Source organism: Aulonocara sp. 'chitande type north' Nkhata Bay, linkage group LG11 (assembly GCF_057382095.1).
Source record: "Aulonocara sp. 'chitande type north' Nkhata Bay isolate Kocher_YH1m ecotype deep benthic linkage group LG11, A_spYH_male_GT1.1, whole genome shotgun sequence".
NCBI classification, from domain to species: Eukaryota; Metazoa; Chordata; class Actinopteri; order Cichliformes; family Cichlidae; genus Aulonocara; species Aulonocara sp. 'chitande type north' Nkhata Bay.
This window is the reverse complement of record NC_141354.1, coordinates 36,363,702-36,487,339: the sequence shown is the minus strand read 5'-3', so window position 1 is coordinate 36,487,339 and position 123,638 is coordinate 36,363,702. Positions and strand designations below refer to the sequence as shown.

Genomic DNA, 123,638 nt, shown 5'->3' with positions numbered 1-123,638 from the left:
GGACGCGCACATTCAGGTAGAAAACGCGCTCTTGTCGCTCGTGATCAGTGGAGCTCGCTCAGACTGTCATTTGGTCCATATGCCCCAAATGGTTGGTGCAATGAAGTGTGCAAGACGAGCCTCTCCTTGCACGTGTTCGGGCTCGTGCCTGTAATTGGCTGTGTTAAAAAAGTGTGGGTGATGACAAGGATGCGTCAATAGGAAACCTTTTGGTTTTAATATTGTGAGGATGTGATACATTTTTACAAGGAATCTCAAAGGAATTCAGAATCCCAGTTTTGGAAACTGCAGACCGTTCAATGCAGGAATATACTGCACATTTGTAGCTGTAAAAAAATCAGGTTATTACTGGAGATAGTATATTTTTATATTAGTGTTTTTATGTTATTTATTGGCAGCCGGGTCCTTACTGTGTGGAGTTTAAATATTCTCAGTGTGCCTGGCTGTGGGTTCTCTCCGGACACTCCAGCAGTCCAAAGCCATGTTACTGTAGGTTAACTGGTGATTCTAAATCGGCCACAGTTGTGAATGGTTGTCTCTCTTGTCGTGTGTGTGGTCTTCTGCTGCTGTAGTTCTTCTGCTTCAAGGTGCTAGATGCTCTTCTGCATACCCTGATTTGGCCGTTCTTCTCTGACATCTGGCATTTACACCCAGAGGACTGACACGCTGTAAACTAGAGATGTATGTGTGGGAAAATCCACGCACACCAGACCAATAAACATGCTACCTTAAAAGTCACTGAAATCACTTTTCTTTCTCATTCTGATGCTCAGCTTGAACTTTAATGTGTCATCTTAACCATTCTACGTGAATGCATCTATTGCATTACAACCATGTGATTGGCTGATCATATATTTGCATTAATGAGCCGTTGAACAGGTGTAACTAATGAAGCACACCTAATGAATTATGGTCCGTTTGATATGGTGTTTATTTTTGATAGAATTTCCCATGACCCCCCTCCCGACTGGTTCTTGGAATGTTCTTGTACCACCCCATTTTTAAAAAATCCTGGAAACACCCCAGCTTAGGATACTATCACCTTGACTCTGATTGGTCTAAAATCATGCCTGCTCTCTCTGTGCGTAACACCCCCACTGTGCCTTCAGTGCTTCTGACTTCCTGTCAGATTTTCACTGACGCTGCAGCTGTGGTCTGATTGTCATCAGGAGCATTCAGATCAGATGTGGCCTTTCATTTGGCTTCAGGCTTTCAGCTGCTGTTGTCTGTTTGGGTCATCTATTGATCAGATTGGAATAAAGAGCTGCTATCTGCCAGCACCAGTCCCTCCTCCTCCTGCTAATGCTGATAGTAGAGGGTGATGAAACTGTGCGAAGCCTTACAATATTAGAAAAAGAATCCCATCTTATTATCACTTATGAACAGCACTTTGTACAAGGAGAGCTCCCTCAAAAAAAAAAACCTCTGGCAGAATTAGGCTCAGGGAGGAGCAGCCATCTGCCACGACAGGCTGGGTAATGAGGAAGAAGAGAGAGAGGAAAAGAGGAGCAGAGAGACCATCAACAGCAAACAGGACAAACTAGCAACTGCAGGAGAGAGAAGGCAAAAGTTAATGACACACGGTACTGGCCTCTGAACACATGCAGTGTGAACGAATGGGAGTGGACGAGAAGTGCTAAGTGCATCATGGGAAGTCCCCTAGCTGTCTGAGAGCCTGTAGCAGCTCACCTGACTTTATTCTTCAGTGCTTCCTTTTATACCTTCTTTAGCAGAGGATACACTGGGATCGTCCTTTATGAGGAGCAAATGCCATCCCATAATTCATAGTGACAGCCCATCCAACCATTTGTGAAAACAGTGAACGCTGACAAAGTGGCGCTCATCACCTAAATGTTAATTATAATTGAATTTTTTTTTGCTCAATAAAAAAATAATAATAATAAAATAAATAATTGAATTTTTAATTTCATCCCTAAAGCTGCTAAAATATTTGTAAATTTCAAGAACAAACTCTGAATGTGGCTGAATGAACAATGTAGATTTATATCAGCTCTCTAAATCTAGTGAACTATTAACTGATATCAAAGTGAATTCAAGGTTTTGTATAATTTGGTTTGAATTATTAAGGTCCCTTGTTGTACGGCAACTTTTAAGGTTACCTGGGATAAGAGATGGATGGTGGGTTAGATGGCATTTTGGACAGAAATCCCAAACAATGAGAAGGAAAAGTTGCACTGGCTTACTATCCAGCAGATATGGGACAGATTTACCAAGCAGTGTAAATTATTGTGATGCTGCAGTCGCAGGGTGATCTAGTAACAGTGCACTACTACTTGATATACAAAGACCCCGCAAGTCCACTTCAGTAATAACCAGCATTCTGCTAAAAGCAGAACAAATTAGAGGCTCAAACACCATCAGACCTGATGAGGAAGAGACTGATGTAGGCCTACTAAACAAAATAATCCAGTGTAAGCTCAGGTTTTAGGAATGTTTTTCTCTCTAAAAACAGCAAAGCAGCCCAGATCAATGAGAGGAAGGATTAGAGAGAAAGCAAAAGTACAACAGAGGAACAGAACTCAGTGGTGCTTGGCTGTAAACCCTCAGCATGAGAACTGAGAGAGGAAGAGTTTTAGGACAGTGCCAAAGTTTTAACACTGCACTCAAATCCATGAATCACCCATCCAAAAGTGACAATTACACACTCATTACTCATAAGATGTTCTCACCTTGGCAAATGATAAACAACCCTAGAAGTCATTATCACAACAACGTCAGGCTTCAGATGTGTTTCTTGTGGTGCAAACAAAAATTTGCACCACAAGAAGATTCGTTTAAATATTCTCCTCTTTCATAGGACATAAGACCGGCCACAGAAATACGTCTGTGCTCAACTTTCAGTGACACTGTGCGCTTTTACAAAATACAGCAGCTTTTTAGGTTAAAAGATGTATTTTCATATCTTAAGAGGACATTGCAGTGAGTAAAATGGGCATTTTGTAGCCCATTTTCTGCACAGTGTAGTTTCAAAACAGTACACATCTGGCATCATGGTGTTAGGGAGCGTAGCATAATGTTGTCCGGTTTCTCAGTGCACCGTTTTATGTCTTTCCTAAATCCTTATGAATTCTCCTACCTGCCTTCCCTTGAGGTCAGTGAGATTTTAAGGAGCTAGGAGGTACTTAATCTCCTGGTCTTAGAGAGGGTTTCTCTCTCTCTCCTGAATCCAGACTGGAAGCTGGTTTCTCAGCAACCTGGTGGCTGAAGGCTCTGCCTACCATTCAGCTTTGGGAAACTCTAGAAGTCACAGTTAAGCCTGCAGACTGCACTTCTGAATATAATACGAAGGCAATGAAGAGAAGTGCATCTATGAGAAAATGGAGCTCTCAGGGAGCCTTTAGGAAATTTACCAGGTTCTCCTAATAATTGTGTTGGACAGAAATGATTACGGACTGACAAAATAAAAGACGAGCTTTATTAACAAAGTCGATCATCACAGTCCAAACAAAGTAACAAAAAAAGCCAAGAAGGTGGCGCAGGCGATGAAATGTGGGACACAGACAACAGATGGAAGGAGGACACACAGAGGGAAAGACAGGACTACATATACACAGAGGGGCAGACAATCGGAAGGAGAGAAAAGGTAGAAAAAAGAAACAGAATTGGACATATATTAGAAAAACTAGCACGCAGTCAGAGACAGGGAACACAAACATCAGGGAACATGACCATACTGTCACAATGGTGGATACTCAAACATGAAGGCCAGCCTTTGAACCAAAGCTCAAATTGCTCTTTTGTCTTCTCCCCCATTTTTTGCAATGAATCCATCACTTATACAGAACAAACCAGTCAAGGCAGATGGCTGCAGCTCTAGAGCATGTGCATGTCCGTGTCTGTCTGCAGCTGATGAATCTAACTGTGTTCAGTTCCATCTTCTTTGCCTGCTGTAACAAAATGCCAGTTCATGTGCGATTTAATTACTGAACAGGATCAAATTTCCTGCACACAGTAACTCAGTCAGGGCCAGTTTAATGTTGTGCTTCTGGCAGCACTTATCTGCAATTCATTACACTAAAAGCTGTATGAATCACTCCAGGAGGAAACACAGACTTTATGCAAGCTTGCACTGGGACTTATGATGAGCGGCCTGGGTAAGACTGCAGCCCTCATCTGTGTGAATATATTGGACCTTGTGTCTATTTTTGAAACCCTTCATTAACCACAGAATGACTCAAACTGTCACAAAGAATTTAAGGGTTTTCTTTCTTTCAGTAGAACTAGAGAACAAGTGTGGTGCTCTAGTTAAAAGTAAGCAGGACAATTGTTATTGGATTATTTTATATTGTTGCCTGAAAACTGATACATTTAAAACTATGAGCAAAATTATTTGGTGGCTCTGAGAAGGAAATGTTAATCACCAGACTCTTAATTTTCTGAGCCTGCACCAACTTGCAACTCTGCATCAGTTTCTGAGGGAGATGTTTTTATTTGTGTAAAGACAAAATAAATTCAGGCACCTGTTTTCTTAAATAATTCCTTTTTATTTCAGAATCTGCAACCAGCAAACGTTTCAAGTGAAACCACAGTTCAGTCGTGATTTTATTTTAATGCATGTGTTGTAATATTGAAAAGGAATTATATAGGTTTTTATAGACCTCCGCTTCATGTTCTGTCTTTGTCGCATCCTGGAGAGGTTCTCCCCCCAAGCCTGCCTCAAATATGAAATATGAAACAACCAGTAACTAAAGTATGACTCATATAGGTTAAGAATAAATATTTGTCGCCATCTGGTGGCCAAATCCTGCAAAACATTACAGTTAAAATGTAGTTTTGTTTAAGTGAAAGAACTGCTGGAGTATTTCTGGAAAAGGGAGATGGTATTCATTGTTAAGAAATCTGAAAAAATGCAAAAACCTGCTGAAAATGTCTAAAAGAACCCAAACAATGAATACCTACATGAACTAAACCGGCAGTGTCATTGCACCACTAAATAAAATGCTAAATTCAAAGAAAAACCTATTTTTAATTAAAAAACTACAGATGTGATCTTTTGTTTAAGATAAATGGATAAAATATCTGAGTTAACAGATAAAAATTATTTGAAGCTTTCAAATACACTGTTCCTGTGAATGTGCACACTTTTAATGTACTGCACAACAAGCTCAATACGGACAAAAATTTATAAACATTTTTATAATGCATAATAAACATAATAAACGCAGCACTTGCAGGCACGTGGGGCTGTTTGCAGATTTGATCTGAGAATGTGTTTTGTTCAGATTTAGCAGCAAGTGCCAGATTACCCGTTTGTTTTATAGCCCGAGGTATTTTGAGGCCATTTCAGTGTCCTGCTCCACTTTGAGCTCATTGGTGAGATCGGGTCAGGCGCGCGTGTGTGTGCCTCTGATTGATGCAAATGAAGCACCTCTTTCTGCGGAGGAGGAGGAAAAGCGAGAGCAGAAAGCAGCGCGCACAGCAGCTTGGAATGAAAGCTGCGCGTTGTTTACGTCCTTTCAGACGCCCGCGGATGGCCATGATGATGATAATGGTGATGAGGACGAACGCGCCTCGTTTTCATTCGTCTGTGTAAAATCGCGTGGAGGGAGAAGGGGGTGGCGCAAGACTGTTTCTATCTCAATTTAAAGAGACTCCGCTTTTAAGGAAAAACATGAAGCTGGGCAGAAAGCAGGTCGATGAAATTTGGATTTTACCATGAGAGGAACCGGCATGGATCTGCTCTGGAGGATCCTTGCAGCCTTCAGCTTCGACTGCTTCAAAGATTCAGCGTCGTCAAGGTGAGCGGTGATTGATCAGCCTGAATTTCATCAGGTTTACAGGACACAGCCTCAAATCCACAGAATGCCGCACTCGCTGTTCGTGTTTCGGGGTTTTATGACGTGCTTTTGCAACACAGCCCGATGTTTGAGTCGAATCTGTCCGCTTATTCAATCTGAATTTCAGCACTCTGTCTAATCCTTAATCGTGTACTACTCCCCACACAGGGTCACTGGTGCACAATGTTTTCTCGTAGAGGGCGTTTTAAAATCAGGCTGTGATGATAAATCACATCAGAGTGGGGTTTTTATATACCGTCCTTCACAGTTGTTATGACAACAGGTTTCCAGAATCGCTCCAGCTTTGCCTCCTGAAAGCCAGTTCATGTTACACAACTCGGAAATCCTGCCAGCGACATTTCAAATGAAACCCTGTTTTTCTGCTTGCATTTCCACACTCTGCAGTGAGAAGAAGTCCTAATCTGAGAACCTGAGGTTAACAGGTAGCTGTCCACTCAGGCTGGGAATGAGGCTCAGACGCATTTGTATCAGCACACACTGAAGTTCTTGCACAATCCTCTTAACTCCACCCTAACTGTGACCAAGTCTTGTTTTACCAGTTATTGGTTTTTTCCAAGGAACAAATGTGTGCACAGCAACACCATCTGTGTTCAGCGTGCACCAGAAAAACCTGATCCCATCACACCTGCCGTGTCCTGTTTTCATGGCTTTGACTAGTAATAGTTGTCACCCCCAGACTGTCTTGGTTTAAATAAACCAGCAGCCAAAATATCTACTTATTTGTCCTGTTTTTGTTTTGCCAAGTCCCAAAGAAATTAGGTTTGTCATCAAAGCACCATTTACTTATATCTACAGCTCTTATCTTTCATAAAAACTTGATTGGTTGTCGTGTTTGTTATTTTAACATGAATCCTTCTATTAAGATGGTCAACGAGATGATGTTGTGTGTGAGGCCACAGCTGGGACGCTTGGAATCAAAGGAAAACAACCTGGCTTTACATTATATATATTTCATTAAAATGTTTTTTTGTCGTAGTTTTTCAGTATTTCTGGTATGTGTAGTCTAATATATATGCTTGTTTTATTTGGTTTGTTCTGTATAAGAGATGGATTCATTGCAAATTTGGAAAAAAAATTCTGAGTTGGAGATTTTTACTAGTAAAGAGCCATTGAAGAACCATGAAAATGACACATTGCTTTGTGAATTTACATGCATTTATTGTATTAGGGTTGCATTGTATTTAATGATTTATTATTTCTATAAAATGAATTAACATGACTCAGAAACCAGCGCAATCCTGAGTCACTTCTTCAAATGTTTCATTCTACCCTGCAAACAAAGCTAATATTAGAAATGGGAATCATAAAACGGGAACATTTTTTGCATTTATGATGGAAATGTCTTTATCTCAAGAAAAACACATAATTAGACAGGCTCCATTTGAGAAGCTGGAACCAGCAAATATTAGTTCTTTGGCTTGAAAAAGTACAGAATTTAAGCCACTTTGTTGTTGAGTATAATAGTATCAAATATAATAGATGGGATGTCCTCCCCCAGGAGAATCAAAGCTTACTTTTCTTAATTTAAAACAAATTTTGTAACTTTATTTTTTTACCAGTACATGGGGGAATTGTTGTGCAAAGAAAAGCACCAAATCAAGCACCAGTTAGGAAACCTCCATATTTGGGGAATTTCTAAGTAAGGTCTTTGCAGCCTTTGTGTTTTTTATTCTGAGGGGACAAACGTGGGGTCTAAATCTCATCCCTCTGAAATCTACACCTGCGATTTAAACAATCATATTTTATTTTGAACAGCTTGATGCAATGTGTAGTTTTCAGGCTGTCTTCACGTCCTGTTCCCTCTCCCTCTCAGGTCTCCCACTAAGTTGAGCTCCAGCCAAGCCGGCAGCCTGGAGAGCAGCTCCCTGACCAGCTCCCTGTCGCTGGGCCCCGACCTGCCGCACTGCCAGTGTTGCATCTCCTACGAGGCCCGCCTCAAGCGCCTCTCCTGCGGGCATCTTTACTGCGATCCCTGCTGCGATCAGATCGTCAACCTGGCCTTCGAGGACATCGAGGGTCTGTCGGACTACCCCTGCCCCATGTGCAAGTCCATCCGGCAGCTGGGAGGCCTGGGTCCATCTTCCTCCGGGTACTTCAATGGACCCTACAGCATCCTGCAGGAGCAATACACAGGGAAGGAGCACGGCAGCCAGTGGGGGTAAACGTGAAGCCGCTTCACGGGGGTGATGCCGACTCTCTGGACTTCTTAAGCTGTGACCTGATTGATTTTTAAATTCACTGCCATGAAAGCCACCTGTTGACTTTGGAGTCGTGGTCATCCTACTTTATTTCATCTTGCTCTGTTGTTTGTGCTAATCAGGTGAAACGTCTGAGAATGCATGACATTAACATGCATAGATTTAAGTGCCCAAATGCATCTCCATAGACTTCACGACATCATGGAGAGGTTTCCTATCCTATCAGGTTTTCTACTGAGCTCTGAAAAACAGAAATAACCCAAACCCGAGATGAACACAAGCGAACCGGAGTAGATATTTTGTATATTTAACATTTCCTGTCAGAAGACGCTGTTACTCTGAACATTTCCTGTGAAAGTACTGATCATTTTGCACATGATTCTCAAGCCGTTTCACACTGACTGTATGTTTGATGCAGCTGGGTTTGAAATCTCGACTTCACTGTACAGTGCCGTGCTACTTTTAGGTGTTCCAGATCATATTGTAAATATTTATTTTGTTAAAAAATAAAAAGGTTGTGTGAACAGTGTACGAGCACGCCGTGTCATTACAATCAGAGCTGGTAACACTTCTCTTTTTATTTATCAGGGATCAAAACATGCGAGTACAAAAAAAGAAAAATATGTACATCTGGCAAATGTAAGTACCAAAAACATGAAATGATACAAAGACACAGCAGCAGGTGTGAGCTGAAGATCAAATTAGATCTTCCATGCAACGGGACAACGATGACTTTTTTTCCCCTTTTTCCGCAGAAGACCAGCAAATCCATTGGCATCACACCTGGAAAGCTCTGAAACTGTAGCTGAAGTCAATGCCTTAATATTGACATAATGAATATTTACAGCAATTGAATAATTCATAGTGCTATCAAGTGAGGTACCTTTTGACATGAGAGAAGGCCGGTATCAGACGGACATCTGACAACTGTTATCCTGCGTTTAAAAAGAAAGAATAATGATAATGGATACTTTAAACATCCCTTTTAGCAATGGTGCAAATTCATTCATCCGTGGGAATGACGCCAGTGCATCTACTTGACACCCACATCATGCAAACTGTTTGGATTTAAAGGTGCAGGACCAAATACTTCCCTCTGTGCTTTTCAGACAAATCCTTGACCTAAATGCTGACTGCATACTAATACGGCAGCAGGCAGGACGTGAGGAGATCAAATAGAAGGTAAACACAGGAGGAACGGAGCCTCCCTTTACTTCAAACACTGCTACCTTCTCAAGGTACAGAAGTCCAAAAGAGCACAATTATGTTTGTTTTTTTTCACCACCATAAAAATGATGGAAACATTTTCAAATAATACCAACTTTGGTTGAAAATAATCACACGTATCCACATGTCCATTAGCGATCAATACAAACACATAATACTAAAGCCCTGAAATGATCTTCATCATGCAGGAACTGCAGAAACATCCAGAAAACTCCAGGCTGACATAACACCATAAACTGAATATAGGCCTCTCGCTGCTCCCGAGCAGCGTGCATGCGAGCGGAGAGATATGAGAGCACAGCGGTACCAAAATAGCGCTCATGCCCTAAATTCAACTGGTCGCAGCGCCTGGAGTTAGAAAATGACGGTTTTTGGAAATTATTATTTTCCAAACAATAATTTAATCTTCTATTTGACGTTGACAAACAGCAACAAAGAAAAAATCATTAAGAGTTACCAACTTAAAAAAAAAAAAAGTCTTCTGGAGGCATGGAGCCTTAAGGGCACACAGGTCAGAGGTTAAATCCATTGAAACGCTCAAGTGTGTCCATTCTAGATCACGTCCTGAAAAGTGCCTGTAGGACCCATCGCTTAACACATTTATCTCCACTCCGCCCTGTCAGTGCAACCCCCCCGTGGATAAGAAGGTAAAAATAGAAACGACAAGCTTTCTGTCTCTTTCTTAAAGGGTGACATCAGGAAGTTTACAAAGAAATAGTCTCGGCGACGGTTTCTGCATACTGTGAGGTGTACTTCCAGCATTCAGCACCTTCAGGCATGACTTTTTTTCTTTGCAATTTAATTAAAGGAATATTTATTCAAATATACAAAAGACTTGTCACATTATTTGATACAGTACACGTGATAAGTAGCAGAGGAAAGAGCTCTTGCACTGATCATTTCATACAGCTTCAGTTCAATGTGGTCCGTCACAATGTCTCTGTTTCTAATCGCCTTATGGACACGTTATTACACGTCTGCTCCTCTCAGTTCGTGGCACCACTGAGGGACATGTCTGTGTCATTTGGTTAGAGTACCCGGTCACGGGGTGGAAAACGGTCAGATCTCAGGAAGCTAGCGAGGGTCCGTTACTCTTAGGCAGCTTGGCGTTACTGGACGCCGAGTAGTATCGCTGGTCAGGATGTGCATCAATCACAGACGAGTGCCCAAACAGGAATGTGTGCTTGCTGCTGCCACCCGTGTCTTTGTGAGCAGGCCTGGATTGTGGAGCAGAGGTGGCGGGAGCGCCCCTGGAGGTGTGTTGGTTGGCCGAGGTAGGGAGGGGTGCTGCTCTGAGAGCGCCTGCGCTCTGAGGCCTCGACGCCGGGAAGAGGAAGGTGCCGTTGTTGGTGTTCTGGTTCAGGTTGGTGTCGGCTCTCCGGGGCTCGGCTGTCACGGCGGGCAGGGTAGGATCCGTGCTGGTGGAGACTTGTTCTAGCTTGTCTTTGAGCTGCTGCACCTCCTGCGCTAGCCTCTCCACAGGGTGGAGGTGGTTGGCAGAGAGGGGGTGAGAGAACGCCTGAGAATAGAAAGCAGAAGAAAGTTTTACTTACGGGACTGCTCAGCAACTTTAATCCAACCTCATCTCAATCTGAAGGTTTCTCATCCTGCATTTTTCTGGGACCAAAACTACAAACTAAAAAGCATGAAAGCAATGATAAGGTATTAAAAACTGCTTTTTAAAAGTGACCTTCATTGTTGCTTTCCATTAATGACACTAACTTGTCCAGAGGAAACTCTTACTGAAAAGATGAGTGGAGAAAATATTTATGTATCAGTATTTCAAGCTGCAGTTGTAAGACATCAGAACATTGTGACCACATCATAGTGCTGTGAAAAAGTAGTCGTCCCCTTTCTAACATCTTATTTTTTGCATATTTGTCATACAGTTTCAGATCAAAACCCCATTTAAAATCATGACATAACCGATTAATCACATTTCTTTGGAAAGCTGAGTTCAGTTTTACAACCTAAAGAAACAACATCAGTGCAGAAAAAAAGTCCCTGATATCTGTCAGTCTGGAAAGGGTCAAAAAGCCATTTCTAAGGCTTTGGGACTCCATTGAATCCCGTTGTCATACACAAATAGAAAACTTGGAACAGTGGTGAACCTTCCCAGGAGTAACCAGCCTACCATAAGTACACCAAGAGCGCATTCAAACTCATCCACGAGGACACAGAAGAACCCAGAATGAAATCTAAAAAACTGTAGGCCTCACTTGCCTCAGTTAAAGTCAGAGGTTATGATTCAACAATAAGAGAGAGACTGGGTGAAAATGGCCTCCAGGGGAGGGTTCAAGGAGAAAACCACCGCTGTCCAAAAAACCTCAAAAAAAGGCTAAAAAACATGTTGATGAAGGACATTGTCCAGGTATCAGTTCATGCTCTGAAGCACAAAAGTACTCGGGTTGTGCAGCAGGACAATGATCCAAAACACACCAGCAAGTCTAATCTGAATGGAAAAAAATAAATAAAATGAAGGTTTTGAAGTGGCCTTGTTAAAGTCAGGACATAAATGTGACTGAGATAGTTCGTAAACAGGATGTTCGTGCTGAAAAACCCTCCAATGTGGCTGAAACAATTCTGCAAAGAAGACTGAGCCACCGTTGATCCACAGCGAAAAGACTCGCTGTCAGTTTTTAGAAACACTTGATTGTAGTTGTTGCTGTTAAGGTTTGTTCAACCAGTTAAGTTTAGGGGGCAACTACTTTTTTCCACACAGGCCCAGTAGGTTTGAAAAACCTCATTTTTTACAATCATCATTTAAAAAGTGCATTTTGTATTTACTCCGTTTATCTTTGTGTGACTTTGCGTATCTTTGTTCAATGAACTGAAACATATAAATGTGACAAATATGCAAAAACAAGAAATTGGGACGGTATGTATGAACACACTACTAGTAGGAGTGAAAACATACCAGCATTAGCAGCTGGTTCCAAATAAAATCCAGAATAAACTTGTTCAACATCTGCATCCTACTGTAGGAAAAACCTGCCACAGAGCTGCTACCTGCTGTTGTACAATAACTACGGTATGCTGCTAAACTGGGAGGAGCGGAGTGTTGCCTGTTCTTCCTGTCCAGCGAGGTCAGGGTCCAGGCCTCAGGACAAAGGTGTGTCCAGCGCAAAGGCCTCTAAAGATGCCGCAAAGTTTCGAGTGACGGATGCGTTGTTGGTTTTGTATGTTTTTGTCACAAAAACACGTAAAGTATATCAGCAGTACTTTGCATTGAATATGCAGTCTATGGTGAGGGAACGCTTCAAGGTAAGACCTCATGAGCCCTAAAGCCTAGGAACGAATGCTTCCCCCTACCTATAGATACTGACCCAGTTAGAGTGGTTTTCTAGTCAGTCTGAATTTTGTAGTAAGTGTTTTTTTAATTATCCTGAAGTGTGTGTTCTTCAGATAAAAACAGTCCTTGGGTGCTTTGAAAGGCGCTATTTTTTTAAATAAAATGCATTATCATTATTATTATTATTAAAAAAACACAGAGACTAACAGGTGTTTGTTTAATACGTGAACTATGCAGACCACAAACACTGAGTAATGCCTGAATGAATCCATGCTTCTAACAAAAGAAAGAAGAGGAACTCGTGTTCCTGAAGGGAACATTCAGCAGTGTGTGAAACAAAACTGTCTCTGAAACCTGAAATGGTTTTTCAGCAGCCTGACAGAATTTCTCCACAGTGCTTTTAAAATAGCTGCAGGCACCCACCCACCCACACGGTGCTCAACTATTCTTAACATCACCATGGGGACGCTGATAGACGCGCTGATGTACAGACATCACAAAGGCTGAACCATGTCCATATTTGGAGCTGCTCATAACTGCTCTGACTAATCTTCGCATCAAAGAGGACGTCATCTACTGAAGGAGCGGAATGGAAGTGAGAGGATGTAACACGGGACACAGGAGTGCAGCGCTCGCGACGGGGGCTTCAGGAAGGTTCACGGGTACCCACGTCCGGGTTTACACACTTAACTTTGATACAGTATAATAATTATACAGAGGACTGAAACTACTGGCATCAAAAAGTTATGCATATATGCCCTAAAATATGCCAAGATTTCAATAATAATAATAGTACAGTAATAGAAAATAAATCATATAATTATATAAATATTTAAATAATAAAATTAGGAGTTATAAAAAAGATGGTAAGATCATTTTATTTTATTTTTTTAATTTCCTTTTACCATTATTAACTTTCATTTAATATTTATGTGTGTATTTATATTTGTATTTGGTTTACATTATTTATTTTTGTTTGACAAATTTACTCCTATTCTTTCTGTTTTTTTCCAAAATTTCTGCTTCATTATGCAAATGAGCGAGGCTGTCATGGAGTAAGCTTTTCACCTACTGGTTGACTGAGCTGGTAATTTATTTCATTTAGTTATTTCATTTTATAAATCAGTTATTTTTGTGTATACGTAGATTACAACTTTTTAAATGTCACCAGCGCTTGAAAAGAAAAACAACAGCCACACCTGACTGGCTGCATTTATTCAGCTGATCACCTTCAGATGTGTTCCAGTTGTTTTGAGTTTGGCATCAATGAACAAACAAGTGCAAAGTTTACCTCATGAGATCATTTGAATGAACGCTCATCAACTGCATGAAGCATAAATAAATAAATATACAAGCAAGATGCAAACAATGTAAAAAATAATAAAATAATTTATTAAAGTAAAAATGACTAAAAGGTAAAAATAACAGAAACAATATATTATTTAAAAAATAAATAGACTGTAAATAAAGAAAATGGATAAGTCAATGCATAAACATATAGAAACAGAATTAATTATTTATTTATTAATTCCAATAATCATTTTATATTTATATTTTGTAAGATATTAACATGTAATTGAGTCACTCTGAGATGCATTTAAAATTTGGCAGTTTCAGTCCTCCATATTTGAACTAGAATAGTGCAGCTCAAACTGAGTGTTTTATACATTTTCTTTCCTAAACTGACCTTTTAGTTTATATTTACATTATTAATAATATTCTGTTTAATATAGCTGGAAACTTTAAGTGTTAAGCAGAAGACATCATCACATTCAGGACTCTTTGTGGTCTTCATTCGAATGCACAGAGAAACTGCATATGAAGCTTCACTAACAATACCCGCTCATTCTTAATGAATAATTTCTATATGCCTGCATCAGACTGTTGACATACCTGCGCATGGAGCGCCCCGCGCAGGTAGCACTCCCTCCACAGGCCCATGCAGGGGCCCATAAGAAGGGGCAGTAAGGGCTCATAGGGGTCAAGTGGTCCTTGAGGTCCAGACGTAGATGTGAGGGCCTGGGGAAACTCAACTAGAGCCCAAGCTTTCAGCAGTCTCTCCAGGCCAGGCACATTCTCAGAGGACAGCGCCCTCCGGTGGCTCTTTTTGTAAACACCTGAACTGCTGCTGCTGCTGTTGCGCCACGGAAGCAGGTTAGTTGGACAGGAGAAGGTGCCCCGCGAGAGCAGAAACACTGAGCCCGGGACGGCGTCGGTCAGCTGGTGGGCAGATGTCAGAGGTCAGAATCAGGCAAACTGTAACACACCTACAACAGTAATCGTACATTTGAACTGAAAACATTTGGCGGTTTAACTTCCAGTCGCAAGACATTTTCTCTGGGAGCCTGCAGGTTCTACTTTTCCTGGTTAATTCCACTGATTTGCATTTATCTAGATAAAAGTAAAATAATACATCTGTAAACTGAGAAGATTGGCCATTATGGACAATCAAGACAAGTGAGTTTGAAGTGGCTGCATCTTTAACGAGTACCATAAGCAGGAGCAGTGGTATGACGCAAACATCCAAGTTCTTAAGATATCAGTCTACTAAAAATATGCATGCGAAAACCTCTGCAACAGCTCTTCTTGCACCCTCACACTGGTGGTCTGCTCTTCTTCTCTTCTGCCCTGAAGTTAAACTTGTGTGTTTACAAATTGCTGCTTAGGTAGAATCCAATCTGAAGTCTTAAGTGTCGCTGTCCAACCAAAAGCAAAAATATCCCACACCCATTTCTGCTGATATACTTTAACACAGACTAGACTCTAAACACGGCCACTAGGGGGACGTGTTGCACCATGCAGTAGACGAGCCAGCCTCACCCTGTGTTTGTCGGGGTTGGTGTTGAGGTTGCCGTTGAGCAGCGGTTGGAGCGGAGGAGTCGGGGGCACGGGCTGCGTGAAACGGCTTTGTCTCGGCTTGCTGTACTGCAGGGACCAGTCCCACACCGGGGGCAGTGGAGGGTCAGACGGATCTGTGGAAGAATCTGGATGCAGCACATCTCTCCAGCCGTTGACGGGCGTGTAGCACTGCCCGAGATTCTGAGTATAGCGGAGGTAGGAGGTGTCATTTATTATGAAAATGTCTGTTTTCTGCAGTCTACATCTTCCTACTCATCATCATCATCATTACAATCATCTGGAGAATCAGAGTCAGCATTTGCTGTTCTAACTAATGAGGAGCAACTGCATGTTAATCAATTACTTCACCACTATTTGAACTAATCATTATATAGGGGGGCGTTCAGTACCTGGGAGCGTTTGCATCTCTCTCGCTGGCAGTTTGACAGGAAGGTGGAGAAGAGTGGCAGGTGGACGCTGTCATGCAGTGCCAACAGGAAGTCTTCTGTCAGCTGGAAGCGAGAGGGATACTGGGACCACAGCTGCCAAACGCAGTCCAGGAAGAGCAGGAAGACTGGAGCCTTGAAGGAAAGATCAAGTGAGAGAGCATAGTAAATAAAGTTAGAGCACAAACAGGAAGAGATGAATGAATGATGGAAGTGAGAGACAGAAGGTGAAGGAGGAGGAAACAGAAGCAAAATAAGGGTGAGGGTGGGACTAGGGTTAGAAACCAAGAGCTTTGGAAACTTGTGGCTGTGTTTGTTAGGAGGAAAAATAAATGGGTTCAAAAATGGCCGCTCACCTCCTCCTTGTCGTTGTCACGGTGGTAGTTAATGCGGCTGTAGAAGCGGTGCGCGCCCATCACCCACTCCTTCTGCACCAGACCCTGGAAACCATACATTGTCCGACAGTGGGGGTCACACATCACCTGCACCAGGCTGGAGACCACGCAACTCATGTCCCGGTCCTCCACCTCTGTGACGTCAGAACAGGAAGAGCACATGCTGAATGCCGCGCCTTCTATTCGAGTAGCTCACTCAGTCACTGAGCAACAGCAAAAACCAAACAATCCAGCAAGTGATTCATCAATTCTGCTCTTAATGCTCAACTCAGAGTGCAGGAAAACGTTAGCAGACCCAAACTGAGCATGGCTCTGTCGTCCTTTCAGCCTAGCTGGTAGAGAAAGTGAAAGATCAGCAGCAAGCAGTAAACATCCTCAGCTGAAAACGGCCATTGTCTGAGCAATGTAGTGTTACACTGAGCGTGCAACAGGAAGCCAGACCAGATGGTCAGAAATCCGCCAAATGTCTGTAAAATGAGTCAAAATGAAATCTAAAGGAATATTACAAATGATCATCTTCTGACATGCCCCTTTGTTTGATTTGTTTACTTCACATTCATGCACAGCGTGGCCACAGGCCAACAAAAGTTTAACGTCAGTGGGAGACTAAACAATGAGAACGTCAGGAGTCAGAACAACAACAACACAATCATCCAGTGATTTTCCATCCCACTCAAAGTGGGCCTTTTAGGCAGTTAATGTGCAAGTAAACATGACTGGTCTGGATAAAGTATGCGAGACTGGTCTGTGTTACCTTATTTGACAGAAATAGTTTAGATTTCATGTTTTTCTAAGCATCTGATAAACAAAAACATCTGTTACATTTAAGTAAATAATAACCCTACAACTGCTTTGCTGGGCACTGAAAATTCCTCTGTGGAAGAAAACCATGTCATCTGTTGGCCAGAGCCTGTCTCTGTGAAGCAGAGTCCCAGTCAGGCACGCTGAGGTCACCCTCGCAGCATGCTTGGGTTTACCCGGCCTGCCTAGTAGCGTTTCCTCGTCACCTGAAACGCCTCGCTGCTGAGCGGTGATCAGTTGACAGCTCGGGTCCAAACAAACAAAAGTCAGCACGTTCCTCTTTGCAACACAGAGACGCAACACAGAGACGCACCCCCTCTGCACCTCCTGCCACATAAAGCAACATTAGCCCAGCATCCATCCAGGAGCTTGGTGTGCAGAGGTCTTCTTTCCCACCACAGCAGGGCCCGATTGCACATGCCTGTAAGATTGATCGATCCACGCACACTAAAGACAATGAGTCTTTCAGCTTATTTAACAGAATGTCCTTCAGCTGCAAGCCAAACCATGATTGCGTAACAGTGGAAGGGGGAACGGCATTATCCTTGGTGGGGTGACCAAAACCTCAAACGTTTCTTTACGCAGGGAAAACCTTGCAGAGTCATCTGGCACCTGAATAGAACAAAGTGTCAATAACACCGCATCACACCTATAAATAGCCTTAATGGATCCATGTGCCAACAACAGAAGTTTAAACCAAAAAAGAGATTCAAAAGTCCACCAAAATACGACGTCAGACACAGAATATTTTCCTTGAACTCATTAATTAAACGCTATAATTAACTTAGAAGGCCAATTGCTTTTCTGCTGTCTGACCTCATGTGAAACAACAGTTGCAAGCAGGTGTAACTGTGTCCTTAAAAGCATGTTGCATGGGGGCTTATTGACAGTGTGCATGTAGGCTCAGCGGAGTGTGATTGTCCGTGGTATATGTCTACTCCAAGGTAAGCCCTAATGTGGCATTAATGAGAGGGAAGTGCTGTGAATAATGAATGAACTGAATAATATGAGACGGGCTCTGGAGTCACGTGACTCACCTTGAAGTGCCACAGTCAGGTGACCACCACGAAGCAAGCAGGCTACCTCTGAAGCCTTCCTCAAACAGGACCTGGAGGCAGAGGCAGGTTCGTGACATGCACCAGAATCGGCACATAAGAAATACAGTTACAATACCTAACAAACACAATTTGCATATTGTATATTAGTGTTAGCTATAAAGTTATAAACATAAAATTCAATTTTTAAATGCTGTTAAATGAGGCTTGCAAACTTTCATGGCTTCGATTTGTCTGCAAAATGTTCGTTTTTACAGGACCCTGAACGCAGTTTTTGAATTCTTTAGCCAGCAAACTGTCAAAAAGGCTTCGTTTTGTTAGACTTGTGTCTTCTGTTAGGGATGATATGCACTGCCAGTCTGGCCAATCAGAGCCGTTACCTTGTGTAGTCTAGCCAGTGGGTGCTTTCCAGGGTAGATAACCATTTGTCATCAGGCACCGACATAGATGTGGAGATATCTACAAGTCAAAACAGAAAAAGAGCACCAGATCATATTCAGGCAGCATCATAAATACAAATGCATGAAAGAAGAAATCAATTTCTGCAGTTTGGAGACTGAAGCTTTAAATACCTTTAAAATATTATGTATTCTCATCAATGTCTCACGAATGGTAAATGGCCTGTATTTATATAGCGCTTTACTAGTCCCTAAGGACCCCAAAGCGCTTTACATATCCAGTCATCCACCCATTCACACACTGATGATGGCAGCTACATTGTAGCCACAGCCACCCTGGGGCGCACTGACAGAGGCGAGGCTGCCGGACACTGGCGCCACCGGGCCCTCTGACCACCACCAGTAGGCAACGGGTGAAGTGTCTTGCCCAAGGACACAACGACCGAGACTGTCCAAGCCGGGGCTTGAACCAGCAACCTTCCGATTACAAGGCAAACTCCCAACTCTTGAGCCACGATCGAATGTCTCATTTGTTGAAAATCAGTAAATGTGGCACCTACTGGGTGTTTTAATACTGCTGTGTGGTTATTACTGCCAAAGCCACGATCAACGTATTAGACAGAATAACAATTTTCTCCCTAAAAGTGTAAAACGCACATAAATGCAAATGAACGGCCGGCTAAGACGATCCTCAGTTCAGACTAATTTTCTAATCTAGTTGTGGTGAAGATGTACCAGAGTTTTCATTTCTACAGAATAATCCTCTGGACTGTGAAACACTCGCACACAACGAGACAAAACACTGAGGTGACAAACATGTGTAGTACTGTGACCTTTACACACTGTTCCTGTGTGTGTGTGTGTGTGTGTGTGTGTGTGTGTGTGTGTGTGTGTGTGTGTGTGTGTGTGTGTATGTTTGTGAGTGTGTGTGAGTCAGACAGAGAGACAGTTAGAAAGATGGCTCAGCATTTCCAGTAGTTTGAGACCACTGTGGCCTCTGGCCTCTCTGCTCTTAAGTGGAATGTGCTGCCTGTGCTCATATGACAAAAGCACCAGTAAGAGCCGTCTCACAAAGAGTGTTGTGATCTGAGCAGGAATGCCCCGAACAACTATTTAAAACAGGAGAGAATGATCTGGAAACACGACTTTAACTAAACTAAAGCAGATCACGTCAGGGTGTGATTTAAATCAAAAGACTGTTCAGGAAGTAGGAGAAATGCAGAAGCGTAACACGGAAATTCCATAGACTGCTTAGAAAAGATAGATGAAGCATTTTCTGCTCTGAATCAGAAGTGACAAACAAGAACTCACCGAGACATGACTTGTTAAATTCAAGGTGAATAAAGCTTCATCTCCAATCTGCTTCAAAATGGGGCCATAATTTATGAAATGATAATCACGTATCAAATAAGTCTTTAACCTCCTAGGACCTGGCGTCCACATATGTGGACATCACATTTTGGGTTATTTGGACCAGCGGTCCCCAACCCCCGGGCCTCGGACCGGTAACGGTCCGTGAGTAATTTGGTACCGGGCTGTGAGAGTTGAGGCTCAGGTGTGAAATGTATGGTTTTCAGGGTTTTTATCGGTTTTCAGCGTTATTTTGTTATAGTTTTTATCATTAACTCGGTTTTCCTGGGTCTTTTCACGTGTGTTATGAATAAATCTTCTTTTTTTCGGTACCGGTACTAGTTTTATTTTGTTGTATTTATCCGCGACACCTTAAAGGCCGGTCCATGAAAATATTGTCGGGCATAAACCGGTCCGTGGCACAAAAAAGGTTGGGGACCGCTGATTTAGACCAAAAGTCTTAGGAGGTTAAAGCAGCAACTGAGAACTCTTTAGAAAATTAGTTACTGAAGTCACAAAAGAAGTGACTCCCAGACTTCTATACAATCCATCCTCTTCTGCTTATCCTTTTCAGGGTTGCTGGCGGGTACATCCTGGACAGGTCATCAGTGTGTGGCAGGGCTAACACATATGCACAAACAACCATTCTCACTTACATTCCTATCCTCACTAACTGCATGTCTTTAGACTGTGGGAGGAAGCCAGAGTACCCAGAAAGAACCCACACAAACAAGGGGGGAACAAGCACGCCAGATGGAGGAATTGAACTCAGGACCTTCTTGCTGTGAGGCAACAGTGCTAACCACTGTTCCACTGTGCTAAATATTGTCCCTTTTTTGACCCTTCAGACCACACACCTGTCCTGACAGAGGTTTATATGAGCAGCGGATTATCAATAACGGCAGTTGTGATGCCTCCTTTCTCCTCTCTGTGCTGTGTGTAAACACACATTCAGGTGTGGACGTGTGCGTTTCTGTCCTTACCTCCCAGACAAAGGGCGCGCAGGCGGCTGTGTGCCAGCTGGATGTCGGCAGGCGAGGGCAGCTCCTCGCCCAGCTCCACCACCACACACAAAGAGGACTGGCAACCAAACAGGATCATCTCCAGGTTTCTACACAAGAGCACATCCAGCTGTTAACGAATGGCAACGAGCCTGCCGTACTTTGTGAAACATTTGTCACTGGCAGTGTAACATTTGTAAGCAAGCTGATATCGCTTTACATCATTGATGAGATTCACTTTTTCCCCAAAAAAAACCTGAATGAATCATTTCTGAGCAATAAAATAACCAAAAATATAGCAAAACGATACTAATTAAAACTCTTTTATGCAAATCTATATGCAGATATTTTTTCAGAAAGTGTGAAAAATCTTGCAGTTACTTCATGGTTTCAGCTATCCCCTCTTTCAGCAGCAGGCCGCTGGGACAAAAGGCTTCTACATACTGGAACATACAGAGCTCACAGGTCAGAGACTGAGGACTCAAGGGGCTTTAAAAATAGTTATTAAAATCTTAAAATCTCATAAGTTCTCTTAGGCCTACGGGAGAGCAGTTAGCTCAGATATTTGTCTGACACAGTGATGGGGGTGTCCACACTGGTACGTTGTACTAAAGCTGTTGAGCATTTAATAAGGTGTCCATGGCGCTTCATTCATGCATAAAAACAAATGTCTATCAGCTGAATAATCAAGGAGGCAGAAAACTGAAATAATACACGCAAAATAATGAAACTGACCAGTGATGCATGCCAATTCATTCCCCGAATCCTACATGACACCGTGTAATTTTCTGTGCCGTGGAATTCAAACCCACAACATAACATATGGATATAAATCTATGAAATGGCCCTTTGGGAAGCAAAGGTGCAAAGCAGACTATTATTTCCCCAGAAAGAAGGAACTGGTTCAAATGTCGTTTCAGCTTGGAGGGAAAAGTTGTACTGATTTTGCCAAAAGCTTCGCAGTTAATACTGAAAAATGACAGTTGGTGTAAAATGATTCTGCAACATATTCTGACCTCACACGTTAAACTGCAGCCTCGTGCTTCTTTCACGATTTGCAATATTCACCTCAAAGTGTTCTGTTTCTCTCATTCGTTCTTTGTGTTCATCGATAGATTTTCTCGGGTGATAGAAATAAATGCACACAGGTGAGTTAAAGCAGAAGAAGGTTTTAAAATTATGAATCTGAGCATCTTCAAATGTAAATGTATCTAACAAGCCATGTGCAGACACTTTCATAAGTCTGTGAACCAAGTCTTCTTAGTCTGCATCTTCATTCTGGACTAAAGCTTAGGATCTGGAGTCCAGCAGACGACCTGTTATTACTTTACTGTAACCTGTACTTTGCTGTGTGAAAGTTGCACCCTACAGCTCAGACTCAAGTGCGGGTGGTCAAATGTTGATGCACTAGAATCCATTTGCAAAGCATTGAACACACACACCTGATGTCATCTTTCTCATGGTAGATGTTATTCTGGAAGCTGGCCATTCGCAGTAGATCACTGCCTCTGGGATGTCGCCAACACCAGCGCTGTGACACAAAACAGTTTCACCCTCTTTAATAACACGCTCTTACTGCAGCATTCATCTTATAATTAGTCTCGCTGGAATGATAATAAGCAGCGAATACAGACACATGATTGCAGCTCAGAGATCATTCTGACATAATATATTAAAGACACTTGGGAAACAGGCACCAAGTCTGAGGAACTTCTGTTTTTTTCATTTGAGTTGCAAGAAAAGTTTTAAATGTTTCTCAAGGCAGGAAGATATCTGTGAAAATAGTGCTTCTGGGTGCTTTCTTGAGTTCTTGGACACAAATGTGGAATATTGTAACAGCATCCCCACAGCCCAGCTCTGCATGTGTTTGCAAAAAATCCAGCTGAATATTTTCTGAAGCATATACTTCCAAACACTTCCTAGAAATTGGTGAATCACAAATGGCAAAGTGTTAATTTAAAACAAAACATGACTCCAGAACACTCACAGGGATGCGTCCTTCATTGAAGTGGGCGAAGCTTTTCTTCAGCTCGGTGTCTAAAACCTTCTGTGGGACCACGATGAAGCGAGGCAGGCTGACAGGAAGCAGAAAAAAAGTGCTCAGTTTTATTGACGAGATATAAATAGCAAATTTACAACAGCAGTGGAAGATGTATGAGTCACTGCATATAAAAAAAAATGTAAAAAACTTAGAGCACCATCTTTTAAGGCGTTAGTGCCGTGGAATCTTTCTCTTATCGAGGACGAGCAACATTCCTGAAATGTGCTGCTTTGCATACTAAAGAGGGGATTGGTGTTAAATCTGATATAACACTGACAGACATTCTATGTGTTTTATTACATTGCATACCTGGTTAGTGTTATGTGTGGTTACACTTGTGAATTTACCTGGTTGACATTTCAAAGCGGTCATTGACTGAGCTGACCCTCCAGCTAGTGGCTCCACAGCGTTCCAGCTCCTGCTCCCAGTCCGAGGCAGATTCAAACCAGTTCATGTGGGCGTCTCGGCGACGGTTGCTTAGAAACTGCTTCATTTCTGTAGGCGGGAAGTGATTGAAACACTCGTTTTGATGCTCGCGGCACTTTAAAGGTGCAAGATCAGGTGCAGTGTGATAATACTGTGACTGCTTTGAATCGTATTTTATACAAACACAACACTATTCATTTTAAAGGCAGGATTTAAACCTAATCTTAATGGGAGTCCAGCAGTGAAGCTAATTATAATTTTACTGTTTAGCTTCTCTGGTATAAGTTTTTGCCTTTTTTATCGTGATATAAAGACCGGGCAGAAACAGAATTTTAAAAAGCACTGGCTGCTCAGCAAGCAGGCACGGCTTCTTAAGAAATCTATTCTGAGCTTTTGCATCCTTTTCCAACAAAACTCTTTTTGGAGGACAGGAGAAACTATTTCTCTGGGTCAGCCGTGGGAAAAAACTTGGGATGCCTGGGACACATTTCTCTGTACGAAGCTGAATAATATCATAAAGCTTGGTGGAGACACGGCGCATGGGCAAAGAGAGCGACCGTTTCATGTTGGTGTCAAACAGAGCGTGGACGCTGGCAGAGGTGAAGCTCTTCTTGTATTATTCAAAACACAAAGAACTGACCACACACTGGACACACTTGACCCATAGGGCGGAGGTGAACTGTAGGTCATCTAATGACTTGTTTCAGAGGGGGGCTTGCATTATTTATCCAAGAACTGGCATTCATCCTCAGCCTGGCCAGCCTAGCGTAGCTTGAATGTAGCACACTAAGCATACTATACTGCAGAGACAGGCTCAAATGTCCCTATATGGAGGGCGGGTGTTTAGAGCAGGCCTTTATTAATGACATGTGAATTGTGGCTCGTTTGCATTTGAAGCTGAGAAGCTTAATTAAGAAAAAAAAAAGGGGAAAGAACATAAAACAAGGTTTAATCTTTCCCACAGCCACACTTTAAATCATTGTTAACATAAACTTCTGCTGAATCCGATGAAAGATTGCCTCACATATGTTTTCAGAGAGAGTATTTTTACTGTGGCATCACAGAGGGGAGTGTTTTTAATCTCGCCAGCCACAGAGGATGTGAGTGTTATGTGTCATTATGGTCTGAACAGAAACCATTAAGGTTCTGGGTTCATTTTCGTCCCACTTTTAGGATCTGCAACATCACATTCGGATGATGGAAATCGACAGGAGCAAAAAATTTAAAAAAAAATGATAATGAGCTGAAGTCACAGGAGGGAAATGATAAAGTGTGATCACAGCTTAAGTACATTCTGTTTCGGGAGCTGGAATGGGTGAGAACCACACTTAGTCATGTGCTGTGCTTTAAATCTGTACAAGTGTGTCCTAACACATTCCTGCAGGGTTTCTGATTCACGACAGCATGTGATTCTCACTTTAACTGAGCTGTTGTTCCTATGAATATTCATTAGAGCTAAAATATGCACAGAATGATAGACAGATTGTAATAAATACTTTAGATCATTGACTCGCAGTCATTTTAATATCATTACCATCCCAGCAGGCACACATGAGGCAGCAGTGCCCCAAGAAGCATTTCTGTGGCTGCATCCATACGGACGAGAACAAAACAAAGTAAGCTCAAAAGCACGAGTGTTATTAAACGGCTCCTGGGAGAGCCAACGGTTAACAGAATGACAGACAGGCTGCAATGGTGGAGATAAGATACCGTCTCTGTGCCAGGAAAGGAGTGGCCAGCTGTATACTTTAATCTACTCACCTACACTGCCGAGGGCGGCGTTCTGGAAAGATAACACAGACCCTGGTTTGGGAGGCTGGTAGGTCTTAGCGATGCTGTAGGTCATCTGAGGAGGGAAACCACAGTGAGTGCATCAACATGACAAAGGTCGTCAGCTTTCACCACAGTGTCTGATCACTGGGCTGTGGCATAGATCAGCTTCTCTAGGGATACATGCTTAGGCTAAGGAGACACCTCTTGGACTTGTGACTCAGGAGTGAGGCGGTCAAAAAGGAAGCAGACGACTCGCATGTCCCTGCAGTAAAGCACCAGCTCCTCCGGAGTGAACTTCAGCGAGGAGTTTGGTGTCACCAGCTTGGTCCTGTTTGGGCCCACTGAAACACAAGAGCAAAGTTACATTTTAGATTCATAGACGACTCCAGAGCCCAGCGGAGTCCTGGAGTACAGAGTTTTAAATCAGCCTGCAAACTGAAATAAAACTTTAAATATTATTTGAGAAGCAAGGTATGTGAAAAGATGTCTCACTTTATTAAAACAGTGGTAGTGATGGTAGTCCATCAGACTGCACCAGTATGAGAGCACCAGAATCGCCAGGCAACTCAACTTTCAAAATAAGAGTGGATTATCCACTGATGATAAATCAAAAATATAAAACGTGTCCAATACTCTACATATAATCCCTGTGAGCCCTTATACAGTTATGTCAGGTACATAGCTGTGTGGCTGTGAGCACAACAGTCCTCCCCACCTTCTATTCCAGGCTAGGCTTTGTGAGGGGCAGCCAATCAGCTGACTTAAACAGAGGGGGCTCTGTTTGAAGGGAGAGGAACAAATGCTGCTTGTTTGAGACAGAGCATGAACTGAGGGGCTGCAGCAAGGCTCAGTGAATGATAAATAAGGATTATTGTGAGTTGCGATACACGCAAAGACTTTGTGTACCAGGATGAAAGCATGAACCTGGAAATGAGCATCATCAGTCCCCTTTTGAATCAAAGACAATTTTTTTGTGAACTTCCTGACAGCGATACTGATACAAAGAAATATCTCAGTTAACAATCTGCACATTATCAGACTGTTCTTTGAACTTATTTTTAGTAACCTTTGCGTCATCGTGTTCACAGTAAGTGACATGATAGACAATTTATCTATCCGGTGACTGGAAGTCGTACAAAGGCAATAATTTACCAAGTAAACATCAATCAATAGCATGAATGGAAATGCTTTTGGAAGCCATGAGTAAAAAGGAAGTTTTACTCACCAACAACAACTTTCTCTATAGATGCCAAAGCCACATCGTGGTCTCCTAGTAGCACTGGGTCTGCATTGTCCTGCGTCATAAATATCATTCAAAGAAATAAAGTTCCCATGATGTCAGATGCACTTTATACATTTTCAAGGGTCATTCTTTTAAAACAGAAGATAGAAACACACTGTTAACACAAACATCTGTATGTTTTAGTGTTTATTCAGTGCAGCGTAGGGACTCACGTCAGGTTTGGGACTGTCCTGGGGCACAAAGGCCACTCTGAAGTGAGTACAGAAGAGGGTCCCAGACAGCCAGCCTCTTCCTTCCCTGGCAGTCAACTTCTTCCTCACCATAACAGCTCTCTGAAGTACACACTCGCCTAAAGAGGACATGTGGCACAAGTGTTATAAGAATTCATCGACGATACACATCAGGCAGAAGTTTCAATATTGCACATGTCTAACCATGACTGTGTCCTCTCCTGCACATAACAGGAAGTATACAAAAGATAAACAAGAAGTATGAAAGAGAGTGGGCTGCAGGGAGTGGGTGTAACAACATCCTTAAACCACAAGTTACGTCCTTGAATTGTTGCAAGTCCTTGACTGGATGGACAGAGAAGAGCAACGAATGCAGTGACGCTGTACTGAACCCTGCAAAGCCTGAACCATGAAATAGCCACTTTTTTTTTTAAACCAAAGTGTTTATTGAACATTCTGACAAATCAAAAAAAGAAAAGAAATGAAATATGAATTTGCATATATGAGTTTTAAGTTGTATCGCTTTTGGTACATCTGAGATTTTGGTTCAATTTATTGGTTAAAAAAAAAAAGTGGGAAAAAATGAGGCAGATTTTTTTTTCCAAGCACATAAACAATCATTTTAACCACAGGTATGGCCCGGCATTACCAAAGCAATTTTCTTTAAAAATCTATTTCTGCTCAAATAACACAAAACAATTGTCCAGAGGTCATCTGCAAATAACCTTTGCAGATGACCTGCAAGAGAAAGCGCTTGGGAGCACAGGAAGTGATGGTGTTTGAATATCATCGACAGGTCAAGCAAATCCAAGTAAACAGTACTATTATTACCACAATATACAACTGCAAGTGTGTGCTGTGGATACCTTTATTCCCTTTAAAGAAGACAAATTACACACACTCACAATTTAACATTTTAATTGTGTGTGATAACGTAGATACCTGTGTGTGTCTGTGTGTACTCAGCTCAAACTGTTTTCCAACATGGCCGCGGTACAGTAAGTTACTGTCAAGTTGCTGTTTTGAACATGTTGCCTCCAACATTTGTTACTGTGTGCAGTACGATGAGCTGCTATATTTATCTGATGCTGTGAAATGCAATTATAGAGGCTGTTAATGTGATTTTGGGGCATTTAGGTTTTGTATGAAAATCTGAAAGAAACACGACCTGCTTCAAAGGGTAGTGCATCCAAACAGAAGCAGCAAGATTTTTTGCTAGACTGCAAATGTCTAAGATAATGTGATGACCACAAGTTTTAGAAAAGAAAAGAAAAGACCTGCAAAGCCTACAAAACTGCCTTCACCTGACAGTACGATCAAAAGAAGACACCACAGGGGCTTTTTTTTATTTTTATTTAAACAGATATGAATATAGGTGCATCCTGAAATAGCAGTGTGTCAAAAATGTTTAAAACTCAGATCTACAATTTGAGGGAATCTTTAGTGGCAGCTTAAATCTCTGTATGTGTAGACTAACTGTTGGCTTCCATGCACACACACACACACACACACACGGAAAGTCTGGAACTTTCACTCGATTATCTGAAAATAACAGTAGAGTCAGAGCTCTGAGTCACTACAATATTTCACAAACACTTGAATTCTTTCACAACAACAATGAGATTCATTTCAAAATGGTTTTCCATCCATTCTCTTCTTTGCTTTGTGAAACTTTCAAGAACAAGATGATGAACAATAGAGCTGAAACAAGTGTGTGCAGCGATTTTCTCAGCCCAAAAGAAAAAGCGAATACAAAGATGGGGCGGTGCATGTTTTGGCTGTTGGCTATGGTCACATGATTGAACTTCACTGGTTGCTTGAACTAAGCCAAAGTACTTAAACATGTTTGACTTGACTTCAGAACTCTGATCGTTGTAGCCATTTTGTCCTTTACACGATCAGGACGAGAAGCTTGAACTACATCAGAAAACCTTCTGCATTTTTACTGCATCACTGGACAAGTCGTTCAGTGCAACACAGACAAAAAGTCTGCAGGAATCATCCCAGGAAAGAACGTTTTTCCAGCTTTGATAACACATAACATCCTAAACAGCGTACTTATGTGTGCTAGTAATCCTGTTAAGAATGTCTCTGGGTAAATGGAAAGAAAGAAAAGAAGCGTCTGAAATTCCAGGACAAAGTTCCAAAAACAAAACTTTTCACCCACAAAAGTCTTTCACACACAAACACAGATGTGCAGAAACACTAAGAGAACACAAAAGAAGAACAAAGGAAAACCATTACACACACACACACACACACACACACACACACACACACACACACACACACAGAGCAGTGAGGTAACAGTCTACCACAGGAACACAAAGCCTCTGCCAGTTAGACTGTGGGTTTCCATAGCAACAGGGTCTGGGCTTGGGTAGACGTGGAGAAAATGGCCTTTTTGTCCATGACAAAGCAAATGTTTTCATTTCATTCAAAAGACAATTTAAAAAAAAAAAAAAGATGGGGGAAGACCAAACTGAAAAAAGAAAAACGTGCTGAGGAAACACTGAATTCCTTCTCAGGATAATGAAAGAACTGCAATAACACGGCCCTGATATGAAAAATGACAGCGGAGATGTTGGCTGTGTTTAATGAATGTTTTGGAGCATACCAAAGCACAAACAGGAAACGGACATTTCTTTTCCCTTGCACATAAAACCCTCATTTATGCCGCGAGAGAAAGAAAAAGAAGACAAGCCATAATTTGCTGATTGCGCAAGAGGAGCTTAAATCTTTGAGTATGCCCTGTGATTATGCTTATGCCCTTTAGCCTTTAAAAGCATCCATTAAAAACCCTCTAGGCTGGGCTTATCAATTAAACCCAACCACACATGACCCAGCTACAGAGATTTAGGATTCTTTGGGCAGTGAACACGAGTCTTTAAAAGAGACAATCTGGGGTTTTGCATGCCTCTTTTTAATATCACTCCGGGGAGCAGCAGAGCCGAAAACATTCGTGTAGCTGGCAGATTTGAGACGCCTGCAGAGAAAGGAGAAGAATTTGCATTCTCTATTGAGATTTAAAAAGTTTGTGTAAGCAGGTGATTCATCCCAGCATGAGTCAGCTAGACAAGGGAAGGTGTTTATGAGACAGTTTAATCCAGTAGTCTTTTATGCTCTTCCTGAATAGCTCCAGGTACAGTTTTACAACTGCTGTAACAACTTGTAGCAACTTTTACGTTTTTTAGAAGTACAAAATTCATCAATTTACATTAAAAATTACAAATCATTATTATCGGTATTGGATACTTAGGGGATTTTGTGTGGTTTGCTGAAAACTTTCATTCAGTCTGTAACAGTTTATACAAGCCAAGGAAAGAGTCGATGTAAGTAACAAATGTCGTAAAAGAACAGTTAAACCTGGGTTCAGACCTTCGACTTAACCAGCTTGAAGTCTAATCACATAAAACTGAAGACATAAAAACATAATTCAACAAGCTGGCAGCGACAATTAATGAGTATCCTGTTAGTGCAATGGACAGTTGTCAAGTTGTCTGTGAGTGAGTGATGCATAACTACTGAAAGGAAAGGCAAAAAATACTTGCAAAACTAGTGCGGTGTCATGGTGGTCATGCATCCATGCATCCATCAATCCTCCCAGAACTGAAAATTATGCTACAGTAGTGCCGTAAAGTAAGTACCACAGACTCAACTGTTAAAATGTCCAACTTTAGCATTAAAAGTCAGGTTTACAGCAGGTTAAAAAAGAAAAACTGTTTTCACTTCTATGGATAGTTTCTCCCTAACACACAGAAAGCTGTAGCTCATTACTGTCTGTTAGGTCTCATCTCCACTAATTAGAGTCCCCCAACTCGACCTCTGCATTTTCCATGATAGTAGTGCCTATGAAAGCAGGATATTTTTTTAAATGGAAAAGTTTGGTTAGTGTAGGTATTGACGAAATTATAGTATTGTATTAGTCTCTTAGCACTAATCTGTTGTATTCACTCAGTTTACTGAGTGAGGCCTGAGCTGGATCCTTTCAGTGCTAAGACTTAAAAATCCATCCTGGGCTCCTCGTGATGTCTCCAAGACTGAGAGCAAAAACTAGAAAACTAGGAGGGGAAACTAATTTCATATGCTTCTACCTGCAACCCGATTCCTTCGATAGCAATATCTCATTATTGTTGCTGACGGTGGAACAAAAGCTTCGCATTCTGGCTCAAGTCGATCTTCAAAATGAAGGTTCAGCACAAACATGCCAGTCCAGCTCACTTTTCACCTTGGCATCCCAAATGAATGAATGAGATCCTCGGATACATAAAACTCCTCCGCCTGAGGCAGCATCTTTTGCCACTCCGCTCCACCCTTTTTTCTTTTTTTTTTTTTCCTCCATCAACTGGTTTCGTAAAATTGAAATTCCCAGAAAGAAAGTCAGACAGAGATGGAAACAGACTATAAAGAGTTGAGACTCTGTCAGGTGTCAGGCCAGCTGTGCGTCATGTAACAGACAAATATCATTAAAACTGTTTGATGGCAACAGCAGCTTTACACATTCCAGGTGAATTAGTCTTTGAAAACATTACAGGAGGAAGAGCTCACCAAAACAAAATGTTGGGTTGGAGTTTGGACGCTCAAGGCCAGTACATATTCAATAACTCAGACTATTCTCAGAGCAGAAAAACATTCAGTCCAAACAGGAAACAGTTTTTGACTGTCAGGATTTCTCACATTGTTGACTGAGTACAGGATGTGTTACTTTAGCAGCATACGGGGCTTTCCTTCACGCTAACTTCAGTTTAGATGAGAGAGAACGACGTGGAGGATGAGAAAATACAGCTGAGATGCATGTGAACCATGTGTGTTTTATTTGTTTCCATGCACATTTGTTTCTCATTTTCAGCTAGACGCATGCAGAGTGAAAGGTTTGTGTCCTCTTGAACCAACAGGGAGGATAAGCTCAGGTTTGGAAACAGTGGTATCCGTACTGACAAAGAAAATACTGGACACAGAAACAATCCTCAGCCTCCCAGTGTCAGAAAACTTCCTGTTCCATGTGATAATGTGATAGTGATCGTGTCTATCAAGGTGAAAAATCCTTTTATTTTTTTAACTGTTTTACTGAGACATCCATCTAAAGCAACGAACACAAAGAAAATTTAATACCTTTCTCAACATCGAGATCGAAACCCAAGTATGCAAATATCGATGCTGAGGTCTCTTGTCCATCAATCAACAAGCTGTAAAGCTGGTTGACAGCCTTTAAATCCCACAGTAACATTAGACTCTGGAAAGAGGGGATTGTGAAGATGCTCTGAAGGGGGTCCTGGCCTCTTGGCTTTGTGTGTGAATGGACAGTATCTCCCCCCTTCCCCAGTCACAGCATTGAAGCGGTACATGATCTACCTATGGCTGCTGAGCTGTCCTGACCCGTTTAGGCCTCCTGCAGGCCGGCTCGGTTTCTGAGGTCCTGTGTCCTGGTGTCACATGAGAACACCATCGATGTCTCATGCTGCCCTTTAACTACTGACAGAACAAGACAATGTCTGCAAATATATTTTGGATTCCACAAACTGCTTTTTCAGCTCATCAATGCGTCTGGCTTGAGAGGACACATATTTAAGACCCTTTTTAATCACAGCTTGAGACGGGCTACAAAGTAACAAAAACATCACTGTGCTGGTGGCATGAGACCCAATGAGACGGTTTTAACATGAGGAGGGTTGACAAATGAGCCATTCTTCTGAAGAGTGTCTGCATGTATGCATTCAAGCAGGGAGAGAGAAAGAGCGAGTCGACGGGTGCAACGTGAGCCCCTTCACTCAGATCGGTAACACTAACTCGTGATTTCTTTGTGTCTGAAAGTCAACTTGTTCTCACAAATTGCCTCAACACTTTCTCTACAGAGGATAAATTCCCCTGCCTGAAATCCAAGTCTGTAGTTTTAGGACAGAAAATTTAGATCTCAACAGAAAAAGAAAAAAAATCATGACAAGGCTCCAAATACACATCTGACTTCTGTCTATTAATATAAGGCAGGTTCTTGTGGACAGCTGTGTTCCTAATCTGGCTGGAATGAAGGTGGAGAAGGAGAAGAAAGACTTCAGAGAACAGTAAGATGCTGTTGGAGAAGGAGATGAAGTTTAAAGCCAGCAGGGGAAAAAATGTGCAGGAGAGACTTTCGACATTTCACAGTGAAATGCTAACGGCTAAGAATAGACTTTGCACTTGTGTGCGCGTGCGTGCGTGCACATGTGTGCCGTCAACCATTTGCAGTGTCCGGTGAGTGTTTGCTGAAAACACACTCACTGCTGGAAAACAAATTATGCTGGCTAGATAAATTAAGGAAGTGTGTGTCTTTAAAAAAAAAGATAAAACAATGCGTTGTGTTTGTGTGTAAGGTCAGTCAGTGGAAGCGCACAAAGTCACCGGACACCATCAGGAACACCTGGCTAGTGCAGGGTTGGACCCCCTTTTACCTTCACAGCTACTTTAGTTCTCGTGGCACTGATTCAACAACGTTCTGGAAATATTTATCAGAGGTTTTGCTCCATGTTGGCGTGACAGCATCACACAGTTGCTGCAGATTTGCTGGCTGCACATCCGTGATGTGAATCTCATGTTCCATCCCAAAGGTGCTCTGTTGGACTGAGATCCAGTGACTGGGGAGGCCATTTGAGCACAGTGAACTTACTGGCATGTTCAATGAACCATTTTGAGATGGTCCGAGCTTCGTGACATGGCACTTTACCTCCTAGATGCAGCTATTAGGCTGTCTTATTTAAATTATGCTTAAATGGTAATAACGGGCCCAAAGTGTGCCATGAAAATATCCCAGACACCACCAGCAGCAGCCTGAACCACTGATACCCGGATGGATCCATGCTTTCATCATCTGAATGTCGCAGCACAAATTGAGACTCATCAGATCAGTCCACGTTTTACCATCTTAGTGGTAGCCTCAGTTTCCTGTTCTTAGCTGGCAGGACTGGTCTTCTGCTACTGTAGCCTGTCCGCCGTATTCAGAGATGCTCTTCTCCATACTTTTATAAGAAGTGATTGTTTGAGTTACTGTTACCTTCCTATCAGCTGAAAGCAGTCTTGATATCCACTTTTGACCTCTGGCATCAATAAGTGATTAGAGAACTGCCGCTCACCGAGTATTTTCTCTTCTTCTGACTATCCTCTGTAAACAAGATGGTTGTCTGGGAAAATCCCAGTAGTTCAGCAGTTTCTGAAATACTCAGACCTGCCCCTCTGGCACCAGCAACCACACCACGTTTAAAGTCTCTTAAATCACCTATATTCCTCATTCTGACGTTCAGTTTGAACCTCAGCAGGTCCTCATTTTCCACAGTGATGCATGCACACACACAAGACTAAAAGAAGACTTATATAAAACCTTTCACTGCTATCAGACCAGCACAAATGAGTTGTCAAACCACACCTATATTCAACTGCAACCTTTACACTGACCTCATTTACACACCAGTTTCATGGTCACTTCCACCTCATCAGCTGTTCCCAAGGCCCCACTTGGTCACAGTGACACACATATACAGGAAACAATAAAAGAGAAAATAGGGTTGGTGCAGTATTTAATATGTGTTTATACTCAGGATAAATATACTTTTATACTAGCAGTTACACATAGGTTAAAAAGTACTTGATAGGGGTTTAAGTTTATTAGACCTGTGGTTCAGGTCAATGCGCTCTGTAGGGCAATTGCTGCTGTTAGCTTTAGCAGCTTTGTTATCGCGCCTTTGAAAAATAAAAGGAGCAAAATGACAAAAACCGAGAAGAATTGGACAAAACATTCCACACACACTGAACCTGAAAAGGGTCAAATAGGATTCCTGACCTCATAAACTCCCAAACAGCTCACACATGCAAACACATTTATACTCAGTCTGCTCTGGGATGCTGAGCTGGGAGAAGCTGCTGATACGCAGCGTTAAAGATTAGCCTGCGTCAGATCAAGGAACTGTGGTCTGCTGCCATTCTTGTGGAAACCTCCAGTGCTGACACAAGAATATGAGCAGGCCTTGGCTCAGCGAATAACCCACACTGTATACCGGCAGTCCTGCACTGGTCAGCAGATTATCCCTCGGGAAGAGGCTTGACCCCTGGTAAACCTAGAAGGCTAAATTCTCTCCACAGCAGGAGTTTTACCAGCCGAGGAAGGCACAAGAAAGTGATTTCAGGCTGACACATGTAAGGTTATATCTCCAAAAAACATCTGATATATATATAAAAAAAAGAAGAAGAAGTGTAATATGCAACACTTGTTTTGTGAAAGGATTAAATTCCTGTGTAAGTGCACCATAGATCAGTCCCCGCTGCTGAAACCCATATGACACAAAACTCTCTACACTGCTCAGCATGAGCTGAAACTCACAGGCACCATCACTGCTCCCAAATCACTGACATCACAGCAGCTTTAAGGACGAGGGGCTTTATCTTCATCAGGAACTGATTTACATGTGCGAAACTAACGCACTTCCTGCTTCCGTCTGACCACATTTCATTCGACAATAAAGCCACCTGACTTTCTGATTTTATCTAATGTATTGTATTATTCTTCATAGAGGTTTACAGATTTCTCTCATGTGTGTTTCAAGCTTTTCCACTGCAGATGTTTTCCTACATCAAAGGCAAAGCACCTGCTGTGGCATTCCTCCATCCGGCGGGGCTACAAGTGTAATATGGAAATTTTAACCCGAAGAGAACAATGAAAGCAGCAGCAGCAGCTTTATGTGGAGATATTTTTACTGACCTTGAAGCTACGGGGAAAATCATTGTGGAGTTTGTGCTGACTAAATTGACAGAGATTTTAATCAGTCCAAAGCAAGACAAGAGCAAATGACGTTGTAATACGAGTATTCAGCAGATTTGAGGTGAAAAACATAAATGAATAAACAGAGGAGAACACGGGGAGGGAAACATGTGGTTCGGATTTAGGCTTAATGTTGCAGCTGTTTCTTTTTTTTTTTTTTTCCAAATCATAGAAACAAAACAAGTCCAGGAAAGAGCCTGTATGTAAAAGATGGAAGGCATCACAGTGATGTTTGCATTATGTAGCATCAAACTGACACATCCAATTTTGTGACTCTAAAAATTAGCAAAACTTCAAAAGTGAACTTTATATTTTATCCAAAATAATCTGAAACTAGTGACTGGATCCAAAATTTAAACACAGGGGTCCCCCCGTGTTTTATCCAACTTCCAAACACATTTGCAAAGGAAAACAGAGCATCTGCTTTATAAAACAAAACCAAACAGGGAAAATTAATGCAATGTTTGTTTTTGTAAAAAAGCAAAAATCCTAATTGGAAGTCAAATCAGATTACTTTGCCATCCACAGTAGTGACTATTTCAATGATGTCTTTAGACATAACTACAAAATCAGTTTGTAAAAGCATAATCTTACCTGGTAGGCATCGGAGCCCAAACAGATCTCGACTCCTCGCGTTTACCCCGGTCTGACTCAGCATCCTCTCCTGAAGGCAAAGACAGCAGACATAAACATCATTTAATAGCCAAACAAGCTCTGTACAAACGTAAAAATATACCTGCACGTACGAGGCTCATTTTATATTTAACCCCTTCATTAGTTGAAATGAACCTTTGTCCCATATTTGCTCAGATAACCAACCAGCTCCTCAGCCCACAGAGTTCATCAAATCAGATAAGCAAATAACCCTCCTCACCAACACTTTACAGAGACCCTAAACACCACACTGGCAATGAAAGTTTTCTACTTTTGAAATGAATAATCTATTTCTGACCTCGACCACAAACTGTTTACACGAGAAATCCAAATGCAGACAAAACAACAGCGAGTCGACTCCTGGTGGGAGCATCGCGTCACCTCCAGCCTTGATTACATTTAAACCATGGCTCTGGCCGACGCCCTCATTAAAGTCTGACTCTCAGTCTCAGTGGACTTGTTTTCAAAGACAAAGAAACAAAGCCAACCGCACAAAGTCCCATGATTCTTAATTTCCATGTTGCTTTTCTGTTTGTTCCTGCTTTCTCTGGTCTCACGTACTTGAGCAGGACTGGGAGCAGAATCCAAGCCCACAGAGCCACTGAGGTTTCTATAATCAGGCCGTGAGCTTACTAGCACACATGCTTCCACTTAACTTTGCTACTAACCCCCCTTTGTGAAGGCCATTTACATTTATCGCCTTAAGAGCCCATAATAAGCCGAGGTCTGCAATGTGAGAGGATGGTATGATTATACAGGTGGCAAAGAAAGCTTTAAAATAGTACAGAACAGAGGAAAGGCCCAAATTTACATTGCAGAGCCTCAGATTTCTCTCCAAACACTTCTGGCTGCGTTTGGCGCACAGTGAAACTATTAATCACCGTTTAATGCACCGGCTTTATCGTGAAAAGACTCCGAGTCAGCAAGGAGGCGCGAACAATAACAATGAATCCACTCAGTCGCCTGTGTTATGCTAACAATTTTGCAGCGTGGTGAATTCTGTTTTAGCGGCCTGCTCGTGAAAACCTGACGCTGTAAGCTTTGTGGGCCTTGATGAAAAGAAGAAACTGGGAGCGCTTGACAAAGAGGACCTTTGCTCCCTGTGAAGGTTGTAAAATCACACATCATGGCTCTGACTTTTCTGTCTTTCTGTGAGAGCGTCTGGCTGTCTCTGTAGTAAAAAACCCACAAATTGTGCTGCTTGGTACCGATGCTTTTAAATCCATGCGTATGTAACATGTGTGCACGGCTCCATGTTAGCCTTTGGGGGTGTGGCTACGAACGCTTACGCGACATATTGTGTTTTTAATCGAGGCAGTAAATCTGTGAACTTACACAGATTTACTGCGTTAACAGAAACATATTGTGGAAAAACTGGTTAGAAGTATTTTTATTACAATGCTGGTGATTTGACTTTGTGGGGATAAACTTTGCTTACTTCACAGAAATCTTTGCCTTTCCCTGTTATTTTTGGCCATTTCACCAACAACAGTTTATTATAAGGCTTCAATTAAATTAAAACCCAGTCCTGGGGCAGACCAGAGCCTCTTTTGGTGAACACTAAGATGTATTGTGTATATACCAGAGTCATCACTGCCTGATTCAAAATCGGCCTTTGGGAGGCCCATTTATCCGTTTTACCCTTTTCCTGTTATTTCTGGTCATTTAATAAAAAATATTAAATTTATACCTCAGCTAATGAAGCCTCACATGGTTTTTCGTTTTCGTGTTATCAGTTCACTACTTTTTAAGGTGAGTAAATGAAACCTGTTGCTTGTCTTATTGCCAGGCTTTTCCTGGCTCAAACTGAGTGCTCGGGGAGTTGCTGTGCGTGTAAGCGCAACTGTTTTCCATATAATCAAGTCAAAGAGTATTTATTATCGGTATTATTTTGATTAACATGCATGTTCCTATTATTTACAAAAAGGTAAATATTTTGATCACAGCTGTGGTGTTTTTCCTCAGGAAACCCGAAACCTTTTGACATTTCTTCAGCAGGAAAAACTCCTGCGTGTGCACGTGTACTGTAGCTGTTAACTCAAAGTTTTGGTGACGTTTTGAAAACAGAACAATAAAATACTACGAGCACTTAATAATGTCAAGTTGGAAAATTTCTTGCTTTGAAATCAAAATCCAGACTCTTAAATCTCTAATAAAACAACAGGAATCAGCTAATTGCAGTTCTCCCTGCAAATATTTTCCAAAAGATCATAAATATGATTATTTTCAGCCATTTTACGAGCTAAACTAAAATGAATAAAACTGTCTGCTACGAGACCTCGCTAGAGAAAAACAAAAGTTAGGACACTAAAGTTTTTTTTACAAGCCTTCGTTTGTGCCAGAGCATTGTTCATTTTTTTTTCCCATCTGGCTTTAAAATGTCTGCACATTCTTTCTGTCTCTCCATCAACACCCACAGAAAACCCACAGCTGGATTCCTTATTCCCCTTTAAATACATCAAAGATATTCATTTATTTCTCAAGTCTACATGTCCTCACCGCGAAAGGCGAGTAAACTCACTTTAATAACACAGCAAAACACAAGGTGAAGCGCCGGCTGTGATACGAGAGGAGAGGAATGAATGATTCCCACTTTTAGAACATGTGAAATGCAGAGAATTTAACCTTCACAAGCAAGTTTTGCACAACCAAGGCAAATCAGGAAGAGATAAGGAAAACTGAGATAATGTCTACTTTAACTTAAACATACTTTGACCACAGTAAGGCCGCCCTTAAATCTCGGACTCACGTGTCACTTAAAAACCACATTTCCAGGGCCGTGTTTCTGCTGACATGTCACTTTTGCTTTCATTGTGTGGCTTTTGAATACCCTACTATATCACTTTCATTGCCCACCCCCACCCGTCTCCCTCTCTGCCCCACTTTTGCCCTCCTCAAACTCCCTCCCTCTTATCCTCGGGGACTGTGGCCAGGGCTTATTGCAGTTTCCATTGCTCATGGCTTCCCTTTGCTACTGCAGCCAGACTTCTGCAGTAAGCGTGCCTTGTTCCTGGGTCGGGAACAAACTTCTTTCCCCAAACACGTGGCCAAAATCACGAGGGAACAAACTTATTTTTTGGTAGACATACATCTCATCATGTTCCATTTTCATTCCCTATATTTAAACTGCTTACCGCATCTTAAAAATTATTTTAATTTGCATCACTCTGAGGAGTCTCTGCTTCACCAAAAGTCTTGAATGGCGATCTAACCAGTCCAAAAACAATGATGTTGAAGTTAAATATCCTCAGTTGGTGGAGAAGGAATTTTATTTGCAGTCTTTTACCAAAACATACAGTTAAAATTTGGACTCTATTGTTAATATGAACAATCCTGGGTCTATTTTGAAAGCTACCCCCACTGTGTAATGCCTGGCTTATAGCACACGCACATTAGCTTTTAGCCACCATTCTCCCACAGCCTGTTTATTTATATTGTGCTTTTCATTTCCTTACATGAATGAGGGAAGTCACATGGTGACTCGGAAGGAACGTGATGCAGTTTTGCTAAACAGGGACCACTTTGAAGTGTTTTTCTCGGCAGACATAAAACAGAACGTTGGATTTGCTTTAGAGCTAGACCTGTGATATTTTACTGTAGATGATACCACAGAAGCAAAAGATCTGATAGAATCGCACTCAAAAGGAAAAACCTGAAGGGCAACCAACCTCTGTGGAAATGCACCAAGCCTTTACTAAATGCTGACAAACAGCAGAATTTCAGCCAAAGCTCCATTTGATCTTAATAAAAGGAAACACAGAAATTAGAGAAACTGTTTATTAAATATATTAAATTATACATCAATATTTATCAATCTTTAATGAGCTGGGCATTCTAGTGGTTAATATTTAATATTTAATGTGGAAATTGATGCGTCGGCCTATAGTGAACATCCAGTTTAACCCATTTCTGTAGAAAACCTTGAAGCAATCATTCTAAATCTTTTATCATGACTGTCTGCTAACAAGACTTTGTTATATATATAAAAACACTGTCAGTGTAGACATAAAAACACTGATAATAACGATGTGTTTATGGTGTCCCTGCACCAGGAATGCATTTCCTACATCAAACAGCGGCCCCCACAAAGCAAGTACCATAACAAACCATATGCATACAATTGGACGCACTGTCAAAGTCCTCCCACAAGCAAATCTCACAATTCAGTCGTTGTTTTGCTTCACCAAGTCCGAGGCCCACTTACTGAGCTGAGCCAACCAATTTTAATTTTTATTCAAATTGTGACTTTTGTTCGAAATCATTATTAAATCAGGATAAATTTGTTCCTTTTCTGCACTCATGAATATGAAGCTCTTGTCTTTTGAATCAAACCAACTCCTTCCTTCACAGCAACGCCTCCATCTTTCCATAACAGCTCAGACTCACTCACAGTTTAGTAGAGCTCGGGCTGGAAAGACGATCTTTCCACAGAACAAGTAAATTCCAAGAAACGTTTCATTGATTAACCTGTGATCAGGATCATTAAGGCAGCAGCTGCCTCTGACTGTCTCCAATATCAGCTACATTTAAACTGAGATTATGGTTTTTGATGCAACTGAGCAGCCCAAGAAAGACCAACAACTTCAATTTCAACGGTCACAGGACTTTTTTCTTTTACCATTAATGGGACGGTGACTAAAAAATGTTTGACGCTGGACTTGTGGCTGATGTCCAGCCCTGATGTCCGGTGCATTTCAAAATGTAACGCTAATTTACACAACGGATACAGTTAGCCAAGAAAACGATGATTACACATCTTTACTAAGATCATGTGCAGATATGCCCTGACACTGCGGTGAACTCTGGAGCTTCGATCAAAGGTTAATGTTAAATGTTTCCAGCTATCGGTTGTACTTTGGAAAGAACTGCGGGTTGGTAATTGGTTTAAACAAACCATTGTGTCTCCACTACGATTTGTAATGTGTCTTGAACTTTGACCCTCAGCTTGAATAAAAAAGAAAAAGAACACAGATGGTCTTTCATTATATCTGCCTCTACATTATTCCCGTCTGGCTGTGGTAGACTGTCAGACAATGACACACTGTCAGATCGGTACGGTGAGGCTCAAAGGTCACACGAAATGAAAACAGTGCTTTGGTTATGATGGGAGAGCAGAGCAGTCAACAGATTTGTGAGATTAAATGCCAACTTTAGACAAACACTGATAGTCCTTGACATTTTACCAGATCAATAAGATTCACCTCTTAAGTCACCATCACCCGTATGCCACTAACTTGGCAATGATCAGATACCAGGTAACTTCTGACGACTCAACCTCTGAGCACAGCAATCATAGGATCCTTCTGTGGAGTCAGCAGATACACTTCCTGTTCCATGCTTCAGTCATAGGTTTGAATGAAGTACGAGAAAATAATCCATCCATCTATTTTCTCCCGCTTATCCACTTCAGAGTTGTTGGAGCCTATCCCAGCTACCACAGGACAGGGACAAGTTACCTATGTTAGCAACAGCTGGGCTAATGAAGAGAGACAGACAACCATTCGCACTCACATTCACACCTTTAATTAAAAATGATCAATTAATCAATCCACACTAATGGATTAATAACTGAGAAGAGGAAAAATGACTCAGACAATAGCTCTTAGTTACATGACTGAATCTCTGCAAACACGTTTGTCATGGGCTCATCACACTGAAGGATTATCTGCACGCAAGCAAAACCCACCCAAATGGACTGATCAATCAATACATGGACTAAAAGCAAAGCCAGAAAGCCTCCAGTACCAAAAACATCTCTCTGTGCAGATATCTGTTTATAGAAACCAGACAAACATGAACAAACGACAGAAGCAGCCCTGTCACAAGCTCTGAATGAAATCTGACAGCAAATGTCATCAGTCGCTACACTTCCTGTCAGAGGATCCCTGACAACACTCTTCATTTAAGGGAGGGGAGGGCTGCATGGCCACTAGACAGATGACTCGGTGACTTAAAGGTTATAAGTCTGATGCGCAGCGGCCAGCGTGCCCATCAGCAGCACCACGTCCTCTGCCTGGTCTCTGCAGCACTCTCTCGTCTCTCTCTAGCAGATTAATGTCTCAAATGGCTTAAATGAAATACCAGCGCTGGACTTGAACATTATCCAAGTGTGACAGTTCACCACCCGTGTGTGACATTATCACAGTCACTCCATACAGTCAAAGAGACAAACGACCGAGCCTCTACAAGCCAAGCCTCTCCGTTAGCGAATGGTGCCGCTAGTTAATTATCACCCAATGCCAGATCAATACCCCTTCTAACCGGACCATAAATCTGCTGTGGGGTTAAGAGGAACCCATTGTTACGCTCTGTTTAAGCCGTGGGAGCATCTGCAGCACAGAGGCTAGTGATGAATGTGTTGCCGGGGCCCCGTGGGAGCGGGTGTGGGTGACTGTACTACTTTGGCCCACTTCTATCGGGGCTGAGATCTTAAGCCACTCTGAATAGCGCTCAGATGATCCGTCCTCTGGCATTTTTGATTCTGTGGAGCTTTGTGGTGTGTGCCTTTCATGCTGACTGCTTCAAAGCTGGCTGGGAGATGCAGATAGAGTGAACTCAGGGGGAATGCGCAGCCAAAACAAGCTTGAATATGCCTGTTATTCTGTCAAGATGCAGGCCTGCGCATCCTTGTAGCATTTAAGTGCTGCTGTTGTTTTCTGTTTCACTGAGCTGAAACTGAGACTTTAAACTAGAGGTGAGGGAGCTTTTTCAAATCTGTGGAATGATTAAATTCACTTTAGAAATTCACAAACTACTCCTACATTTAAGTCTTTGCTCAAGATTAATTTTTACTCTTCAGCCTTTAAGTCAAATTAAACCTTAGACAGGAAGCTGCACTTAAAAACTGCACTAATAATTACAGGAGATCTTTGTTAACGCTGGTTTTACATGTGCTGGAAATATAAAGTTGACCTTGACTTTCATCTTTCAATCTTCTTGGTTCAACTTTTAAATTTAATATTTGCACTAATTAGCACAGTTTCTGAGTGCAGCTTCATACCAGAGATCGCCAGCACTAGTTGATAAATTAGGACGTCACAAACTCCCTTTGGTTAACACATTTTCCTCCCAAGCAAAAGATCCCACTTAGACTGCAGTAGGAGACACAAAGCCAGCCCTGTGCACTCCCAGTGCATGTTGATAAATCAGTACCAAATTGAATATGCAAATCTATCCACGATGGTGACCCCTCAGAAATAAGGGAGCAGCTGATAATTGAAAAGATAAAAAATAATTGGGGAAAAAACAAACAAACAATTATTTATCATCTGTCTTTTTTTGTTCATTTTTGTCACAGAGATGCTCTTTTATCCTCTAAAACCGAACCTCACTCCTCACAAGTCAAGAAAACCGACATTAATATTTAATTCAGTGCTCTGGAAGCACTTTGGTTTTAATTCATTTTTCTTAAACGTTAAATTCATTATGTTTCAAAAGTCACACTGTTGTGTTAAGTATTTATAATCTCAATTCTGATGAAAATCCATGTGTGATTACGGTTTGTTTGCCTTTTGCAACACACCAGGATTCAAGAAGATTAAACGTCCAAACGGCAAAGCCATCTGGTCCGAGATGAGCCCAGGTTGGATTCAGTTTTTTAAAACCAATCTTAACACATGCTCATGGCACTGAAACATAAGAGTGTGTGGGTGGCCTCTGCACAGCCTCTACATTACAGTAACTCAGAGTAGTAGTGAGCTGAGGGTATGAAATGAATAAAAGCATTGAAGCTGAAGTTAAGATACGTTAATTTCCTAAATCTCAGGCACATGGGGTTCAGGCGGGGGGGATGTGATGATTCCTGAAAGTCTCGTTCTGAGGTAATCAAATTCAAATGTCTTGAACCGCAAAACCACTGTCTCCATGGTGACAGCCAGATGTTGTGCAGCGCACATCACCTCCCCACCCGACTCCACATGCAAGCCTCGCTTGAGGGCAGAGTACAGGCATCTGTTACCATTTCCCCCTGCGGCTGCTGAAAATAACCGAGGAGAGACAGGCAACACAAAGACACAGCCAAGAGTCTGTTCCCGAAGGAAAAAGGCGGATCCTGACGCATTCATACTGCCTGTGTGTACGCACAGCTTTGTGCTGCACATCAAACCAACGGCCTCTTCAAATCCCCACCCCCTCAGGAGCTCCTAAATGGGGACAGCATCAAAAAAATTCACCTTTACTGTGTCAAAGCCGTTCATTACAACATCACGTGACCAGGAAATTATCAACAGAGACCAAAGAAGGAGGAAGGGGGCCACAGGAAGCCAAAATATTTCGCCAGAACTAAATACAGTGGAGAGAATTGACCTAGTTGACTAAAACCAACGGTTCCCAAATGAGGCGGCTTTTGATTTTGTGACAGTCATAAATTATGATGGAATTGCTCTGTTTTTTTTATTATTTATGCATGTAACAAAAAAAAAAAAAAAAAAAGAGAGAAAGAAATCCCATTTTTGAGTTCCTAAACACAAATTTTGCACACGCATCAGAAGTGCTGGAAATTTACATAGTTCATGCACCCCAACAAAATTTCAACAAAGTAGCCCCAGAGCTGTATTTTGCATACATGTGTGCAAAAGTAAAATTCCAAGACATAGCCATCATCTGAACACAACAGGAAGTCTGCCATTTAACGTGCAATTCTGCTGCCATTTCTGCCATTTCCAGGCATTATATGTTAACAAGCTCATTCTAGAGATTTAATCAGATCAACCTTTAATCAGCTCCATCAGCCCAACGATGCTAAACTGCAAAGCCTTTGAGTTTTCATTGAAGAGCATATTTCCAGCACCATGACGTAAAGAAACTGACTCATTCATTCTCTAATCTGCCCCAAGCTTCAAACGCTTGATAAGAGTGCGGACCTGGAGGTGTTTACATGCTAATTTTGAGTCACAGTCATACTGCAACAGGAAATAAGCATTCTGTGATAAACAACATGCTTATGGGCTACATGACATTTTGCATGTTGGTTGTACACGAGATATAGCAACACCCTGCACAATTAATGGCTGTTCTCACCACAAAGTGGACACACAACGTGTTTTGTAAAGCAGATAAACACATATTTGGACTCTGTACTTGAGTTATTCAAGTAAAAGTCTGGTATTTTTAAGAAAGTGATTCAAGGCTGCAGGATCAACATGCATTACCTAAAGTAAAAGTACTCATTATTCAGAATGATCTAAATTACATCATTGGATCATAATTACTGATCTGTACAGTACTTTAATGTCGTTTTAGCTACCTATAATTAATGATATACTAGTAAATTGATATTTTTAAAAATCTGCAAAATAATAACTTCCTTAAACTTTCAAATAAAAGGTACTGAGTACAAAATGCACTATTTATGTCCAAAGCACACTGGAGTAGAAGTAAAAAGCTGCATAATACAGAATTTGAAATAACCTATTCTAGCATATCCCAAACACATCTCAAGCCAGAAGCTGCAATCAGCTTTGGGCAAAGGGACTTTTATATGTCCTTTATTAATCCAGGTAAAAAGTGTTTTTTGAAAACGGATTAAAACAGAAACTGCAACAAATAGACCCTTTACAGCCCCGACAGGACTGGATTCATAATAAGGTGAGTATAATAATGTAGTCATATAGATAGAAAAAAGGTAATTTCTTTTTTTCTATATATAAAACCCTCTGTAAAGCCCGTATCTACAGCACTTTTGGCACATTCATATTTCAGGGTGGACCTGTGGCCACCTCATGTCCCAATCTGTGGACACACCCCTGTAGGTGACCTTTAATAGTAAACAAAAGCAGGCTGAAACGCTCACCGCACAGCTCTCTGACGTTAATGATGAAGACCATCTGCACCGTTTGTCTTTATGTGCTACAATTTAATCCCCACACCAGAATCCCAGAGGTGATTAAGATTCCCCATCCTTTCACTGGCCTTTAATTAGGTGTGCAGCCAACGATGGTGACACGATGTACCCTTACTGTAATTATAAATCTCCTTGTTATCCCCACAGAGGGAAGCAGAGGCAGCCTTTGCTCGTTTCCCCCCTGCAAAGCTCCAGCTCTGAGTGGTGAACACTCCTGAAGAACCTCTGAGCAGGGACTGCAGATTTTTGGTTGCAACCTGACTACATGACTGTACATTTATAGCTCAGTTTGGTGAATGACGGTCAGTGTTTCCTGCATGATGACACTGCCTGCTCTGTGGCCTGTGAGGTGTTTAATCACGCAAGGAGTGCTGATGAGTTATAGCACTGCGAGATCAATTTAAAGAGGTCAAACCTGCTCTAAAAAAAATCATAAATCAAGGCGATAATTGCGTGCACCATTCATACTGAAGCTACATGCTGCAGGAGCGAGCCCAAAACAAGTGTAGAAAAGCTCCGTGGTGAGTGTGAGAAAGACAGAAGAAGGAAAACGAGCGGTCACAAATGAAAGGATCAAAAAACCAAAGGCTGTATCAGTGAATAACAAAGCCGTGCCGGAGCGTTGTGACCTTACCTTGATGTCTGGGAGCATTTGTCTCACTTTGAACGTGGTTTTAGATCCTGTCAACATTTTTCACGACGGCTCAACTTGCACTGAACTGAAGAGCAGGAGCGGACTAAAGCTCGCAGAGTGGATCAAAAAAAAATCTGTGTTGTTATGAGCTGACGGTCGCGACGTTAGCGCTCTCCTCTTCCCATGTTCAGTCGTTAAAACGCGAAAGAAACGTCCGGGGGCGAGCAGCTACGCTCGGCTAGCCTGTATCACCGGCTGCTGCTACAACTGAGGTGTTCACTGTGGACACGCAAACTATTTTCATCGCTGTTGTCACTGACAGCATCTGAGACTATGACCACACCAAATATTTAAAAAAAAAAAGAAAAGCGAAAGCACAACCTACTGAACTAAGACCGTGAGGACTCGCTTATGAAGTGGCGTGACGGAGAGATGTGTTCACCGTTAACTGGGGCTTTGCTGCCCATTGCGTAGCGCTCTATTTGTTTATGCCTTCGCCATAGTGAAACACACCGGTGGAAAAAACAGAAAAGCCAAGCGCAGCAGCGGTGTGGAGCTTCTTAAAGGCACAGGACATCTTTACTGCCAAATGGAAAGTTAATAAGGGAGGGAAGAAAGACTGTGACAGGAAGTTTTGTCATATTCCTTTGAACAACCGTTTTACCTACTTTCACTTAACCCCTTGAACTCAACACAGAGATATAGCGGTAGAAATGTGAAAACTGGAGTAAAGTGATGACAAGTAACACGCTTAACTTCGTTTTTCATGACTCACAGACTACTTTAATCATATTTTAATATACTTTCGTCTTTTCTCTCTTCTCTTTCACTTCTTACCTTAACCAGTCGAGGCCCATGGTATTTTTCTGGTTAAAAAGGGGTTCTTCCTCCCCACTGCCATCAAGTGTTTTCTCATAGAGAAACATTTGATCATTGGGACTCTTTCTCTAATATTGTAAAGTTGTAAACTCATTAATATCTGTTCTTGTGAACTGGCATTATGTAAGTTAAAATGAATTAAATGCAATGCGCAAATGTAAAGCGGGAAAAATAATCTGTACTGACCTAAAAATATCTGTTAAAAATGAAACATTGGGATAAATTACATTACTGCTACAGTATCTATAATACTTTATGATAATCAGGACTCTAAGCATGGTATCAGGCCTCTGTTCTAACATCACAAAATGTGATTCTATCTTTAGCTCTGCTGTACCCAGACTACTTTAAATCCAGTGTACAGTACCACCGTGTGCTAACTCCCAGTTTTGTGTTTACCCATAAAAGTAAACTTAAGAAAGAACCAATTTTTAAATGTATCTTTAGTTATTTTGTCACTAGCACCTTGTGGCAAAGCACAAAATTTGTTTTATATTTCTTTATTTTAATCTGCAGAAAAAATACCAAAGACCGACATAAAATATTTTGCCACAACAAGGCGATTCCCAGAGAGCTAATAACTGAAGGCTTAATCTCACCATGGTAAAGTCAATTTTGAGGAAGCTGAGCAAGTGGAAGACAAAAGAAGTGACAGGTCTTGGTGCGCCATGAAATACCACCCAGAAAAGATCTGATTGGCAACGGATTTGTTTTACAACTTGACAATGATCCCAAACACACTGCAAGTACAGTGAATAAAAAACACACACACATACACAATGGGAAATTATCAGCCACAGATTGACCTTTCCAGAGTCCACACTTCAACATTATGGAAGCAGTGTGGGGTCATCATGACAAGGGCTACAACAAAAAGGCAGCCAACATCCAAAGAAGAACAAAAGAAATATTCCTCAAGAATACCTAAAGAAGTTTTCTCTGTGGTGGGGTTGGGTGGACTGTCCCGGGCTCTGTGGGGCCAGGCGGCACTGCTGCACTGGGCCCCGGTCTGGATGGGCCTGGGCCCCCTTTCCCTGGCGGGTCGCGGAGTGTGGGGGTGCCTACTGGGGTCAGCGGGGGAGCTGGCCCCAGGGAGGGGTCACTTGCCCCTCCCTTCCTTCCCTCCCCATCTCCAGCTGCCTCCCTCTTCCCGCTCCACCACAACCACCCACACATGCAGGGCCTTGGAGTAGGGGTATGTCACCAGGGTGCAGAGGAGGCTACCCCCCCCCCCCCTGTCCCCTTCTGGCTGCCTCTGCCTCAATTTTATCCCACAACTTAGACATTCACATTACTCACACTCTCATTACACATACATATAGGATCTTGGGGGTGGGCACGATACACGGAGTCCAAAGTACCATCAGGGTGTACACCCCACCCCTGGCATCGTTGCCCACCTCTCAATTTTAAATACACATAGACATTGAGGGCTAGCAGGAGGGACCATGCGCTTACCTGCTGCTCTCTGGCAGGTAGCTCCATGCCCTCCTGGGTTTTAAATGCACCCTAAAACACACATGCATCAACACTACAATGAGCGGGTGGAGGGAGGTTTGGAGTCTTCTCTCACCCCCGTTCTCTGCGACCTGCTGGAGCAGGGGGGCTAGGACTAGGAGGAGTTGGCCGTCCGACTGCGGTCTGGAGTGTGGAGCCTTCCTGCTGCTGCGGAGTCGGGGCGGTCTGCCTCCCCCCACCGCAGGGAAAAGGGAAACACCACCTGGGTCTGGGTGCAGTTCCCCCCTCCAGGGGCGGGGGCACCTAGACCCGATTTGTAGAGTACGCTTGGGGAGTGTGATCGTGTGTACAACGTCTCTTTATGTCTGTCTCCAGGTTGGTTGAGTGTGGAGTAAGTGCATATGAGAGCATGAGGGTGGGAATGGATGTTTGTATCTGTGTGTGCCTGTATGTCTGTGTCTATATGTCAGGTTGGGTGTCAGGCGCCACCTCTCTGGGGACATCTCAGGCCCTCCAAGGTTTGGAGGCCTATCTCCCCCTACCACCACTTCCCCTGCCAGTGGCGGACTCCCTCAGACGTCGGTGCATTGGTGGTTCTTTGTATCCGGGGATGGGCGTCCAGGTACACACCGGCTCACTCCTTGGCGGCCGCTTATCGGGGCCTGGAGCCTGGGGCTCGCTCGGGCCACTTCGGAGGTGGGGTGCCCCCGGCCTCTCGGCCTGGGGCTCGGTCACTCAGGCGCAGCTGGCTGCCGGCGGAGCTCACGGGCGCGTCACTGCAACTCCCCCTGGCTTCTGCTCCGCGGCTGCTGAGTGAGCCCTCATCTGGGACTCTCCTCAGCTCTTTCTGGGACAGTGGCGCGGCTGCCCCTCTGTTGGTCTTCCTTGGTCTCTTGTGTTCTGGGGGCCTCTGGATGTCTGGAGTTTTGATCTCCTCCACACCTGCTTCACGCCCTGGAGGACGGGGCTGTGGCCCCCCCACACCCTCTAGCAGATTATTACATGAAGGAACCTTTTAAAAAAACAAAAAACAAGCGCGTCCATGCTCACAGGTGTACACACGGGTGATCACACCCACAAACTACACCCTTTTTGGCTCCTACCTCAAAGCACACTGTGTTCTGTTGTGCTGCACAATAATGTTTAACATTTAGTATTTACTGTCATATTCCCATATATCATTGTGATGTTGTTTATTCTATTACTCTTGTTCTCTTCTGCTTGCTTTCTTTTTTCTTTCTCAGCAGGTGATCCAGGTGATTGATATATGCATTTTTTTTCTCTGCCCATTCTGTTGGTTTTTGTCTTTTGCCCTTCTCCCCCGTCCCTCTTCTCAGCTGTTTCTCTTTCCCTCTTTCTTTCTCCCCTTCTTTCCCCCAGTCAAGTCTGTCCCGTATTCAGTAAGTGAAAAAAAAAAAAAAAAAAAAAAAAAAAGAATACCTAAAGAAATTACAAAAAAATCTGCCTAGTTTTGGCCTATATACTGTGTATGTTTACACATGTCAGTGGAGTATGTCCATGAGACACATGTTATAAATGTACCAGCTGTTCTTTAAATATGTGTAATTTTGCAAGAAATAGTTATTTTAAGAAAAGAAGAAAATACATCAGTATTGCAAACTTCTTATTAGGGTTTGTGTTTGTGCACAGTAGTGCCAAAGCTGACCTCTGTGTGTGTTTATTTTCATACAGATGAAAACTGTTTTAAGTTCATATGAAGAAAATTCGACTAGTTTGGCCTTAAATGTTTCCAAGAAAACAATGAATGAATCACATTTGTCAAGTTCTTTGGTCTGGAAACTGTAGCAGAGCCACTGAGCCAACATCTATTTAAAAAAAAAAAATAGAAATTAATCTCTCTGCTGTTAGAAACCAGAAAAAAGAAGAGAACAATCCTGCTAGTTTACCTTCTTTTTGTTTCCTTTTCTGATCCTGTTGCAGAGTCCTCTTCTCTCTCATCCAAACCTGAGCAAATAAAGCGTCAGTCTCTCTTTCAGACAAACAGAAAACCTATTTAGAGGAAATTCCTTTCCAGCGAGAACAGGGAAAGTCTGAATAGTGTAGAGCGACACTGAGCCCCGCTCAACAGGTGGGGAGAACGTGTCCCTGTGAACTATAATAGAGAGAGGTCTGGATTTTTTACCACATGGGAAACTGTTCAATATTACATAAGGGTCTCCGATTTCTCTGATATATAAAACAGTCCCAGACACAGGACCGTGCATCATCTGAGCTGGAGTTATTCAGCGATGTATAATGCAGCAAGGTTAAGATGAAACACACAAGTATTAACACAATGAAAACTGCTGAGTTTATTCTGTTTCAGTGAAATCTCTTTGTGTTTCTTCTAAACTACTTTAATAAACTCCTGATAAAGTGAGTGGTCTGAAACTGCGTGGGTCTTTTGTACTTGCACTCAGGGGTGGGAGGGATTTGGTGCCCTGCTTTTGGAGGATGTTTTCTGGGAGCTGCCCAGTTATAGGAAAACCGTAAACCCCGACTGTATGAACTTAGGTTAATGACAGAATACAAAAGAAGAAATTTCTGTGATTGCAATCATGATCAATTAAGAGTACAATATGCCAGATTTTAGCTCAATCAGTAAAGTGACGCAATAATGTTAAAAATGCACTTTTTTTTCTGACTAAGACTCAGAAGAAATATTGATTTTAATAATGATTTCTGATCATGCTGATGAAAGCCACGAGCTAAAACAGGGCAGTCTAAGAATAAGTTGTTTTATGTAAGTGTTGCAGAGTTTTGGCTTATTTTTCCTTCTTTATGTACCTTAAGTAGGTTTGTGCCAGAAACTTCTATTGCTTTAAAGGTGTTTGGGACCATCCTTAACGACCCTCTGCCCCTTTGAGTCAGTTGTACAGTTAATGTGGTTCATGAATCTGAGTGGGATGGACGCCTCTTTGGTGAGGTGAGAATGACTTGTTGATGACTGTTCTGTGCTTGGTCCCCCAATTTAGGTTTAAGGTGTATGGACTCAATTCTGCAGTAGCTCTTCAACATTATGGATTCATTTCATAGCACAAACTTTGTGGCTTTACCTTTTACAACTAAAGAATTTGGAGATTTTTTACAAAAGAAACTTTGCTTATGAAAAGCACATGAAAGAGAAAACAAAGCTTTCTTTAATACAATGAGAATTTATTCAAACGGTGCAAAAAAATTAATAATTATAATAATAATAACAACCTAACATAAAATCTGATGTTCTTTCTGTCCAGATTGCACTGTCACACAGCCTTAGAGCTCTCCTCTCAAAACTAAAAGGAAAAAAGAAAAATATTTATTCGATAAAAATAAAATAAATAAAATAAAACCAACTAAAATACCAGGACAGCTGAAATTAAGCTCAGATAATGCACAAATTTGGTAGAATGTTTTGCCATTTACATGCAACATTTTCAGTCCCATGCAACTCAAAAGTATTCCATGTTAATGTTTCTGAGGAGGAATCTTCTGCTCTCACAGAAACGACAGTGTCAACGATATAGAAAAATATAATCGGATCGGTTTTGTCACCAAACTAATTCTGAGCCATTTCTCTTCTGGTTTGGAGGAAATGAGCTGGGTCAATATCACCTGGCACAGGAAATGGTTGCTGCAGCAAATAAAACCTCATTTACAAATTAAAGAAGAAGAAAAAAAAGGGCAATAAAATAAAAGCCAGACTGCTAGACAATTAGCCATGTGAGAAAGAACATCCTAAAATCATTTCAACTAAACATTCCACAAGGAACCCTATTTTAAAAAAAAAAAAATCTCACTATAAATATATATTCTCGAATTATTAGGTCAGCATTGAGGAAATTAGTTTGCAATGAGAGAGCCTCGAGTATGAAAAGGCTCGTCTGCGGGGTCACCTTCAACAGCCAAAATGTCTTTATTCCTAACGCCAGTTATACCCCAAATACAGCCTCTTACAATCCCGACCTGTTTTCATGTCCAACAATATACATTCTTACCCTTTAAAAACACTGTAAAACTTTGGGCTTACAAAAATAACTCCGAACATATTTATACATCCTCTCACTGTTTTTTTTTTTTTCTTCAATACAAAAAAAGTGTTCGTAGCCTGTAAAGTCTGATGTTTTACATGTTTCTGAGGCATCCATGTCATTGCAAAAAAATTAAATTGAAAAAAGGTTTGTAAGCTAATTATTACTATGGAGGGAAGGAAAGGGTATGCACACATACACATAAAAAAATAATTAAATTTAAAAAAACAAAAAACAAAACAGGCATCAGCACTCAGAGAAACGCTTGCCGGTCGGGTCTCATCTCAATGAAAACAAATCCACTTTCATGAACACATGATGACACACAAACACAGCAAATGCCTTTTGGGGAAAGAGCAAAACGTCAGTGTTTTAATGTTGTTAAAGCTATAAAGCACAGCAAAAAGAAAAAAGCTGAAGAAATTCTGGTCCTTTGACCAGCATTAGAGAAAATACTGTGTTACACAGAGTGAAATTAAGCCTGAAGAAATTAGTCAGAAACATTTGGTTTTTGTGTGTTTGCAGGTTTGCAGGAGAGAAAAGTACAAACCAAGAAAAACGAAAGAAGGGCGCCCTCGTTTGGAAGAGGCAGTGTATTGCAGACTGAATTGTGCTTCTCTAAAGCCCTTTGCAGACACCCTGATCCTTTTCTGTAAAAGGTCACAACAGCAAATCTACGAGGCCAACTGCCAGTTGAGGTTTAGGTTTAGGTATGCTTTCTTTTGAGGCCGGTCACGCGGGAGCCAGCTGTGCTCCAGCTGCAGGTGAGGATTACTGTATTATTTTAGGTTTAGTAAGTAATGTGGGAATTGTACTAAAATGAAAACATTGACTGACACTAGCTCAGCTCATCAGAGAAAACCAGAAACACAAATTACAGCCACGTCACGACATCTCTGACTGTGTTACTTATTTGATACTTCTTTCTTTACTCAGTCCAGAAGAGACAGACCTCTTTCTCTGAATCTGATGTGGCGGTTCAGACTGCGAATTAAACACAGTCAGACTTCTCGAGCTGACGTAAAGTATTTTGCACATATGGATGTACACAGTGGATCTCTCCATCAGTGTCGCCAGTGTTAGAAAGCAATAACAGCATGATGTCAAGTATCTCACGTCTGAAAAGGACAAGAGTACAACAACCAGAGTTGCTCTGTCAAAGTTAATCACCATAGCTTAATTACAGGGGGAAATAATAAATATTAGAAATTAATTTGTCAACAACTAAAACAGTCTTAAAGAAAAAAAGAAGAAAAAAATCAAACTGAACACTTCATCAGACTCATGAAATAATTTGCTGAGTTTTGGGTACAGAATTTGTGAAAACCGCAGGCAAGCAGTGGATACTTGAAGTTGGCCTCTTGGTTTGCAAATGCTGAAAAAAGGCAACTGGGACACTGAGCGAGATGGTGACACCATCTTCTGCGTCCTGCAACAAAAAATCGTCTGACCCGTGGTCTCTGACTTCCCAGAACCAGAGGTGGCAGTGTCTGCACCAACTAAAAACCAGTAAAGCTCTGAGTTCACAGACATCAGGAAAAGTGCTCAAATTTGTGCAAAAACAACCAACTTTGACAGACCGAATGCAAAAATAAAAAACAAAAACAAAAAAAACTTCAGCAGAACCTCTAAATTTGCAGTAAATAGCCAAACCAATAAGCAGCTAATTAATCAGAACACCTTATTAATTAAAATTTCAGGGGAGACCACATAAAACATGTTTTACATTTCTAAACCTTCAGAGAGAACAGAGGGAAAATATTATAAAATTAATATTTAAAAAACAACAACAAAAAAAACCCCAGAATTTGTTAATACCATGTCAGTTTCTCACATCCAGGCGAGTGTTTGTGTCAGTTTGCGTCATGGAGAGAGAAATCGCCACTGATTAACGCAACATGTTTGGTAACAAAGCCATAAATTTTCTCCTAAAAAAAAATCCCAAAATGTGCTTATTAATGTTCAACTAAATTAAGTTATTGACTGTTGTCTCCAAAAATCTGCTGTTCTGAACGTTAAGTTTCATCTCACATTTCACATATTATTGCATCTCGAGGCCACACAAACATCAACCATTGTAACAGGAAACAGGAGGACCCGAGTACAAAAAGAAAAACATTCCAACAAACAGAAGAAATACTCTGGACCGGGACAGTACCTTACCATCGTACTATGTTTCTATCTTGTCTTTGATCTATGATGCCCGGTCAATCATGTGACCTGGTCAATAGCTCTTAATATTAAAGAAAAAAAAAAAAGAGGGGGGGGGGGGGGGAGGGGGGCTGACATCTTCATAATCCAATTTACAGCATTGGACAAAAATGCAGATTTTTTTTTAAGTGATAGTTACTTTGCCCGAATGAGTGCAGTGCAGAGCAGTCGTCTTAAACGCGTTCTGTAACATTAGCACCGCAGCAGCCTACAGAACGCTTATCATGAGCATCACACGACAGTTTCAGTGTGCATTTTATGCGACAAAAGAGGAAAAAAAGCAACTCGACGAGGATTAATTGTGCTGTTTCCCGAGGTACAAGCATCTAATGATAATAGTGTTAATATCTGTATCTGTAACACTGAAATCACCTTATAACCAGACGTGACTTCAAACATCCCTTAATGAACCAATCCAATCATCACAGAATAGAAATGGAGCAGAGACACTCACGCCTTTTCCGTTTGTGCTTGCATCTCTGTTTATGTTGTAGTGTAAGTATTACTTAGTGTGGATGTGTGTTCTGTACATGTATTGATGAGTGTCATGTATGATGCCTGCCATATACATTCGCTCCACTAGGAGGAGATAGTAGCAAGGCGTTCCAACTCCAAGACTTGAGAGTTTGCAGTTCTCTCTCTCACGCGCGCACACACACGCGCACACACACAGACACACACACTCGTACACAACGCCTGCATAAGAGCCACAGCAAAATGTAACAGAAGTGCAGTTTACTCTAAGGTCTAACGTGACCCTGGCAGTCAAAGACCACCTTGTGTATCCTGTAGTTATGTAGCCTCACTTGGTACTTTCAACAGGTAATGACACGGCTAAGAATAAAAGATGAGGGAGGTGGTTGCCCTGTCCCTCGTCCATCCACAGGCTGATCCGCTCCAGTCGTGAAAAAGGCCACTCGTCAAATTCAAGCCACAACGGGGTCTGCTCAGAACCTGTGGATGGCCGGTTCTGTCTCCCTCTTCTTCAGCTCTTCCCGGTAACAGTAGGAGCAGTAGTTGCCCGTCTCGGGGTGTCCGTAGTAGTTGCAGTTGGGTGTCCGACAGCGGCTGGACTGCAGGCCGGCCAATCCGCTAGCACTGCCCAACGAGTAGTGTCTGACAGGGGGCTGCCCGTTCCGACAGTCTAGATTGGAGCTCATGTCCCGGAAGCCGTTGGTGTAGTTCCCAGTGGTGAGTTCAGCCCCGGGGTAGTCCGGTGGGTCGAATTCGGGGGGATATGAGGGTGCGAGGCGGGAAGGACTGAGGGAGGAGGGGCCTTGCGAGTTATTGTACTGGGGATGGGAGGGAGGCTGTGCAGTGGGGCCGTGCCGGGGGAGGGTTGCATACGAGGGGAGGCCAGGGTAAGAGATTGCCGAGGAGCCACCAGCTAGCTGGCGTCGATTATCAACGTAGCTATGCATGTGAAGATGCTGGGTCAGGGGGGCTGCAGGAAGAGGCTGGTCAATGAAGGAGGGCCTGGGGATGGGCACAACAGCCGAGTACATAGAGGGACTCAAAGGAGACAGCTTAAGCGTGTTGAAGGAAGGCGACGAGTTCTCCGATAGCTCCTCTTTGGGCTCGTAAGGCCGGTAACTTAGCTCTGAACAACCAACCACCTCCTTCTTGGGGGGTTGGAGGCTGTTAGCGATGCTTTTCCTCTCTGCCTCGCGGCGCTGTTGTTCCTGCTCAGCCCGGAAGCGCTCCTCTGCATCGGCGAGGTAACGCTGGATCATCTCCTCCTGGAAGGGCTGCCTGTTGCTGGTGGTGAGGAGGCTGGCAAAGATGAACTTCCTCTCCCCCTGCATGGCGGCCCGCAGGATGCCGAGGCTGACCTTCACATCGGCGCTGTACTTGTAGGGCTCGCTCTCAGTGCTGCTCCCACCACTGCTGCTCATGCTGCTCCCGGCTCCATTGAGACGCTCGCTGCCCGAGGAGGGAGAGCCTTTCCCAGAATCCTCAGAGGCGTGGGCAGAAGGCGAGCTATCCTTGCTGCCCTTCCTCCCTCTAAATGAGCCTTTCTTCTTCTCCCCACCCTCTTGCTTGGCACCTCCAGCTCCAACATTTTTTCCTGGCATCAGCCCACCCACGTTTTTCTTAAACTTGCTGCCCAGGCTCTTTCCAAAACTGCCAAGCTTATTGGCCACAGAGTCTGCCCTCTTCTTGTCTTTATCCTTGTCCTTCTCCTTCTTGGTTTTGTCCTTCCCTGCTGATCCACTGCTGGATGAACTAGATGAAGAGGAGGAGCTGTTCTTGGCCAAAGATCCCCCTCCATTGACTGTTGATCCTGTGGTTGTGTCTCCGTTGCCATTGGAGCTGCTGCTGACAGACTCCTTGTCCGATTCTCCGGAGTCAGGAGGCGACCGGGCATCTTCTCCAGCTGATGCCGTAGGAGACTCCGGCTGGGCCAGCGGGGCTTGCTGCAACAAACAAAGCAGAACAAGTTCTAGTGAAAAAAATTGCAGACAAGTAGGAGAAAATTATACAACTATATAACCAAGGTCCACCACATTTATGGCAGAAGAAAGGTATGAAGAAAGTGAAAAAAGTGATTCAAGAAGCTCTTTTTTGCTCCCAAATGCTGAAAAAAAAAAAAACATGTCCAGATGTCATTTAACTTCTACAAACACGACCTGCAGTGATGCAGTGACCGAAATCAGATAAATGCACCATTTTTCAGAAACTAAGCCATCACGTGGCTATCCTGTGGAAACAGAAAAACTCCCTCTAACAACACAGGGCTTCATGTAAGCTGCCATTCCTTGTAGCATAACCATGAAACTGCTATGAACTTGCTCGTCCGAGCTTCCTGACGTTACCACATGGGACACAAGAGGAGCTTTGTGATAGTGTTTACATGGCGTGACTTTTTGACCTGAACGGGCCACTGTTGTTTGTTTTCACATATACAGCAGTCAGAGGGAGAGCTGGCCCAAAGGAAAAGGAAAGAAATTCTGCTCTTGTTTGTAATAATTGAAGGAATTAACATTCATCACCAACCCCTGAAGCATTTATCTGATTACATCAGGATTTAGTTCCTTTTCTAATAACCCAAAACCAGATTTGTCTGGCAAAGTATTAAAGTCTTCAATTCTGAGCCATCTTCCTCAGCTAACTTGTCAGCCATTTCACAAGAAGTGCTGGATTAAAAATCCTTACCTCGCATGGCAGGGGCAGCCAGGTGACCGTCATGTAGCTGTGCAACATCTGGAGCTTGGCCTCCAAAGAAAGAGCCACACTGGGTCGAAGGGGGAAGGAAAGGGAGAGAGAGAGAAAAACAAGGTAAAGTTCAGTGAGAGGGAACTTTCTGCCAGGGCTTCCTGTGCTAATGGAAAAGTAATTACTGTTGTTGTTTGGGTAGCCGATCACGTTATTTTTATAATGTAACAGCGTTTTTGTCATTACACAGACAACAGTCATGAGCTGGATTCTAAAGCATCATAATAACGGGCAGAAAAATAGATACAAAACAAGCTGCAAAGGGAAGTCAACAACAAAAACACAGCGGTGAAGAGAGATTTAGGTCTTACAGTGAGAACAAGATGTGAAAGCATAAAAACAGAACATAAGTTGTTTCATGTGATAAATGGCAGTCAGTTGCCTTCTTAGAGTGAACCTACATCTACAGCTATATCTATCAAATAAGGAGGTTGGCATACGTATAAGTAATCCCTGGTGAGCCTAAAGTTCAGGCTGCTGTAAATGTTCAATTTCTGATGGGTTTTTTTTTTTTTTTCATTTTTGGTTCTGAATGATGTCATTAAGCAACAATGTCTCTAATATGGTCACCTCGGATACGCAGCATTGTCGTTAAGCATAAGAAAGCTGGGCAATACTTTTAATTGCTCATAAATAAACAGTAACAAGTAAATTTTGCCATTTAATGTAACATTCACTGTATTTTTTTTCTTTTGTTGTAAATTTGCCCTGTGTAATGTTGAGGAGATGCTGATTAATTGCACCATTATTCGAATAAGTAAAGGAAATACTTATTTCTTGTCTTATTTCTTCTATTTTATTCCTTACTTGTGTGTGAATCTGCATACTCCATTTTTCACTTTCCTGCTGGAACACATGAATTTCCTTAATGAGGATAATAAAGGATATTTCTATTATTTCCATTTCTATTATATAACAGCATAACAACAGACTGAGGACAGCTAAACACTGCAGTGCATCTATAAATATAATTGTGGTTGGCTTTTAAAAAACTGAAATTTATATTACTATTACTTGTTTTACAAATATTAAAAAGACAGATGTCTTTTTCCCCCATGTTTTACAATCGTAAACAAGCAAATAGCTTCAAGTACGTGACATATACAACCGTGTGTGCATGTCATCAAAATCTGCCTCGAAGACTCGCCTCCATCTCACCCTGCCCCTAGCATCCTCCTCTGTCACGCCAACAGTCTGCATGTCCTCCGTCACTGTATCCATGAATCTTATCTGAGGTGTTCTTTTCTCCTCCTACCAGGCAGCTCCATGTACATCATCTGTCTAATATATCCACTGTCCCTCCTCTGCACATGTCCAAACAATCTCAGCCTTGCCTCGCTCGACCTGAGCCGTCCCTCTGATGCACTGACTTCTAATCCTGTCATTCCTGTTCACTCCAAGTAAAAATCTTAACATCCTTGGCTCGGCTCTGCCTCCTCTTTTTTTTCTTTTTCTTTTTAGTGCCACCATGACCAAACCACCCATCATAGCAGGTCTTATTACCATCTTGTAAACCTGCCCTTTCACTCAGATAAGCCATCTTTCTCACTGCCTATCAACTCACAATTAATGATGGGTATTATAAAGTGTGACCAAAAGTCACTTTAAAATAAGCTCCTGTACAAAATAAGGAATTAATCCAAACAGTGACTCATAGAAAGCTGCTCTGTCAGAGTCCCCGAGTACAAAGACTGAGCTGGAAATAATGAGAATACGTGCTCTTTAAAGGTAAAGTTAAAATAAAGTAAGTAAAGACTCACATGGATCTAAATGGTGGAGTAAATGGCAAAATCACTAAAAGCATCTCATTGTCGTATACTCTTGTTGTGCTATGGCCTTTTAAGTCAATGACCTTTTCAAACAATGTTAACAGCCACTCACATAACATCATCTCAGCCCGCCGTTTCATCTGAATAAGACCTCTGGTGTCACTCACTGACGTAAATAGGGTGGAAGGTTTTTTTTTTTTGCAGAGCGGCTATTTTAGTGCTCGTTCCTCTGGTTCATTCATAGAGAAGCGTCTGAGCTAATCTAATTGTCACTAATCTGGAGTCAGCAGTCAATCCCTACACACTGAGACTCGTGTTAAAGAGACAGCTGTCAATAAGGGCAAGCACGCACAAGTGAGCATGTGCCACTCTAGTTGTTAACCGTGTCCTTTGTAAGTGACAAACCAAACAGAACAGACAACCAAAGCTGGATTTAAAAAAGTAAAATCTTTTTGTACCTTGCTAGCATCACGTTGTCTGTGTCATCTTTCCCCCACTCCCAGTCCTTCCCTGGATCCACAGCAAAGTGCAGTGGCAGCATTTTGTGCTCTGAGTCAGTGAGAGGGATCACAACTGCTGGTGGAAACAAGAATAAACATCAGAAAACAATAAAAAAAATACACCTACATAAGTGAGGACTGTGGGCAAACAGCATCTTTCATCTCCTATTTAATATTTAGCAGTTGGCTTTGGATGGTTTTGAGTTTTCTGTGCAGTGAATTTCAAGTATAGAACTGTGCATAAAATCAGGATTTAGACTCCACTCTTGCAATCGGAAAACATTAAATCACTGCATGGTCTGAATTCCCATGCTATTGACATTAGCATGGGAATTCAGACTATGGCTGCGTCCTTATTTGATTGCAAATCCTTCCAAGGCTGCATCAGGAGTAGTATAAACAAGGCTCCCCACAAATGTGACTCGACCTATCCCAAGATTCACTGCATGCCAAAGAAGTCACAAAGTGAAGGAGCAGACCAGCCACGTCCGAGCCAGAAGCACAGCCTTGGATTCCTGGGGTCACTGGGGTTTTTTTGTGGGCAGTTTTTTAGTGTGCAAATACTGTCAGAGGCATTCACCGTAGTTTAGCCAAGTTCAGGCGAGAGTGCAGTACTTACAAAAAGAGAAGAGAGCTGTGACTAAATGGAAAACCAATCTACACATGAGTGTGCTGGTGCTCTAATGTTAATAATATCTTTTTTTTCCAGTTGTTTAAAAACAACAACAACACAAAAACACATTTTAAAAATATCCCAGTTAGCATCATTACTGGACCCCTGATAACATCTTTCATCTTGTATTTTTAGCCCAACCTGGAGCTGAGCTCCATGGATCATGGAAGCCCAGTTCTCTTTAGTCATCATTCCCAAATAAATCATCAAGAACAATACGCAAAAAGGACTTCCCCATCAAGCAGCGGCACCAAGCTGTAAAGTAAGAAAGAAACCCCTAGTGCTTACTAGAAACTCATCAACTTCTCTGGGGGAATATTTGTATAAGCATTCCCCTGATTGATGTACTCGCCTTTATGGCTTTAAGATATCAGCTGCTTACTACCAGCCCTTGAAAAAGGAATCAATATTTATGCGATCATTTTAAAGGATGATGGAGAGCATCACCTTGCTCTTTTGAGCTGTCCTTCTGTTCCATGGAGACCAGAGCAGAGAAGTGCGCCTGATCGTATGCCAGGACCAGCGGAGAGCGATGGCACTTGGCAGATGGCACTTCCAGCGGTAGGTAGATGCCTCCGAATGGGATGGGAGCAAAAGCTGGAGGGTGAGTAATAAGCACATTAAACATCTGCGAAACGGGACCTCAGCTCTGTTTCTCAGTCAGTAAAGCACAACAGAAACATACGAGTAAAATAAAGATATACAAGGACAATACCTCACTTGTTGGAAGATTTTTAATCTACTTGAAATGGAAAAGATCATTATCAAAAAACAACAACAGCTACTAAAAGATAGCAAACTGTTCATGCTTCAGTTTATTCCCAAGAATGCTGGTTTCACATTTGTTTTTCCAAACAAAGTGCTCCAATATATTTATTTAACCTTATTCCACAAGGAAGTGAAACTCTAATGTTATTAAGATGAGTCTTTTGTGAGACCTGTCCTGGGACGAGACAGGCAAGCCGTCACAGCCCAGCTGTAACCAGAGAAACCCTCTGAAGCACGGGGAAAACATAAAAGGCTGCCAGGAGTTCATACTGTTTGTTTTAACTTTAAGATATCAGAAGGGCAGAGTTCATTTGAAATACTGCAATCATGAATCATGGATTATCTGGTTCAAAGCTTTTGTTTGGCCTCAGTTTTGTAATCTGTAAATGACAAACATCTACACTCCTGTTCACAGAAAAATAGTCTTAAAAAAAGCTGAGCTCATCTGGAATCTTAATCCCACGTGAATGTACCCAACTAATTTCCACTAACGCTGGAAAACACAGTTTTTCATAAACTGGCTGCTCATACAAATAAAACTAGCCTTTACATCACTTTGAGATTGTTGTGCTGCAGCTGCTAATGTTTTCTGGTTCCGTGACTTTATGAAAAGCCCATTTCTGGTCTGTGACTTCATATCTTTCATAAGCTGGAGATTCGAGGATCCAAATGAAGACAGATTATGATCTTTGAAGGGGAAAAATACATTTTCTGGGTATAAGTGGACAGAAAATAAACAGGCCCTGCTACATTTGTGTAAGGAGGCCGGCAACACCACTTTTGTGTCTTCCATCAACAGCTTTCATCGCTTTCTGTCTCAGCTAGCCTGTTAGCTTGAAGCTGCAGCATGTGCACAGAAAGACTGTCGATGTGCAGACCACGGCTTCAGTGGGTCATTGGGAATAAAAAAAAAAAAAAAATTACAGGAAACACCTTTAGTTGTACCGTAGTTTTTGTCAGTTTGGTCAAATCAACAATCCCACCCACTGATAGTGAAGATGACCCACACGAGCAGCTCTAAGGTTTTTACAGATGATGGTCCAAAAAAAAAAACAAAAAAAAAAAAAAACAAAAAAACAGAAGACGGGCTACAGCAGCAGAGGACCACACTGTGTGCCACTCCTGACAGCCAGTAAATGTTGTCAGACTTAGTTAATTTCTGCTGTAACTAATAAGGTGGCAGTTGAGTGTATATTTACTGTGACATCTTTACATGTGTATTGTAATAAGTATTCTGAACTACTTACAACTTGCATCTAATAAAAACCTAAAAATCTACAGTGACATCTTTTTTTAACTCATTGTGTTCACGAGATTTTCCAAAAACCTGACCTCTGACCTTGAGGTAAAGGTTTATTCAAACATCGAAGAGTTTTAAGTAAATGTAGCTAAGGCATTAATTTGAAAATCCTACGTCCCCTCGATCTCGGCTTAGAGTGCTCAGAAAGTTGGGTGTTCACGCCGCACGCCCGGAGGGCTGACAACAATCCCTCATCAGACTTTCATGGCTGCAGGTTAAAAATGGAAACTAATGAAAATGGAACATTGAAAAACAATAAAACTAAACTGAAAGTGAAATAATGAAAAGTCTTTTCAGGCTTATTTACCCTCTCCTCCCGAGTCCCTCAGCATGGTGTCAGCGACCACCACGATGGGCCTTCTAAGGACATGAGCCAAGACAAAGACGTGAAACTCCTCCAAACTCTCATAAACCGGCTCGTCTGAAGACTCCACTCTGGAAACAACGACAGCAACAGTTTCTTGTTTATCAGAGATGATTGTTTACACTAAAGATAACAGTTTATTACTACCAACTTGAAACTTTGGCTAACAGTAAAACTTAAAAACCACATTGTGTTAGTGTGGCTTTGGTTTTTATAGCTTTACAGTCACTGCATTCGACCCAGTGGACTTTTTTTTGCCACAGTAAAAAAGCAGATGGACTAATGAGGGCCGGTCACTCAGTTGTGACTGTGAGTGTGCTTGTCTGTTCATGAATAAAAACATGACTGTGACTAAGTGTGCTGGGTTAACAGTCACTGCGTTGTCCGGGCCAGGCCTTACCCGTTGGTGCCGTTGGTGCTGTAGTGTATTCTCGGTTCGCTGGAGGCGAGCTTCAACAGTTCATTCCACTCTTTCTGCCACTCCTCCTCCGTGTACACCAGCCCAGACTGAGGAGAAAAGAAGGGCACACACACACACAAACACAACTGCCATTTAGAGAGGCCGTGTCAAATGTCACAAAAGCATGTACTGACGTTATGGCGTCTCACCTCAAGGTTACATGCAGACAATTGAGCCTAGAGCCTTTAGAAACATACTGTCGCTCGTACAGTAGCGACAGAGCAGAGCTGTCAACACATATTCTAAATTTTATTAAATTAAACTGCCATTGGTTTGCGAGAATCAATAATCATCTGTGGAAAATCTGGAAAAGCTGCACTGCTGCTGGCATGAGAAGAGAGCAGTGATCGAGTGTGCAGTTAAACTGACAATTAGGAAACATAAGAGGACAAATATCAGCTGAACAACTCAAGGCAAACGCGTCCAGAGTATGTTAAATGACAGGGATGCCAAATAGGTTAAAGCTCCATATGACCTTTAGATGCAAACTTGAAGCTTGATTTAGACTTTAAATCTTGAGTAGTAACTGGAAACTCCTTTTGTCCCTACACTGCAACCTTCCACGCCATTCAAGACGTCAGGGTATGCGTTGACCCGATTTGTAGTTCCATTTCTTGGGAGGTGCACGTCAGGTTACGTTGAATATTGCGGTGCAGGGTTAAAAAGCTGTTCTGGTTATAACATGGCTCTGACCCAGAAGTACAATTCAGATGTAAGGGATAGATGTGAACTTGACTCTGTCCAAGCTGCTGATCTCAAAGGTTAAATTTATAGTACTGTGTTTAATTCCTGCTATAAGTGGTCAACATTGCCGTTTGCATATAGACCTGTGCTGGTGCGTCTGCATTGCTCTGCCATCACAAGTAAAAGTGAGCTTTCATTTCAAACTTGGAGTTAATAATTTTAAATTCTTCTCCTTCCTGCTTCCACTTTAACAAAATGCAGGAAGGAGAGAAGACTTCAGAACCAACTATGAGCAAAGCAAGAAAAACACAAAGGTCTACACTGACAGCAGACAAGCTATCACATTAGCAAACTGAGCAAGCCAGAGGTAATTAGAGCATATTACATTTTGTTTCACAGAGGTATTACCTTGTTGCTTAACAACGACATGTGTTTATGCTGCATATTAAAATTATTATTATAGAAAATTAAAGAGACCTATTACAGATGTTAATGTCTCTGTCACTGCCACACTTACAGGAAGTAACAATAACAACTGTGTGATAATGATGGTAAATAGTTCACAACCCAACACTGCTAAACACAGAGTGATTAACACTCAGAGCCCTGTCTGTAAACATTACAAACTTAGCATAGTGGAACATTAACTCTTCTTACTGAGTAATGAATAGATGAGTGATAAAAACTTCAAGCGCTGCAGGTCCCTGGAGGTTTGAATTTTATGTTGAGGAAAAGATTATTCCATGTTTGTCACAGCAGAGCTTACTCAGCGTATCAACCGGCCATTCTTCTATAGCTTAACCCAATAACTGTATTTGTTAATGCTACATAGAGCTTATAAAGGACATCTCTATGTTGAAATAAATATAGAAGCTATAGAAGCAGTTATATCTCACTCTGGTTTTGTACTCGTGAGGAATTAATGCACAAAGTACGATATTCAAATGTTTTGTTTAAATGAATGGTCAAACTTGATTTTTGGCCAGTTTTGACAGCCACCAAATAAAATCAATGACCTAAATTCACACAGAGCAGCCACAGGCCCGAGCACTGCCCACGGAGCAGCTCCACTAGAGCGTGTTTGGTTTAAGTGATTTGCTTGAGGATGCCTCAGATATTCTGCTGTGAACATTATGCAGTCATTCATGTGGTTTCCTCTTACTGTGGGTATGTGCATGCTGTCTGCATCCACTTTTTTAAAAAAAAAAAAAAACATACTTGCTGTGCTACAATTTTAAGCTTTCATGAGGATAAAAGTTGTGTTTTGTAAAACAGGCTCTAAAATCCTGTTTTTGACACATTGCAAAAAAGCGTTATCAGCACGCAACTAAGAAAAAAGGTGGAGATACTTGTGCTTAGAGTTACATCTCAGAATCAATGTTTGCATTTGATATGGCCGTCAGTCATGTTGCTATGGCTGCAAAAAAAGGACAAAGGTGACTTTTCATGGTAAAAACAACAATTTTCAAAAGTTAGTTAACCAATAATGAGTTACATGGGAATTTGGTTTGATATGTAAACCTGCAAGTGCCACTTTTTTTTTTTTTAAATACAACAGCGCTGCTAAAAATGTTTGAATTTAATCCAGAGTACTGCTGCACAATTAAAAATAAATTTAAAAAATAAAATAATAAATCCTAAATACTGGTCAAAAATGCGGGAAAATAGATTTACAAGTTTCCATTTCTTTGTACTTTAATTATAATTTAACTGAAAAAACAAAGAATAACTTAAATAACTAAACTAAACATAACACAACCAGGAACAGAGTGAATTCAGGAAGGTAAGGGGTTTACAAAAATATATTTAAAAAAAAAAGTTTTCTTTTGATGAAAATGAAGGCCAAAAGACAATTTATCGAAAGTACCTGTTTTACTCCTTTCAGCTGCTCCCACACCACAGGCTTTCTCAGTTTTACCACAGATGCCCTTCCTGGTGCAACCCCATATCTTGTTTTACTAATTATTGTAAATCAAAGTTAACTGAATTTTCAAAACTCGAGTGAGGAAGACAGTCTTGTCCATAGCTAAAGTATTTACAGTTAAAAATGTAGCAGTAGTGGAGGAAACTAAATAAAAACGAAAACTAAATTCTAATGATTCAGAATTCAAACTACATCTTGTTTATCTTATTCTGTGCACTAGCGCTGCCCCTTCATCTTCTGAACTGCATGCTACTCGTTAAATATCAAATGTTATGCAGGCTGACTTATCTGGCATGCAAGGCATGTGAAAAGCCTCAACTTGCCTAGTAACTTCTCTGTGCACCGCCCTAATACAGTCATGGGAATAACAAAGATAGTCAAGACTAATGTGCAGCCTCTGTGACAGACCTCTTTGTTCTGCTGGGTCTGCTGCCACCTCCACCTGCGCTTCAGTGCCTCTCTCTCCAACCCGTGATCCATCAGCGCGTACAGGGACTTCCGCAGCATCAAGTCTCGGTCGTGAAAGCCCCACATACCTGCAACAGAAACAAAATCAGGTCGTTAAACACACATCAACAGAATCTTTTGTACAACCACATCTAATCATATAGGTGTGCAGATGTTTCAGGGGTTTTTCTGTATTGTCATGTCCCAAATAAAAAAAAACTACAAACTTACAATGGCTAAAGGGTCTAACTGTCTTTTAATGAGAACAAGTTAAGCACATGAATATTATACTCACACCTACTATAAAAGTCTGGAACAATGCCTGCACAGTTGGAGCATTATTAATTTTCTGAGCTAGGAGTCCTAAGTGGGCTGTAAAGGCAAAGTGAACGTGCACGGCAACATTGTAAAATGCAATTAGTGCTTAAGCTAACACTGGAGTTCCCTTAATGAATGCTAATGGAGTGTGAACCTACACTGTATTGGGGTCTTGTTTGAAAGGCCCGTGATACTCACCGAGCGAGGCTGCATGCAGCAGGCAATTTCCATCTCCGCTTGTTGCCAGAGGTAGCAGACTCTGGCAGTTTGAAACCACTTTTGTCCACCAGTTCAGCCGCCCTGCAGGTGAATAATAAATGTTTAACTCACATGTTTGCATGACAAATATGGTGAAGTATTCATCCAAAACAACTGCTGTGCAAGTCCTCAAAAAGATAGTCATTTGTGTCAACATGTGATTTTCAAGTCAAAAGACTTCCAGAGAAGGTTTTCCTCTCGTGTCAGCAGTCTTAGCAGTGTGTCATTTTGTCTTATTTTGGAATGAAACAATTCACCTTCAAAAGTCATAGCCTATAATTATGAGTTAGTGATTACAACACCTCTGCCTTTACAGGTATTCAGATTTTGCTACAACTGTCAGAGCTGTTTGAATGAGTTATACGTTTACTGTCACAATTTAATATAATGATGTTGAAAACAGTCTATTTTCCTGCCCTAGCTGCACACACGAGGTGAGCACAAAATAAGAAATTCAACACAAATTGTGATTCAATTTTATTGCCCTTGACCTAGGAAAAGCTAATGGCATAAGATGTAAGTACAACTCCTCCGGTTTCATACACAAAACAAAAAAAATTATTGCGCTAGCTTATGTGATTCCAGTTCTACAGGGATTCAAAAATAGATAGGCAAAACGGAGTGTGACTGCTCCGACCGGTTTTAAAGGGTTAATGATATATTTTATGTAATAATTTATAAAATTAGGTTAGAAACAATAGAAGACAAATGGCACGAAATACACTTTTCTATCGTCCACACGATATATATCGTCATATCGCCCAGCACTACTCGATAACCAGATTATCTGTTCTGAGTAGCAGTTGGCAAGTTTGGGAACGAAGAACCTTTTGACAAACTTCGAGCACAACTAGACTCGTGGTGGGGCAGCCATTGGAGAAAGGGAAAAAAAATTAAAAATACTGGCGACAGTGTTACCGCTCAGCGTCTTAGAAGACACATATTAGAAGACCTTGGTTTCAAGTTATCACATTTACAAATGTTCAGGATCTTGACCTTTGACCTTTAAGTCTAGGTCACTGAGATTCGAACTTGTCAAAGAGGTTTAGTAGATACACCTATGGTATAAATTTGAAGCTCCTACATCGACTCATTCTCGAATTATGGCATTCACAAACTTAGCTGTCCATGCTGCCTGCCCAGCGAGGTGACGACAAGGAGAAGACGGAAGACAGAGAGGCAAGGACCGAACAAGAAATGTCTCAAAATATATTTCACAAAACCACCAGCTGACACTCTGGATACAAAATTTACATTTGGAAGTGGCGGGTCAAAGTAACACCACAACAAGTTCTTCAAAGGGGCCAAGCTACCACTGCAAAATAGCATTTTACCCTTGTTGGTAATTTAACATGAACTAGTCACAACAAACGTCACTTAAAACAGCATGTCGTGATTTTAAATCCAAATATTTAAAACAGAAGCAGTAGATCTGTTGTCTTATAAATGCAGGAGTAGGCAATATATTTTGGAATAGAAACAACAAACACTCGTGTCACTTCAAAAGCACGTGGGGGGTAAGAACTGTCTTTTATCTGCAACCAAGTCAAGCCTAAAATCTCATGTATGGTACAGAGTTATACTAACCAGCTTGCTCCAAGGCCACCATCATGGACTGCTCAATAAGGTCCCTCTCAATGAAGTTCCTGAAGTCGTCCCGGTACACAGTGAGGTCTGGCAGTTGGAAAGTGCACAGGGGCGTGTCCAGAAGAGGCTCATTGCTGCTACCGCCGGTGCTCGAGACGTGAGAGCGGGCCAGAGAAACGATGGTAGAGCTAGCATGAGAAATACCCCTCGACAAACGCTTCTCTGTAGCTACAGAGAGAGAGAGAAAAAAAAAGGTGTTGCACGAAGTGCATATTTGCACATTATGATTTGTAGTTATTATGTTTAGTCTCAGGGTAGACCAGAATATTAAGCGGTAGGACAATTGCTAGTATTTTTATTTGATAAGGAATGAAACTGTGCATTAGTAACCTTTCGGGAATGATACATTATTTTTGGCAGCAGGGGGACATGCCTGCATTTTAAAAAGTGTGGACTCACCTAAACTAAGAGACAGCTCAACTAAACTTTCGCCCAAACATCCAATGTAAATTGTAACGTAGAATTTTGCATATCACAGCTGAAACACCAACAGGGCTTATTATCAGAAAACTGCTCGCTGACTTGGTGCTGTTGTCAGCGTTACACCGTGGTCATCACAGAAGCTGTGACATCAACCCAGCTCTGCAACCATTTTTACTCATATTGAAACTACTGCAGTCTACTCCTAAACCACTGTCGCTATTCAGGAAAAAAGAAAGAAAAAATAATATATCAGTGTTTAACCATGAAAAAGTAATACAGAAAGTTTAAACTTCTCATCTTTTCCAACCTTTGCAGTTACATCCCTGTGTCATCTGGGTTCCTAAACTGCACCAACTCACACGCTCGAGCCTCAAGCCTCCATTGCGAGCACCAGATTACAAAAATACTGTGAGGTTTAAACCCTCTGTAATTGTCACTTTATCAGCTGATATGTAGTCACTGCATGTTTGTTGTAGTCAAAACATTTAGATTAAGTTGGTGCACCTAATAAACTGCAAACTGAACTCATGTTTTGGACTAACTCACTTCCTGAGAACCTCACCTTGCACCACCTCATCTTGGCGATGGAGTATAGGCCGTCCTACCCGAGCCATCTCCTTTTCAGGGGCCAGATACGTTCGCTCTTCTGTGAACGAATACGACAGGTTCCCAGCATGCACCTGTCGCAGCTGCTCAAAGTCACTGAGGGCAGCAGTGAAATCCCAGTTCTTGCCTAGGAAGAGAGAGGAAGGGAGAGACAGAAACATCTGTCTGAGTTAACTGCTCCAACAGGACTACCTGAATCTTTTTGGCCAGCAAATGACTGATTCCTCATCAGTTTAAATATTTACCACAAGTCAATGCAACACGGGCTTTCTGTTGTACCCAAAGGCCGCTGACACATTCCTTTATTGGATAAACGCCTCAGCTCGCTGTCTTGCTGATGTTGCTGCAATGCATTACATTTTAACCCATATTCTTATCTGCAACTTGTGCTGCTGCTAGGCAACAGGAGCCCTGCTGACACTAGTAATACCTACGTTCTATTAGACTTTGATAGCATAATTAACAGTAAAAAGCCAAAAGCACTTACTGAGTCCACTGCCTGGAACATCATCTCCAGTTAACTTCCTATAACTACATCCCCACTTCTGCTTTTTTTTTAAGTTCACTTGAAGCAGAAATGAAATTAATAGATTAAAAATAGAAGGGATCAAAGTGTAAAGACAAACAGATCTGATAAGTTTTCGCTTTACATCTGTATTTTCACATTGAAGGAAGCTACTAGAAGAAAGTGGTGCTTTCTAATGATGTGGAAAACACAGCTGGAACGCAACGCTGGTGATGCAACAAAGCTGTGCTGAGATAGAGAGCGTGAACTCAGGTGGAGGAAACAGAAATGGCATTTATAGGGCTTTTTTAGCCTTACAACTCCAGGAACCTTCGACCACAGTTAGCCGCATTCATACACGTCTTTATTCCATAATCATCACACACTTTGTTTATCTCACATCCTTGGCCAATTTAGAACCACCAATCAACTTAAAAAAAGGATTTATTTGAACTGTGGGAGGAAGCTGGAAAACCCACAGAGAAATCTGCACAGGGCCAGAAGAAACATGTAAACTCCACACAGGAAACTCCCAACACGTAGGAAGATTCAAACCAAGCACTAATCACCGCACTACTGTGAAAGAAAAGTGACAACAGCAGCTCTCATTAATTCAATCTCAATCTAATTATTTGCAGTCAAAAAGCTAATAAATATCACATCAAACCACAAGTGCGAGAAGCATAAATATAAAGCAAAGCAAGCTTTATGCCTGGGTCCAGCTATCACCAACTATTTTATACATCGTGAAATACATCATTAAAACACTGCTGCTTGTTTAGTCTTAATATTTAAGTTCAAGTCTTAATTTAAACAATAAACTATACTTTAAATTAAGGCTCAGTCTGAACTAACATCCATTAAGGAAGGGGAAAGGAAACGTCATGTTGCATTCATCACTTTAGCTTTACAATATTGTTAATAATGAAATTCTACTATCCTCAGTAACTCACCCTCTAGCAGGTCTCTGGCCAATCCCGGTTCAGCTCCAGTGGAACGGACAAAGTCGGACAGGACTGCGTCCATATCCACGGTCATGTGATCATGAATTCACAAGTTGGCGGGTTGCATCCAGGCATTAAAAAGAAAGAGAGAGAGAGAGAAAGAAAAAAACAAAACAAAAAAGACTGTACTCTGCTCTCCCCGACAGGGCAGCAAAGTGAATGGATAAGGTGGAGTCGGCCTCTACCTTCAGCTAGTCTGTCAGCCACACCTGAAAAAAAGGGGGGAAAGACGACAAAGTAAGATTAAGGCTGCAGGTAAAAACCCATCAGAGTTTAAACATCCACATTAATCAGCTTATAAGAAATGAAAAGAGTGCAAAAGGTGATATAATAACCTTATTCAACCCCTTTTTGAATATAAACCTGTTGTGGCCTGGATGTTTTTGAACTTGACACCTTTCACAGTCACTTGTCCCGCCCATGAAAACAGCAGAGACACAAAGAGCACAGGTTTCACTAACTGCTTGAACAGAAACTAACGGGAGTCAAATGACAAGTCGAGTAGCTCTGCGAGGTGTGATGTTTGTCATGTGGGAAACTTTACTGTGTGGTTTCAGCTGCTTTTATGAAGACTCTTTAATTAAAGCTGACAAGTTAAAAATTTAAAAGTCATGACTCATGATCCCTGTAAAATCTGGAATCAAGACAAGTGCTTCAATCACACCTGCAAATATGACCTGCTGAAAGAGTAAATGAGTGTGCACCAAGTATAATTTACTACATGGTTTCCCACTAAACTACATTTATTTGAGGAAGTGTCTCCGCATCTCATCTAAAGAGAGAATGGAGTGTCACACAACTGATTGGTGTGCTTGGTGGAAATTTTACTTTGGTTTAACGTTGTTCAACATTTTCTGTTACGGCGCAACTGCAACATATCTACAATACACCAAGACTGCATTTTTGCTATTGAGCAATTTACTGGCCCTATAGATATTTACTAGCCCATCAAAAAAGATACCTTTATCTATAAAAATATAGTACTTTTTAGAATTTATATATTTTTTGTAATTTATATATCTATATATCCATCCTGCATGCTGCACTTATCTCTGCTAGAAAGCAGGGTTGTTGTATGTTTGCAATTAAGAAAGAAATCAATCAAATGTAAATTGTGTCAAACTAGACAAAGAGTTGATCTGCATGTAGAGCTTCTTATTCCAACTTTTTAATTTAGTTGTGCTGTTGTGTAAAACAAAAAATATGTGAAAGATTCATCTTATTCACATTTAAACCATCTTAACTGAAAGTTTCTTCAAAAGAATTTTATTCCCATTTAATGTAAAAAGAAGATTTGTTTTGATTGGTAGTAACTGTCAGCCCCTGGGTCAGCTGCTATTCATTTCCTGTAAAATGCAGAAAATATTGTTGTTGATGCAGACAGCATTTCAGCATCTTCACCTACATATAAAACTTCATACCACTCGTTTAGTCCAATGATTATGACTATGATTGCTCCACAATGACCAGTCAGCAAGCAGTCAAGAAAATAATGGGAAACCTTGTTCACAGAAATACCAACACCAACACCCTGTATGAATATTTCTGAAAACATTAACTGGTCATGGCTTTTACCAAGAAAATCCCTACTAACCAACAAACGAGAATGGCGACTTTCCAAATTATTCATAACTGTTGCTATGAAAGTGTTGTTCAACCAGAAATTAAAAAGATGGGAATGGACAACTTGTGCATGCATCTTTCCTGGAACTATGCTCTCAGTAAACATTTTTCCCCGATGCATTTAAGAACTAGATTACTGAACTGCTAGTTTCTGGTATTACTGAATAAAATTCCCAAGGCATTTTTTAAATTGCCTTCATGGTCATCAGGAGTCAGAAAGGAAGTTTCAAAACACCAGGATGGTGACAAAAACAGGCACCTTGAAGTCTCACCAGACTTCACTAACCAACTGGTAATTTGCCATCTTTTATACTATCTGTGGAACCAACAAGCTGAAGTCCAGTGCTGCCACATCTGTACTTTATATTTACTCTTGTACATCGAGTGTAGATTAAGCAAAGACTAAGATAAATTTAAGATAAAGCAAAGAAATAACTGTCTGGCAAAGCAAGAGGTAAAAGAAGTGAAGACGTGTCACATCCAAGTACAGCCTGAGGGAGTGGTTTGGTATGAGGAAACACGTCGTGCCTTTCGCTCATTTGAAATCAATTAGTCTTCAAATTTCAATGGCAGAGCCGAAGGACCCACAGTGAGCAAGCTTCAGTTTGGCACTAAAATCAATACAGAAACATCATCGGGACTGAAATAAAGACAGAGTAAGGATCGACGGGCCGTTGGCATAAAGGATATAGAGGGCAATCGATGCACAGCAGACAAAGACTATGAATCAAAGTAGGCCTGGTCTGACGGATGTAATTTGGGACCAAATCAAACCAAAGGGGCCTCTATTTTGTTTTGGTGCTGTAGCCAACGTGATCAATTAACCAAAAATATTCAGTTGGAGATACGAAATAAAGAGAAAAAAAAATCTCTAATGCTTTCCCTTTCACCCTTAGTGAATGTTTGAGGGGTGCATACGTAAACCCGGTGCACCAAAAGCTCAGGTCTCAGGATGCTTCACTGTGGGGTTTTTTTGTGTGTTTGTTTTTTCTTGGGCTCTGTATGATATTGGTGAGAGTAGATACCCATGACATGGTCATCTAAGCCACACAACTTTGGATGTGAAGACATAAGCTCCATCCAGCTGCTGTCAAGACCTTGTTTCCAAAAGGGGGAGCTACAACAGTTAGTTTCAAACAAACAATTAACTGAAGGGCTGCACGAATGGCCACTATGAGGTAAAAAAGAATTAGTCCAACATTAAAAATACAGAGCTGGTAAGCACTTTACTATGTCTTCAGAGGGCTTCCATCCGTCTTTGCCAAACATTTGGCAAACAATTTCTCTTTTATATATTTTCTTATAATACAGTCATAATACACTCAATTATATTTCAGTATCATCTAGAATATGCGTAACAGAAGAAGAAAAATTACCACTAAGAGGAAGTGGGAATTATGCTGTTATCCACTGTAGTGTGGTGCAGAGTTTTTATTCACTTTACTTCCATTTTATTGATAAGCAGCATGAGGAGGAGGAATGAAGTAGTGATTTAGGTACAAACTACTAGCAGGGATCTGTCATGGCCTAGCCTTATTATCCACCCTTTTTTCTGATCAATGTGGTTCAAAAAGGAAATAAAATGTAACTATAGATAGTTTGTTTTTTAAATGTTACTCTATATGCCTGTAAATCACTAGTTTGATGAGCAAAATAATATATTATAGTGACTGCTGACTCCCAAAATAAAATACCTACAGTCATCTATTCCCATCAGTCTCATGGCTCATCCACCACCTAGTGTTCCTGCTTCATCTGACTCAGTGAACTCTTTTCCATTGTGCCTGATGAGTCACGAGTTTACTCTTCTTACACCTCTCCACCGTTCTCTCGCTTTCCCTGCCTCCCTCGGTTTCTTTATCATTATTAAAGGCACGCAGGCACACGGGGGAGAAACAGACTTTCTCAGGCAGCACTGTATTTCTAGAGCATTCTTTGCAAAGTCAGCGGCTCGACAGTCTCCTCTGCAGGGCCTCCCAATATTCTTGCAGTTTGTCAGTTAAGTGAGATCTTCTGATCCACATACACGCAGTGTAACGAAACAGGCGGAGATCTCATTTGAACTGATACAGAAACGTAGATTAGACTGTATTCTGACCAACAGCACATTCGTGGCCGACCAGAAGCCACGACCGACACTCTGGGAATCACTGCGACAGGTTTTGAGTCACTGTCTAACAAGCCTTTTATTGCATTAGTAAAAAAAAAAAATGATATAGCATAACTACTATAACTACTACACTGACAGGGACATGCTGTAAATGAAGTGAGGCCCACTGCAAGAAAACTGAACTATTCAAATTATCATCGCAGCTTTCTGGCAAATTCTTTTTTTTCCCTGGTATAATAATGACAGAAATGAAAGCGTTTAAAAAGGAGAAAGCAGATTAAAACATACAAACAGGAAGCTACTAAGTTGTGACAATACCACAGCATAGTAGATGTACAGGCTGCACCTTAAGTTCTGATGGCTAAACAGTGATGGCTTTAGCAGCAGCATCAACACGTTTTACCAACTATGATGGCTTTAGCAGAGGACAGAGGTCGTCTAGTTACGATGTAAATCTGTGTTTTCTTATAATCCTGTGCCATTATGTGATGTATAGTCTCCCAGCACAGGCAAAAAGTACTCAGAGCCATTAAATATAAAAAAAAGTGGAAGGGTGATAAACAGAGGGCTGTGGACAGAATGTTCTCGCACACTAATAGAAACCTAGCTGCTGCTGATGTGTAAAACTAAAACCATCAAATGGCACCTCCTTCAAAAACACTTTTTTCCAGGATCAAGTTGGTAAAAATGACAGTCTGTGTCCTCCAAGTCTTCTCGCATTACACTATAATAAAAGTCACATATTTTATTTTTTATTCTGTGCTGGATAAGATCTGAGCGCATCAGGTCACTCATGAATCAACCGTTTCGATCACAGTTACTTCTTAACTGTAAAACTTTTTAATGGTGCTGTACAATAAAACTAAAGTGATAACACAGGATTAAATTATGGCGGAAAATAAAGTCATTAAGACCGCAATAAAAATGTTTATGACACTGAACACCCTGAAGGGAAAGAGGAAGTGTGGGAGGCCATAAGTTTATGGCATCCATCAAATGCTCATCAATTGTTGTGGTGTTGGCGCACACTGTGAAACTTCACCAGAGTTTGACACCCAAAGGTAATTACAAAGCCAGAGTTCACCTTTAAGGTCATAGCGGGCTTAAAACAACAAAACATGACGTCTAACAAATACCTTGTATTTCATGCCCTCAAAATCTATTATTACATTGTCAAAAATTTCCATTTGGCAGCCAGGGAAAAAACATTCTCAACAAGAGAGACCCTGCGTGGATTACTGAGCAGTACTATCGCTGCTGCCAACATGGGCCAGCCAGTGATTTGTATCAGGGATGGCTGAGCTTTTGTCTGGCAGGAGCGCTTACGTAACAGGAGCTGCTGACAACACGTGGGTGCTGAGCTGAGGGCAGGAGAACGGCCTGGATCACGGAGGGAGACGGAGAGGTCACCGCAGCCCACTGCGTCAGCCGTTGGTGGGCTGAGGGGGTCACTTTGTTGCTTGGATTGGGACTGCAAGTTTGCTTTGCTGTTCTTTACAGTATTTAAGGAGGACACATTTTTTATGGTTTTACACGAGGGCTGTGGAAAGTGAGCAAAAAACAAACAAACAAACTATCCACTTGTTATGGTGAAATTACAAGTTACAGGGCTCGCAAAATCGCTAGCCCGACGTCCCGGAGCTAGCGATATCTCCAGTCAGGCGACCAAAATCTATCTCAGCCCCACCTGTTGGGTTATCATATAGCCCTAAATAATTGGGATAAAATCTTTGTTGTTGTTTTTTTTTTGCGTGAATTTTGGCAAAACTCTGAGAACTGCAGCTCTAGCATCTATATCTTGTCATTTTGAATTATCATGTTTTGGTGCTTTTTATGGATTTAATTACATTTTGTATCCATCCACCTGATCTCTCTTCAATATTGTCTTTATCACAAAGAACGTTTAATCCAGAGGAAAACATTTGCCACTCGATCTGTCCTACTGGATACTCGCATTTTCCTTCAAAGTTCTGCGTTTCTGTCCTTCCCTAAAAGCTCGGTCTCACTCACTGTTTACTTCAGCTCCAAACAAGATGACTGAAAGGGGCCCTTGGTGTAAAAGATCTATATTTAAAACTCAAAATATTTCAGTAGAAGAATTTATCAGTAGGTCTTGCTTTCAAACTGTTTCTCATCTGGTATACTTTTGACTCCGTTACTCCTGCTGTGACTACCAGGTAGTTTTCCTGAGTGCTGCCTACGTCTTTAATTCATCACAGTCTGAAACCATAAACTTCTCTTGAGGAGGAGGAGGAGGACCTGTGGTGGCCACTGTGTGGTGGGGCTACAAAATTCCCTACTGGATATTGACGGTGTTAATGCTTTTTTCATATATTGATTTGTTTTTCATTATAGATTAATATGGAAGGGCAATATGGCCAAAAATATTTATCACCATTATCACGCACCGGATTATAAGGGGCACTGTCGATTTTTCCGAAAATAAAAGGATTTTAAAAGCGATGTATTTTCAGAAAAACACTGTAATAATGACGGCCCGCTTACATGCTCTACCTAAAATTGTGCTTTGGTGTGTATCTGACAGACGAAAGCCAAACCAGCTCCACATCACTGAAGTTGCAGCATTTTCACAAACCAATTCTGGTTCATCTGTTTCATTCAACTATTTCACCCTTCTCATTCTCCGTCGCCGCCATGCTTTTTCTGCCATGTGCGTATGAAAAAAAAGGCACTGCGCATGCGCGGTTCACCCATATTCTACCACAATATTTCATTTTCTTATCATTGCCTAAGGTTATAATGGTATTACCGTGAACGGTATGATATGGCCCAGCCCTATAGATTAACATTAAAATTAATCTTAAATGGCATGTTTTTTAGGTTCAATAACTGCATAATACTTTCAAAAAAGTTAACAAATAATATTAAGATTGCATATTAAGACTCAACACCATGCCCCTCCAGCTGTTCAGCTAATATCTGTCCACTTTTTGTTCCCCAGTTCCAGCAGGCTAAATTATTCCCTACTCTTTATTTCCTCAACCCAGAAACAATGGTTGCCACATTCTTCACTGGGACTAATTTACCATGAATGCAGGTTAAATTAAATCTAATTTCAAAATAAAAACAAAGCTGAGCTTTGCCACACCTAAAAACTGATTTCTGAAAAAAGCAAACAGATAAAAGCACTTTTTAAAATATATATGTAGCATAAAATCTCTCAGATCTGTGGCAGAGCTGGGATGGTGTGGAGTCCTATTATGGTAAGACAAACAAAAACGACTGAAACAAAAACATCGAGCTGCCCTCATTGCTGTAAATTTCCATCTCGCACTCTCCAAAAGCCTTCACTTCTTATTACTCGCTCAGCAACATTGTTTGCAAACCACGAGTTATGAACCACGTTTTCCTCTGGCCTGAAACTACAGAGCAGTCTGACTGTCTACACTAACAGACATGCAGAGAATTGATCATTTGTAGGAAAGAAATGCTGTATGAATACTGGTCAAATGATTTTTTTTTTAAAAGATATGTAAAAGGAAAAGCAGCATTACAACAAAACGAGGAGATTTCTACATATGACTGGCTAATCTGGTTCCAGATGTCTGAATCATCATTCACAAGATTTTTTTTTTCTTAGCACACATATCTTTGCATTGATTATTCTCAAAGCTGGCTTTTGACTTCAGCTCAATGATGCAACTTGCAAAAGTCTGCAACTTTCCTAAGGCCATTCAAGACTGTTTAAGAAAATACCTTTAAGAAAGACACTTTAAGTGCAATAAATTAATATGTTAAATAATCGACATAACAATTCTGTCCAATTGTGACAGAATTCAGTAAAGCTATGCCTCATTCTCGTGCTTCTGTAATTCTACTCTACAACTGTGATCGCTCATCTAATTTGTTTGTCTGTAAAAAGCTAAATAAATAACAGCTGATGCATTTTTACAGTACAGATGCAAATACTAATGTTTTCCACTCCTGCCTGAATGGACACTGGCAAAGTAAAGCACTGAGATTAAGTTAAAGGCAAAAAATAAGTGAGTTGTTAGTTAAGTGAAGCCACTTCTTTAGGCAGAACAGGTTCTGTGTTTTGACTTTTGGTAATGCTGATATTTACATTTGCATCACAGGTTGTGCTTTTTCTTTCTCACTGAAACCCTGTGAAGGGGGAGATTCACCGCCTCATGTTTTTCCTCTGCAAGGTTTCTTTGATTGTGTGAAACTCAAGCTTTGCTCTACATTTAAGAGACAAAGAAGCTGTCACACAAAGAATGAGGATAGTATGCTTTACCTAAATAATGTTGAGACTTCACCAGATGAGGATGGCCGAGTTGTTCCCCTCTAATGGTCAGTATGTGATAAAACACAGTGTCTAGAAATGTGCCTGTTCTATTTTTGTTCAATCACATAAACCTTTCCTGTGATCTCAGCAAATGCACAACACACCCTCTCCGCCTGGCAAAACCACATGAGTAATGAGATAAAGGGCATAAGGTAAACAAACAGGGTGAGGCGATGTGGCTGGTGGGAGTCGAAGCAGGAGTGTCAAGTGTGACTAAGTGCTTCATCTCGACCACAGAGGGATGGTGGGATAGAAAGAAAAAACTTCCAGTCTTTGGACAGAGCAGTGAGCACTAGCAGCTAAAGCTAGACTGATGAACCGGCCAGATTACTGCAGTTCCATCTGCTTCGGTGTACACACCTGCCAATAAGTGACTACAGCAGAAGTGCAGAAATGACTAATTAGGTCTGATGCACCTCAGAAAAACACTCTTCGCAATACAAAAACAACACCATCGTTAACAGCACATGAACCAGTTCTCCGGCCGTTCATATGCAGACCACCAGAGCAGTCAGCAGCAGTCTGAAACACTGGCTGATTGGGACTAGATCCTCTATGGCAGCAGTCTCCAACCTTTTTTGCGCCACGGACCGGTTTATGCCCGACAATATTTTCACGGACCGGTCTTTAAGGTGTCGCGGATAAATACAACAAAATAAAACTAGTACCGGTACCGAAAAAAAGAAGATTTATTCATAACACACGTGAAAAGACCCAGGAAAACAGAGTTAATGATAAAAACGAAAACAAAATAACGCTGAAAACCATGAAAACCATACATTTCACACCTGAGCCTCAACTCTCGCGGCCCGGTACCAAACGACTCACGGACCGGTACCGGTCCGAGGCCCGGGGGTTGAGGACCGCTGCTCTATGGGAAAGCAGCTTAATGGAACAGAAGACAACATCATCAGCAACCTGACTAGACCAGGAATAGGTGTTTAGCAGACACCAAACTAAAAACACACAAACAACAAAACAAAAACAAAACAAAACACATAACCACGTACTTCCCTGGTTGTTAATATACTTGCATGGTTCATCCAAGTGAAGTGTATCTGTGGATAACTCTGGTATCAATCTGGATTTTTATTTTTGGATTGAGTCCTGACTCAATATGTAAGCATGACTGGTCACACACTTAGAAAACTAGGAATTTTCCTTTTACATCTGGTTATTTGATCAACAAAAATATTCTTGTTTTTTAAATTACAATTAAAAGGCTAAAACCTTGATATATAAATGATATATCCAGGAAAAACCCTGTCAGTGATCTTTATTAGCTTAAATAACACAATACTACTCAGGCTATCCTGGCAGCTAACAAGGGGACTTTAGAGAGATACTTTAGGAAATACTTGTATAGCCACATGACTGATGTGCTCAAGTCTCAATCACTCTTTTGTTGTCTGACTTGTCAGTCACAGTAAGCTCTGAATTGTCTGCAAGGCGTAGGCATAGCATACTGTCCTTAAAAAACAGCCACATGCATATAAACAGAGCAGAGCAATGGCTTTCTTGCGATTTCTTCTCAGTGAGTCGAAGCCAGTTTTTAAGTGCTTCAGAAACAGGGTGGATAAGCTGCGAACAATCAATCACAGTAAACACCAACCATGCTGCTGAAGGAAGCCAGCAGAAAGAAAAACAAAGGTGTGGTGAGATGGCTGTCCTTCAGCTGTCTGAATCTGTGGAGTGCTGTAATCTGGTTACTGACTGAGCTCAGTCAGCCTACACTGGCTCATTACATAAGAAAGCTACAGCTGGGAAGGAGGCTGATCATTGCCTGGCTGAGGAATGGAGGAAAATCGAGATCTTCACCTAGGTCTTCCAAAGTTGCCCTCATATGAAGGGTGCAGCACAATGGCTCTGCTGCTTGTGTATAGGAAGTGCTGCTTCAGTCTCCTCAACATAATAAGTAGAAGGCTTAAAAAAACAGAATGGCCTTATCAGACAACAGTCTTGGACAAGAAAATGCACAGCAAAGCAAACAGAGCGCAGAGCGGTGCAAAATCCTCTCATTATATTGCAATATCCTTCTATAGGGCCGGGCAATGCTTTCTTTTGCGACTACGTTGACCCCATCTTCAAGGGCAAATGGATGCATCATAGGAATAGTGTAGGCACATCACTTTCCAAGGGCTTGTATAATGCCGAAGCACTGCAGAAACAGCCTCAAGCTAATGCTAGGCTGCCGCAGACATGGTCTGCATCAATTCTCATTTTCCCTTAATTCATTTATGAAGCACTTTTAACTAATTTACTATCACTGAAGAGAAAAAAAACAGTTTCACAATTCAATTACAATATTTAGGACTTTAAACTGCTGCATTCTCAGGGAGAGACGTATGGTTTCAGTTGCTATTGGGTTACATCTCAGAAATCAATAGAGTAAATTTGAGTGTGCCTATTGCCCTGGACAAAAGGAAATATGCTAGCAAGCTGGTCATTGGAGGAAAATCAATAATCCCACTGAACTACAGCTCAGGGGGAAATGCACAGGCATGTTGCTGACATATGAATTATGGGGACTAGCGGACCAGTTCAAGTCCATTAGCAAAAAAGAAAAGAAAAAGCTTCTTCATCAGACTCAGACAGTGTCTTTTGTCTTAAAAACAGCAAAAGCTCTGTTGTAGCTGCAGGAAAGATGGGTTATAGTCTTTCCAAATAAGGTTATTGATTTTATTTAGAAGCACACTACTCTGATATGTCGATACATTCTGATACTGCCTTAAAAAGTTATATGAGATGCCATGACAATGAACCAATCTACAGAGGTGATCTAATCAATACAATCCTACTTTGTATCTTTAGTCCACTGGCTGCAGTAAGGACAGCCAAAATAGCAAGGAGGACCAACGATTTAGAGTTTCAAGCTCATTTGCCAACAACCTTTTGTAATGTCTTTGCAGTACTTTGTGATTTAACTGCAAAATGTGCCACCACAACAGAGCTTCAGCTTTCAGCACCTGCTCAGGGTCTATAACAATTTGCAGTATGATGTTGAATGTAAATCTAAAGAATCTAATAATGATTAAAACTAAAGAAGTATCCGAACCACATTTCCCCCTCATTCTGTTTAGGAGACTTTAGTTGTTGTTGTTTTCACAGCCAACAGTACTTGGCAAAAGTCCAGGCCTGTAAGACCGCTATATACTGATATAAAGTCCCGACAGGTGCAAAGGTGCGAGGTCCAGACCAACGCTTCTTGTTGCCTTAATTATCTGTTAGTTTCTTTTACAACACTGGCAAAGCAATGTTTAAATCGAGTCCAGCATTTGGGTAAATATAATAATCATAAAATACACTTTTAGTTGATCAAATGAGCAGAAAGAACAGTTAAATGAATACACTTCAACAAATTAACTATATGCAGACCAATCATGCTTTCATGTACAGTCACGACCCAAAGACCCATTTTGATCCAAGAAAAAAAAAAGCTGATTTGCATAAACAAGAATGATTCAGTGAGGAATCCAGCTTTTTAATGTAAATCTAGTACTGGATCAGTATTGGATCAGAAAGCAAGGTATGAGAACTGAAAAAGCTGGATAGCTGCATTCCTACTTATTTTTCTTCCACTTGGCTTGTCTCTGCAAGAGTACGCTGCAAGAAGTGTCAGGTCTAACGAATGTTTACAAACAAGTCAGGAATTTAAAAAATGAAACAAAGTAGGCGAGATGAGCCTCCCTGCAAGGAAAATAAAAACACATTTCAACCCTGCTGGCTTAGCCACCATCTGCGGGTGTCTGTGTGTGTAATGCGTAAGACAACACCACCATCCCGAATGCACACACAGCTGATGTCAGAGATTCCACACCATGCCCGCCCTCTCCAGGCCGTGCCACCTGAGCTGGATGAGTCCAAAAGCTGTCCAGTCATCAAACAAAAAATATGCAAAGTCTAATGTCCCTCTCACAGCCTGCCTATCCCATTTGCTGGCTCAGAAACAGGCAAACCTGATCCATGTGAACCTCTGTTTTTTCCCCTGGATGAGTGCTCAAGGCAAAACAAGGTGAAGAAAACAGGATTTACTTACAGATCATTTGATCACAGTTTTCACATTTGGGTTGCACACTGCAGCCGTTTTAAACTTCATGACTGAACCAAGAAATTCCTCCAGTTTATCTGGTCTAAAAATAGTGCGACACTGGTAATAAGGGGGAGAAAAACACATTCACAGACATTTAGGTCAACTATTAGCATTGTTCATGAAAACAGGGTCCGTGAATGTCCATTACACAGCTGCGCACTTGTTCTGAGTGTCTATCTTTACATCTAAACCAGAGCAATAACAACTGTGTAAGCACCACCACCAATGCAAACAGAGAGTTACCATCTAATCTGAGCTGCCAGAATTAGAGCAACCTCCTGTTTCAGATAGCCTAAAAATAATCCACTCCTAATCACAGTTTAAACATAGAAAGTCTGCACAGTCGAGAGCTCAAAAACAGCTGATGGCTAAGATTTAAACACTGTCAGGGACAAAACCCAAGGAACGTGTAATGCTTCAATCAGAGACAATCAAATCAGTGACGTCATCTTCTCCTTCTGAAAGCAGGAAATCCTTTATCATTCAGAGCTAATTTTCATTAACAAAAACCATTTATGTTTTTTGAAAGTGCACTGTTCTTAGGAATCATCATTCTCTGGTCCTTAAGCTGACTGAAACACAAAACACCAGTTAGCAAGGTTTTTAGAGAGTGGATGACCTAATAAGCTAGAGTATGCTTATGTTTCCTTTCCTTTGTATGAATGCATGTCTTCAGAGTTTCCTGTTTAAAAAGAAAAGTCTCAATTAATGCTTGTCAAAGACCTCTTTAGGCCTAACAAAGGCCTAACAATACCAAAATGATCTCTTATTTTTGGACTTTTCCTTTTCCTATAAAGAGCTTTCAAGATGGGAACATAACCACGCAACAATACACTGTAATATTCCTTACCACAATATACATTTCCTTTTTTTCAACCACACATTACAGTAAAGCTGTTTTCTTTGGATTTTGGTCCGGTCCGAAATACAACCTCTACAAATGTAATATCTACAGCAAGTTTTATGACTGTATTTACTTGATTTTCATTTCAGATTTTTTATGTCAAACAGCTAGCTTGGTTTCAAATCTGTACAGGTACAATGCACAGACACTGACATCTGCTAATTAGTGGTTAATTATTAAACTGTCAAAATGGCAGAATTTAAGTAATTTAAGAGGAGGGACCAGCAACCAAATTTCAGGCAGGAGGTAAAAAGTAGTGAGATTACACACATTTTGGTGTTATTTGCTGTTCATGCATGGTAAACTGTTGCTTTTAAAAGACTTTAGCATAAGTTTTGGTCAGAAACCAACACGTTGCATGTATACAAAAAGCAGTTAAGTGTATGACCTTTTGTGTTAGACTTGAGGCAACACTACCCTGTTGATATACATGCAGTGTTGGGGAGTAACGGAATACATGTACCGCCGTTACGTATTTAAAATACAAAATATGAGTAACTGTATTCCGTTACAGTTACCGTTTAAAAAGGTGGTATTCAGAATACAGTTACTTTGTTGAAATAAATGGATTACACTGCGGTACTTTCCTGTTTCATATTGTCGCGGGTCAGGACTGTTTGGGTTTTGTTTGACAGCTACGTTCTGTTGTTCCAGGCGGCAGCGTTACGGTTGCCATGGTTACAGGGCGACGCTCTCTCTCTCTCTGCGACTGTGTGTTTCCTGGGTGAGAGAGCGCCTTTTCGTTGTTGTTGTGCTAAGCTAACAGGCAGAATGCTACAAGCATAGCTTCGGTGTTCGCTGTTCGCATTCGGTGTGAACACACCGTAAAGAATGTAGCATCATGGGCAGTGTAGTCCGTGTTGCAGGGAGAATGGACTGCCATACACGTTATGGGTCTGTGAGCGCGAGGAGGGAGAAAAAGGGGAGTGGAAAGGTACGAGTTGTCATCGAGGAAAAACGGGAGCTGGAAGCATCTAAATATAATAATAACCACTTCAGCCAAGAAGAGTGCCTGACAGCCCAGTTGTAAGTAAGCTATTAAGACTCGACTGTACACCGTGTTCGTGTTTTCCTCCGAAAACAATAAGTTCCGTTGGAGCAGTCTTTCAACGCCTCTCTCTGTCTCTCGCAAGAAAAGTTGACCCACACAACAAAGTAAAGCTATTTTTCGGCTACGAGCCCGACACAGAACCCGCCGTATTAGTCAGAGGTCCCTTTACTACAGTTCGGAGTCGCGGACCTTCAGTAACAGTAATAAATCACACAGCAATAGTACATTCACGTAGTTGTAAACAGCATGATAATATATTAAGTAATCCAAAGTATTCAGAATCCGTTACTGTCATTGAGTAACGTAACGGAATACGTTACAGAATACATTTTGGGGCATGTAATCTGTATTCTGTAATGGAATACATTTTAAAAGTAACCTTCCCAACACTGTATACATGCACCACGCAAGTAAGCACAAAGTGCATGTAGTGTATGTAGTCTGCACACAGAGGCGTTCTGATTGAGGTACAGTGATGGTTTAGGACAAAATGTCTCCTGGTCAGTGGAAAGCTTCAACTTTTTCTTCAGTCATACGTAAACTCTTGCTGATATTCACTGGAGCAAAGTAATAATAGCCAAGTCCAGCCAGCTGAAATGGGCAGTATTAGCTTCTGAACACAAGTGTTTATCAAAGTGTCTGAGAGCTGATGTCATCGTGTAGCAGAGCATGTAGGAGAGATGTCTGACTTCACTTAGTCCACTTTCCTCTAAAATACTGCTCTGAATGCCACAGCATGAATCACCCGACTCACATATCAGTGGACAAGAACAAGAAACGTGAGCGCTGATTTTTATATAATGGATACAGTGGCATCAACAACTTCTCGATGAAAATAAACAAGCACACATTTTCCTCTTTAACAGGATATGCCTTAATTGACAGCAGCAAGTGATTTCTGATCCATGGTCATTAAGATTCTGCCTGAATGGTCCTTTTACATAAATTTAGAAAACTAAATATGTACACAACTAGTAAGAAAACAAAGGAAAAAGTTTAATCATTTAATTCTTTAAATCCACAAGAACGTCTTGACTCAAATATTCCAAAAACAAAAAAGTAGGCCATCCTTAGCAGATGAACCTTTTCACTTTTAGTAACTGACAAAGTTTTGACAAATAATTAATAGATTAACCAAGAAAATAACTGATTAGTTTAACTGTACCTGTACATGTGTTATCATGAAATTAATATAGTAACATGTAGCATTAATGCTGAGATAGTTATGATTACTCATTTACATACAGGTGCAGGCCAATCTTTATTTCCTCCTTTCCTGTCCATTATGATGGTTTACTAGACCTCAGAGGGTCCTAGGCTATGCCCGGGGCATGTCTCTGCAGTCAGGCTCAGTAATCACCAGTCAAGGAGCGATAATTAACAACCCCACATGAAGCAGGCGGCTGTGGAAAAGGGCTTTAGGGGACTATAAGTGGCATTCCCACATACCACACAGAGACCACACTGCTTTGTGCACGGGGTCAGTGCGATGGGTGACTGAAACAGCAGAAAATGTAATGAGGGTATTTGATCCTCAAAGTGAGAGGGGGAAGTGGAAGCTAATCTGCCATCAATGCATTACTGGTTCAGAGGCGCACACAAAAAGAAACCCAAAATAAGACATTAAGAATGATGACCCCTGCATGACTTCATGGAAGTCTGTGCTCTGCAGACCAAAAGAGGTGCACAGACACACAAATGCTGGTCCAGTGCTGCTGAACATCCGGCGAGAAATGCTGCTGTGCCTCTGAAGGACATCAGCACAGAGACTGATGGATAAATTGCTTCCTGCAGCTGTCATCCTAAACTCTAAACCGGTTTACAAAAGTCCTCAGCTGGCCTTGGTGGACTCAGTGATTTGTATTCTCTGTGAAGAAGCACAAGCCTCTGCATCCATCTTAAAACTGCCTACCTAAATATTCTAAAGGCTGGAAATTTTCACAGTAAATAACAAAGTGTGTTTTGCCTCTAGAAAATTAATTAAGAAGATTACAATAATAGCACAGGATTCCCATGTGCATGTCCAAACATGACACAAGCTCATCTTTGGTGATACAGCTGAATGACATGGAGGACCGCCCAACCAAGTAACCAAGACTTTACCAGTAAACATGACATGAGAAAGGTCAGAGTAGATGATTAGCAGCAACTGGACTTTAAAAGAAGAGCAGGGAAAAAAAGAGGGCGTTGCCAATTATAGTTAGATGACCCTGTACCTGTGGGTCCTACCCAAGTGAAGTGAATGTGAATGCAAGCACTTCTACACAATAACACATACTACAGTGTTTGAGCTGTGATTATTGACCAAAGGTGATAAGTCTAAAGTTGCTTTGGCAAGCCTAACCAATCTTAAAGATGACTAAAATCACCTCCTCTGTTGCTTTGATCCGTGCATTAATTTTAAAATAAACTGGCAATATTTGATGTTACAGGGATGACACTGATGCCAAAATATCCTTTTTGCTTCATGTCTAAACAATTAGTATTGCATAATTCACATTTAAAAGGCAAGTGAGATGACTACTGCTTTCATTTGCATATCAACCCTCAAGGAATACAAGACATTTCTTACACTCCAACTTGATCTTCGGCTGCGCCATTTTAAAATTAAGCACATTCGTTCCAGTCCTGCAATACAAAAACTGTTGTAAATAAAAGAGCTTAGAAACTGCTTAATACAAGAAACAAAATGGATCTGTGACTTGCAAGTACAATACCTACAACAGTGAAGATCTACTAAATCAGGCTGAATGTGAAGCCAACCAAGCCCTGCCCGATCTAAAGCCAGCGGCTAAACAAGCACCAGCCTCTGCAGGCATGCAGCACTAATGCTCATGTGAATCCCCACGTGCTGCAGGCCAGTCGCTATACACAGCAGGGTGACTTCACGTCACACCCCATATGATGTCATCCTGGGGGAACAGGCTCCTCATTAGGGCTGTGTGTGGGATTACTCCTGATGTCCTGGATCAACGAGGCAGAGCAGGAGACGATAATGTCCCCTAGTCTGCACAAGAAAAGGCACATGCCCAATAATATGCTTTGAAATAAACATTAATCTCAAAGAACATGTTGAGTGATTTACTACAACTGCCGAATTTACCAAACTGAACATCCACTTAAAGACACTGATGCTGATCAATGAGTCCAGCTTTACTGCCACCCACCTTACAGTTAGTGTTGTTCTAGCTGTGAAGGACAGAATTTAATAGAAATCACCTCACTTGTTAGGAGTTTGTTTCACTATTTCAGACAGCTGCCAACCTAAACACCAGAATCCGTCAGTCAGAAGTCCTCATTTGGTCCTGATGGAGTCCTGTTAACCTTTAGATTTTGTGGAACAGTCAACTAAATGATCTCTGTTCTCACTAGTCAGCAGCAAAAATAATAGCTGGTTAAACTAATTATCCATATTGTATCCATACAATAATGTGCAACCCAAGTTAACGTTTGTTTCTAAATCACTATGACACCACCTGCCTCTGTGCCTTTCTGTGATCTAACAATGTAAACTACCAGGTGGAATTGGGCTGTGCGATATGACTAAAATCTCATATCCCAATATTAAGACATCTATCGTCCCGATAACGATATAAATCACAAAAATTTTACATTTTCTGAAAGTTCTGTGAATCTCGGGCAGCTCGACTTGCAGGAAGTGTTTCCAGCTGGGCGTCGTGTACCTGGAGTCGAGTGTTTTAACAGATGCATGAAACGATACATTTTTAGACATAAGTTGTAACGGCCGCCGTTTTCTTTGTGAGTATTTATTACACGGCGTGCTGCGGGGAAAAGCCTGTTCTAACGTTTGAGTCTAAGGTTTATTTTTTAGCGCCTGACGGCTCTTTTTTGCTTCTCATCCGTAAATAGTCTGCATGCTCTTTCACGTGATTCAGTTTATTTTGGAAAGTCTCAACAGGATCTTGAGCTTTATTGTGAAAACTTTGTGGAAAATAAGCAGACACGTGATGGTTTTACTGTCGTTGTTGCTAACGACAACGAATAAAAAGAGGCGCTTGTCCGTCAGTCGTGTGGTTATATTAAATATAAGAGAAAGAGAGAACTTTAAGAAATGAATATAGCCACTACAGTGACCATCAAAACCATGAAAAAATATTGCCGTAAACAGTTTATTTTGCGACACCATGATACAAACGATAGTGTAAAATACAACGATAGATGTTTTTATATCGTCATCCGATATATATCGTTATATCGAACAGCCCTAAGGTGGAATACAGGACACATGACTGCTGCATGAACCAGCATGGTTCTGCAGTACTTTAAAGTCCAAAATTAACTAATGACTCAAAAAGATAAATATAGTACAGACAGAGCTGGGCGATAGAACGATAACGATATAACTTTTACTCGATAGAGAAATTAAGCTATCGCGATAGACCTCGCCGCTCTTGTCCTCAAAAAAAAAAAAAAAAAAAAAAAAAAAAAAAGGTCAGCCAATCCAAATTAAGTAGCGCAGAGCCGAACCAATCACAGCCGCAGCGTCACGTCGCGTGACTTGTTACATACAGCACAAGTGCCAAGCCGCACGTGTGTTTGTTTGGGAAGCAGCCAGCGGGTAATGGAGGAAATGAGTGTGCCGACTAGAAAAATCAACCGAGCGTGATCGAAGAGAAAACAGATGATGGTTCCAATGCCGGAGAGATTGTCGAACGGAAGAGCCATAGAAGTTCCGTAGTGTGAAGGTATTTCGGCTATTTCAAGTCTGACAAAAAATAGAGTAGCCTCACTGTAAATGTGCCGAAAGCAAGTCTGAAAATACAATAAACTGGTGCATGCGTCACACTGTGCGCCACGTTATTGTTTCGGTGAAATGAATTTCTACAATACTGTTAATTCTACTCTCTGCAGTGTTTAAATGCTTACATATACACACAGTTACTGTCCGTCCACACATACGACTCGGTTCTGCTTCTATGCCCCAGCTTTGTTTACTTTTTCCCACCGAGGCTTCTAGACTTCTGATTGGCCAACATTTCTGCACGGTTAGGAATCTAGTGCCACCTGCTGCTTTGGCATGTTCATAGCAGCGTTTTCCTTCATTTCTGCCTTTACGTGTGGACGGGATTATTTTTTTAAAACGGAAACGGAAAATCTCCGTTTTCAAAAATACCCGTGTACGTGTGGACGTAGCCTCAGTCTCTGACTGGAAGCGCTAATTCGTCATTCGGCTTTTGTCAGACTAAAGTAACTGTTAAAACTGTTTGAAAAGCTCAGCTATACAACAAGGAGAGATTGAGAATTTCCTTTTAGTTCTCAGTTTATTTGATATTGACAAAAGTTAGTCAGTTTTGTCTGTTCTTCTGTAAAACAAACTAAGATTTATTTTTAGAATTAATATTTTGTTTCTAAGTGGAATTGACAATTTAGTCTGTTTTGTTTGTTCTATTTTGAAACTTAAACGCTTTAGCGGCTGCCTTTTGTGTAGTTTGCAATATTTGCCTTTATTTATCTGAAAAAGTCTCATGTTCCTTAAGTACATCTACCCTGTTGAACTTATTATGGGAAATAAATATTTAAATAAAAACAAGCTGCTGATTATTTCACATTTTACTTGTGAGCAACGGCACATTTAAATCTTACAAATATAGTTATTTGGCTTATATCGTGATAGATATCGTTATCGCCTGAAATGAAAAAACATATCGTGATATGAAAAAATCTCATATCGCCCAGCTCTAGGTACAGATTAAAACGGGCCAATGTATTTAATTCACTTCTATGTTGGTCTGCGTTAACCATGCATCAGCTGCAGTGCACCAGCTCCTTCAGAAGTCCAAACAATCCAGAAGACTTTAAAATGTCTGAAGTTTCATACACGCACACAGCGTACAAATAGGGCAGTCATTTCAAACTATTTTTCTAAACTTGGCTTTGGATGATATTATAGCGAGTACACAAGCCCCACCCACACACTGTTAAAGCCCTTTGCTTACCATGAACAGCCAAAAGAAGAGAAAACAGGACAATAAAACAACTGAGGATTTTTTGAAACTGTGACTCATGCAAAGCTACCCTTGCAGAGTCAAAGAACAAAACCATGTAGCTAGAAATGAGCATAATAAACTTCCTCAAAGACCAATCGGCTGAAAACATTTATTCCTATCATAAAGGAAAAAGTTGTATCTGCAACAATAGATAAAACAACCACTGCTTAAAAAGTGAAAGACAAATAGCACTGTGGTGATGACAGATAAGACTGTGAGGTTCTGGCAAGTACAGCTGTAATAAATTCTTGAGTCTGGTGTGGTACAGTGATCAAAGTGATACAACAAGCTTTCACTACCACAGCTTTTCTCATGGGAGTGGCAGCCCATGCTGTATTGGATTATAGTTTTTCAGGTGGAACAAATAAAACTGTTACACCTTAGTTTGCGTTGGCCTCTATTCTGTCAACCGCATGAATTAACTAAACACAGACCGGGCATAATCCTGCTATCCACAACTTAACATGGGTGTAGAGTGGAGACCTGGAACATGGGGTGAGGACCTGTGTGGCCAGCATCTATTTACTGATATTTTTTTAACTTATATCATCTGATATGTAAAAAGTTTCAACCTGTGTATCAGTGACATCCCTAAGTTGCACTTGTAGCCTAAGAACAATTTTGTATTTAATATATGTATATGTCAATGCTGTTCAAATACCTGCTTAAAATGAGTTTTTGTAAGTATGCACTGTATTTTGGCCACTTAATAAATAAAAACTTTTTTTTCTCAAATGCAAGACAAACCTTTACTGTTACATATACCGGCTGAAATGTCATCTCATAGTTGCTATGCTGTTTTTCTACATTTAGTATTTTGCTGGGTGAATTTAAAATAATAATTATAAATTATATTACCACTAAGTATTTTTATTTAAATATAAATTACATTTATTTTGATTTCAAACTAGCTTTTATTTTAGTGAAATGTCTTATTTGTTTTGATAAAGTGTACTTCACCTTTATGAACTATAAACTCCTCTAATGGTCATAGCTATTTTGTCAAAGACTACAGAGTTTCCCCAGTTTGGAGGATAAATCAAATATAGTTTATACTATAGTATAGTGTACTACGGTATATAATGAGTGTCAACAGATGCCTGATTTTTGTGTTTTTCTTTACACAAATAAAAATATTTTACTCATAAACAAACGAAGAAACGGTATAAAATGACAAATTTTGGACTCAAACATGCATGTTTTCAAAGTAAAGCAGCTGCTGGCACCCAGGTAAGCACCTCAGTTCATAGTATCTACCCATCCTGGACACAAATGGCCCTGGGCACTGGCTAACTGCTGTGTCACAAGACTGGCAGGCAACCAGCCATGGTGGGGAGGGTGGGGCTGCAAAGAGTTTTATGAGTTGCTGTCTGGACATGGAGACCTCTTAGAGACAAGCCACCTATTGATCCTCGTGTCGCTGTGGCAGTGCAGAGACTAAAACTGTTTTTGCCTTTTATCTTATCCCCTTCCTGTGTTTCTAAATATAAGATATAAGAGCACAGATGGATGTGGGTTTTAAGTCTTTTTTGGAAATCTGCAAAGAGTCCAAACAAAACAAGGCTTAGTTCATGCCTTACCACCAGTGGGACATGCACACTTAACAGGAAAAAAATCATCTGGTTGTCCTACTAACCTCATCTACTTACTTATTAATCTGACCGTGTTTTCCTGTGGGAGTAGGCCAAACGGGCCTGGCCGTGTAACTGACACTGCACCGCTGACAGTGAGCAGCTGTTTGGGGGAACTCAGCGAGAGGAAAATTTAAATTTTCATACCCTCTGCATGGCTGAAACAGACAGGTTAGCTTGTATAACATTATATTCACCAAGACAGCCACAAAGGATATTCAGCAAAATAAGTGTGTGACACATGTTTACAGCACTCTCACACTAACTGGCACAAAACCTTAAAGAAAGTCAAACAAGTTCAACTGGCTGTCCGTCATGTGAAGTATAAATCAAGAGTCACTGCTGCTCTGTCTTTATTGCCACATGTAACTGCAAAACAGTGTGCAAATAAGCCCATGACCATCAGCTCATAAAACTTCATGTTGCCAGAGTCATGACAAACCCTGTTACACAGGTAATATAAGTGTCTAGTTACATCTCATCATTTTGGATGACAGCAGGGCATGCAATGCTTCAGAAGGTGAAAAAGCTCATGTCCCACTCCACACAGTTTTGTAATCGTTCATTAACAATAAAAGAGCTTGCAAACTAAATTTGAGTGAGATACAGTTTAGCACGCTGGCTCAAACAAAGCCTTTGTCAATATGAAGGTAAGCGCGACTGCTTTGTACTGAGTTTAGGTAAAAGGTCTTTGGTTGATATAAATGTAAGCATTGTCCTGTTATTTTTTGATAAAGCAAAATGTATTTTAAAGTTAGCCAAACTAAAACCAACTTTAGAAAAAAGCAATTAAAAACATTTTAGCCCCGGTCTTGGTGATTTCCCTTCGAGAACAAAACCTCTTGAGTGGGCACCATCAGTGTCACTGTGACCCGAGGCTACTGTGAACTCCCAACCACATAACATTTGAATCCTGTTAAGAGATCTGATGCATATGATGCACTGCAGATTACAAACCACATATTTAAACTTGGATCAACCAAATTCAAATGGTTCGAGGGAAATCAAAGAGCAATAACTCAGTAATGTTTGTTTTGTTCTGTTCCACTGGATGCAGGCTGAGCTACTGCCTGTTTAGTGCACTGAGAAGGCAATTTAATAGACTGCATACCTGTGCCTATAATCCACATATTTACAAAGCAGCAGAGCACTTTTTGTTTTCAGTTTTCTTTTTTTCTTTTTTTTACTTTTACACCCTGCCAGTTTGGAAACTGTCTTGCAGTCAGAAGGATGCTACACCCCTCTTAAAATACTCGCCTGAGGTGCTCTCTCTGCTGCTGTATGAATCAATATAATATGTTCCTTCAAGTGTTGAGGACTTGTATAATGAAACCTGACACAAACCCTCAGAAAAACTGAGCATCATGGTAAATAGTTGCCACCATGAACTGTTGGGCAGCTTTATCACTTTAATTACCAACAGTGAGATAATGGGTGCAAATATGAGGTGCGGTCAAAAACTTCACTGACTGCACCTATGAAAATAAAAATGTTTAAAATGTTGATAAATGTTCCCTTCATTGCATTCATATTAGTTGACCAATGCAGCAACATATGAATCCCTGTGATTTCATCCTGAATAAAACAAAGTTGTTTTCTTCAAATTACAGACATTGTTAGAAAAAAAAAAAAAGGATCATTTAGGTTGTTATCTAACAACTTCTTGGCATAATTTAGTCAGATACATCACGCCCAGTTTTAAAACACTAAGAAGGCAACAATTAAAATGCTCACCTTGAAGTTTATAATCTATATTTTCAACACTTTCTCTTTCTTTACATTTTAAACTACGTAACAAAAAAACAAAATTGAAAAAAAAAAAATCTCTGTTGAGAAGAAAATCTATTTTTCCACGTTCATGGCCAAAAATTGGGCTACTTTCGTAATGACAGTTAGCAAAGCTTTGAGAGTGACGCATTTAAACAGGAAGAAGGATTCATGTCTACGGCTTGTTGTCCAGCATAGTCATGCTGACAACCAAGAAAACTAAGCTAAAAAGAAGTGACAACCACTGTAGTTTAATTCTGTTTTTTTTTTTAATTAAGCAGTTTGAATAATCAAAATAATGCTGTTGAATTGTAACCATCCTAATGATTCACAGCACCACCAACCCCTCCAGTCTCTAAATGTAGACTTCTTGCACCCTTTAGAGGTGAAAAATATTTACTTTATGTATATAGACACAAATCAGTACATATGGGGACTTGAAAATTCAGGGACATGAAAATAAGATTTGGAAATTGATCAAATTAACACACCGAAAGCTGTGATCAAATCAGATCAGATCGAGCTGCAAAAGTCACTCGCGAAAAGACAAATATTACAGTCAAAGTGCACTGGTAGTTTCATTCAACTTTCCACACTGGTACTGATCAGCAGTTGCTTGTGTGTCCTACATTTCAAGCATCATCCTTCACAGCCACTGGAAACAGTGAGTATGGGTGGAGGGCTGAATGTGTTTCTTTTTCCTACTACACCATACCTAACTTCTCAACGAGCTTCCTCTTCACTGCTGTGTGTTTATTACAGTGTGCGTTTTGTTTTTAATCAAAATCAGCAGTCAAAGCACACCCAGCCTGGCCTTCTGGATGGCTTTGCAAAGCGTGCAAATTTCAGAGAAGACACTTGCAATTCTCTCTGCTTTTACAGACAGAAGTAAAATACTTGTGTTATTGAGATCCAAAATACATGTGTGAAGGTCATGTGCCTTTAAATAGCCACTATATATTTTAAAATACATGTAACACCAATAGAGTGATGAAATGTGGAAATACTGGTTTTAATTGCACTCCTTTTGCCTAAGAGATCCTTGACTGCTTATCATTTGCAAATGTTTTTCCTAAGTACCCATACTTCTTCACACAAAGACATTTTGTGTATATAAAGGATATTATCCAGTGGTTTTATACGTCAAACAAGCTTTGGATCAAAGTGAGCTGTACATACCCTGCTCACTAAAATTACTTTTGACACCCCTGCTGTAGGCCAAATACACTGAAGAACTTGTACCTCTGTCCTACTTTTCATATAGGCTGTCTGTCCTGGTGTCCCTGCAAACAAAAGAGTCCACAACTACAAGACCTAAATAATTCAAGGCAGAGTGCAACCTAATACTTTCTCGCTGTGGTGATGTAGAGAAAAATATGCCAAATAAACCTAGTTCTAGTTTCAGAATGAGTAAAAAGCAGTGAACCCTGTGACCCGTCAGCTCAGGCAGGAGCCTCACACAGAGTTAGATGCTTATTCAGACTCAATAAACCCAGTTGTTTTGGTTAGAAATTGTGGTGTGTGAAGAGCTGGCTCTGGTAATTTCCTGTGAGCTGGTCTTTTAAGTCAATGTTACATCACACATGCACCTTAAATAAAAGGCGGACTCCGATAAGCTGGATCGTGACTAGAAGCTCCCAGAAAAAACGAGATGATGACTTAACTTACTTCCACAGGCAGATGCACAACTACTAAAGAGATCAGCTGAAATTGATATCAGTGTTCACACTGCTTAGCTGACAGCTGAGGCAGTATTCAGAAACCAGTTCTGCTCTGCGCTGAATCCTAACGCTACACACGATGATGGCTTGTCCCCACTGCTGACTCTGAGCCAGCTTTTAATGGCTAGAACTATTCTTTGAAGAAGAAATATCAGGGAACAATAAACATGCTTACATAAACGCATTTGAGGCGTTCAAACGCATGAGGTTCATGCACCGTTCAAACATATCCCACTAACTTTATTTGCACCCATTAGTAATTATAATCGTCCATTTAAAGTCTGCCAGACATGCGCATGAATGCTCACCATAAAGAAGTCCTGTACATTTTTTTCAGTTATTAGAACGAACCGTTACCTTTGGCTAGCAAGTGGCTACTTCAAGCCTGGCTAATCAGCAGCAAGCTAACGGTAGCTTACGTTAACGCTAGGAGCTGGAGTATCCCTCTACTGCTTACCTTTAGCGGCCTCGCAGATGTTGTTTTCATCGTCCCATTCAGTTTTCCAGCAAGTGCCAACTTGTAAGTAGCAAATACGTTTCCAGTACCAACGACTTCTAACTTTTTAGTGTCCTCATATGGAGAACGGTGCGTAAAATCCCAAACCGGACCACCAGCGACAAAGTAATTTCTCCACCACTTACAACAACAACGTCAACCAAAGGTTTCAGACGGCCCCCGAGAGGACTCGGCCAATCAGAGGCGGGAGTTTTCTTTCATTGACGTTTATCAGAACCAATGGTCGGGCTAGAACATTTTGAGTGACGTTCCCCATTAGAGTAAACACCAAATGAGAACGCCAAACATCCGCCTGCCAATTGGCTGCAAGAAAATGAGAGGCCAGTGGGTTTTTTGTGTCCGCAGCCAATGACAGTGCGGCACTCAGGCCAGAGTGACAGGTGCTTTGGAGTTAACAAAATAGCTGGGGCGTCACCGTGGCCGGGATGAGGTCATCCAGGATGATGTAAACCCTACGTCATTAGCGATGCTAAATAAAACGCAGCAGGGAACACGTCTGACCGTAATCCATCTTTTCTGGAATTGTACAAACACTAATAAGCTGTGACAAAACGTGTACATTTAGCATGGTTAATATTGCTTGCAGCTTAAGAGTTGTTTTTTATAGGTCTCAGTACTTTTCATGACCATTGATGTCAATTTTCGCATGCAAAACGTTTTTTTGTTGTTTTCAAAAATAAATGGAAGTACATGTCAAACTTTTTCTACTCATGAAAGACAAACTTAGTGTTTCGTTAAGATGTTTTAGGGAATAGCTCACCAGGTTTCTTAAAAGACATTTAAAGCTCTTCCTTGCCCTTGAATGATTCATGGGGGATTGTTTAGTGGCTTCCTCTGAAAATAATCAGGTTCAAGGACTGCACTGCAACTGAGTGAAAGAAAAGGAGCCAATGAGAGCATGAGGGTGGGAATGGATGTTTGTATCTGTGTGTGCCTGTTTGTTTGACGCCACCTCTCTCTAGGGACATCTCAGGCCCTCCATGGTATGGAGGCCTATCTCCCTCCACCACTTCCCCTACCAGTGGCAGACGCCCTCAGACATTGGTGGTTCTTTGTGTCCGGGGATGGGCGTCCAGGTACCCACCGGCTCACTCCTGGTGGCTGCTTGTCGGCGCCTGGAGCCTGGAGCTTACTCAGGCTCCTTCGGGGGTGGGGTGCCCTTGGCCTCTCGGCCTGGTCATTGTGTCCTTGGGCAAGACACTTTACCCTACTTGCCTACTGGTGTTGGCCAGAGGGGCCGATGGCGCGATATGGCAGCCTCGCTTCTGTCAGTCTGCCCCAGGGCAGCTGTGGCTACAACCGTAGCTTGCCTCCACCAGTGTGTGAATGTGAGAGTGAATGAATAGTGGTATTGTAAAGCGTTTTGGGTGCCTTGAAAAGCGCTATATAAATCCAATCCATTATTATTATTATATATTATAATTATAATTATTATTATGTGGACATGCATATTAGGTCGTTTTTTAGTGAAATATAATCCCTCCAGAAAGGCAGGAAAAGCCCGGAAACTTACTTTAAAACTAAATATGTTCTAAATACTTTAAAACTAAATATGTTTCTAAATACTTTAAAACTAAATATGTTCCCTAAAACGGTGACAGAGCTACAGACCCATGACAGCCTTACACAGGTAGCCAGCAGCTATGACCAGCACTACCTGTGCAGTTAATAAAAGGACAGGTAATGTTTGTCGCGCTGTTGCACACACAGCACGCTCGTTTGTTTCAGTTCGTCAGTTGCCACAAGACAGCTTACCAACGTGTACGTAATAAGCTACTCCTGGGTGCTACACACTACAGTGTACGCTGTACACCTACTTACTGGTTTTGTCGCATCAGTCTGTGTCTCTGAGTTAACTTGTGTTTCTCCTACAGCTCCGGACCACTAAAAATGCGCGTGCTCTTTGAGCTCGTTCCCGGCTCGTAACCAGCGCGTTCTGCCGTCAAGGGCGATCATTGGTTAAATGTGATCATGTGACTGATGCAAGCCAGATCCTTTTATTTAGCAAAACTGTGATTAATAGTTAAATATTATTGTTGAGGGGCACAGACCGGACTCCGCACGCACGCACACACACATAAAAAAAATATATATATATATATATTTTTTTAAAAAGTTGCCTCAACAAAAGGGCACTTTGGGCACCCATCAGGAAAGGGGCGGGTGCTCAAGCCCCTCTATGATGTTGTTTATTATATTGCTTTTTCTTTGCTTGTTTTCTCTTTTTTCTTTCTCAACAGGTGATTGATATATGTATTTTGTGTCTGATTTTGCCCTTTATCATCGTCCCTCTGCCCCGCTCTTTTTCTTTCCCCCTTTCTTTCTCCTTTTTCTTTTCCCCAGTCAAGTCTGTCCCGTGTTCAGCAAATGAAAATAAAATAAACAATAAAAGCAAAGGTGACTCAAATAGACCAATATGGCAAGGCTGGGATGGTCCATTTGGTAAAGTAAATCTTTCTTTGCCTTTAGACAATAATTCTGATGCAAAAGAACCAAACGGGACAGGCAAAAAAAAAAAAAAAAAAAAGGAGCCAATGCCCCCCCCAAAAAACCCAAACCCTTGAATAAATATAAAGAAATTAAGAGGTAACTTTTACACACCACGACACTAAGTTACACACTTAACATGAAAGGTAAATTTTACTTATTTCGAAAGTAAAGAACCTATACATTATCATTTTCCCTTTCATAAAGTATTATATATGTAAATCCTAAATGTTCTTTTCTACATTCTTCATATGTACCGGTATATGATGTCTATATATGCTTATATTATCTATCTATCTATCTATCTATCTATCTATCTATAATTTCATGCTAAATGAGCTGGTAGGCTGATTTCTCTGTTAACTGTTATTTTAAAAACAAAAAGACAAACAAATCATAGGTTTACATTTTAAAATTTTTAATTTTCCCTAGGTTATATAAAATAAAATCCAAGTTACAATGAGCAAACAGAAAGCACTGTGAGGGATTCATGAAAACCATAAACATGTACATGTCTGTCTGAAAGTAAAAGCACAAATTCTCTGTTAGAACCAATTGCCCAGCTACACAACGTTTACTGAAAATATTGTACAAAAACTCCAAAAGTTGCTTCGTAGGAAGGCATTAGAAGCCTATTAACTGGTTATCAAAGTGATGACTTCCTCCATTCAACGCCGCCTCCTGTCTGGACTTCTGCTGCGCCTCCGTCCACCAGCCCTAAAACAAAACACACATTAAAATCAAAAAGGGAAATCTTAAAATTAATTAATTAATAAATTCAAAAATCAGAGTTTCACTTAAATAACTACATATAACTCAATATGGGTGGTAACATAAAAAAATATATTTATTGTTGTAATTTATTTATTACCCTATTAAGCTGTGTTTTATGTTTTACCTGCTTTAACATTAACTACAGCATAAATACAGTATATTTATAGTAACTTGTGGAATAGCTGTGACAGTGACTTAAAAAGGTGTAGTTTATTTTTCTTGTTTAAAAACAAACTAGAGTATTAGAAAAATATATTAATCAAGAATGAAGAGAGCAATATTAATAATAATACAGAAAGTCTTGGTTGTTTCGCGTGGATTATCGAATTATTACGAATTATTATTGTGAAATTTAATTTACTTACTTATCTAAGATGGAAAGTTTGTTTGTTCGTTTTGTTTTACTCTTTTGTAAATGAGCTGCTTCCTAAATGATCTTTTGTTAAAAGGGTTGGCATTATAAGCATTTGCTCCAGTCAGCACCTTTTTGATTAGCTTTATCTCGTGCTTTCTTTCTTTGTGGTAGATCTTTATTCTGTATTCATTGAGAGATTTGAATTCTAATCAAATAAATAAATAAATGAAGAGAAACCTTTCAGTAACAATGTAACGAGAAAATGTAACATCTATATTGTCATTACTGCAAATATGAATGCAAAGACTAAGTGCTGGGTAGAAAGAGGAAAATTCATCACCAATTACATAATAAAATTCTACTTAAATATTACATGTGTTATAGTCAGCCATTATAAAGATTTTTTTTTAACGTAATTTGACTTTTGTGGGTTTTTTTCTTTTTTAATTATTGAGTCCCTTCATTTCTTGGTTTTGTTTTTTTAACTTTATTGAACCACTGTGTTTTGGATATTGTTTTCTATGTTTGTTTGTTTTTAAAACAATTCGACTTTACGCTACTTATTTCTGAGCTGTGTTTAATGTTTTGTCATCTGTCACAGAGACATTTAAACTAAATTATATCTTATCTACAAAACTTGAGTAGTCATGTCATCAGTAGTGGCTGCATGGTAAGAGGGGAAAAAAATGATCACTTATGATGACAAAATCCTACTGAAATGAATGTACAGAGTATGTTTCTGTAGATTTTTCAAACACTGGAGCTTGTTTCTGCTCCAAGATGGATGAAGACACCACCCTCACCTTCTCTTGTTCTTGGGAGGCCCTCTGACAAAACACCAGTCTACACTGATAGGCTGGCCCATCATGTCCTGACCGTTGAGCCCTTCCATGGCTGCTTGAGCCTCTTTGTACGTCTCATACTCAACCAGTGCATAACCCTGGGGACAGAAGACTGTGTGAATTATTGCATATTTATGTACACAGTAAAATCAAATACTTCAGTTATTGGTAGAACACATTCTGACTTTGTTGTACAACAATCTGTTTTTGCTTCAAACCGCCTTTAAGGAAAACTTTACACGTTCTCCATTCTTAGCTGACAGAGGTTGGGGTAGAATTCCCTTTGGTCCTACTTTACATCAAAAACAATGCTGCCACCGTGTGGTAGAAAAGAGGATGTGTTTCTATATTTAAAAGGAACAGTTTTAATTTGCACCTCTTTGCCCTAATCTAGTTCCCCATTGTTAGACCTGACTGTGCCCCCAATAAATTTTATTTCAGGATGCCTTACTGAAGGATGTCTGCATCCCTGAAATACAACTGGAAAAGAGAGAAGAGGTATGCATCCTCTGCACAAGTGTTTTTCCCACATGGAATAAGTGTTATACACAGCTGAAATACAATGACAATGGTGGGATGAGGACTCTACAAATAGCTGTTCCTTTGCATTCATGCAGTTGTTTCAGTTTGGCTGCATAAACAATCTTTCTCTATTTTACCATTTGCGTGGAATATAAACAAACAAATGTGTAATATCTGTATATTCCTGGTTTGAATTTGGTTAAGTTAACCCAACTATAAAAAAGTGTCACAAGCCACTGTTAAACTGACTTATGAGATGATAAAAAAACAAAAACAAACGGCACACAACAACAAAACACTAAAAGGACAATGAAATGTGCTTTTAGTAAAAATTTGTTGTGTGTAAAATTTCCAGTTTGATCCATATCACATGTTAAAAATGAGAACAATCTGATCAGAAAACCAGCAAGCAGGTTACCAATAATTTCATTTTCACACAGACAGAGGAGATGGGATTGTTAGACCAAAACATAATCCTTTACACACATTAAGGACATCTGCAGTATTAAAAATCTTTGGATTTAGGGTTTTGTTTCGCAATAATTAGACCAGAGAAATGTTGGTTACTTTTTTGGTAACTAACTTGACACTGGCACTTCTCTTTGTATGAAATCAGTTAAAGTGTGACTCAGTGGATGGTCATGGCTCTGGCTTCTGAGTTTATTCTTCATGGATGGCATCGTGGTGTCATCGTTAAGAGTCAAACAAACATGTTATGCAGCCAGGTGTTGTGTATGCAGGTGGAAGGCAACAGTGATCTGTCTGGGCTCAAACCACCTTTACCCCAGAATGAAGCAATGTTTTCAACAAGCCATTTTTTTTTCTCCACTCAAACAGAAATGGATGTAAAAACCAGTCAAACAAAACAAAAAGAGCCAATTTAACAGTAGCATTGTTTGGGGTGTACAATCAACCTGTCTGAAAGATCTACGGAACAACCGCACGCCTCCCATTCCTCAAAGTGTAGCTGCAAACCACACTGAGGTTCAACTCCAAGTAGCGGGCTAGAATCAGGTATCACCAGACGGCAACCCTGTACTAGCCAGGGTTATCAGCTCACGCACGCACACACACACACACACACAAAAACCCAAACAATAATAGCATGTGGTTCTTGTTGTTGTATTTTTTTACCTTAAGGTAACCTGTTCTGCGATCGAGGTTGAGATGGAGGTTTTTGATTTCTCCAAACTCTGAAAACTTATCATGGATGTCCTCCTCTGTGGCCTCCTCGTGTACACCCGTCACAAAGAGGATCCAGCCCTCCACAGCTGCAGCAAGGAAAGGAATCAGCATGTGATGAATCAAGTCACCTCTGTCAGTGCGCCCCAGGGCAGCTGTGGCTACAATGTAGCTTGCCATCACCAGTGTTTGAATGTGTGTGTGAATGGGTGGATGACTGAGTAAAGTGCTGTACAAATACAGGACATTTACCAAGTAGCACTTTCAAGTGTATCAACTTAAAAAAGACAAAAAACAAACAAACACTGTATTTGAGTCATAAATAAAAAAAATTCTACTTGTTGATAGTGTGATGCCAAAGGTGCTACATTGCAATAAAGCATTTAATGTAAAATAAAAAGTTTTGCTTTGATATTAAGTCAATAAATAACAGTAGTGACACTTTTTTGGAAGCAAGTTTGCTTTTTTGTAAATCTGAATGGATTTCAATGGTACCAGCGTAATCCTTCTTCTTTTCCTGTTGATTAACTCTGAGATTTCTATTCACACATATAGCTTGGACTTTATACTATTGACCAAACTTATCATTACAGGTATTGTCTTTTAGAAAAGTAACAAATTACTTTACTAATTACAAGTTACTTGATCATTTTACTTTTGCATTACTCTGTAACACAGCCTGTGGTGCTGTAGTGAAAGGTTTATAAATTGATAATCATGAAAAATTGCACCACACAATTGTAACGAGGACAAACACACAAATTATTTTGTGCTTAAGTATTAAGACAATTACAATTAAGAACATGTATTTAAATATGTTCTAACATGTTCTACCCAGCAGTGATTATCACATTAACAGCAAATGATGTAAGACTACCCAGAAAACCAGTGGTACTTTCTGCTATATCACCGCAAAGCCACAGGCTGCCGTTTCAAGTTCGTGACATAATCCTTTGTTAAACTGTTTCTTTACTTACATCTCTGAGGGCCTGGCTCATCCCCATCTTGCTCCACAGTATCATAGTCCTCTTTGGTTCTGGACCGGGCTCCCTCCTCTGGAAATGTCGACAAAGAAACACTTACTGTACTGCATAGCTAAAGTAAGAGAGGCTATGTAAACTATCGCCATCACACAGGGGTCACTCACCTGAACCGAAGCCTCGTCCTTTCCGCTTCTTGGCTTTCTCTTTCAGCTTGTGGATGCTCTCTAATGAATGAAAGATGAACAAGTCAGAGCCAGCGCACGCTGCTGCAATGTTCGCTTCATTACAAGTTTAACAACGAACAAAATTCGCCAATTTAATTCAACTGACTGGGAATATGTTTAACATGCCCGCTCCCCCCAGTTCGATCCGCAAAAACAATTACCCGTTAGCTGCACTAACCGCGAACTAGCGTGTTAGCAGCTGCTAACAACACTCACAATGAGAGTTAAGTCACCGGCCAAGTAAATTTCCCCTTCGAAATGAAACAGGTGAATTTTAAACATCTCTATGTCCGTAGCCTCGCTAACTTTTACGGAGCGACTGAATAGATCAACTATACGGCGCTAACTCGCGTTAGCATGTTAGCATTTATCGGGCCTGCCACCACGCAGTCTAGCTTTTGTTCCGTTTACGAACATAGCGGCTGCGATTCGGACCTCAATAATTACACATCATTTGAACGCGGGGACAGTAAAGTATTTGCCACTAACAGTGAACATAATAGTGTTACCATCACCATCCTCATCCATAGGAAAGTCCTCGCCTCCCGCTTCATGAAGATCCAGCACGTCCGCCATGATGTCTCTGTGTGTATGCGTCTGACCAACGTAACGTACGTACGCAAAAAGCGCTGAGAGGCAGGCGGAAGTTGCCAGTTTGTATAAAATAAAAGTCAATATATTAAAATACACAGAATAACTAAATAAAGATGAAAATAATTATAAATTAAAAAAAAAAAACTATCATTTTTATCACAGAAAGTAAAAAGGCTCAAATAAATTTACACAAACAGGCACATTTAGGTTTATAATGGTGTAGTTTTAAGATACCTGCACTTACAGCCCTGTGCAACTTGTCATTTCTCCATATTTTGTTTGGAAAAAAAACAAAAACTGGTGCAGTGGTTTATTGAAACATGTGCAAACATACATGGAAATACAGTACACACACAAAAACAAGTTTATACAACTAACAAGCTTGAAAGGTAGTATTTGGTGTAACCACCTTTATTTAGTTGAACTCTCTTAGGCACCTTTCTTGTCATTTGTGTAAATAGTCTTCAGGAAAAGTTCTCCAGGCTTCTTAATTTCTTGGAACCACCAGAGCCCCAAAGACTCGAATACAACTGCAGCAATGTGCTGTGAGGCAATGAGCAAAAATTGCAGTGATAGTAGAAGAAACCTGATTCATCTACGAGGACCCCACCCGACTCCACTCACTTCCATTGCAAGTGGAGTGTATGATTTATCTAGAATAAACCTATAACACTGCAGCTAATATTTCAGCACACGTGGTAAATAATATTAAATACTTTAAAGGTGCGTGTTTTGGAATAACTTTACAAAGCCATTTTTGTCCATATAATTTTGAATGTGATCATCAGTATCTCATTATTTTTTTTACTTAATTTCTTTGAGAACTGTAGGTAATAATTACATATAGTCTGTACATGTAAAACAAAAATGATGTTTTTAAAAAAAAAAAAATCAAATACTTTGATTTTAGCAAGGCAAACAATGGGACATGACATAGACACACTTTACATATATCATAGGGTTTTCTTGCCATTTCCAATGATTTGTTGCTGAGTACATTAGGATTTTGTAGAAAACTTTGTATTTAGTGTTAAATTGTCTTCTTTTAGATTCTGGTGAGACGATTAGAAACATTCACTCACTTGCCGTCTGTAATCTGAAGACTTGTTAAACACGTCACATTTGAGGGAAAACATTGTTGTTTATTTGTGCTCACATCCTGAATTTAAACATTTCCTGTGTTTATTACACTGTCATCTAATTGTGCTTACAATCCATAGTGAGACAGTGTGCCTGAGGTTTTTGACTCACATCTTCAAAAATCCATGCTCATTCAGTCTCTATGACAGAGATGCTGTGATTTCCGATAACACATCCCATTATCTCTCAGTTACTCTTATGCTTTGGCATAAGTATACACAGACTCATTTTCAATTGCTATTCTAATTTCACTGTATGACCTGGAGACAGGAGATGAATGTGTGTCTTTAATTTTAATAATTTTGTCTGCTTATATTACACTTACTGGTGTGAACTGGCTCTAATATGACTTCTGCATCATATGTAATCTTACCCAGTTTACAGGGAATAGCTGTTCCCTGTCATAAATTACAACATAAGATGTGACAGTCTGCTGCTGAAGATAAGGCGAAGGTGAAAAGAGCAGCATTGTTCTTTATCTTGGTCCATATTTTAGGCTTTTTTTGTTGTTGTTGTTGTTGTTGGGGTTTTTTTGAGGATTTATGTGTTGAGTTTGTTGAATTTTACTTTTAGGAACTAAGAATATCTTTGTTTGAGTTTTGGTTTTTGTAAAAAACAAAAACAAAAAAAACGTTACAAGACCAACAGGGGGCAGTCATGGATCCACTCGCGCTTTTGACCCACGTGTTTGAAACTCATATAAAAGCTGTTCATGTTGGTATTCTGGTGTCATTATGGTAAACTGAAAGCTATTCTTACTGTGAACTGAAATCAAGTGTTGGTAGAGAAATGACTTCAAGCAATGTGTAATCTGGTTAAAGGGTAAAAGCAAAATAGTAGAACGATTAAAGTAGTTCTGATAAACATCTTTAGTAAATGGACTGACACTTATATAGTGCGTTTCTATTCTCGCACAGCACTCAAAGCACTTTATACAACAAGCCTCATTCATTCACTCATATGAGCACTTTTTTCTATGCTTTCATGTATCTTGCCCAAGGATAGTTGACATGCAGACTGGAACGACTAGAGATCAAACTGCCAATCACCAAATCAGTAGGTGACCTGGTCTACGTCCGGAGCTACAGCCACCCTTCAAAGCCCCATAGTAAGCATATATTGTATTTAAAAGAAAGTGTGGTAGTCCCTTTAACCTGCACTGTCTCTAAGGGCCAGCGGGGAGCAACTCCTTTTGGATATGATTTAGGGCATTTGAGTCTTTATAGCTAGTCCAGTGTAGTACTCAGAGTGGAATCAAAGCATTTGTAAGATCTGCCAGATGGTGGATTCGTTTAAGTACACTAATGTGAATATTGTGTAGAACAGGGGTGTCAAACATGTGCTCCGCAGGCTTACCAAAGGGTCCGGTCTGGCCTGTTGGACGGCTTTGTAAAGTGTGAAAATTGCTGAAAAGAAAGCATAATTTCACTGTGATCCATAAGTTTTAATGTACATGTAATGACATTAAATTGAGTGTGAAAAATAGACATTGTTGCAAAAAAAGTCCCACTTAAGATCAAATCTTTTTTTTTTTTTTAAATAAATGCATACTTAAGTGATGGCTACCTCCAGTCTCAAACACAAACCAAGGCTATGACAGGTTCAAAGTTTTTAGGCCTCCTAAACTTAAACCTGAACTGAACTTCTAGACCTCTGATGCTGAGCTTGTGCAACCTACCTCTGTATTAACATTAACCTCCTAAGACCTGAACTCTTCCACAGCATGCATTTTTAATTTCTCTTTGATATTTGGGCATATTGGGGCCTGATGAATGTAAAAACAAAGAATTACCAGATTTCTTTTTACACAGCTTTTGTTTCTAAGAAAAATGAGAGCCACAAATTAGGATACTTGTTTAAAATTTCGATAGAACAGTTGCAGTATAATGTAGAGGAAAATTGAGTATTTGGGTATAAATGACCGTAAATGTGATTTCCACATATGTGGATGCCAGGTCCCAGGAGGTTAAAGGCAAATCCTCTGTGCGATAAGCTGCATTTGTTCAGTTCCAGTTGTCCAGATCACCACGTATTTTGACTTCAGCTGACTTTGTTGCAGTTTCTCACAGTGCAAATGTGGTTTGAAAGAAAAAAATAACACCCAAAGCATCTTGGGCGCTACAACACATCAGACTTAACACAAGCAAACATCACAAAGACAGTTTTTACATGATACAGATATGAAAGTTTCTTTGTAATCACTTTATTATGCTCAAAGGAGTGCAGTGCAATATCAGGAGGTACAAAGCCAGTCAGATATGCAGGTTGCCATAGTGACACTACAGACACAGTATGTCCAACCTTGCGTGCTGCTGTAACAATAAAGGGTGAAAAAGGGAGCACAATGGATTTAAAGAAAAAGATAAGACTTCACAAATAATTTTAACAGTCCAAAGATTTATTCAGCGAGATTAAAGGAGCCGTATTTTTTCCCTTTCTCTTGTGCAGGTGTTGCTACATATCCCCATCTTGATTCTTTTGATGTGACTTACCTGGTTTTTGACTGGTCTGCAGAGATGTGTGCCTTCTTGTGAGTATAACAGAGTGAAATGACACTCACCATATGTGTTGGTCAGACTGCCACAAACTGATCTGAAAAGCCCAGTGTATGGTCGCTTTCCAAAAATATGTTACTTAAAAATAGAAAAATGTTAAGCAGTTTCATGTAAGAATGTATACTTTCTACCAAAATGAACCCACAAGTTACATGACAGTTTCTACCCAAAACCACACACTGTATATCAATTATCACATCTAATTGACATAATGCTTCCCTAGTTGCTTACCCTAACCCTAACCATTAAAAATAAATGCCTAACCCTCATCCTAAACCTAACCATAGCCTAATTGTAACTCTGACACTAAAACCACATTTTGAGTCTCAAAAATGCCGTCAATCTTGTGAGGACAGTCACTTTTGTCCTCACAAGTGACTGTTGCTCCTCACAAGTATAGACACATTTAATTTTTCTGTCCCCACAAAGGTGTCTAAACAGGTACAAACACACACACACCTGATAATTAGCGACACACATCAACTAATGACTCAAAGCTCAGCAGACAGCTGTTGGGCACAGCGCTTTGTGTTGACATCCGCCTGTCAGTCAAAGCTCCAGAGCCCAAATAACAAACTGTAAGTCCCAATGAAAATTAAACAATTAAGTTATTAAAAAAATTAACCCTTTTATATTTGCCATTTAGGTGAATTTGAAGTCTAAAATGTCTAAAATTACCGGGCTATAAGCATGTCTGTTCCTGCTGTAAAGTTGAGTCTGTGGACACTGGGTAGCTCCTGGAGTGGGCATTTGAAGAATTACAGTTTTTAGCACTTTGATGATGTTTCATTTTTCCGCCACACAGGTTGCTGCATGTTTATTTTTATGTTTGTTCATTTGAGTATCTTGATTTCTGGAAAAATGACATTGCTGCTGCATTTTTCATGGTGTTTGAGCACTGCAAGTTCCATATATTTCCAGTTACAAAAGACAGATATCACTACAGATGGTACCTTTTTTAAATCGGCTAACTCACAGCAAAAGAATTAAGATGGATAAATAGCACAGGGATAAACATACGTATTTGATTTTGTTAGTGATAAAATGTGAAAAAAAGTGAAATGTCTGAGCTTAATGTTGATTCAACACTTTTAGGCATCATCTGATGATGCTGCATGGGGTCCCAGGTTTAGTAGACAGATGTGACTAACTTCATCTCACCAATGAAGTTAGTCAGGTCTCGTATTCATAGATAATCAAAACTGCATATTTTTATATTGTCGGTAATATATAGTTTAATGTTGATTATTGAAAAAAGAAAAATACAACTTCAAATGTTCACAAAGACTGACAGGATAAGGTTATTCTTTAAAAGGTTTTCTTTAACTTACCTTTACATTACCTTGGCCTTGGCCTCCAGTACTACTATGAGGAACCTTGGGGTCATTTTTGGCCAGGATGTTTTCATAACCGTGCACATTTAACAAATTTGTAATACCTTTTTCCTTCGTTTGTCTGTGTAATATTGATAAAATTAGTAACATCTGCCTCAGGGTAATCCTGAAAAACAAGTGCATGCATTTGTTACTTGGAGGCCGGACTATTCTACAACACCTCATTATCAGGTTGTTTGAAAAGCCCCCTGAGAAGCCTGTAGTGTTAGGATGCCTGGGTCGTTGACCCAGAGGTTTGAGTTTATTATATTATTTATCATTTCTAGTCTTTGGTTTCTTTGTCTGTGTTTTGTCTTATGGTTTACGTCTCGGTTCCCTCTGTTGCAGTGCCTGCGTGTGAGTCTGTGTCTTTAGTTCAGTCTGTGTTGTTTCCTGTTTTATTTTGAAGGTCCATGTCTGATGTTAATGTATCTGGTTTTGCTTCCCCTGTTTCGTTAGGCCTGATTTGCCCCAGCTGTGTTTCCCTCCTGTTACCCATTCCCTGATTGCTCCCTCTGTGTATTTAAGCCCTGTGTTTGTGGTGCGATCTACCGGTTTCCATGCTGTGTGTTCTGTCTGCTTGCCTGAGTTTATGTGGAGTCTCAGTTTTGTTACCTTTTTTGAGTTCAGCATTAAAGCTGTTTTGAGTTTACATTGTGCCTCCGAGCGTCTGCACTTTGGGTCCCCCATTCCTGCCTGCACACAGCCTGCACGTAACATGTAGTTGATCTAAAATGCTGCAGTGAAGGTATAAACAAGGAGTTGAAACACAAAATGTCCCGAATGATCAGGCTCTTTCTATTTTCAGATCAGGCTTCAAACTTTCCTTTTTGATAAAGTTTATATTTAGGGCTGGATCAGGTGACCCTGCACCATTTTCTTAGTTATGCTACTACTGCTGGGATACTTCCATTGATGTACTGGGCAGTTCTGTTAGTCTCCACAGGTTTAAATGGCACTATTGCATGTCATTAACATCTGTCTACTCCCTTGTTGTTTGTATTCTGTCCCTTCTGCCATCCCTGTCAATGGACAGTTAACTGCTGGTTCTGTTGGACATGTCTTCCTGTTAAAATAAAAGTTCTTTATCCCCACTGTTACCAAGCTCTTGTTAACCAGGACTGATAGGTGCAAGAACACCAAGGACAAAGGTGTGTCCCCCGCTCCTCTGCTTGCAGAGTTTCTCTTCTGTTTCTGTTTCTTTGTATGTCTCTAGACAAAGATGGTATTGCTTGTATGGTTAAAGTAAACATACTGACTGTCTTTTTCTTCTGTTTTCATGTTTTTCTTATTTTCATTTGCTGTGATTCTGTGCAGTGTGCTTCCATTTTTATGTAATCTCTCCTAGATTCAGTACTGCCTCACTGACTCCCCCCCCCCCCCCCCACACACACACACACACACATAGTAAGATGTATATTTCCACTGATTACAACAGAGTTCATATGATGTAAATGGTTGAAGATCAAATATCCACCATAATATATGATAATCAGTTTATAAGTGAAACAAAATTTCCAATCAATATTTCAGCGTCTACATTTCAAATTTTCTTTTACATAATTAATGTGTGAATTACTGTAAATTCCCCTTTTAAATGAAAGAACTGGCCCCTGCATTTACCAGCATTACACTGGTCTCTACAATGATAGGTTCTCACTATAAGAAAAAACACCGTTTGAAAGGTGTGGCGTGGGTGTGGTCTCTGGCCAGCTGCAGAGGAGGGGTGATGCAGTGAGCTCCCGGGGCGGCGCAGGGGTAGGGTGAACAGGTGTGCTAGGATCTGACAGTGATTGTGTCTCTTTATATGTTGGCAGTGACAGTCGGAGGGGGGAAGCGGACGTGACAGCAGAGACAGAGCGGGAGTGTCTGTGTCCCAGTAAACAAACCACAGTATTAAATAAAAGTTCTGCTGTCATCATATTCGCTCCAGCGTATGTTTCTTGGGTCCCACGTTACAAAAGGTTTATCATATAATCCTGATAGTTGTTGGATTACCATTATACTATAATTTTATAGACCTTTTTGTAAACCCCATAAATCATTGTAAAATGAATGAACGTAATCTAGATCTTTATTTATATATTTAAAAAAAACCCTGCATTTTTCACCCTGTTGTCAGATTTCTTGACATCATCGCTGTAGTCTGAACTTATTATTTCTCTCTTTCTTGTGACTCGTATTTTTAAAGTAATTTCTCACAATCAGCAGGTCCAGCATCCAGCCTCTGGTTGAGAGACTGAATATTCTTTAGCACACAGGCCAAAGCACTGCAGTGCTGCAGGATCGGGTCAAAGCTCTGGTTCAACACACTGGAGAACCTTCAGCAGGTGATGTACTAGACTCCACCTAAACTGAGGTGTGTTGCTACCTAAACTAAGGCCATTTTATCTACAGAAATAACAGTATTTCCTAATCCACTCAGAGAACGCCATTATTAACAGGTTTGAAAGCCAGTCAATTCGAGTCAATTTGCTATTTAAAATTTTTTAAATAATCCTTTAACCCTCATCTGTGGATTCAGTGACCAATCCTTAGAGCCGTAATTAAATTAAACAGGCACTCATCTGTTCAAGCACAGCAACCTTTAGGTTTAGAGAAAAAATTCTCCTCCACAAGCATGTAAAGAGGTAGCAGATGTTTTTATTTTTCATGTCGACAGTTTTAGATTGAAATACATACCAAAAATGTTTTCATTAATATGTTCACAACAAGCTTCCGAAGCAATGCACTGTAAAGATGTGCTGCAATAATGATTTTTAACACTTAAGGCAGTTTGTTATTGAAATACTACAGTTTATGATAAAAAGGCAATTCTAATAAGTTTAAGTGAACAACATTTTGTGTGCTTTCTCTTTGTAATCATCTCACATCAAAACAGAAAGGAAGGAAAAATACATCACCTTCCACACGCCCTCCATTTATGGGCCTGGACTCAATCCTTATACAAAAGACATTTAAATATAGATATCATTCTGAAACAAAATAGAATATAAACTCTTGACAATAGCAAAGAAAAAGGCTGATATCCTTTCCATCTTCCCAGTAGCATTGGTATTTTGCATGCTACGAATGAGTTTTATTGCAAACAGTACAGTATGGGTCCCAGTTATAATAAAAATTAAGCTTGTGATCCAAACTTATGCCATTTCTAAATTGGGATAAAGGTTTACACAACCTCCTTTTATTCTAATAGGTCTGCTGCACACAATAGTAAGGCATCAGAGTGCTTCGCTTTCTATGGAGGAAACTGGAGGACTTTACTTTTTTTAAAATGCAGTGTCTCAAAAGAAAATTTGCGTGCCCTGAAAAAACGTGCAGACATGACTTAGTCCTGCAGCTTGTGTCACACAGCAATGAGGGAGACAATGATTTGTTGTCCTTTTAAACAACAAACAACAAAATCACTAGTCTTCCATGCTGCTGTGGACTTCCACATCCATACAGTTAAGGGATTCACCTCTTTCACCCATCACGCAGCTTCTTTCTTTAACTTCAAATACAATAATTTTCGTTCCTGATGCAAAAAGCATCAGTTAAATAATCACAGGGTTAAGCAGCTAAGTACATCTGAATGAAACACAGTTAACACTGTTGGGTTCTTCTAGTCTTGATGTGTCACTGCCAAGTTTTGGGTCATACTCAAGGTGGCCTCCTTGAGCTAACATACAATCCAAATCTTCCTGTGAAGACAGGCGCGGGCTGAAGGAGCTTTCAGGGAAACCACCTTCAACCCAAAGTTTCCTCAGTTGAAGGCCGGAGCTTCACAGCAGAACTGGCTGTGCTTGGCGGCCTTCTCCTTGTGCTCACAGAGATTAAATGATTCAGTTGGCAGCCTGTCAAGAAACCATCTGTAAAAGTGCTTGAAACCAGTATCAAAAGAAACACGGTTAAAAAAAAAAAATAGACAAATTGTGTGGGTTATTATTTCAATTACTGCAGTTATCTCTGTGTGACCGTTATCTTTCATCTGCCATTTTTCGTATTTGAAAGCAGGAATCACAAAGCCTTCATCTTACATCTCTGCTGGCTTGAATACAGAATTTCATTCCTTTTTGACTCTAACTTGTATTATTAAGTACAATTTTACTCCTGCAGTTTCTCTCTCTTTAAATATGGAACTAGCGGAGGGTTAAGTGTTTGCGAGCGTGATGTTCTGGAGAAAGGACGAGGCTAAAAGGATGGACGAAGGCACAGAGGTTTGAGGCAGCGCCCGGGGTCACCATCAGGGTTATCTGCCTGGTACAAACTATGTGATCCAAGGCTCAGCGCGGCTCCTGACCACCCTGCAAGCTGAAACAGAGAGAAAACACCCTCTAACCAGCTGTCGCGTGGTGTTCATATGTACCAACATCAACATGAATAAACTCAGCTGTCCATCAGCAATGTGACTGCAAGAAATGAATGGCATTTCAGAACGTAAGGACTCCTCTGAAATGATATGAATAGATTTGAAACATTTAGCACAACAATTGGAAAAAAAATCCCTTCTGATTAAAAGCAGCTTCACAACAGAGTACTGTAAAATGCTGCAGTGTGAAGGAGAGCAGCAGTGTGCCTGGTAATTGCTTTAAGTCTATTTTTAAGGAAAAAATTTCAAATCTCTGCTCAAATATCAGATGAAGCTTCTATTCTTATCACGTAATGAACAATTCATAGAAAACAGGATATTCCAATATTTTCTTTCATTGTTTAGACCAAACTAGAAAATAATCTCCAGATTAATCGATAAGAAAGCAGGAACAAACGCAAACACTGAGGCTGTGTGATCCGTCGCCACAGGATTTTCTTCATTTTCCGTCAGTTTTCGTTAAATACTTTAGGAATCTGAAAAATATGTGTGTTATTTTCCATGAGAAAGAAAAACAACACCTTTATCTCCCTGAATCAACCAACTGCATTAATTTAACACTGCACTCTGTTCCACAAAGTCAACAAAGTCTGCGGGATGCAGGGAAGTTTTTTTTTTTTTTAATGTCATTGATAATGATCAATAATTTACCATCAGTAGGAGCATTTTGGACCTCTGCAGTCAGCTTTTGAGGGCGGACGGTCTTTTCTTATTGGCAAATTGCCATTTTGTTAATGCTTTAGCTGCATAGGCACATATTACACATATGTAATATGTGTATTACATATTACAGCAATGGAAACATTGCGGTTAATGAATTACATGGGCATGTTAGACGCTCGTATTATTTAAGACCATCGCTTTGACTTTATTTGTTATATTAGAGCAAAAAGCCTATATATTTAAATGCTTGCAAGGGAAAGAGAGCCGTTTGCTGTGAGATTATCCTCTTTAGTTCAAGCTGATAAAAACAGTTAAATGGCTCAAATCTTGATTTTTTTTTCTGCCCCTTCAATTTGTGTAAAATTTCAGTGTGTAAACTGATTCCAAGTACGTTTAAATCCCACTATTTATGCAGAGAATGTAGTAAGTATTTACTGAAACTTGAGAGCACATCAGCCAATAGCGCTGCCATCTCACCAGACCATCTGAGTGTGTGTATGTGTGTGTATACATACAATGAAACCTGATTCGCTTGAGTGTGTATGGGTTATACATGTACAGAGTGTAAGATGCATGCCAGTCTTAGGTGTGTGTGTGTCTTAGACAGTATTATTAGTGCATTTAAGCGCCTCTCATAGTGAATAAGTGAGAATAGCCTGATTTGTCAGGATGTTACATCTCTGTGCAGCAATTTGATGCCAAATGCGAGGATGCAGACACAGAATGGACCAGTTGCACAATTGAAAATCAATAAGAGAAAGTCGGTGACATTGACACACAATGGCAAGATAGTCACAAATTATTAGTCTTTGGAAAAGCAAACCTAGATTTCTGCAACGGAAAGGCTAAAAACCCAAAATATTTAAAAAAGCGACAAACAAAAGATAAGAAAAACAATACAAGAATATTCAGTGTAATGAGACACGGATTTCTTTCACGGTAAAATTGGTGGCACTTACCATTTCTGAATTAGACACCTGGGGTCATCCACAAGGGCGTCGATTCCTGGCGCACAAAAAAAAAAAAAAAAGCAATTTCACTGCACGAAGAGAAGGAAGGTGAAAAAAACCTTTACTTTATAAAGGAGAATTGAAAAAAATTTCAAAGGCTCTCAGAAAAGATGCTGAAATGATTGAGTTGGGGGGGCGGGCGGTTGAGAAAATGGAAGCGTTGAGGGGGCCAATCGGTGAGATCTAAAGACAACAGAGTCTGTATTGGCCTCTGAGGAAAAAGGCACAGTCTGTCTCCATTGCCCAGTGGAGAACACTGATAGATGTGTTTTTGCTGGCATGGGTTATGTTTTTACTCAGGACTGACAGACAGACAGCCCCCATGCACACAGGTGCTATTCAAGGAAACTGTGTAAAAGTGACGTCACTGAGAAAAATCTAGCCCATAAACCTTTTCAGCACTTAAGCTCCGCCCACTACATGTTGCTCTGTTCATATTTTTTTCCCATTTTCTCCATTTTTCTCTCTCTGTATCTCCACATCTCTGCGCTCTTTGTCTGACTATCTTTGTGGGTTTAGCTCTCGCTTTATCAGCCTCTCAGTCCATAAAGTGCATTTCAACAAACTAGGAGGCCATAAACACTTGCAGTAAACCTAAACTAATCTCTTTATCTTTCCATTCCTGTCTTCATCAATCTCTTTATCTGCCTCCATCTCTCTCTCTTTCTGTCTCACACACACACACGCACACACTATAGGTTGAACACACTACACTATACAAATCACTGAGTGTTTGTTTTCATTCCTCGCCGGCACAATATGTTTGTTGGGCTTTTGCAAAATGCACGCAGCTCCTGATGTGAAACCAACAAACGAAGCTTACCCTAATTTTCATAACCCTCCAATTTGGAGCGAGGCTGCCTCTCTTGCTCCTTCTCTCTCTCGCTCTAATGCTGAAACACCACTTTGTGAAATTACAGTACAATTTTGAAAAGTAGAAACAGGCAGCAGGCAATTCAGGTGCTCAGCCTCCGCAACAATGGACTGCTGGCCTTGGTGATGGTTGCTAGGCAATGGAGGAAATACAATGGCCTCCTCTGAAACCAAAGGCCCTTAAGTGGACTGACAGGAGCGAAGGCACACACACACACACACACACATATATATACGAACTCACAAAACGGAGCGATGCAGGGAGGAGGAGAGTGCAAGTGAAGCCGTGCACCTCTATGCATAGACGCTCGACCGAAATATTGCAGTTACCTGCTCCTGACCGGGTTGATCAGGCAGGAATCTGTTGGTATTTGGAAATCAAATCCATGGATACGTCCTGGACACATCTGTGCATATATGAACCGTGCCACATGCACGTACTGAAAACACAAGTTGAGAGGTCTTTCTGTTTTCGCACACAGCTTGGGAAAACCCGATAGTGGCAGATAATGTTTCAGACAGAGCGATGTATTGACCAATCACATGGTCAATACAGCAACAATCAGTCTGGCAGGCTGTCTGCCCCTCCATCTGTCTGTTATTTTTCCTTATCCACCGCTCCGTCCTTGCATATCACCATTTACCTGCTGCCTCTCTCATCAAACATCCACCCAATCAACCAGCTAATGAATCAATAATCTGAACATAGTCACCACTTCAGGGAACGTAAACTTGCTCAAGTACTGTACTTGAGTACAGTTGTGAGCTACTCACTCCCTTATATAGTGTATATCTAACACTTCACCTATGCAGATTCAGAATACGATAACAATTAGGATTTCCCCAGGAGGGAATTTAGACATTACTCTCAATCATTTGTCACAGTTCAGGGGAAGTTCCTCAGTAGATCCAGCGGTTAACACCACTGTATCGCAGGCTAGTAGCAATATAAAAGGATCTTTTATCCAGGCTCATAGTAGAACAAAATATTAAAACCAGGAAACTTTCCAAAAGATAACCAGAATAACAAAAAGGTAAAGAAAACAATAGAGGATTTAAAAAAATGGAGGGGAAAAATGTGATGATCTTATAGAGATCAAGGTTGTAGGTGCTGAAATGGCGTTTTCTGTTCTGGAGTATTTATTCACGATAACATTGTCCTGTGTGAGCAGTTTGGACAGGCACTACAAAGAGGTTGAGTGTGTGTTCACTGCTGCCTGATAAATGCAGTGCATGGCTCATTAAAAGACGTTTAATTGTAATAAAGAAGAATTGTAAAAATAAAATAAAATAAACACAATTTATGATTTATGGTTCTTAAGGGAAAAAAGTGGATTCTGTGTTTGTATCTCACCCTCAGTTTCCTCTGTGGTCTTCCGCTTTTCCCCCAGCCTAGCAGCTCCATCTTTGACATCCTTATATATTCATGATCCCTCCTCTGCACATGTCCAAACCTTCTCAGGCTCACCTCTCTAACTTTCTCTCCAAACAGTTCAACATGAGCTCTCCCTCTGTATGTATGTCTCCCTGTATACTCATTTCTAATTCTGTCCATCCCACAGAACACTTCCAGCTGTCTTTTTCTTTGTGCCACAAACCACACATCATAGCAAGTCTCATTACCAGCTCATACATCTTTCCTTTGACTCTTGCTACCATTCTGACACTGGTCTCCACCCACTCCAGCCTACCTGCATGCTCCTCACCTCTCTTGTGCACTGTACCTTGACCCCAGGTATTTAAACTTGTTTTGCTCTCTAATCTCACAACTGATCACAAAGTTGTCTGTGAACATTATAGTCCACAGAGACTCCCTTTTTTGACCTCATCTGTCAATCACTATTGCAAGGTGTAACCTCAGCCCCATCTGTCACTCCTACTGCACACCACTACTGTCTCACTATCCTCATACATGGCCTGCATCAACGGCATACTTTCCTGCCACTCCTGGCTTTAGTTCCAAAGCTAATGGAATATGAAACAGGAATAAAATCAATGCATACAAGACAACTTCAGAATACTATCTAAAGGCTGAAACCTTATCAATGTGCACATCTCAAATATGCAACAAAATATGTCCCCACGCCCCAAACAAACAAACACACATGCACGCACAATCTTTTAGTCTTTGCCAGGATACAGGTGGGTTTTATCTCCATCCGCCCTTGTTCATTACTTCTTAGCGAAAGAGTCAGTGTTTGACTGATAGCAGCTGGACGGCTGAAAGCTCTGCAGGAGAAAGGAAACAAGAGCGAAAAATATATTAGCAAAGTTGGCTGAAGTGTGAAACTCCAAACTTCTGTTTAGACTTTCTGGTTTTTGAAAGAGCCACAACAACTTTTAAACGGACTGAAGTGACATTTGCCAGCGAGTTTTCAAGCTGTGCTGCAGCAGAGTAGCTAATTAGCTATCAAGCCTGCTAAGTGGCAGCAGCAGTGCCTTTCCCTCAGTGAAGGTTTGTTTAGTGGCAGTTTTATTTGAACGGGAATGTCAAGAAGTGTGCTCATATTTGTAAGTCGATAGGAATATTATATTATTATTTTACATTAGGATGTTATTACCACATGATGCTGCAGTTCAAAGGTCGCGGTTCTTGATTGAGTGGTAGCAGGCTACCAGAGGCCTACACTACAAAGCAGGATTTAATCTTATCCGGGTACCTTTAGGGTTAAGTCCGGGTTTTCAGTACGACGAAGGTGATTCAGTTTTTTACCGGGTATATCACCATGGCAACTTATGCTACAAACTAACCTGTTTCGGAGGTGACGTTACAAATGTCTTTTATTTTTTATTTTTTAAACCTGTCCTGTAGGCAGAATCATGGTCTGAATGCTTTGTTGTGCCAAACACATTTGCTTTTCCAACACTCTCTGTAGACTCTCTCTTCTTAATGTTTCTATTTTATTTATTAAGTTTATTTTATTATTCATATTATTGCCTGTGGGGATATTATGCTGGAGCGGACTGGGGGTGAAGGCCAGATTGGCTAAAAGAAGAGGAAAGCAGAGGAATAGAAGAAGAAAAGGGACAGAACAAAAAAGAGAAAAGGAGGAGGGTGAAGCAAACAGACACGCTGGGCCACTGCTGCAGACCGAGCTCTCACCCAGGAGAGCTCACAATCTGAGGGTACACGTCCTGATGCCTGAGCTCCCACAGTCAAGGGTGGGAGTACCAGGGGGCCAGAGGCAGTGGGCAGCCGACCCCACTGCATGCTTTCCACTCCACGGTGAGCCAACGATGGGGACTTGCACCTCTCAGAACCGCTCAACACCCGGCAGAGCCCCCACCGCACAACAAAGAGGCCCAAGCCACCCTGGAACACAGTCTCCAAGGTAGCAGACGAGCAACACAACCAAAACGCCCAGTCAGGTACCCCACCCCAGGCAGGGTATATGAAATACGGCTGTAGAAGACGAATATCTTTTTCAAAGGAGAGCTGATATATTTTTTGTATCTACAATAAATACAAAAAATGGCACAAACAGTCACAAAGCACAGCGGAAGTGTTTTTTGGGGAGACCGTAACATGACAGGACAGTGGCAGAAGCCAACAGTAAGCAGCTAATGTATCTACAGTATTATTTGACTTATCATTAAAACACATTATATTTCATGTCTTTTTCCCTCACAACACTCATAATTCTCTGCTTCTTTGTTTCTCAGTACAGTCTTTCACATGTTTTGGTTTCTGTCATTTTCACAGCTGTTCCTCACATTACTGTCTCCCCCCAAAATACTTAAATTGTGTTTTTCAGATTTTCTTTCTACTTCTGCTGTGTTTTATTCAGCCCCTGTTGTTTTTGTGTGGTTTTGCAGCAATTTTCAATTGGTTGATGTTTTCTGAAGTTGCACTGACCTCTCAAGGCCACTGTGTATTACCCCTTCATACATCCTGTTGACTAAAGCCCATTTACTAATATAAAGAAATATATTAGAATTTTAAAAAAGCTCATACAAACATCAGCAATCACTTTTTAGCAGACAAAATGATGATCATTCATGATTTTATCTCTTTTCATTTGGATTGCTGCAACAGACAAATCAGTTTTAGATTGCATTCAGACTGTACAGAATGCTGCAGTAAGATTTTATTAGCAATAACAGAAGATCCCATATTACTCAAGTTTTGACTTCTCTTCATTGGTTGCCAGTAAATTTTAGGTTTCATATAAAAATTTTAGCTTTAACTATTAGAGCTCTACACGGTGAAGTATGTCTTTGAACTGTTGAAACTTCATGCTTCTTCCCGAGCACTTAGGTCTTCAGGTCAGAGGCTGCTTTTGGCCCCACGTGCTAGGTTTAGAACCTGTGGGGATCGGGCTTTTCAGGCAGTGGAACCAAGGTGTCTTTATGCTGTACAGACTTTATTGACTCATTAAAAAAGCAGCTGAAAACATTTCTATAAAGACGAGCTGCAAATTAATTTGTTTTCTTATATTTTCATTATATTTTTTATATTTATATTTTATTTTTCTGCTTATTCTCGTATGACTGAGCCATTAGCTTTTTCTGAATTTGGAGGTCGATTTGTCAAGCTAAGTGTGTCTAGTGTGTGTGTGTGGGGGGGAGTTTCCTGTTGTGCTCGGCTGAATGTCTGGACGTGATGACAGTCTCAAGAAGCTGAAAAACTAAGGTGACTGAACTGCTTTATATTTTGTTTTGTTTTTTAAGACTTTCACTCTCATGCAAAAGGCTTCTTCAGACCTTTGCTCAACTAAAGTGATGGGCCCGCTTATTCAAAGAAACTCGAGTATGTGTCTATACAGTCTTCCTTTTTTAGTATTTGTTTTATTCTTTTATAAGCTAATTTTATTATAAATACAACTATGTTTACTGTTATCTGTATTTATCCCATGAGCTTCTTCAGAATCAGAATCAGAAAGGGTTTCATTGCCAAATGTTGAGCGGGTTTACAACATTAGGAAATTGCTGCGGTGCTTCAGTGCAAACATACTGTTATAAATTAAGCTTAAATAGACATGAAAATAAAAATAAGAATAAGAATTAAAAGTGCTAAGTAGATAGATAGATATATACATGATATATACATGAGTGCAGGTGGTGATCAGTGCCAAACATGGAATGATGCTTGTGCTTGTATGTCTGAGCTCTGCAAGTTTTTTACTTTACTAAAAACAAATTTCTTCTGATGTTTGTGCTTTTGGTGTCAGGTAATGGGAGAAATGGATTTCCCACTGGGAAAATGAATGTGGCCTCTCCAGGTTGGAAAAACATCTTAGAAAGTCAGAGGTAATTTCCCTGCATTCATGTGGCTTCTTGGGTTGTTAGAATTCATGAATTGCAAAGTTGTTTCACCAACTTTTTTGTATTCATGTGGAATCAACATGGACACAAGATGGAAAAACTGTTTCAATTTTCAGTATTTAAAGTCTATTGATGGCTGTTTCCACAACGGAAAATAACCTCTCCAAATGTAACTCACACTAGGTGGACAGCAGCTAAATGTTAAAAACCTAGTAACAAATTAAAGGTAACCTTTAGCAAAAAAAGCAATAATATTAAACAATTATTCTGACAAACCAAGTATAAACTTTCAATTCAGTTCAATTCAGTTTTCTTTACATAGCGCCAAATCACAACAACAGTCGTCTCAAGGCGCTTTATATTCTAAGGTAGACCCACAATAATACATACAGAGAAAAACCCAACAATCATATGACCCCTATGAGCAAGCACTTTGGCGACAGTGAGAAGGAAAAACTCCCTTTTAACAGGAAGAAACCTCCAGCAGAACCAGGCTCAGGGAGGGGCGGGGCCATCTGCTGCGACCGGTTTGGGTGAGAGAAGGAAGACAGACAGACAGTGAAGACTTTCACTTTATCCATCCGTCTATTATCTTCCCTTTATTCTTATTAAGGTTTTCCCAAAATTTTCCTGGGAGAAAATATAATTTCCTGTGCCACATGTCCTGGTCTGAGCATTTCAAAAACCGCGGCTCTTATGGGGTTTTTCCCATACAACCTGTCTGTGGGGTTTAAGGAGTGGTCCAAAAAAGAAAATATGTGGTGAGCAGCAGTTCTCTGGTAGAACATGCCTTCTTCATGCAAGAAGACAGGAGAATTTCTGATTTGAGCTAGCAGAAAAGGAAAA

The 123,638-nt window shown here is 40.7% G+C and overlaps 4 protein-coding genes and 1 long non-coding RNA gene across 10 annotated transcripts; 1 reads left to right on the top strand and 4 right to left on the bottom strand.

Annotated features, from left to right (window-relative positions):
• The first annotated feature begins 5,365 nt into the window (after positions 1-5,365).
• LOC147319681 (uncharacterized) lies at positions 5,366-8,541 on the top strand. Its single transcript, XM_086312406.1, has 2 exons — positions 5,366-5,759; positions 7,633-8,541. The coding sequence occupies exons 1-2, from the start codon at positions 5,677-5,679 to the stop codon at positions 7,979-7,981; spliced, it is 432 nt and encodes a 143-aa protein (XP_086168532.1). The 5' UTR covers positions 5,366-5,676; the 3' UTR covers positions 7,982-8,541.
• Positions 8,542-8,575: 34 nt separating this feature from the next.
• Positions 8,576-46,969, bottom strand: mtmr11 (myotubularin related protein 11). The gene is made up of 17 exons (XM_086312405.1): positions 46,445-46,969; positions 35,910-35,979; positions 26,516-26,652; positions 26,286-26,355; positions 25,262-25,401; positions 25,049-25,133; positions 23,209-23,356; positions 22,808-22,895; positions 22,263-22,351; positions 20,803-20,930; positions 18,452-18,530; positions 18,054-18,124; positions 16,177-16,349; positions 15,785-15,955; positions 15,357-15,575; positions 14,430-14,756; positions 8,576-10,763 (listed from the first exon to the last, which is right to left on the bottom strand). The coding sequence occupies exons 1-17, from the start codon at positions 46,499-46,501 to the stop codon at positions 10,311-10,313; spliced, it is 2,505 nt and encodes an 834-aa protein (XP_086168531.1). The 5' UTR covers positions 46,502-46,969; the 3' UTR covers positions 8,576-10,310.
• A 4,870-nt stretch (positions 46,970-51,839) lies between these two features.
• Positions 51,840-99,537, bottom strand: otud7b (OTU deubiquitinase 7B). 5 transcript variants are annotated; one of them, XM_086312400.1, is made up of 13 exons: positions 97,540-97,961; positions 88,528-88,583; positions 71,818-72,077; positions 70,316-70,486; positions 69,271-69,498; positions 67,624-67,725; positions 67,069-67,196; positions 63,993-64,099; positions 63,536-63,663; positions 61,608-61,757; positions 60,446-60,563; positions 58,159-58,237; positions 51,840-57,419 (listed from the first exon to the last, which is right to left on the bottom strand). In XM_086312400.1, the coding sequence occupies exons 3-13, from the start codon at positions 71,900-71,902 to the stop codon at positions 55,950-55,952; spliced, it is 2,766 nt and encodes a 921-aa protein (XP_086168526.1). In that variant the 5' UTR covers positions 71,903-72,077; positions 88,528-88,583; positions 97,540-97,961; the 3' UTR covers positions 51,840-55,949. The 5 variants fall into 5 exon arrangements, with proteins under 5 accessions (XP_086168526.1, XP_086168527.1, XP_086168525.1 ...); XM_086312401.1 differs by lacking the exons at positions 88,528-88,583; positions 97,540-97,961 and adding an exon at positions 99,421-99,537; XM_086312399.1 differs by lacking the exon at positions 88,528-88,583.
• Positions 99,538-100,487: 950 nt separating this feature from the next.
• rbm8a (RNA binding motif protein 8A) lies at positions 100,488-105,625 on the bottom strand. 2 transcript variants are annotated; one of them, XM_086312397.1, is made up of 6 exons: positions 105,478-105,625; positions 104,909-104,968; positions 104,739-104,816; positions 103,714-103,850; positions 102,019-102,155; positions 100,488-100,803 (listed from the first exon to the last, which is right to left on the bottom strand). In XM_086312397.1, exons 1-6 carry the CDS (start codon positions 105,542-105,544, stop codon positions 100,755-100,757), a joined length of 528 nt encoding a protein of 175 aa, XP_086168523.1. In that variant the 5' UTR covers positions 105,545-105,625; the 3' UTR covers positions 100,488-100,754. The 2 variants fall into 2 exon arrangements, with proteins under 2 accessions (XP_086168523.1, XP_086168524.1); XM_086312398.1 differs by having other exon boundaries at positions 105,484-105,580.
• Positions 105,626-114,356: 8,731 nt separating this feature from the next.
• LOC147319677 (uncharacterized) lies at positions 114,357-120,311 on the bottom strand. Its single transcript, XR_015131424.1, has 4 exons — positions 120,089-120,311; positions 118,882-119,756; positions 116,604-116,649; positions 114,357-114,923 (listed from the first exon to the last, which is right to left on the bottom strand). It is a non-coding gene; the product is annotated as an uncharacterized LOC147319677 (long non-coding RNA).
• Between the last annotated feature and the right edge of the window lie 3,327 nt (positions 120,312-123,638).

Coding starts and splice junctions, on each gene's coding strand:
- LOC147319681 (XM_086312406.1), top strand. CDS start 5,677: ATGAGAGGAACCGGCATGGATCTGCTCTGGAGGATCCTTGCAGCCTTC. Junction 5,760..7,632: donor AAAGATTCAGCGTCGTCAAG/GTGAGCGGTGAT, acceptor TCTCCCTCTCAG/GTCTCCCACTAAGTTGAGCT.
- mtmr11 (XM_086312405.1), bottom strand. CDS start 46,501: ATGTTGACAGGATCTAAAACCACGTTCAAAGTGAGACAAATGCTCCCA. Junction 20,931..22,262: donor CATGAGAAAGATGACATCAG/GTGTGTGTGTTC, acceptor GCTCTTGTGTAG/AAACCTGGAGATGATCCTGT. Junction 14,757..15,356: donor CCAACCCCGACAAACACAGG/GTGAGGCTGGCT, acceptor TCTGCCCACCAG/CTGACCGACGCCGTCCCGGG.
- otud7b (XM_086312401.1), bottom strand. CDS start 71,902: ATGACCGTGGATATGGACGCAGTCCTGTCCGACTTTGTCCGTTCCACT. Junction 67,197..67,623: donor GCTGCATGCAGCCTCGCTCG/GTGAGTATCACG, acceptor TTTCTGTTGCAG/GTATGTGGGGCTTTCACGAC. Junction 58,238..60,445: donor GACAACGTGATGCTAGCAAG/GTACAAAAAGAT, acceptor CCTTCGACCCAG/TGTGGCTCTTTCTTTGGAGG.
- rbm8a (XM_086312397.1), bottom strand. CDS start 105,544: ATGGCGGACGTGCTGGATCTTCATGAAGCGGGAGGCGAGGACTTTCCT. Junction 104,969..105,477: donor TATGGATGAGGATGGTGATG/GTAACACTATTA, acceptor TTCATTCATTAG/AGAGCATCCACAAGCTGAAA. Junction 100,804..102,018: donor CCTCCCAAGAACAAGAGAAG/GTGAGGGTGGTG, acceptor GTTTTGTTTTAG/GGCTGGTGGACGGAGGCGCA.